General features: G+C 34.8%; 7 protein-coding genes, 1 long non-coding RNA gene and 1 pseudogene across 16 annotated transcripts; 5 read left to right on the top strand and 4 right to left on the bottom strand.

Moving 5' to 3' along the window:
• The first annotated feature begins 3,017 nt into the window (after positions 1-3,017).
• On the top strand, positions 3,018-5,887 carry LOC131003916 (uncharacterized). Its single transcript, XM_057930487.1, has 5 exons — positions 3,018-3,915; positions 4,027-4,322; positions 4,473-4,628; positions 5,028-5,216; positions 5,867-5,887. The coding sequence occupies exons 1-5, from the start codon at positions 3,018-3,020 to the stop codon at positions 5,885-5,887; spliced, it is 1,560 nt and encodes a 519-aa protein (XP_057786470.1).
• Positions 5,888-13,905: 8,018 nt separating this feature from the next.
• On the top strand, positions 13,906-16,903 carry LOC131003901 (uncharacterized). The gene is made up of 2 exons (XM_057930468.1): positions 13,906-16,366; positions 16,451-16,903. The coding sequence occupies exons 1-2, from the start codon at positions 14,052-14,054 to the stop codon at positions 16,617-16,619; spliced, it is 2,484 nt and encodes an 827-aa protein (XP_057786451.1). The 5' UTR covers positions 13,906-14,051; the 3' UTR covers positions 16,620-16,903.
• A 27,514-nt stretch (positions 16,904-44,417) lies between these two features.
• Positions 44,418-49,021, bottom strand: LOC131003902 (uncharacterized). 5 transcript variants are annotated; one of them, XM_057930469.1, is made up of 11 exons: positions 48,771-49,021; positions 48,453-48,527; positions 47,352-47,496; positions 47,186-47,272; positions 46,912-47,039; positions 46,428-46,524; positions 46,273-46,350; positions 45,946-46,171; positions 45,605-45,828; positions 45,407-45,471; positions 44,418-44,656 (listed from the first exon to the last, which is right to left on the bottom strand). In XM_057930469.1, exons 1-10 carry the CDS (start codon positions 49,010-49,012, stop codon positions 45,442-45,444), a joined length of 1,332 nt encoding a protein of 443 aa, XP_057786452.1. In that variant the 5' UTR covers positions 49,013-49,021; the 3' UTR covers positions 44,418-44,656; positions 45,407-45,441. The 5 variants fall into 5 exon arrangements, with proteins under 5 accessions (XP_057786452.1, XP_057786455.1, XP_057786454.1 ...); XM_057930472.1 differs by having other exon boundaries at positions 47,352-47,462; positions 48,771-48,805; XM_057930470.1 differs by lacking the exon at positions 44,418-44,656 and adding an exon at positions 44,802-44,973 and having other exon boundaries at positions 48,771-49,016.
• Positions 49,022-51,424: 2,403 nt separating this feature from the next.
• LOC131003904 (uncharacterized) lies at positions 51,425-54,046 on the top strand. 4 transcript variants are annotated; one of them, XR_009094853.1, is made up of 4 exons: positions 51,425-51,701; positions 51,832-53,303; positions 53,423-53,509; positions 53,588-54,046. It is a non-coding gene; the product is annotated as an uncharacterized LOC131003904 (long non-coding RNA). The 4 variants fall into 4 exon arrangements; XR_009094854.1 differs by having other exon boundaries at positions 51,430-51,701; positions 51,832-53,509; positions 53,588-53,851; positions 53,945-54,046; XR_009094855.1 differs by having other exon boundaries at positions 51,430-51,701; positions 51,832-51,965.
• A 13,810-nt stretch (positions 54,047-67,856) lies between these two features.
• On the top strand, positions 67,857-75,705 carry LOC131003905 (diacylglycerol kinase 3-like). Its single transcript, XM_057930475.1, has 12 exons — positions 67,857-68,543; positions 70,100-70,222; positions 70,335-70,472; positions 70,565-70,650; positions 71,465-71,552; positions 71,919-71,994; positions 72,078-72,160; positions 72,747-72,817; positions 73,362-73,439; positions 73,583-73,670; positions 74,464-74,580; positions 75,345-75,705. Exons 1-12 carry the CDS (start codon positions 68,208-68,210, stop codon positions 75,501-75,503), a joined length of 1,443 nt encoding a protein of 480 aa, XP_057786458.1. The 5' UTR covers positions 67,857-68,207; the 3' UTR covers positions 75,504-75,705.
• A 58-nt stretch (positions 75,706-75,763) lies between these two features.
• On the bottom strand, positions 75,764-77,618 carry LOC131003906 (uncharacterized). 2 transcript variants are annotated; one of them, XR_009094856.1, is made up of 3 exons: positions 77,095-77,574; positions 76,371-76,993; positions 75,764-76,301 (listed from the first exon to the last, which is right to left on the bottom strand). XR_009094856.1 is itself a non-coding variant. In XM_057930476.1 (2 exons), exons 1-2 carry the CDS (start codon positions 77,359-77,361, stop codon positions 76,874-76,876), a joined length of 387 nt encoding a protein of 128 aa, XP_057786459.1. In that variant the 5' UTR covers positions 77,362-77,618; the 3' UTR covers positions 75,764-76,873. The 2 variants fall into 2 exon arrangements, 1 of the variants encoding a protein (XP_057786459.1); XM_057930476.1 differs by having other exon boundaries at positions 75,764-76,993; positions 77,095-77,618.
• Positions 77,619-78,328: 710 nt separating this feature from the next.
• Positions 78,329-83,956, bottom strand: LOC131003907 (glutamate receptor 2.8-like). The gene is made up of 5 exons (XM_057930477.1): positions 83,576-83,956; positions 80,025-81,337; positions 79,571-79,892; positions 79,042-79,430; positions 78,329-78,960 (listed from the first exon to the last, which is right to left on the bottom strand). Exons 1-5 carry the CDS (start codon positions 83,889-83,891, stop codon positions 78,463-78,465), a joined length of 2,838 nt encoding a protein of 945 aa, XP_057786460.1. The 5' UTR covers positions 83,892-83,956; the 3' UTR covers positions 78,329-78,462.
• A 4,476-nt stretch (positions 83,957-88,432) lies between these two features.
• LOC131003917 (glutamate receptor 2.7-like) lies at positions 88,433-91,801 on the bottom strand (annotated as a pseudogene).
• Positions 91,802-107,526: 15,725 nt separating this feature from the next.
• LOC131003918 (uncharacterized) lies at positions 107,527-108,000 on the top strand. Its single transcript, XM_057930488.1, has one exon. The coding sequence runs from the start codon at positions 107,527-107,529 to the stop codon at positions 107,998-108,000; it is 474 nt and encodes a 157-aa protein (XP_057786471.1).
• The last annotated feature ends 11,427 nt before the right edge of the window (positions 108,001-119,427 follow it).

The following is a 119,427-nucleotide window of genomic DNA, read 5'->3' on the forward strand; positions in this document are numbered from 1 at the left end:
TGCACAAATTCGTGAATAATACTATTGGGATGCTTATTTGCTTTAATTATTTAATTTAAGTGCATTTTAATAGTGAGTGTGTGCATAATAAAAAAATTATTGCACAAAAGAATGTTTAGTTGCATAGCTTAAAATCTATACGATAGTAGAGAGAGAGAGAGAGAGAGAGCGCCGTTTCCTTCTCTGCTGGATCTCCACAGCGCCTCGCCGGCGCCGTTTTCCGCCGAGCCCCCGCGCCGCTGCCCGCCGCACGCCGCCCTGCTGCCCGCGCCGCTGCCTGTGCCTCCCCGGATCCGCGCCTCTGCTGCCAGCGCCGGATTCGTCCACTACCAGCGTGACTATCCACTCCGGCGCTCTGCCCTCCGGAACCGCGCGACGCTGCTCTTCGGCTGGACCGGCTCTACCCACGCCAGTCAGCCCAGGCGCCGCTCTGCCCTTCGGAACCGCACTGCTCTCCCAGCCCAGGCGCGAGTCGCGGTGCTGCCCGGTGGAGGGATCAGTTGCGCAAGCCACCTCGCCAGATCCGCCCACAGATCTGCCGCCCAGAAGTAGTCTGCCTTCGACTACAGATCGGCGACATCTTTCTCTGTGGTAGCTACCTTCGACTCCAGACCAGCGTGACTATCCACTCCGGCGAGACCACGCCTCCAGGCCCAACGCAGCCCTCAAGTCCGGCGAGAACGCGCATCCAGCCAGGCCTTCCGACTCTTTATGAAAGATCAGCGTCCAGATCCGCAAGTCAGCCCTTCCTATTCAAAAGCTAATTTCTACTTCCTTATCTCGGGTGATGTGCAGTTGATATAGATGCGAACTGAATTTAGTACTTGAGACAGCAAATTACCTTGAAGGTTTTCAAGCAGATGGGTTGTTGTTGGGGTTGAATGTATTGTAGGATAAGTGTAATGAATTGAATGTGCCATGGTGAAACGAATGGACAAGACTTGAACTGAAATTAGCAAAGTTTAAGGACAGCTTATCTTACAGTTGTTTGGTTAGATTGATGTATTGTTCGTTGTAGTTGATTACTGCATAAAACAGGTGATTTTCTCTACAATGGAGCCTAGAGTGAGCGAGAGAGAGTGGAGAGTGGTGAGAAGAACAGGGATTGGTCCAAAACATGTCGAGAGAAAACAGGCAAGAAGCTGGAATCGGAGCAGTTTGAATGGGAGGAGAGATTGGAGTTCGAATGAACGTGATGACACTACAACCTTTTTCTTTAACAACATCCCAGAGGATTGCAGCCTTGATTTTCTCAGACGTAAGTTCGAGACGGTTGCGAAGACGGTGGATGTATACTGCCCAAGGAAGAGAGATCTTTGGGGAAGACCGTTCGGCTTTGTTCGATTTGAAAAGGTGGAGAGGTCTGAGACTTTACTGATGGACCTCAACAAACTTTGGATTGGCAGTTATAAGGTTAGAGTTTATAAGCCTAAATTCCAAAGGGATTATAAACCTAAATTCGAAAGGGTTGATGAGAAGAGAAGGAATGAGCAGAATAGCGTCAAAGAAAAGAAGTTGGAACAGATACAGCCATGCACCATGAAGGTGTATAATAGGCACGCAGGTGTCTCCTTTAAGGAAGCTCTTACAGGTGCTAAAGATGATAAAGAACTTGATGATGAAACATTACAGTTCCAGACGACGGAAGAAGATTTGGTTTGGCTTAATGGGGCTTTTACAGGTTACATTAAATCTGAGTTTCTCTGGGAGGAAGTTCGAGAGGAAATAAATAGTGAATACGCAGGTTGTTTTAAGCTGAACTCCCTCGGTGGCAACATGGTCCTAATCCAAAGCAACAACGAGCAGACGACCGAGGAAAATCTCAATAAGCTCAACGAATGGAGAGACTTCTGGTTGCAGTGGTGGAGGCCTTGGAAATCTGTTGATATCAACTATCAAAGAGTTGTCTGGACTAAATGGACCGGAGTCCCGCTACATGTTTGGAATTCCCGTTTCTTCAGTACGGCAAGCGCGAGGTTCAGGTTGCTTCTGAAAATTGAAGAAAAAACAAGAACGAAAGAGAGGCTGGACGTGGCTTTTATACAGATGTCTACTGGGTTCAACTCCATCGGAAACATACTGAAATGTAAAATCGACGGTGCTTCGTTCCAAATCCGGGTGGAAGAAATGCCCTATAATTTCATTTCCCCGGAGGAGGAGGTGTGGTCTTTGGACGAAGATGCTGACTCAGAATGTTCTTTACAAGATATCTCACAGTCTCCGGCGAAGGCTTTCATTGTCGAGTCGGAAACAGAGGACGGGGAAGGAAACGATTCGGTTACTCAAAAAAACGGCGTCTCGGAACTCGAGAGGAAGGTGGTGGAAACTAATGGCCCGTTCTTACATTACTCTGACACAGATAAATAAAGCCAAGTCCAGCGGGTTTCCTCCGAAGGGACTGATAAATCGCCTTTAAATGAGCCAGAGACTAGAGGTAGAGAGATCAATGAAGGGAGTAGAAACGAGAAAGAGAAGGAATTTCAAAATGAACTTGAGGGGGAAGAGTGCGAACCCTCGAGGGTACCAGATTCTCTCACTGCGGGGGTTGTTTCTAAGAAAGGAACGACGAACAGACGAGGAGGAGGTTCGAGGAAGAAAACTCAGAAATCAAAAGCCACCGAAAATCAGCATCAAGTTTGGGGCAATTTCATTGCTGATATTGAATCAGAGGGTGAGATGGGCAAGAATGGAATCGGCTCGCGATCTACTGAGGCGGATTGGGAGAATTCGGAGAGAGATGAAGATACAAGAACATGGCTCTTTGCCAAGAAGTTGGGTTTGTCGAGCAATCACCAAGACGCGGTCATAATCGAGCAATTGAAGGAGCAAAGAGCAAAGGCAGGACATCCGAAGGTCGTGGGTGATATGGAAACAGGTTTTTAATGAATATTTTATCTTACAACATTAGAGGCTTGGGGAGTTCCATTAAACAGAGTGATATCGGAGAATTGGTTAGGAAAAATGCTTTAGATTTTTGTTTTGTTCAGGAAACCAAAATGGAAATTTTCTGTTCCTCAATGTGTGATAAGTGGTGGGGGAGGAGTAATTTTGATTGGGCTGTGAGGGAGTCAGAAGGCAGATCGGGTGGAATACTATCGGTCTGGAGTAAGGATAAGTTTGTGGCAACTAGTAAATGGAACGTGACGGGGGCTGTTATTGTTAATGGGATTTGGCTACAAGGAGGCCTGCATTGTTGTTTTGTTAATGTGTATGCGCCCATGGGAACCACCGAAAAGGAATCTTTGTGGGATACATTACAGCTCATTGCTCTTCAAAACAAAGACTCTTGCCTGTGTTTTCTTGGCGACTTCAACGCAGTGCGTGATCTGGGAGAAAGGGTGGGGAAAGGTGCTGTCTTTAATCAAGCAGATGCAAGGTCTTTTGACGCTTTTATTAGGCAAAGTAATCTGCTGGAAATTAGAACACAGGGGAGAAAGTTTACGTGGTATCAACCTGGTGGAGGATGTAAGAGCAAACTAGACAGATTTATGGTCAACGAGAAATGGATGCAGGAATGGCCGGACACAGTCGGAAGGGGGCTTCAGAGATCAGTGTCGGATCATTGTCCGATCTTCCTGACTACAAAAACCAAGAACTGGGGACCCAAACCTTTTAGGTTCCTCAATTCTTGGCTCTCCCACCCAGATTTTTGCGCGTTGGTAAGGAAATCTTGGGATGAAGCTAAAATTGAAGGATGGAGCTGCTTTGTGTTCAAAGAGAAATTGAAATTGGTGAAGAGTGCGTTGAAAGAGTGGAATCTGAGGATTTATGGCAACATTGAGCACGGATTGACAGATCTTAAGGATGAACTTCAGGAGCTGGACATTTTTGATGACACCTTTGGTCTTGAGGAGAGTGAGACAATCAGGAGAAATGAATTACGAGCAAAGATTTTCCTTAAATCCAAAGAAAAATGTAGTCTTCTCCAACAAAAGGCGAAAGTCAAATGGGTCAAGGAGGGCGATCTGAATACTAGTTTTTATCACAAAGCAATTGTTGGGAGAAGAAAGAAGAATGAAATTGCAGGGCTTGATGTTGGGGGCTGCTGGATCGAGGATCCAAAGAACATTAAGGAGAACGTCAAAACGTTCTTCGAGAATCACTTCAAGAAGACGCCGCGCGTCCTACCTATGATACCGGGAGATTTCACTGCTCGGAGAGTTTCTGCAGAGAATAATGCGGAGCTGATCAAAAATTTTTCAGAATCAGAAATTAAAGAGGCCATTTGGAGCTGTGACGGTGACAAGAGCCCAGGACCGGATGGTTTTAACCTCATGTTCTGGAAAGCGTCATGGGAGATTATCAAGAAAGATTTTTTAAAGGTGATGACTGAATTTCACTCCAATGGCAAAATCCCTCGGGGATGTAACTCTTCATTCATCGTTCTCATTCCTAAAAAAGAAGGAGCTTGCTCACTTGAGGAGTTTAGGCCTATTTCACTTATTTGTAGCCTCTACAAAGTCATTGCGAAGGTTTTGGCGAATAGGATGAAACAGGTCATGGATTCAGTTATTTCGGATAATCAGAGTGCTTTCATTGGCGGCCGTTACATCCTTGATGGGGTCGTGGTTCTAAATGAAGCAATCGCGGAGGCTACTAAGAAGAGAAAAGGGAGGATTATCTTCAAGGTGGATTTCGCGAAAGCATATGACTCCGTCGAGTGGGATTTCTTGGATTTAATGCTTGAAAGAATGGATTTTGTACCATTATGGAGGAAATGGATCCGAGGTTGTATCTCCTCGGCGACGACGAATATTTTGGTGAATGGATCTCCATCTGGTGAGGTGTGTTTAGAAAGAGGATTACGGCAGGGGGATCCGCTTTCCCCATTTCTCTTTCTTATTGCAGCGGAGGGGCTCCACTCTTTGATCACGAGAGCTGTTGAGAAGGAGCTGATTAAGCCGGTAAAGGTAGGAAATGATTACATTTCAATTCCGCACCTCCAATACGCCGATGATACGGTCTTCTTGATGGAGGATGATGAAAGAAATGCAGTGGCAGTTAAAAGGATTCTCAGAGTGTTCCAGCTACTGTCAGGGCTTGCTGTGAATTTCAAAAAATGTTGTCTCTTCGGAGTTGGGGTCGAGAAGGATAAGATCGAGAGGATGGCGGCTGTTTTGGGTTGTGATGTAGGCTCCTTACCTTTCAATTACCTCGGTATTAAAGTGGGTAGCAAGGGCAAAAAGGTTGCTGATTGGAAATACTTGGTTGAAAAGGTGAGAAAGAAAATCGATTCGTGGAAAAATGGGAAGTTCTCTCTCGCGGGCCGAGTGACCTTGGTGAAGGCTGTGCTTCAATCTATACCGATTTACCAGCTCTCTTTTACCTGTTTACCAAAATCAATTGTGAGTTCTCTAAATGCTTTACTTGGTAATTTTCTGTGGGGAGGGGGTTCTAGTAAAAGTGCGATTGCTTGGGTGAAATGGAAGGTGCTTTGTGCTTCAAAAGATGAAGGAGGCTTGGGGCTTAAAAATATTGAGTGGTTTAATCAGGCACTTGTCGTTAAATGGTTGTGGCGGTACCTTACTGGAAGGGACATGCTTTGGGCTAAAATTGTTAGGTCCATTTATGGTGAGGTTGAGTGGGGAGAGACAGGTCTGGAAAACGCGGGGAAAGGTAGATTTAGAGATGGGTGGTGGCCGAAGATCGTTTCTGCGGCGGGAGGGGCGAGCAATTTTTGGTTTGTTCAAAATTTGAAGCCAAAGGTGGGGGATGGGAAGACCTTTAAATTCTGGAGTCAGTGGTGGGTTGGACAAAAGCCGTTGAAGTTTATTTTTCCTAGACTTTTTCAGTTGAGTGCTAATAAAGAAGCTGCAATCTGTGAAGTTGGGGAATGGACTGATACTGGATGGTGGTGGGATTTAAGGTGGAGAAGAGAGCTATTTGACAGAGAGAGGGAAGGAGTTTCGGAGTTGCTTAGCCTTGTTTCTGGTACTAATCTGTGTGCAGGTAACAAGGACGGATGGACATGGAGTGGCGACATTGGGAGAGGCTTTACAACCAAGTCCGCTTATGAAGCTATTAAAGATCAAGCAAATGAGACTACGGAGGCGGTGGAGGAAACTGATATGAGTACGAAGGTGTGGAAGATCCCTATTCCAAACAAAGTCAAGCTTACCGCATGGAGAATTTTGAAGAACAGAATTCCGACGTGTGACAATCTCTCGAGAAGAAATGTGATGTTGTGTGAAGTTGAGGTGGGATGTAACGCCTGTTTTCATCGGCAGGAATCCATGAACCACTTGTTGATCCACTGTCCAAAGACCTCAAAGGTATGGGAAGCAATCTTTCAATGGCTCGGAGTTAGCATGGCGCAGCCATATGACGTGTCCTCGCACTTTCAGTTCTTTACTAGTTTGAGTGGCCGGAAAAGAAATAAGAAGCTCTTGATGGCTCTTTGGTGTTGTACTACTTGGCTTATTTGGAAAATGCGTAATGAGAGTAGATTTGAGAACAAAAGATGGGAGAGTGCAAACTTGTTTGGAGAAATCAAAGCTAGAGTGTGGAGTTGGGGTAGAATTTTTTGTTTTGTTAACGATGGAGTTGGGATTCATAGGTGGATGTCGAATGATGAATCACCGATGATTTTGTAATCTTCTTGGTACTACTGGTGCCTTTTCGTTCTATAATATTTACTTTCCTTATCAAAAAAAAAAAAAAAAAGTTGCATAGCTTAAAAATATATAAATTATTAATTGTTAATTTATTCAATATATAACAAATTACTCAATTAACCTTCCAACTATCAAAAAGTAAAAAAAAAAAAACCGGCACCTCCTAATTAGAATGCCTAATTAGGCGTGATTTATTAAATGAAATAATCCTAATCACTAGATCTAATATTTAAAAGATCAAGATTAGATTTCTAGTTCTTATTTTAAAAGAGGTTTTTATTATAACTTTTTCCTATATATATATATATATATATATATATATATTCTTTTCTAATGTTTTTTTTTAATGTGTAGGTTCAATAAGCTAGCCTATATAATTGGAATCTTTGTTCAACCAACATATATATAATTGAAACAGATAGTGTTTTTTTTTTAATTCTGTCACCGATGAAACGAATATGTTTGTATCAATAACAGAAATAGCCCTCCCCCCAAATAAAAATAAATAAATAACAGAACTAGGCGCAAAAGTAAGTTGTTATTATCACCTAATTCACGTTCATGATCATGACTTTATAAAGGCCCAAGCGTCTTATTCAAGGCTGCGATATTATTTTCATCCCTATCATATTAACCTCCACACACACACGTACACGAGACACATTTTATTAACTCCTAAATGAGTAATTCCAGAGAAAAAAATAAAAGAAAGATTCTTATGTTTCCCAAAAAAAAGAGTTAATTATTTTTGTGAAATGATGAAAGGAGCATTATTCTTTTCGAACGATGAGTTGTATATCTAAGTAAAGATGAAAATAATGAAAATGTTGTGTCTATATATTGCCATATAGAGAGAGAGGAGGTGTATATATAAGATCGCATATATAATTGAAATTTCATGGACAGCCAAATTAATGAATGGACTTTTTCCGTATTAAAACAAATATAAATTTTAATCATAACAAAATGATGCAAGATATAATTAGTCTTTTTTTACAAGCAAAAATCCTTGTGAGTTTGCTATATTTTTAATAATGACATGTGGGTGGCAATGGCTCATTATATAGTTATGACGGACGTCGCATACTAAAATATTAATAATTTTTTGTCTATAAGTCTTTACATAGGCAATGGCAATTATAGTACCGGCCGGGTTTTAATATACAAACCGAACTAGTGCTAGAAGAATATGTAGTTCTTAGTTCTTTATTGAATTGGACGAAAAGTCACAATACTTGTACAAGAACAACACACAAAGAAATTAAATGAAATAAGATAATTAATTAGTCGTGGTACGCATAAGCAAAAGATAGAGATCAAATACAGTCCCATTTTTGACTTTTAATGTGCATAGTATAGTACTAGTTAAGACTTAGAGTGACCAAATTAAATAAAGTGGGAAATAAATGCTTTAGATGTTGCGAAATTTAATTACGATGTTAAAAATATTTGCTCTATTTGTTCTAAAAACTAGCATATAACTCGTCAAAGGTGGTAATTTTAATTTATAACTAAAAATTATAAAAATAACTTCATACTGAATTAGGGTTTAATCATATGAAATTGTTGATAGTGGCCAAAGTACTTTAACTAACTTAACATGTCTAAAATATACGCACGAGTACCTATACCTATTCTAAATACAATTAAAAAATAATTTTATTACTCATTTTAGCTAGCCTTAAACACGTATAACAATACCGCTAATTAGTTAAACTTATCTAAATTTTTAAATATAACTTGTTATAATAATTGAATATTCGTTTGCAATAACAACTCGAAAAGATTATGTAGGCATGTCGATTAATAATAAATACAATAAACAACAAAAGCTCAAAAATGAAAGAAAAATTTATGTGGACATGCCGATTAATGTTTGGACATGTGATGAACACCCATATTTTTATGTTTCTAAGATCAATATAATGTCAATTTTATAGGGAATTGTGTGTTTGATGGTTATTTTAGGTGTATATTGATTTATTGTCGAGAACAATTGTAACTTGTTATTTCCTCATTGTTTGAGTGAATTTTTAGGAATATTGAAACTTAATTAGGAAAAATAATCTTAACAAAAGTTGAAGTTAATCTCGATATGGATTTATGGGCACAAATGGATCGGATTTACTTCTGCACATTTCGCCAATTTGATCGCGTTTTGAGCACCCGGCTGCGTGTCATTGGTGCCCGGGGCAACATGTTTGCTCGATATTTGACGATTTTGACGCATTTGAGATCCATATTTGATTTTTAGTTGAATAATTCAGTATCTCACACCCTAAACTATAAATACTTTTGAGAGTTTAATTTCAAGAAAAATAACATAATTTTATTTTCTGAACTTTGCATTGTGGAGCTCAAAAGAGATGAGAAGTGAAGATCGGTAGAGTCAAACACGAGATAGCAAGATTTTGCTAATTTTCCTACGAGTTTTATTTTTGAATGATTTTGTTTTCTATTATTTATAGTTTAGTTTATATGTCTACGTGAGACTAATAATCTTTTGTCCTAGGGTTGGGATTAAACAAATGACGGATTTCTGAACTTATTTTGATTTATTAATTTAGATCATTTTTTTCGTTTCATGTTCTTGGTATTATTGTTTGGTTAATTGATTGATCACCAATTTTGCGTGATTAATTGCACTGATTTGATATCGGAAGATAATTATTGATGCTTGAATGAGAACATGGAATATGCATGCTTTTCAATATTAGCCGGAAGGACTTATGATTAGTGTGGGGATTTATAATCTTAGGATCTGTTAGGAGTTGCGTGTTTAAGTACGATCTAGGGACAAAGGTCTTACATGTAATCGACGGTTTATGTGCTACAGGAGTAAGTGTAGACTTTATATGTGATTGTATTAAGAAGAATTGAGACCAAGAATGATTAACTAATATAAATTTGTTTTGTATCCTGAATTTGTTGAAACCAAAGCTCTAGGATATCTTTCTTTTCATTCAAACTCTCTATGTCTCAGTCTTTGTGGTGCTTGTTTATTTTATTTGTTTTATTTTTTTATTTAAAAACAACTCAAATTTTCATTAGCTCAGATAGATGATAGTAGTTCTGAATAATAGTCATTGTAATTCGTAGTCTTTGTGGAATACGACATTACTTGTTGTTATACTTAATTGCACTTGTACACTTGTGGCGTATCTAAAAATAAGCGAACAACATGTTTCAAAAAATGATTGTACTATCTATTCTCGTCTCAAACAAAGTAATATTCTCAAATTCTTGCAATTATTAGTTATTTATCTCAATAAAACTCAAACATTAGAGAATAAATATTAATAATACAAGCAAATACTTACCAAATACCCATTTTCATGTGAAACCCGTACAGTAATAATACCCATTGACTTCCTTAGCTCGTTTAAATTTATAATAACAAATTGTTATAATATTTGATTATCTATCTCATTAAAATTCAAATTTTACACAGTAAATGTTAATAAGTATTATTCTCTCCGTCCCACGAAGCTTGAGCAGCTTTCCTTTTCGAGTTGTCCCACGAAACTTGAGCAGTTTCCTTAAACAAATACTCATGTGCAACCGGTTGCACCGTACAACTGGTTTCCAGAATGACACTACTTCATTCGGGAAATGACACTTGAACATTTCCGAATGACACTACTTCAACACATACAAATGACACTTGAAGACTTCAAGTGTCATTTGTATTTTAAAGTAGTGTCATTCATAAACCAGTTGCACAGTGCAACCGGTTGCACGGGAGAGTGCCTCGTTTCTTTATATGGCAAAAAAATTATCCTTTATTTATCTTTTCACTTTTTCATCTACCACATTTAACACACAAAATACCAATTTCTCAAAACTCGTGCTGAAAAGAAGTTGTTCAAGCTTTGTGAGACGAATGGAGTATATAAAAGCATGTGAGAAGCCAATTTATTTATATTCTCAAATTTGTGAAGTTTCTTAAAAACCGAATTGGTGAATCAAAATAATGATCATTAGCCACCTAAACTTATCTAGAAGGTATATATTCATATTAGTATCGAACTCGATTAAAAAGTAATTTTACAGTTTATTTTTGCTTTAAACTTGTACAATATAGTCGCTAATCACTTGAGTTTGTTTTAATTTTTAAATATAAACTGTTACACTAATTAATTATCCTTTACAACAATAACTGAATATTTCAAAGTAATTAAATACTATTAACAAGAAATATTTTTGTAATCATAATATTCTATTCAAATTTAACATGGTTTTTTAAATTTTGGCAATTAAAGGAAATTTCAATTTAGATTTTGTTATTCAAATCCAGAGATGAAATTTGTAAAATAATTATTAATTTCATAGTATTACTTCAAATAACGAATATACTAAAATAAATGTCTATTGTATTATAACTTCACAAAATTAAATTTTTTACAATCTTCAAAATGCGAATGGGTGACACGGAAATGAGGAAAATAAATATTATAAAGATAATACTCCCCCGTCCACCAACTTAATGTAATCATTTAATGAAGGTAATTTACGAATATTTTGAATTTAAGAATGATTAGAATATTATATCAAATAAATTAAAAAAGAATGATTAGAATATGATATAAATTAAAATACGAAATTAAGAAAACATATAGTAAGAATTTAGATAAATAAAGAGAATTGTTCTCTTAAAAAAAGAATAGAGAATTGTGGAAATGTCACGTTGAACCATAAATTAATTATAATTTTAATCACTAATTATATTTGTATATGATGATGATATTCGACATCTGAATAAAAGTAATCGCTCAGACAAATGTCAAATGCTAGTTAATAATTATGTAGATATTAAATAGCATTAATTAATTACCTATAAGCTTAGGCTTAGGCAAATTAACCTATAATCTTAGGCTTAGGCAAATTAATCTTGTAAACGTAATCGGCAATTGATTGCTGCCAGACGAACTATATCTACAGCTGTAGATAACATTTTCCAATTTAAGTAGTTTTTCATTTTCCCTTCATCATTATAAGATACATAAATCTCACCAAGCAACGTGAGAATAAAGATGTAGAAAAAGAAACCACATCAAAATAAAAATTTATATGTATATAATAACGGAAGAATGTTAAGGTATTTTTCTTGCTTTTTAAATGCGCGCGTCTAATTAATTGAAGTTGGACTCAGCCTCCACATCCACAATAATCAATGATAAACAAAGTCAAAATTAATAGATGTAAAATATAAAACTTAATATAAAGAGAGAGAGAGAGAGGATGCATGTGGGTTGTGGTATATAGATATATATTTGTGAAGCATGTTGGAGTGGGTGGGTGCAAGCAAGCGAGATTGCTGTTAAAATGTTCAAATAGAGTTTGCTTCTGTCTCAAAACTTGCCCATCTTATAACTTATCAACATATATATATTAGATTGGTTGATGCATCTATAGACTATATACCACAGTAATTGCTTTGGATCCAAACATGACTTTGCTTTTATCACTACCCAACATCCTTTACTTCATCTCTTTCAACTATTTTTTCATCTTCTTAAATCCCTCCATTATCCTACATGATCGTACGTACGACAATTTAAATTATATGATCTCTCTTTTCTATCTATATTTATATTTTATTCCATGCCTTAATTATGATGTGGCACACAACAACGTATGATACAATTCATTATCGAAAACATGATCTTGACAATTAGAATATCCAACATGTGGGATGTTTTTTTTTTAGTTGGAGACTTGAAGAGGGAGATTGAAATTTGTATCCAATTATCTCCTTTTAACAAAAGAGATGTTAAATCCCATCTGAACAAATAAGATGTTAAAAGTATGGTTTGGAATGTATTAAAACTTGTTTATCGAATAATTTAATAATGGTTTGGAAATGTTATAATGACTTTTATCACTACAAAAAAGCGCGTATTTACCGGCGAAAACTACCGGCGGCGATTTTGCCGTCGGTAGATAACGGCGGCAAGGCGGCGGCATTGCAGGCGACCCGAAATTTCGAAATTACCGGCCAGTTACCGACGGCAAACTCGCCGCCGGTATGTAACGGCGGCGTCGCCGTCGTTAATGTTAAAATACGCATTATTTAATTAAATTTATAGACTTAGCGGCGGCAAAATCCCCGCCGCTAGATAGCGGCGGCATTTGCCGTCGGTAACCTTTAAAATATAGGGCAGCGGGTTTGCCCATTTTTTCAGTATCTGCGCCGCAACCAACCCCCGCACGCGAACAGAAACTACCCCCCCAGCCCCTCCCCTGCTGCTGCTGCTCTTCCTTCGCCGCCGCCTCCGCCGCCTCCGCCGCCGCCGACCCAGCAGGTATCTCTCTCTCTCTCTCTCTCTCTCTCTCTAGATCTATATATATATATATATATATATATATATATATCTAATTAATTTTAATTATATATATATAATTATATAATTTCACTTATATTATTTATTGTAGTTCGACGACCTCGTTTCACCGCCTTCTTCACGACACCCACCGGAAACCACCACCGTACGCTCTCTAATTTATTTATTTAATTATTTAATTATGAATTTATTTATGTATTTAATTATATATTAATTAAATAGATTTAATTATTTGTTATATATAGTTAATTAATTTATAATAGATTTTGTTTATAATTAAATTATATGAAGCATGATTAATTTTAAATTATATTAATCCATTTAATATATGATGTTGTTAGTTAAATTTTAAATTATGAAGCATGATTAATTTTAAATTATATTAATTTTAATCAATTAGTTTAAGTTGTTTGTTAGAATAATTTATATATGTTGGATAATTTTGTTAAATTCAATGTTATGTGCTATGTGTTTATGAAATGTTATATTATTATATATATATATATTGTGGGATAGATTTAATCAATTTCTTAAGGATCTTCTCCCTTTGGGATATAAATTGATTATTTCTTAAGGATCTTCTCCCTACAAATGATTGTTTTTAATTTAATTACCATGATTTTTATTGCTTTTATTTGTATTGTATTATTGCTTCGACATTGGGGGGTCGGGTAGACCTAGTATAGGCTTAGTAAATTAGGACCACTATGGTCACTATAGTTGCTGGTAGAGTCGAGCACTTGGTAGTTAGGATAGTGGGGTTATGCTGTCGAAATTTTGTTAGATTTCAAGTAATTTATTATGTTTTATTTGTTTTTTTCAATTAGAATTTGCAAGAATGAGTGATAATCGTACGTGGATGTACGCGAGATACAATGATCGTACCGCATTTGAAACGGGGCTTGAGTTTTTCCTTGAGTGGGCGTTCAATCAAACAGCGTACACAGATGGACAAGGTAACATTAGGTGCCCGTGTAAGAAGTGCAAGAATCAAGCGTATTTAGATGTACCTACGGTCAGAGAACATGTTAGTAGGCGTGGATTTGTCCTGAATTACAAAGTTTGGGTTTGTCACGGGGAAGCACCGCTGTCTATGCCGAGAGAACATGCTATAATGAATGAGGATGATGGATTATACAATAACTACGAAAGGATGGTGCATGACCATGCTGGACCTAGTAATTATCAAGATCCTCCAAATCTGGAGCAGCCGCCCAATAATGACGCTCAACAGATTTATAACATGTTGGATGCAGCGGATACTCCATTGTACGCAGGATGTGACACGTACTCACAATTAAGTTGGATGACTCAATTCATGAGCATAAAGACTGAAAGCCACATGTCAGAGAGGACTTACAATCAGATGTCTTCGATGATGAAAGCTGCTTTACCAGAGGGTAACAACTGTCCAGAAGACTTCTATAGTACGAAAAGAAATCTACGTGGTTTGGGTTTGCCAGTAGAGAAGATCGATTGCTGTGTTAATAACTGCATGTTGTATTGGGGGGAAACTAGTGAGCTACATAGTTGTATGTTCTGTGACCAATCACGATATAAGGACAGCTTGCGTGCATCTGGGAGTCGCAGAAAGAAACAAGTGCCCGCTAAACAGATGCACTATTTTCCCTTGACGCCCCGATTGCAGAGATTGTTTGCATCTCCTGCAACTGCTGAACATATGCGGTGGCATGCGACCTCCACAGACGATGGGATAATGCGCCACCCGGCCGACTCTCCGGCATGGAAACATTTGAATTCAGTCTTTCCTGGATTCGCCGATGAGATCAGAAATGTGAGATTGGGCCTCTCTACAGATGGTTTTGCCCCATTTGCACAATCAGGGCGTCAATATTCTTCTTGGCCAGTTATTGTCACGCCGTATAACCTGCCTCCGTGGTTGTGCATGAAAGAACAATTCATGTTCCTCACAGTCCTCGTGCCTGGCCCATCAAACCCAAAGATGAAGTTGGACGTATTCTTACAGCCATTGATACACGAGTTAAAATCTCTGTGGGAGGTTGGTGTGAACACTTACGACATATCGTTGAAGCAAAATTTCCAGATGCGAGCAGCTCTGATATGGACTATCAGTGATTTTCCAGCGTACGCTATGTTGTCTGGGTGGGGTACAGCTGGGAAATTGGCATGTCCACATTGCATGGAGAATACAGAAGCATTCACTTTGCCGATGAGTGGAAAACAATCGTGGTTTGATAATCATCGGAAGTTCTTACCTCCTAACCATGTGTTTAGGAGAAACAAAACTTCATTCTTGAGGAATAAGACATGCAATGTTGGTCCACCAGAACAAAGATCAGGAATACAAATCTTGAATCAAATCGAGGGGTTAGGCTTCGTGAAGGTTACCGAAGACTTCGATGGCAGGAACGCTCAACTCGCCAAATATCAAGATGTAGGGTGGAAAAAGAAAAGCATATTTTGGGATCTACCCTATTGGAGATATCTTTTGATTCGACATAATCTGGATGTTATGCACATTGAGAAAAATGTGTTTGATAACGTGTTTAATACTGTCCTGAATGTGAAGGGGAAGACAAAAGATACAGAAAAATCTAGAGAAGAATTGAACACCTTCTGCAAGCGGAAAGAGTTGAAGAAAGTGGATGGAACTCGAGGGTATCCGAAAGCATGTTATACGCTTGACAGGGAAGAGAAGAAGATCTTACTCCAATGGATCAAGAGTCTTAAGTTTCCCGATGGGTACGTGTCAAATATTAGTAGATGCGTTGACATGAACGCCCTGAAGATGCACAACATGAAAAGTCACGACTGTCACGTGTTCATGCAAATCCTTCTGCCTGTTGCATTTAAAGAACTTCTTCCTAAGAATGTTTGGGAGGCAATTACAGAGTTAAGTTTCTTCTTCAGAGAATTAACATCCCGCAACGTGGCCATATATGACATGAGAATACTGAGTGAGAAGATAGCTGTTACTCTTTGCAAACTTGAGCGTATCTTCCCGCCTAGTTTATTTGATTCAATGGAGCACCTACCAGTTCATTTGGCAGATGAGGCACGATTGGCTGGTCCAGTGCAATATCGGTGGATGTATCCTTTTGAAAGATATTTGAGGACATTAAAAAATCATATAAAAAACAAAGCCAAGGTTGAGGCGTCCATCGCCAATGCATACTTACTTGCAGAAATGTCAACATTCTCTTCGTTTTACTTTGAAGATCAAATATCTACAAAGTGGACAACTTTGCCTCGCAATATTGAGATGCCCGTTGCTGAAAATGATGATCCTCTTTGTCTCGCCATATTCAAACCTATTGGGCGTTCACTTGGCCGAGGGACGAAGAGATACATGGATGAGCGCGAATGGCATGCTGCACACATGTATATTTTGAGCAATTGTGCAGAGGTTGCAGAGACATATAGCAAGTGAGTATTCTCGTTCAATTTACGTATAAGAAGTGTTCATCATATATAGGTGTTAACATATTTATTTGATTCTTTGTATCCAAGGATCTTCAAGGAGGAAAAACGATATGCAAATCCTTACATGACTGATGCAGAGTTTGAAGTCGCGTTTCACAACGAGTTTATTCTGTGGTTTAACCATTATGTAAGAGACGATAAATTTATGTTAAATATACATTTACTTACTCTAAAATTGGCTAGCAAACTTAAATGATATTTGTGTGAAACAGGTTTGTCGTCCTTGTAACGACGAGTTGAACCCTTATATTAGATCGCTTGCAGCTGGACCATTAAGGGAGATTGAAACATACTCCGGCTATTTCGTGAATGGCTACAGGTTTCACACAACTGATCATGATAGAGAGAGTGCGACTGTGAACAGTGGCGTTTGCATAAAAGGTTCGGTCTATGGTAGTGATAGAGATGTGCTAGACTTTTATGGGCGTCTGCAAGAGGTTTGCGTGCTGGAGTATCCGGGTTATCCAATTAAGCAGACAGTCTTGTTCAACTGTGAATGGTTTGACTTGTCGGCTCAGGGAACTTCTATTGATACAGACTTCAAGTTAGTTTCACTGAACCACAAACGAAGATATAAGAAGTATGATCCCTTTGTTTTGGCGAGTCAAGTAGTTCAAGTGTTTTACTGTCCCTATCCCAGTACGAACCAATCAAAGAAAAATTGGTGGTCAGCATGCAAAGTCAACGCAAGATCTAAGGTTGAAGTGTCTACTGCAGCATCTACATCAACATTAGATCAACCATTTCAAGAAGAAGTGGTTACTATTATGCCTACTCACACAAGTGTAGGCATTGAACAACCACTTCTCCTTCATCCCCTCGGTGGAGTCGTTGAGATTGAAGATGACGATGAAGCAGAAGACGATGATTCCCCGTTGACATCTAACGATAGTGATGATGATAGTAGTGATGCTTATGAATAAATGTAAATGCACATTTTGGTTGAATTTGATTGCAAATTTGTTATGTTTGTTTGTTACTGTTAATGTTATGTGTCGCTATATATTTGTTAATTTAATTGTATGCAACAGGCATCATGTCTACCTCTCGAGGTTTGTTGGGATTTGGGAGGCGATCTGGCGTTAATGCGCCAGAAGCTACAGCAGATACATCTGATGGGTCTGGGACGCATATTTCTGGGACTCCCGAGACTCCCCAGGCTTCTAGTAGTTCACGGGCTAGAAGGCCTAGGGGCCCTACAGCTGCCGCTATCAGAGAGAGAGAGGTTAAGGCACCTGATGGGAGGACGGTATTTCAGAGGCATCCTGAGACTGGGTAAGTACATTAGTTAAAATTATTGTTTCTCGTACACCATGATTAAGTTAATCAATTTACTTGTACACAGTGTTTTGTTGGAGCCCACTGGCCTGTCCAAAGCTTGCACGTGCACATTTAAGATGTTTGAAAACCCAGGCGGGTACACATGGAAGTTGACGCCCCCGGCGATGAAGGATAAATTTTTTGATGAATTACAGGTACAATTAAATTTATAATACATATAAATATATCATATTAAATTGTTAAAATGTTTGATATTAAATTAATTCTCTTTCTTTCAACAGAAAGAGTTTACGTGGCAGCCCGATGATGAGCATGACGTGAGGATCATGTGGGAGACAAAAGCCCGCAAAAGGTACTCCGACATGATGAGCGACTACAAGACAACTCTCAAGCAGTGTATCAGCCAAGGGAGAGAGATGTCTAGGCCCGCCTGGATGACTCCCGATTTCTGGACTGGACTCCGGGATTACTGGCATCAGCCCGAGGTTGAGGCTGTTTCAACTCGAGCTCGTGCCAACCGGATGTCCGAGCCCGATGGGGAGGGTACAGGGATCAGTAGGCACGTGGGCGGGTCCCAGTCGACTCGTATCCTGCAGCAGTATATGGTATGTAATTAACAAATAATTAAGTATATAAATTAAATTAATATATTGACTAATATAACTTATTTATCTTATATAAATGCATATACAGAGCTTGGATCCTGGTACTCCCCAGGATGCACCGAACTATGCCACCTTCCTCCGCCTCCACACGTACGCCGACGGAAGTTATACGTCGGAGAGATGCTAGAATTGACGTAAGTGTTTAAGTTTATTCAAATATTTAGTGAATGTATTTATTTTCTAACAATTATGCATTGTTATGTATGTATTAGGCCGAGGTTCATCGACTGACCGCTGCCACAGGACGACAGGAGCGGCTAGACGAGGTGTATTTGGAGGTGGTGCAAATTGATAGGTCACGGATCTACGGCGTCGGGAGTGCCGGGCAGAGTCAGGCTAGTAGGGGGTCTATCCGCAGCACGGGCACTTCTGCGGTGTCTCAGCAGCTTTATGAGACACGGATCTCCACGCTGGAGGAGCGATTGGCGGCAGAGCAAGCACAACGCCAACAGATAGAGGAGCGCATGGCGGCAGAGCAAGCAGAACGCCAACAGATGCAGGACCGCGTGGCTCAATTGGAGGCGTTTATGAGGATGTATAATGCTCCGCCACCTCCACACCCTGATGCCGATGATGATGATGATGATGATGATGCTTAGACTTATGTTTATGTTTTCAAACAAAATTACATTTGCACTTTCTTTTCAAATTTATGTTTTATTGAACTATATATTTCAAGTGCTTTAATTATTAAAACTATAAATGTTTTATATATTTATGGCAATGATGATGATGATTGCATTTAACATAAACAAATAAATTCAAATCACATTATAATAACCAAATTAAAACACTTTTGGTGTATTAATGTTAAAAAAAATAATAATAATTAATTAATTAATTAATTATTAAATATTAATTAAATATTTTACCGACGATAAAAATAAGGACCGAAACGAACTCGCTCACTAATTAACAACATATTTAAGGTATTATCTCCACATATTCAAAGATTATAATTATATGAGTGAGTATATAGCATTTAAATGAATTAATAGATGTAGATATATCAATAATACGAGTGTTCTGTACTGGTGATCACTCGAAAAGAATTTCAAAGTTAAGCGTGCTTGACACATAGCACAAGCAAGATGGGTGACCCACTGGGAAGTCGGGTCGCCGACTGGGAAGTTCGTCTAAAGTATGCAATACCGTATAAATACGGAAATAAATTGTGGATATACAATATACAATAAAATAAATAAATAAATAAATAAATAAATAAATAAATAAAATAAAATAAAATAAAATAAAAAAATAAAATAAAAAATATTACCGTGGGCAAAACGCCGTCGGTAGTTACCGACGGCAATTTCCCCTCGGTAAATACCCGGCCATCCTCCGGCGTGAACCACCGGCCGGCGGTAGATTTTTACCGACGGCGATTCGCCGCCGCTAGTTAGCGGCGGTACTCGCCGTCGGTAGTTTTCCGGCATGGTCAGCCGGACTCCGGTGGCTCTCTACCGACGGCAAGATAGCCCTCGGTAACTAGCGGCGGTGTCTGCCGCCGCTATTTCTCCGGCTAGGCTCCGCCGTTTAACGGCGACAATTCCGGCGGCAGCGCCGCCGTTAACTGCCGACGGCGGATGTTCGCCGCCGTTATTGTCGTTGCCGACGAACCGTTTAGCGGCGGGAGATTGCCGCCGTTATCGCCGCCGGTAACACTATTTACCGGCGGCCGTCTTTTTTTACCGACGGCATTTAGCCGTCGGTAATCAGCGCTTTTTTTGTAGTGTATTTTTTGGATTAGAGTGTACCGAACGATCATGGGATTAACTGTGGATGGACATAGATTCTCAACTGGGGTCATCATATAGGTGATTAGAGTATATAATATGTCTATTACACTTTTTAATTGTATGATATACGCGATTATTTACAAATTAAAAACTGAAAAATATATTATACAGATTTATAGGATGAATGAAAATTTAGAATGCCCTATTCCTTAAGTTCTATAGTAAAAATGTCATCTTTTATAAACATAAGTATTCTATGCCCTATTCTTTAAATACCCTTTGATTTGATAAGTTTGCTTGATTTTCTGTGAAAGTCTTACACATTTGACTGATTTGACAGCTATCAGTCATAAAAGTCAACGATTTTACATCTATCAGTCAAGAATACATATGACCGGTGGGTGGCTAGATCATGTGTCCGCCTAGGCGGACACATAATTTCACCGAGATCATGTGTCCGGCCGGTAAAATCACGTGTCTGCCCGGCGGACACATGATTTCATCGGGCGGACACATGATCTAGCCACCTACCGGTCATATGTACTCTTGACTGATAGCTGTCAAATCGGTTAAATGTGTAAGACTTTCACAAAAAATCAAGCAAACCCATCAACATCAAATGGTAAAATAAGTATTTCATATAATTATGGCATAGAATGCTTTGTTTTATAGCTTAGAGCATTTTTACTATCAAACTTAAGGATCTAGCCATTTTTTCATATTAACACTTAGGGTGCGTTATCTTTGGTTGTAAATTTATCATGGGAAAATGAAGGATAAACAGAATTTCACCCTTTAAATCTTTCCTCTTTTTTCCCACATATCCTACTTGACCCTTACTCATTTCTTATTTACACTACAAATAAGGGATAATATTATCCCTCCAAAAATGGTGTGATAATATTATCCCTCATTTATAGTGTAAATGAGGAATTAGTAAGGGCCAAGTAGGAAATGTGGAAAAAGAAATGAAGGATTTAAAAGGTGAAATTTTGTTTATCCTTCATTTTCTCATGATAAATTTACAACCAAAGAGAACGCACCCTTATAGGATTATGTATACCACCTCTTAGAGCATCAGCAATGGAGAGCCAAGGGTGGGCTCTTAAATGTGGTCCCCACCATTTAAGAGTCCACCTCCACTATGGGAGAGCCAACCTTGACTCTTAAATTTGTAAGGAGTGGACTCGGCAATGGAAGGGTGCACAACACGCACCCAACCATTTCAACAATTGAGCCCGGAGCGCTGCAGCAGAGCAGGCTCGCGAGCCCTGGGTGCGGCAATGGGGGGCTCGCGAATTGGGAGGCTCAAGCCCAATTCCGAGCCCCATTGCGGATGCTCTTAGATGGTATATGTGATATAAATTATAATTATATACTATAATTCTAATATATCCTACCAAACAATTAATGGACTATATATTATAAATATTTTAATACATTGGACCAAACATGATATATATGTATTATGTAATATTCTTTCCGTCTCTCAAATAACTTCCTATGAGAGAGACAAAAATTTTAAGAAAAAGTTGTTGAGTGTATTGAAAATGGTAAAAAATGTTATAATTAATATTGAAAGTTGTGAAAATGTGCTATAATTGGTATTGAGAGTGAAGAAAATGAGAAAAAATAAAAATAAATGAGGTGTTATTAGTGGTGAGGTAGTGTCTCAAAATAGATAATAAGTTATTTGAGGGTTGGACAGAAAAAGAAAAATAGAAAGTTATTTGAAAGACGGAGAAAGTTTTAAGATAGAAAAGTATAAGACATCTCAATCAAATATATTATGTCCTACGTGCTGCTACCAAACAAGTCTTAAGGGTATGTGATAATTTCATCCGTAGAATGACATAAATGCAACAATGTTTTAGGGTGCGTTCTTTTTTATGGATAACTTTATCATGAGAAAAAAGAAAGATAACAAAAATTTATGCCTTTAAATGTCTCTTTTCTTTTTCCTCATTTTTTACAAAAGAAAAGTTCACCATTTTTCATTCCCTTTTTTCACTTCAAGGAGAGATAATATTATCACACCAAAAAAATAAAATGATAATATTATCCCTCTTTAAAGTGAAAAAGAAGGAATGAAAAATGACGAACTTCTCTTTTATAGAAATGAAGGGAAAAAAGAGATATTTAATGGCATAAATTTCTATCATCTCCCCTAATAAATTTATGCATAAAAGAGAAGTTGATAACAACGTTCCACTAATTTGACTAAAAAGTTGTTCTTGCCCATGCACCAAAACTGTAATAAACTAAAACTTCATTGCTACCATATAAAAATATACGAACTATGATTTAAAATCGTTAAAACCGATAAATATTATTTTTATTTTTACAATGAACCATTAAAGAAATAATAATAATAATAATAATAATAATAATAATAATAATAATAATAATAATAATAATAATAATAATAATAATAATAATAATAATAATAATAATCTACATATGTGATGAGTTTTATCGGAGTCCTTTTAAATCCATCTATTAGACAAAGAATAAATATAGAACGTTTAGTGATAAATTAAACTTTATTTTTGCCGAAATATTACCATAATATCTTTATATATGCTTGTATATTGTGATTTCCGATTCATTTATGAATGAGTTGATCGAGCACCAATATGTATTTAAAGAGTGCAATTCATCTAAACAAGCATGTCTAGAATTTCATTAAATGTCATGAGCTGATGAATAGTACCTTTACACAAAAGCTTTGCCCACTAAATTCTAGTATAATTCTTTGCCAATAATAGATGAGCATGACTTAAGTTAATTTCTTCATCCCAGCAAAGATTGCTAAAAATAAAATTATGAAGAAAATTCCTCATCTCATTAATTAGTATTTATATTCTTCTTCTTCTAATCATACAAATTCAAATATGCAATCAATGATTTCGTGATTCATAAAAGCCTCTGTAGTTCAATTGATGTTGAAATGAGAGACATTGGGGCCCTTAAACTTTTTTCACTTATGCAAGCCAAACCCCACCCCCACTTTATGCATGCATCAATATTATATGTGTATGTGTAGTTAATCATGATATCAAGACCAAAACTTCAAACAAACACATCATAACACCCCTCCCCCCCCCCCAGCTAAAAGGTTTGGGTGGCTTGTATGTGTGTTTGTAGAAAGTGGGTTTGCTTTGTTTAATGATACGAAAAATATGCGGGGGTAAGGAGGAAGGCTCAAATGAAGGCAAAAGATGGGGACTGGTTACATATTTGAGGGGTTGAAGAAATTGTAGCATCATAGAAGTTAATAAGACACCAATATGGAATAAAAAAGGTGGACGGTGGATTCGGATGTGACTAAAGAATTTCGTTGCCTAAAATTATTATTCTCTATTTACCATTATAAGTGGCTCAAAAAATTTTGACACTAAAATTAAGGAGAATAATAAATTGATTAAAAATAATGGAACCTATATTTTTTAACAATAAATCTATGCAGACACATTGTGGCCACCCACACACTAGTATAATAAGTAAATCTTGATTTATTTAATTTATTTTTTAAAATAAAAATATGATTTAATTATTTTACTATATTCTCTACATTGTACTTATTTTTTAATAATTTTTTTGCATTTTTTATTTTTTATTTATTTTTTAATAAAAATAAAAAAGTTACCAAAAAATTACAAAAAGTTAATTACAATGTAGAGAATATGATAAAATAACTAAATTTTATTTTTATTTTAAAAAATAAGTTAAATAAATTAAATTATTTTTTATTTAGGTAAATTGTGGGTTACCACAATATGGCTGCTTAGCATTACTCATTTTTTAAAGGGTTAAATTTTTTCATTTATAAAAACAGACTATGTACAGTGAATGACCCATAATAAAATACAGATCACTTTTATGGACGAAGGGAGTAGTTGTTATATATTCACATTTGGGTTTGGGCCGGATCATCCAATTTACAGTATAGCATGCTTCATATACCCAAATTATTCTTCCCTTCATGTTTTTTCTTTCTCAGTGGCTCCCAGTGAATGTGGTTGGGAATCGGTAAAACTCAACCTTATTCTGTTAAATATGAATAAAATACTTCTTCGTCCCATTGTATTTAAGACTCTTTAACTATTTAAGGCGTTCCATTATAAGTGAGACTATTTTTTTTTTTGATAAAAATTTTATCATTTAAACACATTTTCACTTTTTCATCTACAAACATAATATATTTCGTGGAATTGGAACAAGATTTATCATTTTGTTGATGGGAATGTTCCCTTCTCTTCTTGGTGTTCAAGTGAACACAAACTTTCTTTTTTGTAATGCTTTAGGTATCTCTGGTACCTATGGTTTTTTCCTCTTTTCAATAAAGTTTTTTTACTGATAAAAAAAAAATATATTTTTCTTAATTTCTGTGTCAAAAAAAAAGTCTCACATACAACGGGACAAAGGGAGCAGTATTATTACAATATACTCCCTCCATCCCAACGAAGATGCTACATATTCCTTTTTGGGCCGTCCCAACGAAAATGCTACATTTCAAAATATGGAAAAAATAAAAGATTTTTCCTCAAAAAAAAAAGATTTTAATTGTAGAATTACAACTAATTAATTACTCTCTTATTACTTTCTCTCTCCTACTTTATCACTTTATTACATTCTCTCTCCTACTTTATCACATTTATACTACACACTTAAAACACACTAATCTACAACTCCTTAAATCTCGTGCCGAAAAGAAATGTATCATCTTGGCTGGGACGGAGGGAGTATGTAAGTATTATTTTTATGCAAAAAATAAATTAAAATAATTTTGAAAGTACTCTTCTAAATTTATTATAATGAATTATGAGATTTAATGTCCATGTAATTAATTTCCTAAAAGAAATTCAAACATTGTGTAGTACATATATCCAACCCCAAACCCTCCACAGAAAGTTCATTATTTCCTAATCTATTGTTCAATTAGGGAGAAAAAAAAAAAAAGAAGGGAAAAGAGAAAAGAAGAAGAAGCACTTGGGAAATAATAATATTCATTATAAAGAAGAGGGCATAACTTTTAGACATATGCACACATCCTTGGAAAGTTGAAATCCTCTCAAAAAAGGGAGAATAAGAAAGCCACTTTTCCTCCACCAACGGCATCGAAGATTTTGGTTATACCAAACACTGATCACACACACATATATATACTTTACACACAAGCATTCATTCAACTTTCTCATATAAACAAAAGATGATATACGTATATATACTATGCTTTTTTATTCGTTCCTTGTGTCGTGGTGCTCTCTTCTACAAATTATATTTATTTTTATATATATTTTTAGAGTAAATTAATTAAAACAACATCGTGGATTAATTGCTTTAAGTGTACACTTAATAGGATTCCAATTAAACCACAAAGCTCCAGATTTTGCTTTTAAAAGTGGAGACAGATCTTTAGAAGACCCTTCTGCCCAAAGGAACATTATTAATTTTACACTTACTAATTATTATAATCGGATGGTGGAGCATCAACTGCGTAGGCAGCAAGTTTATGAAACATTATTCTCTTTTCCTAATATATATGCTTTATTTTCAGTTTTCATAATCAAATGTATTTCCTTAATGCATAAATCACTTTGAACTATTGATGAATTCATGATCTCTTTTCTAGCTACTTTATCGTTGTGGAATAGTATAATTATTTGTGCATATAGACATATAGTACAGCTTATGAACTTGCTTTCGTAATAATGCATGTATTGCTCCCATATAGGGAATTCTGAGTTTGTAAATTAATACCTAAAAGGTTGTCAAAATTGAGACTCAGATCGGAGGGTGTTTGGCTGAGCTTATAAGCTCTTTAAAATAACTTATAAGTTGTTTAGGAGCTTATAAACTCTTTTAAAATATTTGACAAAATAAATTCCTAAAGAGCTTATATAAGCTCCCAAAAAATAAGTTCATCTATCCCAACTTATTTTCTCATCATCTTATAAGCAACTCTCATTTTACAAAAATATCTTAATTATAAATTTTTTATTTTATATCATTCCAATTTCATTTTTCTTCGATCTTTTCTCTTTAACAAAAATTTTCTCTTTAGCTTATAAGCTCAATTACCCAAACACTTTGACATGTTATACTTTTTAGGGTGCGTTCACTTTGATGGATGGAAAAATGAGGGATAACAAAAATTTATGCCTTTAAATATCTCATTTTTTATCCCATATTTTACACAAAAGAGAAGTTCACCATTTTTTCTTCCTTATTTTCACTTCAAAGAGGAATAATATTATTCCTTTTTGAAGTGAAAATAATAAAGGAAAAATGATGAACTTTTCTTTTATGTAAAATGTGGGATAAGTTAAAGGCATAAATTTTTTTTATCCCTCCATTTAAAGGGATAAAAAACAAACACACCCTTAAAATATCTTATAAGCTCTAGAAGTTATAAGTTGTTTAAAATAAGCTTAGTCAAACACTCTGATTCGTCACTCCAAAATATATATATAATATATACTTGTGATATCATCTTATATAAGACGCGCATAGCATGATATATAAATAACGTAATGCAATGAATTTGAATTACGATAGAAATACTTAATACGGAATGGGGCTTTTTTTTCCTCTTTAATTAGTTTTTCTTACCTTTTCTTTATTCCCTCTTATTATGAAATAGGAAATGGACACCAACATATATAAAATTATTTCTTTCCACCATCTATTATACTTTTATACTATTTAATTCGAAGATTTATAGCCAGGTTCTGTGTCATTAATCTTTTCATTTTATATAAATTTGATGTCATGATATTCATCCATTACTCTTTGATGTCATGGCCAATTAAAACACTAAGAATTTGGGTTGATGCGACACTTATGGACAGTCACTTCATTATGATCCCAATCTTAATATAATTAATTAATATGATAACATTTTATTATGTATGCAAATCTCAGCCACTCATTTTGACGCTCTTGTGACTTGTCCATAAATTATCATTTTAGCGCCCTTTAATTTTCGGTTTTTTTAGACATTAATCTAGCTCATTTAAATTGTAATTCTCATATTCGTTCCCACACCCACCATATGTTCTTGACTGACATTTGGATGACATAGTTGCAGAATTAGCAAATAGTTGCAACTTCCACATCGATCGATCTTCAAATTTGGTTTATATATGCTTTGGATGGAGATATTGGTATATCCTTAATATTATACTACGCTTGTCCACGAAAGAACTTTTTGAAAAGAAGTGACACGAGTTTTAAAAAAAAAAAGGTTATTGAGTGTATTGAAACTGAAGAAAATGTTGTTGAGTATATTACGAATGATGAAATGTGTTTAAATTATTATTAGGAGTAGTGAAAAAAATGAACAATAAGAGTAGATGAAATATTTATAAGTGATGGGATATAGTCTAAAAATAGATTAAAAAAAATTGTGAACGTTTCAAAAAAAGTAAGAAATTCTTTTATGAACGAAGAAAGTAGTTTTTATGTTTGGAATATATCAGCTAAAGATAGTATCAATTTTTTTAGAAACAACTGCGCTTAAAAATAAGAGTCAACTACTAAAAATAAATCAAATTAAAAGAGTCAATTTTGCATATTCGATGAGAGCTTAAGTGATTTGATAGGTGCTACTCATATCAATAAGATGCATCTTCTTTTCTGGTGCCCACACGGAAGAAACTCCAAGGTTAAGCGTGCTTGGCTTGGAGCAATTCCGGGATGGGTGACCCCCTGGGAAGTTTCTCAGGGAGCGTGCGAGTGAGGACAAAACACGCTAGAAAAGACTCGTATTGGTCTGTGGGGACAGCCGTCAACTCTGGAGCCGGGCTGTTACACATATTTAAATAATTAAAGACTCGTGGTTTACCCAAAATGATAAATCAAAAAATGCAATCGATTTTTTAAGTCAAAAAGTTAAGAGTTGGTCTCATGTAAAATTAAATGTATGAAAAAAAATGCGTTGAATCGGAGTTGGGGCAGGTCGTGGGCCATAAAAATAATTATTGTTATAAAAAAAGTAATTACTAATACATATATATATATATATGTATATATATAGATAATGTTTCAAAAATATTACTTTTCTTCACGTCGATTATTACTTTCCATCACAATAATAATTACTTCGAATAATTGATATTTTTCAACTAGTCCTGATTGATACAGTAGCGAAGGGTGCGGGCGCAGCGACAGTGTACTTATTTTGATCAAATAATTATTGTTGTAGCAAAAGCCAAAAAGTAAATATTGATATAAAAAAAGGTAATCTATTAAAAATGGAGATTTAGATGGTATTTTGTAAATACTTTTAAAAAGAATGGCATTCTCCAAATTGTAACCATATTCCTTGCAACATGGAGAGAGAATATCATGTCACTAAGTTTTATTTTCTTTTCATTTTCATCTTAATTATATTTTTCTTCTTTTTCTTTATTTATTTCAAAAAATACACAAATTCACTAATGACCATAGTTTATTATATCTATCAAATTAAGATCATGATAATAATTTTAATTTGATATGTGATATGAAAAAAAATAAATATAGTTATCATTTGAAAGATTGAAGTTTGTTATTAAATTGCTTTTGAATAATTCATTTTTCTAATTTGGATTAACGTTTTATTTGAACTAATTTCTTATTTTATTTTTCTTTACTCATGTAAAAAATTTACTTTTCTTTACTTTGACTCATTTGATCTTCTTCATATATATAAATACATTAGAGTGACTAAATAAAAATATTTTAGTTATTTCTTTCTAAAATTTCCAACACTTCTACTCATTTTATCAAAAAGTACATATAATTATTTGGACGCAATAGTAATATTGTATTCATTTTATTCAGAAAAAAAATCTTATTTAGTGTATTTCTATATTTTCGTCGTATAGTTATATATTTCATACTTAGATTTCTTATAATATATACTTTTGAAAGTTTAAAATATGTTTTAATTCAACCTATATAAATGTGGTATTTAATTTATTATCAACTTAATTTAATAATTATTATCGTGCATCGCACGAAGGGCAAATCTAGTGTTTTAAAAACATTACTTTTCTTCATGTTGATTATTATTTTTCATCATAACAATAATTAATTTGAATTATTTGGTCCAGACCTGTGACCCCCTTTAATTTTATTATAACTATAAAATTATCACTTAATTTAAAATTAAAAATTACCTTTTTAATATAGTACAGATATGACATGAGCTATTATATGGGGCGCCTAGTATTATAGTTTTAATTTCCTCTCCTTTAATTTCTTTATTATAGTACTAATATAGTAAAGATTATTTAGTGAGTGTATTGACCTTGTGATAGTGTGCTTAATAGTCAATATGAAATTTTGAATTCAAGTTTATCACAACGTAATCTTTAAATTTCTTTATTTACTTATTAATTACTCATTTTAAAAAAATGGGCCATTTAAAAACATGTCGGAGCGTAGTATTGAATTTCAATATTACAATTTTATTTTCAATATTACAATTTATTACTACTAGTAAAGAGTAAATATTCGTAAGTAAAAAAATATTATTCTACCTAATAAATTTAAATAAGTGTATTAAATATCTTATTTTATTATATTTATCATTCATTATTATTGATCCAACTTTCACGATATTAATTACCTTTTAATAATGGCAGATTTATTCCTGGCGTCGTCAGATAGCAACTACGATATAATTTGATTTATTAAAAGGAAAAGATAAACTAAAAAACAAAAACAAAAAAGTTTGATATGGTGCTGGATTATGCTTTTACTTGGGCCATTTCTAGGCAATCTAGACCTCATGACCATTAATCAACATGATTGGTGTGATTAGATATTAATCACTCTAACAACGACATGTCTTACTCATGTCCACCCTTGCATAATTTTGTCATATCTAAAAATTTTCTCAAGTTAAAATGACATAATAAATTGTGACATATCGGTGTAGTTTGTCATAGTTTAAGTCATTGATTCAAATCTTACCCGCATTGTATGAGCTGTATTTTCATTTGTTTAAACTATTTGATCTAATTTATACTCCTAGTTTGATTGTTTTTTATTATTCCTTATAATTATGACATATCTAATTTATGATATAATATGTATCTTGTATCAAAATATAAAATTGTGACGTAATATCTATCATTTCCCATTGCGACTAAAGAAGTATTTTGTCTGTAAATCGGCTTCAAATAATATTGAAATATATTTCTGTATTTATAAATCTGACTATTTTGTCTGCATTTATGTTAAAAATTAAAGAAGTATTTTGTCTGTATTTATGTTAAAAATTAAAGTCCATGTATTTATAACTATTTTTAAAGTTTATGTTAAATACCAAAAATGAGTAAAGTTCATGTATTTATAACTAGGATTTAAAGTTCATGTTAAATACCAAAAAGTGAGTAAAATTCAGGTATTTATACACTAATTACCCTAAAAATATTAATAATAGTACATGCTATAAGGTTTGTCGGGTTCATAAAAAAATAGAAATGTCTCGATGAAGCGCAAGTGTTAGAGTTAATTTATTTAATTATATAATTATATTCAAATAACTATTTATTTTTCAGTCTTTATTTATGTTTTTGAAGAATATACTTTGTTTATTTTGCTCTTTGGACTCAAGAGATATGAGGTTTACTTTGGACTTTAAGTGTAAGTCACGTTCTTTCAAGAAGTCTATAAATAGAGAGGAAAGTCACTGCATTCATCATTATCAATTTATCCAGAATAAGTCGCAAGTGCTGAACTAGATTGTTGTTGAGCTTGTTCTAACATCCAAATAAATATTCAATCTAGCTTATATTGAGTGGGAGACTCATGAGTCCAAGAGTTTGATAGGTTATTTGTGTTGTTGAGTGGACATGTATTTGTCCTAATTAGCTTCAATAAGTCTAATTGTTGCTAGAACCTTTGATAGGATTAGAAGAGCTTTCTTTCTTATTGTGTCTGCTTAATTATGAGAGATCGATTCTTATTAACTAGATCGTGTTTCATTGTAAGAGGAATTCTCAATTATAGTGGATTCACACTGCAATTTAATTATTAACTTATAATATAAACTTATTTATTGTGTTATACAATTTATTTTTTGTTGCATTTATTGCTTTTACAGTAATTATTGTATTTTTTGTTCAGACAATTAGTCTAACATTCTCTGACTTGCAGAAGCAAGAATTTTTAGCAAATTAACTATGTGATGTTAAACGTAACTTTATGATGAAGCGCAATTCAGATGATGAGACATTTTCTTTGTAATCATTAGATCAAAGGTTTCATGTCATTTAGTTGTGTGTGAGCTACAACATAAAAAGAATACTAAGTTACTCGACTATATCCATTAATGCTCATCGGGACATAACTTCAAATTTCACATTTATTGTCATACTAAAACTAGTATATATATAACCCCTCAAAAGAAGAAGAAAAAAAAACAAAAACAAAAACAAAAACAAAAACAAAAACAAAAACAAAAACAAAAACTAGTAGTATATATATACATACCAAAAAAAAGAACAAAACACCAGAGAAATAAATATTGTTTTTAGAGTCTTTTTAATCGAATGGAGATCTTGTCTTTTTTCTTAGAGGTCTTTTGTCCGAGCTAATTGTTAAAAGGGTTAATGCCGTGAAAAATCATGAACTTTGGTGCGATTTCAAAACTTTCCATGAACTATTCTTTTTATCAAATTTTTCATAAACTTAAACGCATGAACAATTTTTCCTACGTGGCATTACCGAGTTGACATGGCGTCTACGTGGTAATACCGAGCTGATGTGGCGCCTACTTGGAAATAAAAAATAGAAAATCGATTATTTTTCTCTGCTCTGCTATGCTCGCCTCGCTGCTCTGCTCTGGCCGCCGCCTCCCTAACCAACCATGTAGATACGCCGCCGCGCCAGTCGCCGCCCTCTCCGCTGCTCTGATTCGTGGCCTTTACCACCACCACACCAGATCCGTCCACCGTAGACCTCCACCGCCGCCGTCCACCGCAGACCTCGCATCATTCCAGAAATTCTTCTTCTCTCCAGACCTCCACCGCCACCGTCCACCACAAACCAGATCCGCCGCCCCTACGTTGCCTTTACCACCACCACCCTGCAGATCCGCTGCCTCCTTCACCACCGCCTCCGGCACCCGCACCAGATCCGGCACCCCTGCTGCCGCCGCGCCAGTCACCTCCGTCCCTCGTTCTTCTTCTTCTCCAAACATCCATCGCCGCCGTCGACTTCTTCTCCCTTAAAAAATCTTCTTCTTCCCCAGATCTCGCGCCGCCGACCTTACACCATCCCTCTCTCTCCACCGCCCTCCCCCACCACCTCGCAGATCCGCCACCCCCCTCCGCAGTACCAGGTGGTTAGAATAGCTCTGCCCACGGAGACGAAAAACCTTCTTTCCGGCGAGCTCGACCACTAACACACACACACACACACACACACACACAGAGAGAGAGAGAGAGTTTCGATTCACCACCGGTGTCGCCATGTCACTTTTCAGGATACTTAAAAATGCCATGTCAGCACTCAATTTGGGGATTTTTGAAAATCATGGCAAAATTGATCAGCCCCTTAAGTTCATGGAAAATTGGATAAAAAAAATAGTTCATGGAAAGTTTTGAAATCGCACCAAAGTTCATGGTTTTTCACAGCATTAACCCTTGTTAAAAAATGGTCGTAATTTTTAGAATTTTTACAAAAAAGAACTATAAGTTACAGAATTTAAAAATGAGAACTATATATAACTTTTATTTTTTATATTTACACTCCTATTTAACACATCAAAATGAGGACTATAGCTTTCATCACGGCCCAAAATAGTAATGTAAATGTAAAAAATTGAAGTTATAATCCTCATTTTTAAATTCCGCAAACATATAGTCCTCACTTTTAACTTTCGTAACATATAATCTTTTTTCTGAAAACACTGAAAATCACAGTCCTATTTTAACAATTAGTTCTCTTTTATCCTTTCTTTATTATTCGCGAAGATATAGATTGAAAATTGCACGATAATTGTTTTAATCCATTTTGGAATGAGTAACAATACGTATGTGGTGGTTGCTTAGATGATTCTAACATCTCATGAATATTACGTTTTTGGGGTTGCTTGGATGATTCTAGATGGAGAGCTTTTTGGGGGAGGAAAATGTACAAACTATGATCTTGAAATTATCTGTATATATATATTATGACAAAGGATCAATATTATATATACTGTATTTTTCGTCATTATGCTAACTTTCATCAATCTCACATCTCATAAAAAATAACAATTTCACTAAAACTTAACTATACACACACACACGCACACAAATATACATAACTTTGCACATAAAAATATGCATGATGTTACCACAATCCAATGCGTTTTTGTGTGCAAAGTTATGCATGTTTGTGTTAATATATATGCACTAAAAACTTCAGTTTCATATATATATATATATATATATATATATATATTAATGCATCCACTGTAAAAATTAATGCATTCGCTGTTAAAATTAATGCACTAAAAAAATAAAAAAAAATTCTCCCTTTAGGATCTGCATTCATCCAACAAGATGATGCATCCACCGTAGATCTTGATGATTGAATGACTGAAAATGGTTCTGGTTCTTCTTTTATTTAGTGGTTCTTTCTTGAACCTCTCCATGTATATATAAGTGCTTATAACAAATTGAAAGCTTATAACCAGGGGGCTTAGCCCACTGGCCACCGGGTCCTCACTTAAGTGAAGTGACCCGGGTTCGATCCCTCTTGGGAACGAATTGGTGATTGGAGATATAAGGTGGAGTTTGGTGAATGGAGAGATAAGGTGGTTCTTGGAGTGGATGGGGAACTAACTACTAACATCTAACATGACTTTGACCGATCAAAAAAAAAAAAAAAAAAAAATTGAAAGCTTATATATTGTCACATCAAAATTAAAGTTAATGTGCAATTCATGAATTGACTATAAGTTTGTTTATTAGATGTCAATATATCTTTCTATAAATATTTATAGAGGTTAATAACTATAGTTTTTATAGAAATATTGTATTGGACATAAAATTACTGCATCATATATAAAAATTAATTTAATGCATTATCATAAATGAGAATTTTATATATATATATGATTGCCAAAAAAAAAAAAAGGAGATTGAGAACCGGTACGCTACATGAACAGCCTCAAATGGTCCACTACAGCTGGGGGAAAAGAAATTTGAAGCTATAAATGAATACACAAAAATCAAAAGTGCAGTTTTGCAATAAATTGATAGGATCTGCAGATAGGTTGAACCCATTAAATTTCAAAGGTTGAATAAGATGGATCTTAATTAATCGCGCCAAACTAGTTGCCTTATATATATATATATATATGAGTGGCTGCATAGATTTATTGTATATATATATATATAAGTAAGAACAGATCTATTCTATATAAAAAAAAATAGTAATAATAATTAATAAAAATAAATGCGTTCTGCAACCAATATGGAGTTGACAGATACTATAAACTTTTCATGCTCCAATAATGGAAGTCGCATGCATTGAAATTAAAGTAGTATCATTAGCCACCAACTTGGCTTAAACCAACTAGTTAGAAAAATTAACCAACCTAAGATTTATAGTTGAGCTAGAACTGCCATTTTCTATTTGGATTTAGACGGAGCTAGTCGTAGATATAGGGTTTTAAATAAAGTTGTAATTTAACTTTTCCTGTCAATTGGATTATATTGTTGGACAATTAGAAAGCCCGAAAAGATATAATACATGGTTGGCTACGAAATGCTAGGACTAGGAGCAGCTTCTATTTATGTAGATCGTAATTGGAGTAATAATTAAGTTTTGTAAATGCTTGATCTGATGAAATAATGTTATTTATCTATATATCTATATACAAAAGTGGGTAGTTGGATATAGCTTAGACCCTCATCTTTCTCTAAAAATATTAAAACTATATCATCCAATATTTTATCAATTTTATTCGGCTGGAGAGTTAAATTTATTTTTTATTGCGTAATTGTTCTTATATATATATATATATATATATATATATATATATATATATATATAGGGTGTGGTTCTAGAGAGAACTACATTATTTGTGAGAACGGGAGAACCATCAAATCTTAATGCATCCACTGTAAAAATTAATGCATTCGCTGTTAAAATTAATGCACTAAAAAAATAAAAAAAAAATGCTCCCTTCAGGAATCGAACCAAGGATCTGCATTCATCCAACAAGATGATGCATCCACCGTAGATCTTGATGATCGAATGGCTGAAAATGGTTCTCCGGTCTTCTTTTATTTATAGTTCTTTCTTGAACCTCTCCCTATATATATATATATATATATATATATATATATATATATATATATATATATAGGGAGAGGGAGAGGTTCAAATAAGAACCACTAAATAAAATTAGAACAGAGAACCACATTTTAAACCATTCGATCATCAAGATCTACGGTGAATACATCATCTTGGTGGATGAATGCAGATCCTGAGTTCGAATCCTGATCCTGAGTTCGAATCCTGATCCTGAGTTCTCATATATATATATATATATATATATATATATATATATATATAGAGAGAGAGAGAGAGAGAATGGATCCGTGGAGAATCACAAATATTTTAAGAATAGAGAATGATTGTTATCCGTGCGATTAGGCATATCCAACGGTTTACATAAATCTGCTTTTTTAGATTATTAAATATATGGAAGGATTGTGTAATTACTTATTTTATTTGTAACCGCAATTTTCTTAAAAAAACTGAATCACGTCTCATTAATTTCGGGAAGTTAACTAACGGATGTCATGACGCAATATTTTAATATTTTATTCCTTTTATATTCAACAAGATAGTTAATGTGATTGAGTTGAGTAATTAACGAAAACTTTTCTACCATAAGAGGCAGAGTAGAACATCAATAACTTGAAGGCAAACTTTCATTCTCAGACTAATAGGAGTACATGTATATTTTTTTTAATTGAATATTGTTGTATCATACATATGCTACGGTTATCAGTACTTATAAAAAATTAGTAATATTTATTTATACTTTTATTACGGCTGGTTATTTATTTCATTTATTGTAAGTAAAATAAATTATTTAAGTATCAAATTCTGTAGAATTTAGGAAAATTGTCCTCTCTTTTACGCTTATTTGAAATATTTTACGTCAATAAAAAAAAAATTCGAATATTTTGTTGAGATGTTCCTAATTTTGTTACGCTTATTCGAAAAGTTCGGTGTTTAATATTTTTTGTGAGAAAAAAAATCAAATATTTTATATAGATGTTCGTAATATTTTTGTGTTTGTTCAAAATATTTTATGTTAAATATTTAATGTAAGCAAGTAAAAATCAAAAAAATTATTTAGATGTTCGTAACATTTTGTACGCTTGTTCAAAATGTTGTATGTTAAGTATTTTTACAATTCTCAATCAGATATTAATAAATTCAAATATTTTATTTAGATGTTCATAACTTTGTTAAGCTTATTCAAAAAAAATTACATTAAATATGGGAAATTCTCAATCAAATATCAATGAACAAAACATTATTTCTAAATGAACAAAATAAAATTCTTCGAAGAATAAAAACTCAGATGAAAAATTAACCCAACACTTATGCTTTTGCTTTTCAACCTCTGTAGACTCTTTATATTAAAATCCTCAAGTAAAATTTAACAATAATAATAGAATATAAATGAAATTTCATCCAATTTATCTCCAACAAATTATGATAGAAAATTCCGACTTGTTAAATTCCCAATTACCCCCACGATCTGTAAATTCTCGCCCCATTTAATTTTCACGTGTTTTGTTAGTTTTATTTTTTAGTTATTCGAATTACTTTGAGCCGTCTGATTTGTTAGATCTAACAGTAGAGATTAATTCTCTATTCTTTATTAATGTGGGATTCTCTATATATATATATGGATAAGTTTGACCTCAAAATTTTATGCTGTGAAAACACCTTTATCCTATTTTCAATAATTAATTGTATTTTCATTTGGGTAAAACTTACCTAATACATGCGAATCTCCCCTTTAAAAAAATGCGAATCTATTGCAAAAGGGACCTTAAGCATATTAATATGATGGAAAAAAAATACTCCATCCGTCCACCAATTAGTGTCTTAACGAGTTTTAAATAAAAATATATTATTTATTTGTTGAGTGGAGAAAGAAGCACGATTTTTAAGAAAGAATAATTTATTTGTTAAGGAAATACTAGTTATTAAAAATGGATAGGACACGAATTGCTGGACGAACAAAAATGATAAATTATAACACGAATTGGTGGGCGGAGGGAGTAATATTTTATAGTTCATGACTCCACTCAAATTGAAAATCACCACTAAATCGAGAAAGGCAAATTCTCCCGTGCGTGCGCATCACTATGCTTGTGGGTCGGATCAACCCAAAATTCAAATTCATGACCTCTTATATATATAAATAAGTGTTGTTATAAATAAATATATAGTGTATACTTTAAATAAAAGTAATGGGTAATTACTTCTAAATACATTACCTTTCCCCATTTTTTGGAATTGCACGTCAACTTTGAGATCCGCCTCGGAATACATCACATTTTCTTTTTCTTTTTTCTGAAATTGCACATGGTCAGCCAACCATCAAACGTGAAAATGACGTGGAAGCCGGAAACGCCACATATACATGCCGGAAAAAAAATTAATTGATGTGGCAGCCATGTAGGAAATTACAATTTTTTTTCATTTTTTTTTGGCTATTAAATTCGAATTTCCAATATTTTAGGCCAAACCCACTTATTTCCCTAAATTCAAAATCTGCCCACATCAGATTACGCAATTCAATCGTGGGAATTTCCCTAATCTTCTCTAACCGACATTACACTTCAATTTCACGATGGGGAGAGATTCGTTGCACTTCAATTTGCCCTAATCTGGGTTCGACGGCGCATCAGAGTTCGATTGCAGAGGCTCGTTCCTTTGGTAAGACTCCAACGCACGACTCCAGTGCACAAACAAGGCGAGGAGAGGCTCGCGACCAAGGCTCCGGTGCACGCGAATCATCATTGAGTTATGGAGTTCATTGAATCGACGATGAAGGACAGATATGTACATTTTCATTAGGGTATGAAAGAGATATTGACTATAATATGACTTTTTTTTATGGGATTAGTCATAAATTTAGGTGAGCAGACTAGAATATGCTGGTGTTTGATCTTGTTTAATATATCAAGTTTTGATAAAATATTAGAAATTCGAATTTAATAGAAAAAAAATAAAAAAATATTGTAATTTCCTATATGGCTGCTACATCAATTAATTTTTTTTTCGGCTTATATATGTAGCGTTTCCGGTATCCACGTCATTTTCACGTTTGGTAGTTGGCTGACCATGTTCAATTTCAGAAGAAAAAAAAAATGATGTATTCTGAGGCAAACTTTAAAGGTGATGTGCAATTCCTGAAAATGGAGAAAGGTAATATATTTAGGGACAATTACCCCTAAAAGTAATAGTAATTCTTATGTTTAAAAGTAATAATTATAAAATTAACAATTATATATAAAAGTGACAGTTATTCTACATAAAAGTAACAATGTTCAAAATAAAAATGACAATTTTTATTATCAAAGTAGAGATGTCAATTCAATCCAAAATCCATAAAGTTTGATCCGAATAAAACGAAAAAAATTAAAGAGTTTAGAGTTGAAATTTTATAGTCCGAATTCGGGTGGATTGGCCCTATCAATATTCCTAATTAAACGTGATAGTTGCAAAAAGTAATAATAATTCTTAATAAAAGTGATATTCTTGATGAACAAAATCAACCGTTCTTGTGTGGATGTGTTTACTTAACTATAATTTAAATATCTCAAATTTGAATATATTGTAGCACAATCTTTAAATTTAGTGTTATAATTATAAAATAAAGTGACAATTGGCACATATAAAAATAGTTGAATTAAATTCAAATTGTGTTTTGAATCGAATCGAAGCCAACACAGAGCCTGATCCGTCCCCCGCTCACCATCAGCACCAGCGCCCCCAAGTGCGCCTCATCAAAAAAAATCATATCTCCCTAAAAATCTGTGTGATTCACGCATGTGGTAATCTGATTATAGGGCGAAATATTGTGTGAATAATCCACTACTTATTTAACTAATAATTTGTAGTATTAAAATACTAGTAAGATTTGATCTTTGAGTTTATGCTCAAATAGTCAAATGGAATAATTTATTGTAGCTACATCGCGTGAAATGTATTTTTCATTTATTTGATTATTTAATTTAATTTATGCTAATTTGATTGTTAGTTTGAATAATTTAATTATTTATTGTATTTTTGTTGATTGTTGTTTACGTTCGTTCATCCAATTCTAAAAATAGCATTTCCCAAATGCCAATGTTAGGAGTCCTATTTGGATTTTGATTTGGCCTCCAAATTGGTCGTATCATCCAACTAACAGGAAAACACATTTGCGAATTCCGAGAGATTCTGACAACCAATCAAGATGGACATAATCAGAATCAAGCACAAGATTCTACTTCTATTAATATCTAATTAATTTCTTTAATCTCAATTTACAAAATCATTAGTGAGATTGCCACCGTTTCATCCAACCAATGACGGCAAGAATTAGAAAAATGATGAAATACTTGTGTACATATCATTATGAATAGTAATTTATACTCCAAAATATACTTTACGCGATATACATGTATAACAATATATGTTTCTATCATCTTATTTGACGTATGAACAAAATATTTATATTAAGTTAGTTGCAGTCCTAGCTATTTATAGAAACACTTCTAATGATTCATAATAAGATCGTTGATGATAAATAACTTATTATGGTTGAATTTTATACATTCATGTGCATAAACTATTACCCAGTCCAATTTTCTTCACTTTAGAGGAATCAAGAGTACAATAATTGTCCCCTAAAGAAAAGATTACATTAATTGTCCTCTCAATCTTATTATACAAATGAAATAGTGAAATATTTATTATAATAACAAATCAAAATGGATAAAAACTTTAATTTGATTCTAGCAGCCAGCGTTGGAGTAAATTAATTGACAGGTTATATGGCTCACGATATTTACAATCTTCTCGCAAAAATGTAGATCGAGTTACCGTAAAACTCACGACATTATTATTATTATTATTATTATTATTATTATTATATGGACATACGCGATTAATACATATGGAATTTGGGATGAGATGTAACACCTGTCATGCAAGCAAATCGATGACAAAAAACCTATATAAATGAAACTGGACCAAACACGACTTATAGTTAAAAATGTTCTTACACATGGCTGTAATTTCGCCACCTCTACAGTCTACACACACACCATCACACGCTCATACAGTCATACTCTCTACTCCACGATTCCATTAGCAAATAACTACGTTTTTTTTTTAAATATTTTTTTAGCATATAAGATGCTCCTCCCCTCGTCTCATAACAAATATCTACAATTTTAACAAGTGTCTACTTTTTAAAAAAGAAAGTGAACTCCACCACTCTTTATCTTTAAACCTTAATCTCATTCAAATTTTATTCGTCACACAAAATAAAAATGATGAACCACCATTTTTTATCTTTTTAGGGTGCGTTCACTTTGATGGATAAGAAAATGAGGGATAACAAAAATTTATGCATTTAAATGTCTCATTTCTTATCCCACATTTTACACAAAAAAAAAAATCCACCATTTTTCCTTCCTTATTTTCACTTTAAGGAAGGATAATATTATCACACCAAAATAGAGGGATAATATTATCCCTACTTGAAGTGAAAATAAGGAAGGAAAAATGGTGAATTTCTCTTTTGTGTAAAATGTGAGATAAGAAATGAGACATTTAAAAACATAAAGTTTTGTTATCCCTTATTTTTTTCATCCATCAAAGTGAAAGCACCCCTTACTCTTATCCTCACCTAAATTTTCGTACCGAAAAAAAATAGACACTTGTTATACGACGAAAGGAGTAATAAGCTACTCTAACTCAATTCACATAATAAAAGTGATTCTTTATCTATAAATAACAAAAAAAAAAATTAACTTTTTCTAGTCCACTAAAAATATATTCTTAATATTCATTTAAAAATCTCTAACTCCTGCCTTCCTCTCCCTCTCCATTTCACCCTGCCGCCACCCCTCCTTCCTCCCTATTATACGACGTCGCTGCTGTCTGCAAGCTTTGTTCACCCTATTCTCTCACTTTTCGCCCATTTCTCTTTCTATCTCGCACATGGACGGATTCAGAAATTTTTTATTGTGGGGGCACAAAATATAAACATACTATAAATATAAAATATGTTTAAAAAAATTATCTACGTAATAATTCAAGTCTATTACAATTAAAATCTACAAGTTTCATTGACTGGAAAATTTACATAATTGACTATCAAAAATATATTTTTCAATATAGACAATCAAATTATCATTTATCAATTTATCTCCTATTCGATCGTGTAGACAACTCTTTATGATATTTATTGCAGAAAATACCCTTTCAAATTAAGTATATATTTATTGGGAATTGAAGATTTAAAAGTTTACTTATTTATTATTTATTTTAATTAAATATATATTGACATATATATATATATATATATATAAAAAATTAGTAAACAAAATTTTTTAAAAATATTGTGGGGGCACGTGCCCCCATGGTGCCAGGCCCGGCCCTGGGCATAGGCGAGGGGTGCGACCGCCTAGGGCCCAGGGCAAAATGGATTTTTTTTTAGTTGTACAATGGGCCTCAATCAGTAAAAAAATACATACAAACCCAAAAGCTCCAATCTTATTCTATTAAAAAAAAAAGGGCCCACAAGTACACAAGCATATTCAATTAAAAGGGCCATTTTTTTCTCATTTCGCCTAGGGCCCATGAAATCTCTGGAACGGGGCTGCATGGTGCTCCCATGGTGCATACCGTGCGTCCGTCACTGGCCTCGCAACCATCACCACCGGCCCCACCTGGCGTCATACCCCTTCCCCCATGTTGTATCACCGCCTTGTCGCTTTGATTTTTCAGCACTATCGCTGCCGCCTAGCTTGATTCTTTTTTGGCTTGATCTCGACCACTTCGCCGCCGCCTCATGTCCTCTCTCTTCTTTCTCGACTCTCTTCCGCCTCTCTCTCGATTCTTCAGTGTCGGCGCCGCCTCCAAAATTTTGCAATTGATATACACTTTTCACGATTATTACATGATTTACAAAATCGTCTAAATTGAAAAAAATTTGTAACAATTTATTTTATACTGTTACACAATACAAGAATATTTTAGTTTCAATGACTACTATTTTCCACAATTCCATATAGATAACATTTCTTTTTACTATATGATTTTGGCTAGAATAGAGCGTTGAGTCTAATTTAATTAACTTATTTTCAATCGGATTCAACGTGAGCACATTTGCAAAAATAATGCATAAATAAATAAGTTGCAATACCATATTCTAATGAAAAGCATAAAGTAATAGGAAATAATACTGTTATACGAATTTTGACTATACATAAAACTCATGTAAAATCGTAAAAAGTGTAAGTGTATAAGAATACAATAATTTAAAATGACTATTATTGATATATTTTTATCTATATGGCTATAATTTTTTTTTCTATATAAAAAAGAGTAGAATGAGATGTTATCTCAATAAATAAATAGGTTTCAACTAATTACAAAAAAAGTTGTTGCAGTACGTCCACACTTGTTTAATTTAAACTCGAGAATACTACTAGTTTTCAACATATGATGAGTTGGGCTCTTTCCTTAGCCATTCACATTAGTCCCTTCGTATAGAGTAATCGTGCCTAATAACTTATTTATGTTTATAGAAAACATGGGCAACTTGAACTGCAACTCCTCTAACATATTTGGGCTGAATTTGTATCATACATTTCAAAGTTCAAACCTTTTTTTTTCCTTTTCTTGAATAAAGTTATTTTAGATCAAATAAAGATAAGAGATAATATCTCATTCTAGCATATTTCATATAGGCAAAATAAAAATAGTCATATGACTCATATAGATAAAAATATAAAAATTGCAGTCGTTTGACTCATTTCGGACTATATACTCTTACACATTTACACGGTATATATGAATTTTATTTGTAATCATGTAATAGTACTATTTAACCTGTTACATGAATTCGTTTAAGTGTGTAAGAGTATAATGGTTCAAAAAAACTACTCCCTCCGTCCCACGAAATATGACTCAATTTTCTTTTTGCTTTGTCCCACAAAGCTTGACCTGTTTTCAAAAATGGCAAAAAATGTACTATTTATTCACCTTTTCACTTTTTTACATACCACACTTAAAACATAAAATACCAATTTCTTAATTCTCGTGCCGAAAAGAACTGGATCATGCTTCATGGGACGGAGGGAGTATTATTTTTTACATTTATATTCATATAACTATAATTTGTCTATTACTACCTCCGTCCATCAAGAGTGTAGCACTTTTGGTGGACACGATTTTCAGAAAATAGTTGGTAGATGTATATAAAGTAGAAATGAGTGGTTATGGTTGAATTGAGATGGTAGAGTCATGTCCCAAAAAAGAAAATGATATATTCTTTGTGGACGCCCAATTGAGTAATTGTGCCACACTCTTGATGGAGGGAGGCAATATATTGTATATTTTTGGCTAGAATAGGGTGTTTATTCTAACAATAAAGTTCAAGTAAAGAATGATTGAAATGAAATGTAACCACGTGTTGGTTGCTTGTAAAATCGCTAGCAGGAAAACAAAACTACAAGAAAGCAAATTATGTGATGAAGACAACTTTTTGTTTACATTACGCATTTTCAATTGGATTATAAATTAATGAGTAATAGCTTTTTTTTTTTTTTTCAATTATTGAACCTAGCTAATATATCTTGGTTGATTGAAGAGCTTTTCTCCATTAATTTTACCACATTTTCTTGCAATTCCACGTAAAGGTGATGTGCAATATGCAAATTTGAAAATAATTCGTGTATTTTCCGACTATTAACCCTATTATAAATGTGTTGATGATTGGTTCAAAAAATTATGTTGCTACTCTGTTGTGTAGAATTGGAAGAAGTTTCCTTTTGACGAGTAGTTTAAGATTAGAGTTGGGAGTTAGGACACGGGATTGAGATCGACTGCCGCAAATTTATATCCATCTGGAAATGAGTTACTATTTATTAGGTTTTGGCAACAAACAATTTGATGGTCCTCATTCAACAATCCAATTCCACCAAACAATTAGGTCCATATTCAATTTGCTACCACATTCAAGAATGGAACCATCTCAAATCTCAATTCCACACAGTAAAAAACACAATATGGTTATCCAGCTTCTTTAAAAATAAATAAATGAAGTGGGGATTCAAGTTATTGTGACACTGGCCAAGAAGATGGTAGGAGAATTAGTGAATACCATATATCATTACTTCAATAAAAGGCAACAACGTAATAGTAGTAGCAGTGGTAGCCCATTTTACAACTCGACGAGGACACCCCAGAAAGTTGAGCATCGCTCTCCAATCCTACAGATCGATTGTACTTGGAGAACCCTACAAAATTTGAAATAAAGTTATTCTAATTTGGAAATGCTAGATACACACGAGATAATAATGCAAAACGCCTGATATGAATAACAAAATGTGAATATGCAGCTTGTAGCAACTAAATTGGTCATAACGTATGTTGACATGGAAGTAGTATAACTATAATATACCGATATAAGGGGGAAGGGTCACATATGGCATTAAGGTATTAATCTGTCTCTTATGAATCAACTGTTTTGATTGACGGACATGGAAGCTCTATTCTTGAAGCCATAAATGACTATGTTGAATGAAGTAGCCTCCTCCCCTGATTAGATTTAGATCTGCTTCATGCATTTAGTAACTCATCAGCACCTCCACTTTCCTAAGTATCCACACTACAATGCCTTTATGATATAACACAAAATTACTGGCCAATCCTACTCCCAAAGATTTCAAAATGCACCAATTTTTGTCATTTCTAGGGAAAAAATTGACTATAAATTACTGCATTCAGATTTCATAGGGCATAAATCACCACCCAATCCAATAGTAACATGAAACAATTAATAAATTTAGTAGCAATTTTAGTCAGGTACGTTTCAAAATAAGCAAGTCCACTCGCTTTTTAAAATCATCATTCCTGACCTATAAGACTAAATTTCAGTCACCAATCCCTTTGGGGTCAAATATGTATTTTACCCAGCTATTGTTAATAATAGTAAAATAGGTAAATTAGTGTTACTGGATTTGGTTATGATAGAGAAATAAAAGTACCTTCCACACCAAAATGCTTCCTCCAATATGCTCCTTTATATCAAATTCGGTTTAAAGACCACGTGCTGAAAGGTAAATAACAGAATCAAGTTCAATTCAACTATTAATAATATCGGCATGATAAACACCAGAAATCTACTAAGAGTTTAAGAGTCAAATCTACCCATCATTAGTAAATCGGGAGAGAGGTGGTATCACCTTAATTTGCGTCCGGTTATAAGTGTAAGTGATATGAACTAATCCGTCACTGGCTTGAATAACAGCAGGATAAGAAAATTCCATTCCTTCAGTCTCCTCTAATGTGGCAATGTCGTGCCATGAGTCACCATCATCAGAAGAAACAGCAACTTTGAGTACAGCACGAGATATTGTATTATATGCCAGTACAAGACGGCCATCAGTCAGCTTCACTCCATCAATTCCTATCCATGTAAATGATTGATAAGTGGCAATAAAAGTCAGTGATATAATTTTAAGAGGAAATTATTTAGAAAGCATGACAGTATCATGGTTTATAAACGCTTTACTTAGTTAACAACCTGAATTCGGATTTGGTAGTTCAGTTGGCCATGCATAATCCCATGTGTGACCACCATCGCGGGACTCTGACATGCATATTTTATTTATTCCATCAAAGGATCTCATGAGAACACGTAGGTTCCCTTTTGCAGTCTGGTAAGGAACAGGTTGAATGACAGTGAGAGTTTCGTTCTGAATGTATATCGGTCCATACTTTCTCCATGACCTACCCAAGTCTGGAGTTATCTGTTTTACAGATTTAGAAGATGCGTTAGCAACCACCACTAGATTTATTTGAAAACAATGACTTATTTAAGAAAGAGATGACATGGAATACTTCTTAGGACCTCCATCCATGCGCCCCAAGAATTCCAGCTCTCGACGGAAGATCCACAGAGCAAGTCCCCATTCTCCAGCAAGATAGGCTGCAAATAAACATTAATTTTGTTACGATACAACTTGTATAAAACACACTGCACTAATGCAACAAAGCTGTGTATACCTTATTTTTAATCGGACCTAATATGCCAGGAGGAAGCTGTTCTCTCATTGACCAAGTAACCCCACCATCATAAGATCTCTTCATGCATCCACTCCATCTAAATAGTCAGATGATACATATTTTCAGAAGCAGGAATGTGATACCATGTTGTAAATAATGGGCAAAAATACCATGTTTCCATATATAGATATGCACTTCTTTTTGAAGTGATTTATTAATACTTTTCAGTGACACGTTAATTGTTATTGCAATTGACTACTACTTCCACCTAACAGTGATTTGGTGCAATCTGGCATTTTGTTCAAATTGAATTACTGTTGAATTAGAATATATGAGAAGAATGGATGTTTATATCTGATTACCCATTTAAACAATGAGAAACTTGAACACTTTCAGCTTACTAATGAGAACATCGTCAGTTACAATATCGGTTACCAAAAATAGTTTCAAACTGAAAGAAACGATGATAGACATGAATACTTACTTTTGAACCTCTTGACCAATTTTATAGAATAGTAGCAACTGATTGGAAGGGTGCTTATACAGCACCGGGTTCCACATAGGGACATTAAATTGCTCATCAACAGCAAAAGGAGAGTGCCAAGAACCATCCTGCCAGTAAACTTGTGTTAAATTAGGAGCTAGAAAGACCAAAATGTTGATTATTTCTTAGGAGAAAAGTGGAAATCAATAGACATTTCTTTTCTAAAATCTAAAAACGTACTTCAAATTTGACTTGATCAAAAGGTAATTGTCACCTTGTAAGCCTGTGTCCAGATTTTTACATCAGGAGCTCCTTCTGCTGTACCACCAAAATAAGCAACCAAAAAATGATCTTTATCGACCTACAAATACACCAAATATAATTTACGATATTTCTAGCTGATAGAGAGGCTAGGACAATATTATGTTACTGAGTAACACCTCTACGATCGTTGAAGCATGGCAACTGTTGAAGGGGGCTGAGTTAGCAGGAAACGTAAACTCCTCAACTAGTGGGATCCAAGGGAAAGTATCATTTTTCATCTGCAAAAACTGTGTGGTGTTTGCCTTTATGATCCTTACTTCACTGCATAAAACTCACGATGATCAACGGTGTACATTTCCATGAAATTTAAGAATGTAATGATGGAAATAGACATAGCATTTTCCACTTCAAGCACAAATCATTTTCACAATCCTTAAAAGTTCAGAGGAAACCACAACTTTTAGGTGATATTCAATTTGAGTAATATCCATCACCTTCTCAGTCATTAACCACAGGTCCACAGCTAACAATTTCTAACTAGCATCAACATTGTTTCTTTATACCACCCAAGCCCACCATACCTCATATCATATTTATTGACACCCATGCACACATCGCTAAAGAAAATCCACCCAATATCTTTCAGCCTAACTAATATATCACCGGTCCCAGGCCATCTCGTATCAAATTACTCAACTTGCCACCCACAAGTAATTTGCCTCGAGGTTATTTCTAATTGTCTATGAACAAATATAATAAAGATCTTTGTACACAAACACATACAGAGATGGGGTTCTCTCACTATTGTATTTTCTATTAACTAAGCTTTTTGGCATTTCCTTCAAACACATATAGTATATCAGTATATGGTAGTGTTATATCACAGGGAAATCAGGGCATGTTTGGCTGGTTTATTGGGTTGGCTCCAACAATATATACAAAGTAGTTCTCAAGCACGAAAACTGAATACAGAAGAAAATTTATTCTTCTTCTGCTGTCTGAATTCCCCAAATGCACATCATGACATTTTATTATTTTTGACATAGACAACATCATAGAAAGAAGAATTAATATGAACTAAATCAGAAAGAGATCCGAAACATACGACTTGAGATGGAGGAGTTCCACCCTTTTTAATTTTATTTTCTGGTCTACTCTCACAACGATAACCAGTAATGAGGATAACCAAATTATAGCAAATATTACAGAACACAAACGCTCTCACTCACACACTGACTGTGAAAAAAAATAAAATGGAAAGGAGAACCTTTAAATACCTTCTCGACAGGAAATGAATCGGGCGGACCAAGTTGTGACCTTTGAATTTCAAGAATATATCTTTAAGCCTGAAACTGCTTCCCAGACAAGAAAACGAACAGTTCGAAAACAAAGGGAATGTGAAGAGAAACACTAAGACTAGCAAAAACCCTGAAACTAATCTCCCCATTTTCATGAAAAAACAAACTTAGTGAATTCCTATCACAATATAAATATAAATGCCAGAAAAATTATTTAGCAATAAATGTCAGCTACTGATAATCCAATTATGCAGTTCCACAATCCGAAATCAAATTTAAGAAATGAGATGAAAATACCTATTTATGGACACAGTCAGAATGACGTCGATGTAAAAGAGCACACTGCTTCCCGCTAACGGAGCGGCAATCTGCACATTTTGTGCGCTTTTTTGTTTTATCTTTTCGTTTTTTAAGAAACAACTTTGAATGCCTCGTGCGAGAGGAATGTATGAATTGACAATGAAGAGGAGGGAGACGGCGCAGCTGCAGGAGGCTTTGGGGGTTTTCTGGTGGCGTTGACTGTCGCCAATAACACCCATAGCAATGGTATTTGGACAAAAACATGTTAGTCAAATACTCCCTCCGTCCCAATAAAAGTGGCCACATTTCCTTTTTGGGTGTCCCATTAAAAGTGACTATTTTCTAAAAATGACAAAAGTTTATTTTAATTAAGTCAACAATTACTCACTAATTTGATCAACAATTATAGGCCACTTTCTAAAAATTACTCACTAATTTTGATGGATCACCCTCAATTAAAACATAACAATCCTCTTCTTAATCTCCATGCCCAAAAAAAAGTGGCCACTTTTATTGGGACGGAGGGAGTATGTAAAAAAATTGTTTTATTTCCAATTTTTGGTTTAAAAAAGTAAAATATATCTAGTTAATTTTATTGTTTTTTTACACTGTAACTTTTAATAATTTTTTAATTTTTATTACTCCCTCTGTCCGTGAAAGAACTTCCTATCTTTCTTTTTTGGAATGTCCACAAAAAAAGCTTCCTACCTATTTTTAGACTATGCCACACCACTTATAATTACTCTTACTTTTCACTTTTCATAACTCCCAATATTAATTATAATATCTTTTCACCACTCCCAATACATTCAACTACCTTTTATCCACTTTCAATACACTCAACAACATTTTTTCTTAAAACCCGTGCCACTCCCTCCTAGGAAGTTCTTTCATGGACGGAGGGAGTATTTTTTTAAAGAAGTTCTTAAAACCCGTGCCACTTCTGATATGGGTAGAAGTGGACGAAGAACCCGTTGGACATAATGACCCAAGAACCCGACATATGTGAGTAGGCAGCGGACTCCCTAGATCGAGAATCTAGTTTGATCAACCCGTAAGAGCGTAGAAACCTCGACCTGTTGGCTATATAATCAGCCAAGAACCTCGGTATGGATGAACACTACAAGACCTTGCTCAAGTGTCTTGATAAGTTCTAAAACAAGTGAAAAACTCAACAAAGAGAATTCAACTCACTAAGCATAAGCAATTTTCGTTTATATCAATGGTGTCCCCAAAATAAGTGATTTACAAGACTATTTATAGGCTCAAAAATGACTTTTGGGAGCCTAACACTAATGTCAATACTTAAGACTCATAATTCAAATAAATACACACTAAAATGTAACCACAAATGACTTTTCCACTTGGCTGCACTATTTTGGACGAAAATCCTCTTATTTTATCTTCAATTGGGCCTCAAAAATCAAATGTGTAATAAGCCATCACTTCAAGTAGGAACAAGCCCATCAACTTGAATAATATTCACCATTTGGCCCAATGTAGATTGGTCTTGGACTTGGGCTTTAATTTGAGCAACTAACTCCAATACTAATGAACTCCTTTATTTGTTGTGTTGTTGACCCCTTTTTTTATTAACTCAATAACCTGACTTGTAATCGATAAGTTGTCCGGCCCTGCTCACATAAGTTTACTTATTACGTACGTGACTAATCAGTAAAAATATATTAAAAATAATACTCCCTCCGTCCCGCGAGTCTTGACACGTTTGGATTCGGCACGGGAATTAAGGAGTTGTAGATTAGTGTTTTAAGTGTGTAATTAATAAAGTATAAAATTGATAAAGTAGGAGAGAGAAGGTAATAAAAGTAATAAAGTAGGAGAGAGAATATAATAAAGGTGATAAAGTAGGAAAGATAAAGTAATAATTATTGCCAAAAAAGGAAACTTGTCAAGATTCGTGCGTGGGACGGAGGGAGTAATAATAAATAAATAAATAAATCTTCCCTCTCAAAGGCTCCATAATCGGCCCAACAGTTATATATATAAGGTCCAAGTCCAACTTACTGATGAATCCAATGAATTGGTCCTTTATGGCATTCTCAATTTCATATTGTAACGTACATCCAAAATAATTGGTATTTTAATTTTTACTTTATGTTATTATGCATGGAAACCACAACAATAATAAAAAGAAAAAATGACTAATATACATACAACATATAATAAGTTAAACGCAAAATAGCATGGCTTTTACACAATGGCGGAGCCAGGAATTAATTTGGGAGGGGGCTGAGCTTACACGGGGGTTCGGGGGCGGTAGTCCCCGAGATTCTTTTTTGGATATTCCGTATATTTAAGGCATTATTTTATTAAAAGACGAGCATAATAGTAATAATAAAGAACAATATTTTCATAGATTATATAATTTAAATATATAACAAATTAGTTTCAATACATTACAAATTTTTTTAGGACATTCTGTATTTTTAAAGCATTTTTTTATTAAAAGACGAGTATAATAGTAATTATAAAGAACACCATTTTCATATACTATATAGTTTCAATATATTACAAATTAATTTCAATACATTACAAACTTTTTTTTTGTCATTTTCGTACATTTTAGGCATTTTTTATTAATAGACAAGCATAATAGCAATAATAACGAACAATATTTTCATAAATTATATATCTATATATTATATAAAACACCAGTTTAACGGTAAAATTTTAGCGCCAAATTTTATCTCTCCCACGTTCTCACTAACTATTACTCCATTAATCACGATTCAATTCTTCTTCCAAAAATTCTCATTATCTGAAATCATTTTCCTCAATTCTCTTCTCTCTATAACCGCTCTTCGCTGCTCCATCGCTCACCAAACTCAATCGAACACTAGGCCGCCATTTCTCAGTCACTAACCGCCGCCCTAGCGCCGCCGCCTCAGCCCAACGTCGCCCAAAACGGTAAATGCAAAATCAATCAGTTTCTTCATATCTCTCTCTATTTCTATTCTTTATGATTCTTCTCCCACGATTTTAAGGAAAATTTCCCAATATCTGAAACCCTTTTTGTCAACTCTCTTCTCTTTTCCAGATTCCATAACCGCTGCTCGCCGTTCCATCGCTCACCAAATTCAATCGAAGACTCGGCCGCCATTTCTCGATCCTCAACTGCCGCCGTAGCGCGGTCGCCTCAAACCAACATCACCCGAAACGGTAAAAACAAAAGTAATCAGTTTCTTCCTCTCTCTCTCTTTCTATTCTATCAATCAATACATTGAGGGCCATTGTATCGAAAATTTTAAAGCAGTGTTTCTAAAAGTGCAGGTACTAATTTCAATTTCAATTTTTTATGGGTTAATTAAAATTGGAATTGAAATTTTGAAATTGGGTTTTTGAAACCAAGATTGGATTTTGGTTTGAAAACAACAGTGGAACATTTATCATCTTAAAATACTGCAACGTAGAACTCTTGGGCCAATGCAGCCCTCCACGTGCAGCGGATTCGCCGTTTGGAAGGGTGCCGCATTTTGGTGTATTTCTGTGCACCAGCGGCAGCTATGGTTCGAGGGTTATAATATCTCTTTTATTTCAGTGCTCTTTTTAGAAGTGTTTCACTCTTTACACTGAATTGTTGGATTTATGTTTTAATGATTTTTTAGAGCATAAAGTTGAAAAATTGTGCTTTATGTGTGTATTCTACTCCTTGAAATGATTGAGGAAGTGTCCATATGTCCCTCTAATGATTGATTCTTATGTGCTTATAGTTTGTAATTATTGGCAATAAAATTCAGCAATTTGAATATAAGCAGTTTTAATATTATTTGATGTGTGGTTTTCACTCTATTGATCTCAATATTATCTGAGTGACCATTGAGTTATCGTCATCTAGCATTCATGTTCTCTGAGTGATTTTTTAGTATACTCCAAATATTTTTTATTTATATTCTCTTTGATGAAATCTTTATGCAATTATCCAAATCATTTTGATTTATGTCTTTTTTTGCTTAATTTTCTTATAGTTATTGCATTTGCTTCAGATGTGCTTGAATGAGTATGTTCATGGGTTGTCATTAGAGTCATTGAGATTCTAAGAATCACTGTCTGGAAAGGTTATCAATTTACTTTGTCGTCTTCTTTTTACGGGTTGTCATCAGAGGCCTTGAGTTCTTTTCTCATACATTTATGTTGTTGTTTTACTCAACTAGAAATTGCCTACATCTTGATGAGGCCCCATTTGGATCCATATAATATTGGATGGAAGGTAGATTTATGTTTAATTGTGGATTTCTTTGATTATCAATAAGCTTCTTCACATGTTTTCCTTGCAACTTGAGAAGAGGGCTTATTTTGTAAAGTTAATTACTTTGAATTGGAATTGTGAATTTAACAGGATGTTGTTTCTTTCTAATCTTATTGCAATAATAATTTTTTGCTGTATTTTCATTTTCTATCTTAAATGCTGAGGACCTCCACTGGTTTGTGCCATTAATGGGTTTCTGGTGTTGAATCTTTTCTGTTATCTACTCTCTCTCTCTCTCTCATGGAGTGTGACTGTAATCTCAGGTTGGTTTAAAGGATAAATTTTCTGGGCTTGAGGCTTAATAAAAAAAAGATGTTTTTTGTAATGTATTGTATTAGTATTTGTGAAATTGGCATTTGCTGAAGATATTGTGAATGAACAGAGTCCAGATGGTGATATCATTGACTGTGTGCCCATCTCTCATCAGCCAGCCTTTGATCACCCATTTCTCAAAGACCACAAAATTCAGGTTCTATTGCAAAAATGAATAATTGTTGATATAATTTGAGGGCATTGGTGATTCTAACAAGTTTTATCCTTGATTCAGACAAGGCCTAGCTATCATCCAGAAGGGCTCTTTGATGACAACAAGGTGTCCAATTCCAAAGGCCCTAAAGAGAGAAGCAATCCTATGTCTCAGCTGTGGCATATGAATGGCAAATGCTCCGAGGGTTCGATCCCGATTAGAAGAACAAAGAAAGAAGATGTGTTGAGGGCTAGCTCTGTTAAGAGATATGGCAAGAAAAAGCACAGAAGCATTCCCAAGCCCAGGTCTGCTGATCCTGACCTCATCAACCAAAGTGGTCATCAGGTAGCCCATAAAGATGCAATCTTTGATGGATTTTGATGGAAAGTAATCTGTTGTGTGTTTTGATGGACTGTGTTGTGTGAATTTTGTAATCAGCATGCCATAGCCTATGTTGAAGGAGACAAGTATTACGGTGCGAAAGCAACTATCAATGTGTGGGAAGATTATAATTAATGTTTAAAATTTTCAATTGTTGTATGCATTAATTCAAAAATATTATTACTCTCAAATTTGCATATACTAATATAAAATATATAAAAATAGACTTGAAATGAATAAATTATGATTATTTAAAAGGTCATTTAATTTCGATACTCGCCGTGCATCGCACGGGCGAGCGTACTAGTTTTCAATAAATTACAAGCTAGAATCAATAATAATAAAAGACAAGTATAGTAATAATAGCAAACAAATTTTTTTTGGGCATTCCATCCATTTTAGGCATTTTCTATTAAAAGACAAGCATAATAGTGATAATAATGTATACTATTTTTATAGATTATATAGTTTTAAATAACACAATTATCCTTAAATTAATTATAAATGGAAGAATATAACAAGCTAATCAACTTTTGTAAAACAAATTTCTTTTATAATATAAACATATATCTATATATATTATTTAAAAAAATCAAAATTTGGGAGGGGGCTTCAGCCCCCCCCCCCCCCCCCCCCCCCCCCCAGTCCCCCCTGGCTACGCCCCTGCTTTTACATGTGCAGTGGATTGAAGATAGTTCATGCCTGTATGTAGACTACATAAGATCTTTAATAAAATAATTGATCAATATAATTGGACACTCCAAATGTGGATGTGAAATGGGCTTGGCGCATAAGTAAAATTTTTAGTAGCGATGACCTCTTCGCACTATTTGCTATAGATTTCAATTAATATTCTTTTTGTAAATTAGTTTTCATAGTCAAAATTATTGTATATTGCGTTCTAATAAAACAGAAAATACTAGAAAATAATTATCATGATATATTTTCATAGACAATCCAGTGAATCCAACTAACTTGAGCATATACTACATCTACATTTACTAAATCAATTAAATTTTGTGGACCATAGTGAATTCAAAGCTAATAAATAAAAGTGTCTAATTACTATGCAAACAAAAGCAAAAACATTAAAATCCCTCTTCTACCCAACGCTCCCAACCTCCAACATTATTATTATTATTATTATTATTATTATTATTATCTTTTGATAATAGTACATAATTGCCACACAATTTTATACTTAATTTATTTCAATTTTTAATGAACAAAGACGAAGAATGACTTTGGCTCAAACCACCCTAATTTTTCATCTATTATCAAAATATTCGTCAGCATGACTTTTTTTGCTGCTTGATTTTTGTAGTTTCTCCGAAACTATACTACAATTTTCAATCTTGAAATAAGAGATACTATGAATTAAAAGTGGAGCTACACGTGGCTCAAGTCCGGCCTCATTTAATGTGAAAACGCGTTACACTTTTCATAGTGGGTGGGCGTCTAATTTTCTTCTATCTTTACAAAAGAATGTTCCATTAACTCACTTCTGTAAATACTGAAACACGATTTTATGCGCTCAGAAATAATTATATTTATCCAGTTTCAACTGCACGTCCCAAATTATCGGAATAGTCTTCAATTATGAAGTTCAATAAAAATAATATTTTATCCACACCCAAAATTACTTATTCAATATTCGGCTCAATTTTCTAAGCCCATGAATATTCATAGGATCTGAAACAATCAGGGTATTGCTCAATCATAATCAGGGTGTTGTCCCTAGCTATAAGTGGTACTCCCTCCGTCCCGCTAAAGTTGGCCACGTTCTTTTCGGCACGGAGATTAAGAAATGTATTGTTATGAGTTAATTAAGTGGTTTATATTTTCAAATGACCTTTGTTTATCTTAATAGCTTAATTAGTAAATATGTCAACCACCACCACTAATCTGCCAGCAACTCGCCGCCGCCGGCGACCGCCGACCGGAGCACCACCACCACCGACCACAAGCACCACCACCACAAATCTTGCAAAAATCTTGACGATTCGAACTTGAGCACCCAAAATCTTCTGACCGGAGCACCACCGCCACCAGCAGCACCACCACCACAAATCTCGCATCGCATACCCGAACCAGAATCGCATCCTCCGCCTTCTTCTATCTCTCCACTCGCCACCCCTAAATCGCGACTGCATGCCCTCAGATCTAGGGCTCGCCACCCCAAATCGCTACCGCCCTCAGATCTAGGGCTCGCCATCCCCAAATCGCGACCACCCTCAAGGCTAGGGCTCGCTCTCTTGCCGGAATTACAGAGACGCGGCGGCGGCGCAACTCCGAATTTATGAAGAGCAGTGCAATTTTGTGTATGTGTGTGTTGTAGGCGAGAAACAGGGGATGGGGATGGCGTCCACCGGAGAAGAACAGAGGGGGAGAGAGGGAGAGACGGCGGCGGCGGCCATGGGGGTTGCGTCCGCCGGAGAAGAACAGAGGGGGAGAGAGGGACAGGCGGCGGCGGCCATGAGGTGCGGTGTGAGAGAGATGTGACAGGCGGTGGTCTCGACGCAGACCAGAGAAACGGCGGCGGTCGCAGCGCAGGCCAGAGAGGCGGCGGCCATGGGGGCGGTGTGCCGCCGGAGAAGAAGACAGAAGGCGGTCGTGGGGGTGTCTGGAGAGAGAGACGATATTATAGAGAGAGAGAAAGAGATGAGATATTTAATTAACTTAGAATCTTAATTAAATTTAGTTTAATAGGTTTAGTTAAATTAATTCTTTCCAAAAATAGAAAGTAGCCAACTTTAGTGGGACGCCCAAAAAGGAAATGTGGCCAACTTTAATGGGACGGAGGGAGTATTTTCTTTCGGTTGCGGTGCGGTTGCGGTGTTGTATTGTTTGGTGTCGAGATCTCATATATAAAGCATTTCTCATTTGTATGCGGTGATGTTTTCATACTATTTGACTGATAGTGAAATCACGTATGCGTACAAATTGCATAATTAATTATATTTAAATATCTTTTAAATTTAAAAAAAAATACCACTTGTAATTTAAAAAGAAAAAAGACAAAATCAACCTCTTCACAAATCAATGCGTATCCAAGATCAAAATATAAAGAATTTTGTCAATTCTCATTAAGAAGGGATGGAAGTCATTCTAAGCATATGGGACAATTGGACAATTTGGTATTTTAAATCTGACCTTGTTGCATCTTGCATGAAACAGCCCACTTGCACGCATTAAATAAATATTTTTAGTTATTATTCAATGAAAAAGTTTAAATGAGAATCTATATAATATACTCCCTCCGTCCACGAAAAAATGCCCCATTTGGGTGCCGGCACGGATACTAAGAAAGCTGAAAAAGTTGTTTTGAGTGGGGTAAAAATTACAATAGGGGTAGTTCTAATGACATTGATTAGTTTGTTAATATTTTCTTGTCTTTTAGTTGTTGAGAGTTTAAACAATCCTACTCTTTATTGAGTTCGATTTTAATGTTAAAGACTAGTATTTAATTTTTATGCCTATTTTAATTGTTGTGTTTTTTTAACATATTCATTCTTATTTTTTTATGCCTATTTTAATGTTAAAGACTATTTAATTTTTATTTTATTGTACAATTGTAGAGAAATCAATTGATTAGTTGGCACTAATATATAAAAATAAAATTAAATTTACATTAATTTGTCAAAATATAAATATAAAAATTATTATCCACACATATATTATGTGTGGTTTAAAAAAATTAATAGAGGGTGCACACCAAATATAGAAATAAACTTCATTAAATAAGAGTTTTCTCTCTCCATCTTTTCTCTCCATTTTTTTATCCCTTCTCCTATCAATTTTTTACTATTTTGTTCTCTTTTTTATTTATAATTTTAATTCTTTTCTAAACATCGTCAAATTTATTTTATGAAAAAACATTCAATGTGAATCTTAATTTAAGTTCGGCAGAAGATCTTTAATATGGTATAAAAACCATTAAAAATGAATTTAAAACGAATAGGTTATTAAAATTTTAAAATACTTTATTTTCTTTTTCTTTATTAAAATTTCACAACTTTTTGTTTATGTTTATGTATGAAAAATATTTATTTATTATTATTATTATTATTATGTGAAATTCTCTATAATAATAACGTGTAATATTAATATTCATTATCAAATAATTTAAAATAATTTAATAACTATAATTATTATTACAATTTATACATAATTGAAAATTGCATTTATAAATTTAAACATATTTTGCATTTGTTATATTTTGTTTCTGTTTAATATTTATATTTATTTATTTAAACATATCGTTTAATTCAAGGGCAAAAGTGCAGATTGGTCCCTCCACTCGACCCCCCTAGAGCGTTGAGCCCCCCATACTCGGTCAAGGCGCGTTGACCTCCCTGAACTCCCGAGAAAAAGGTGCAACTAAACCCACGAGTTTAACTGTGGTTTAACGCCATTAAACGTTTTTTTTTTTGTTTTTTTTTTTTGGTCATCTTCTCCGGCTGGATTCCTTCAATTTTCCGGCGACATTCATCTGTCGAAAGGGGAAATCTTGCTGGCGCCACTTCTTCTCCAACGAGCGCCCCACCCCAACCAAATATGAGGCGTAACCGGAGCAGATCTGCAGCGACGACTCCTCCTTGGCCATCCGCTGTCAGAACGCGAGAGAGGGATGAGGGGGAGGCGAGCGGCGGCGGTGCTCCATCCTTGGTCGTCCGTTGTCGGAGATGCGAGAGAGAGAGAGAGAGAGAAAAAACAGATCTGCTGCCGAAAACACGAGAGAGGGATGAGGGGAAGGCGAGCGGCGGCGCTCCATCCTTGGCCGTCCGGCGTTGTCGGAGATGATAGAGAGAAAGGTTTGACAGATCTATTGTCGGAAACGCGAGAAAGGGATAAGGGGGAGGCGAGCGGCGACAACGCTCCATCCTTGGTCGTCTGCTGTCAGAGATCCGAGAGAGAGAGAGAGGGAAGACAGATCCGTTGCCGGAAACGCGAGAGAGGGATGAGGGGGAGGCGAGCGGCAGCGCTCCATCCTTGGCCGTCCGAGCCAGTGGTTCTCGCCGGAAAATTGAAGGAATCCAGCCAGAGAAGATGACCAGAAAATAATAAATAAATAAAAAGCGCCGTCGTTAAACTCGTGGGTTTAGTTGCACTTTTTTTCTCGGGAGTTCAGGGAGGTCAACGCGCCTTGACCGAGTATGAGGGGTTCAACACTCTAGGGGGCGAATTTAGGGACCAATCTGCAGCTTTGTCCTTAATTCAATTTTACCATGCATCGCACGAACGTACTAATTCTTATTTAATATGTGAATGGACTATTATTCTCTGTCATTTCATTTGATTGTATAAATTTACGGTGAATTCATACCTTATTGAATAAATCTAGTATATAAGTTTTACATTATTGTAAATTTTATTTCTTTGAATACAATTAATTTCACTAAAAACAATAACTTTATACATTTAATATAGTGTTCTTCCTTTCACAATTATAATTCCTCTATCACAATAATAATCAACCCTTATTGTCCAGAATTTAACACACCAACTGTCTCATTTAATAACTCGTCTCTTCCTCCAGCCAGACTGTCTCAAGCGTGAATAATTCCAAAAAAATAACTATAAAAAAATGAGAAAGCCAATTTCAAATATTAAATATTTCTATGTTTTTTGGGGAATGAATAAAATACTAAATTGAAAAGGGGCTTTTGCTGTGCTTGTAAACGCCGATGATTCTCTGTGTATATATATAAAAATAGAAAATATTAAGCTTGAGATTAGTGTAAGTGTGTAACAAGGCCGGCAGATGTAAAATTAATTAGAATATATACAACAAAGCAAAACGACACTACGTATTCCAATTATATAGATTTTTGTTTTTGTTTGAGAAATTACAAGAAATATTTATTATATAATCAAATAAGTCATTGGTATGCAAACGAGACTATATTACTCACACAAAGGTGAGAAAATTACACTGCATGCAGGTGATGAGTGCTCTCTACACCACACATATGTGAAAAAATAGCCGCACGAAAGCGGGACTACTATCCACATAAATGTGATAAAACTACATCAGCCTAAAATCAACCCGATGAAAGGGAGTAGCTACTGTAGTCTTCAATAATTTTGGTAAATACCGTAAAATAATTTTGGTATATACCAAAACTACATCAGCCATAAATGTGAGAAAACTACTATAATACAAATGGAAGGAAAAATCTTCAATATATATTTCAAAAGTAGCATTGAATAATTTAAAATTAATTTCTCTTTCTATGCAATCAAAATATCAAATTGTATGTGCCACAGATTATCGCGAACGTTGAAAATTCTACGACATGCACCATATTTTATATATCAGCCTAAAATCAACCCGATGAAAGGGAGTAGCTACTGTAGTCTAGCTATAAACCCGTATATGCACAATTTAGGCCGCCTATTAGAGCATTTTCAATGTTATCTCTTCATCTTCAATTTTTTGTTGATGGCATCGCAAACACATTCTGAATGATAATTCTTCTACTCGTTGAAAATGCTCTTAATTATGATTAGATCAAACGTTCATGGACAAAAATTATATGCGTGATTTAGGAATATAATATTTCGACTCAAGACTATATTTAATCTTTATTAATTGAGATTTTGACAAATAAAATAACGAAATATTTAAAAATTGGATTTTTAATGTGATTTTTGAAGTGTGGTGAATTAAATTATCATCTTTTTAGTTTTTGCAATTTCGTCTCCTAAATTTTTTTGATCGTCGAATTATTGAGTTGAAGTTTACGTGAATTAGTTCGCCACGTAATATTCATGTTACAACGTCGTTTGCAGTAAAAATGCTAAATATTAGAGATTATAGTGCTGATACAGAATACAATCTCTTAATAATTTGAGGAAAATTTTAATTAAAATTATATGAAATGACATTATTTAGGTCTCACAAAAACGCCGTCGTCTTTACTAATTCACATAAGCTCTTACTTAACAAAAAAAGTTAGAGGGACGAAATTGCAAAAATTGAAAAAATGGCGATTTAATTCTGCACATTTCAAAAGTGAAGTTAAGATTACAATTTCAAAATAATTGTTGATTTTATTTGCTAAAACCCCTTATTAATTTGTTCTTTCTTTTGGATTTTCTTGATTAACAAATATTTGCCATTTTCCCATCATTTTATTCTAACTCAAGGCAAAAAAGACATTTTACTTAACTTTTTTTTCACTCTAACTTACTCTAACTTATTCTTTTGGATTTTCTTGATTAACAAATATTTGCCATTTCCACCATTTTACTCTAACTCAAAGGCAAAAAAATCATTTTACTCTAACTTGTGGTTAGATATACATACCGATGTCTAAAAATAGTCCTGTGTAATTTTTGTATAGAGGTTACAAAATCATAAAAAGCCAAAAAATGAAGAAAACTAGTAGTATAATAATCCAACAGATCGAAATGGTCTAAAATCGCGGGCTATATCAAGTCATAGTATTAATCGATATTTGACCTGGCTCAGATATTTTACTACTATTATTGAAGTAAATGTGAATTTAGAAGCTAGAATTCTAGTTCAGCGTTAGAGGCACTCTTACTTTTATTTTTTATTTTGACATGGGGGAGAAAGAGCGATGGGATTTGACCCTAGACTTCATTGTTTGTAGATGAGATTTCTCATCGCTTGATGTTTTCTTGGAGACTTTTTCAAAGGATTTTGAACCCGCGACTTCCCAAGTGCACGGCAGGTTCAACCACTTGCCGCCGGTATTTACGCCGTAGATTTAAAAGTAACGGGTCGGCCGCTCGGTCGTCGGAAAGCCGCCGGTAATCGCCGGCGGCGGAGCTGCCGCCGGTAAATCTCGTTGGTAAAACGGTGTTTTTTTGTAGTGTGATAGTATTTTACTATTTTATATATCATCGATTTAGAATTTATTCAAAAGCAAGTAAATCAAAATACATATCTATACCCCCTCTAAAAAAACACATATCTATGCTATATTAAAAAGACAACTTTCAATTTGAAATCAATTTTAAAATTAAGTGGCAATTTTATAGTTATAATAAAATAAAAAAATTATTTTGTAAATTATGTTTTTCTTTTTAATTTTTTTCTTATCTTTTTTTAATTTTTGGTTTTATTTCTTTCTATAATTATGAAATTCGACTAATTATAAAATATTTAATATGCATACCAAATTAAAGATCACGACAAGAGCTTTAATTTGATAGTACTCCATTTTATGTAAATATTTGATTTAATGTAAAAGTATATTTATTTAAAGATTAAATTTTAAAACATTCTCTCCCCTTTCTCCGCTTTTTTTGAATAAATTTATTTTTCATTTCTTTTCTATTTTTTTAAATTTTCACTTTTAGTTTTTAAACTTATATCTTTTTTGTCTTTTTATAATATCGATTTTTATTATTGTGAATTTTTCTTAATTTTTCTATTTTTTTTAATATTCAACTCAAATATATTTAATTAAAAATATTTTTTATAATATTTATAAATATGATAATTGAGTTGATATCAATTTATATAAATATAGAATATAAAAATATTTTCCGTGCATTGACGGATGCAAATAGTGTTGCCATGGGCTAATCGGAACCGTCGGTTTTGGCCCGGACCGTTGACCGCGGGCCGGTGTCGAACCAGAACCGGTTACAGCCAAGGGCCGATACCAGACCTCCATTTTCTGAACCGCAGCTCGTCGGTTCAGCCCGTGAACCGGCGGACCGCGCACATAGATTTATTTCTTCCTAATAAGGTACTTAATTTCTTCTTTTTTTAAAACCATCATTAAATTCCCCATTTCAATTCATTTTTCATTTTTTTCAATTTAATTTTATATGTAATTATTAATTAAGATTTATTCTATCCAAATAATGTACTTAATTATTTTTTTATCATTTAATTTTACTTTTATTAATGTATCATTCGTTATTAGGGTATATAATTGTTTGAATAAAAGTTAAACTATAATTCATAGTATTACACTTCTAAATTTTATATTTAAAAAAATTATTAAAATAATAAATAAAATAGTGGACAACTCAAAGAATTTTATACATTTTACAATATTTTAGATTTTAAATAGTTACTTTAATATCAGGAATTTTTAACACTTGTAAGTTATTATATTTTTAACACTTGTAAATTATTATATTATTTAAGATTTTAAGTTGCTTATTTTCAAAATTATTTAAGTTGAGTAATTTCAAAATTTAAAAAACACATATATTTATAAGTTATTATATTATTTAAGTTGAGTAATTTAAAAAAAAAATTCAACACTTATAAAGTAAAAATTTGAAATTTCAACACAAATAATTTAATTTCATAAAAAAAATATAGAATTAAAAAAAACGGAACCCGACGGTTTCGGCCTGGAACCGGCGGTTTCAGGCCCGAAAACCGGCCCTTCAGTAGAACGATTGGACCGGTTACAGTTCAAAATTTTTTCGACTCTGAACCGCAATACTAGGTGCAAATGCTAGTACAACTAAAAACATAACATCGACCCACAAATAAATAAAATAGAGATTCGAGTATTTTCTTTTACCAACTTTGGAAAAATCAATTCGTAATTGAGCAGGCTCACTCTTTGTATGTCCGAACTTCTATGTATCAATAACAGCAGTTATTTTACATTAAACTAATTTTATATATTATCTACTTACAATTGAATACATTAATATCGTCGACTATTAGTATTTATTCTATTGAACTGATTAATTATTTGATTGATATATTTTTGTAGTACTAAATTTGATGTATTATTAAATTTTATCTGTTAAGTAATAGTAGTATATTAATACCCTTTAGAAAAAGGTAATAGTATATTAATATATACAGATTATCTTAATATTTAAATATGATTTCTATTACAATTTACATCCCTCATCATTATGGCGTGTGACTCTAGTTTTCCCTAATGTTGAATTGAAAATACATATAATCCCATTTTAAGATTAATAACATTGATAAATTGATCCCATTAGCTGAAAATGGGTGTTTATAATAATTTATAATAAGCTAATTAGGACCTTTTCGAGAACTTAAATCTTCACATATAAAAGTAGGGGTGAGCATCGGTTCGGTTTGGTGCAAAACCGAACCAAAAATTCAAAACCGAAAACCGAACCGATGCCTAAAATCGGCACCGAACCGCACCAATTGTATGTTCCAAACCGAACCAAAACCGAACCGGCAAAACCGTCGGTTTCGGTTCGGTTTACCAAACCCAACATTTCTCGATCTGAATGTTTTAGACCACAAATCGGAATTGTGCGTACTTATACCCCAACACCCAATAAAGTACATAAATAATGTTTTAGACCACAAATCGGAATGTTATAGCTACTCCCCTGCTTTTTATAACAATAGGATTAACATTTCTCGATCTGAGACAGGATTGATATTACAAATTATCTCGACAATTCAATGTTATTTGACAAAACTTGAAGAAGAGAAACCATGAACAACATATGCAATTATCTCTAGCTATGGAAGCCCAATTCATCACCAGCAAATACTACTTCGTTTTCGCATCAATGATCACGTAGATCACTCAGACAACCAATTAGTAGTCATTTTGTTATAATAAAACCAAACACGAGAAACATATGCACACATACAGTCAATACATATGCGTACATGAGAGCGAGATCTAATCAGAAAGTTTGGTGAAAAAGAGCAGCAAAAGTTGCTTATGATGCCGCTGTGTCGACTGGAAGAGGGACTCTGGGCAGTCGACTGGGCTGCCGCCAGAAGAGGGACGTCGTTGTTGCCGCTGGAAATTGGAAGCCGAGCCGCGGTGACTCGGACTGGCAGAGGCAGGCGAGTCGCGGAACGGCGGAACTCGGAAGGTCTGGACTGGAGTTGGCGACGCGGACGGCTGGTCTGGGCTGGAGTTGGCGACGCGGACGGCTGGTCTGAGCTGGAGTCGGCGACGAGCAGACGGGCGGACGACGGGCTGGAAGCGAAACTTGGAAATTGGAGATTGGAGAGAGGAGCGGCGCTGCTCGCTAGAGTAGAATGGGAGTCAGATTTTCAAATTCACTTAGGGTTTCTTTAGTCTATCCCCACTTACGCCATGTCTTGTTTCAAAATCCCGTACGGCATATGTGATGATATTGAACGGATTTGTGGAAAATTCTGGTGGGGTGAGAATGAGGAACGAAACTGCATGCATTGGTCTGGATGGAAGAAACTTTGTGAACCGAAGTCTGTTGGAGGTTTGGGCTTTAGAAAAATTTCTGATTTCAATCAGGCTCTTTTGGCGAAATAAATATGGAGGATTATCAAGCATCCCGATTCTTTCGTGGCCCGTATTCTTAAGCAAAGATATTTCAGGAATTCCGATGTTATGGAAGCCAAAATCACATCGAACTGCTCCTATTTGTGGCGTTCCTTATGCTGGGGTCGTGACCTTTTGCGACAAGGAATTAGGTGGAAGGTTGGCGATGGGAATCACATCCGTTCCTTTCAAGATATTTGGATCCCGGGGACCTTCGCAGCTGCACCAAACCTGATCTCTGCGTCCATGAACGACTCTAAGGTTGCTGACTTTATTGATGCTGGAAACGTTTGGAACGTGAGTTTGATTCGGGAAACTTTTCTTCCACACCATGCTAATGGTATCTTGTCTATTAAACTCAATGAAAGAAGAGGCGTGGACGACAGATTTTGGGGGTTCGACGAGAAAGGCAGGTACACCGTGAAGTCGGGATATTTATGCGCTGTTGGATTCTACTCACAGCATGAATCCACATCATCGCTTTCTTCACGTGCCTGGTGGAAAACCTTATGGGCTCTCAACCTCCCACCTAAAGTGAAACATTTTGCTCGGCGAGCTGTAAAGAACTTAATTGCTACTAACGCAAATTTGTTTCGCCACCATGTTCCAACAGATGGAATCTGCTCCTGGTGTCGTTTGGCTTGGGGTTCCACGACACACTGCTTGATTTTTTGTAACGAAGTCAGAGATCTTTGGAAAAGCACCGAGTTCTGGTTCGTGATTCGGCATCTTAGGAAGCTTTCTCTGGTTGATTTGTGTCATGCTATTCATGAGAATGGTGGACTGGAGCTTTTGGAGCGCTGGTTTATTCGGCTTTGGGAGGTTTGGCGTATCCTTTGTGAAGCTAAACATGGCTCCAAAGTTAAGGATGCCAAGGCCAGGGTTCATGGGACTGATCTTTTGTTGTTAAACTACCAAGAAGCTCGTCAAAAACTCACCATTGTGCAACGCATCCTCCCTCCCGAGGGAGAAAGTTTCTGGACTGCGCCCCACTTGGGTTTTTTGAGGGTTGATGTTGATGTCGCATGGCGTGATGAAGGGCAGCGCGTGGGAGTTGGTTTTGTGGTGCGTAATTCTTTGGGATCGATTGTCGCTGCTGTGAGCCGCCCCGCAGGGTATACCACTTCTGTTCTCATGGGCGAGTTACATGCCATGATGCTTGCCATCGGTTTTTGTTTTGAGAGCGACTTGGGACCGATTGTCATCTTCTCTGATTCCATTCTTGCTATCCACGTGCTTCACGATACATACAATGGATCTGAGTCCCTTAGTGATGAGCTTTGGGAAGTTTTTGAGCACGCCAAGAACTCTCTTGTCGTTGATTTCTTTCACATGAGGCGTTCCGCTAACACGGTCGCCCATGAATTAGCTTGTTTAGCTATTTCCTCTCAGAATGTAATGATCTGGAGAAATGACTTCCCGTCATGGCTCCTAGGTATTGCTCATTCCGATATATAATATATGAGTTTACCTCTAAAAAAAAAAATATTAGAAAATTAAATATATATTATAAAATATAAATATTTAATAAAATATTAATATTCGTCGGTTCGGTTCGATTTAAAACCGAACCAAAAACTCAGAACCGACACCGAACCGAAATTTTTCGGTTTTTAATTTTTGAAACCGAACCGAACCGACAACCAGTAGAATTGGAACCGAACCGCACCAACACGGTTCGGTTCGGTTCGGTTTTGACTGTCGGTTCGGTTTCTGCTCACCCCTATATAAAAGGTTAATTATAGAGTGTTAATGAGACCTAGCTAGTTCAAGTGACAAAATTGAGACATCCAAATGCTCTTTTTTGTGAGAGGTCTGGGTTCAATCTCGTAGAGGTCTCGCCTGCGTTTGAGTGACTTATTTGATTATATTTAGATACCTCTTGTAATTCTTCTAATTCAAAAATAATAGAAATGTATTTACTTATTTTTTTAAAGGGTTAATTATAGAGTTAATTGTTTGCAAATGCACGAAATATACCCAAACTTTATATGTTTACATATAATTAACCTTAATTATATAAATAAAGTTAACTAACATAGCTCCATCAGACTTAATTGAACTGGGTCGTCTACTGTAATATAGTTAATTACATTACTAATGGAATTTAATTTTCTAATTATTAATGATCACTCTTATATGACCAATCTTGTTTTTTTCAGTTGTTATACCACCAATCTTTAATACACTATACAGTATACAGTCGTTACAATAATCAAGAGACCTGCTATTTAAATAATTTTCCTTATTTCTAACACAATAAAAAAGAATAAAAAGTAAACCCATTGCATTACCACCACAATCTCATTTTTTTAGAACATATATTTTAGAATTTTTAATAAATTACTTTAGAAAATATTTATAATATTCATAATATTATTTCCCTCAGAAAAGAAAATAACAATATTATCACATTCATTCCATAAACACAGCGAAAGAAGCCCTAAAATTCTCAAAGACTCGTACAACTTCCAAGAAGAAATGTGGTAGTAACTTTTCCATGAGGTAAGTATTCGACGGCATGCGTGAGTTTGTTTATGACTTATTATTGTGGGCATCCGATATGACTTATTCATTGATTGGAATTTTGATTAATTCTAATTGGGGTACGTAACTAATTTGCAATTAATTTCTTAAGTGAACAAAGAGGAATTTTGTTGCAATACGGGCACATAAAAAATGATTCAACAGCTGTACGAATTATTGAAAACCAGTTTTAATATTAGCGTGTGCATATTGAGTTTAATAGTATATAGTTTGGTGGTGCGTCTAATATTCTCCATTTCATTTACATGCTTCTTCAAACAACCCGTGCCGCGTAAGCTGTCAGCGTTCCTTTTCGCTTTCCCAAATTTCAAGTGATGCGCCCTGTTGCAGACTACAAATACCCAAAATAAGCCACGCAGAGTAGAAGAGAGAGAGAGAAAAGCCCGAGCCATAGCCCGTTTCAACGACAGGTTAAACCGTTGCGCACGTGCTTACATTTCCCCGAGTTAACCACCACCGGCGAAAAGGTAATCCCCCGACGAAGGGTAGAATCGGAAATTCAACCACTGTGGATGGCCCCTCCACGCAAGCCCAGACGGTTAACAACTTCCGGCCGGTCGTCGCTCATCGGCTCCCTGCGAGGCTTCACGCTCTCCGGCGTGCGTGTCAACAAGGAGGACCTCCAGAAGAAAATCACCTTCCCAGAGTACCTCCGCCGCGCCATCACGGAGGCGATCCGGGCCAAGGACGCCGCCGCCGCAGCCGTGCTCCAGCACTACGAGTCGGCGCGTGGCGATGGCGCGCCGCCGGCGGAGTGGCCGGTTGTGGTGTTCATCAATTCAAAGAGCGGCGGCCGGCACGGGCCAAAACTCAAGGCCCGGCTCCAGGAACTCATGGGTGAAGAACAGGTAAAATTTTGACTGCAGTTTGTTACGTGCACGAGCGCGTGAGAACGCGTGCGCCATAATATCTGGAGTAGATACGCTCAATTATATGCGTCAGTATCACTACATTTGTGTGCGTTGTTGCACTTAATTTATTAATTGCAGTGTGTTTGAGATGTTTCCTCTTTATTTTTTCTTGTTTTGTTATTATCATTTCTTTGTGATCATGCCTTTTTTGTTTTAGGTTGATTTTGTGTGACTGCGTTTTTCATTTGGAAATTGCACTTCCATACCTGATTTTTTTCTTTCAGATTTGTTGATTTCCTATTTTAAGAACTTATACCTAGTCATCTTCTCGATCTTATTTTTTCTATTTTAATTTATTAATATTTAATATTATTGTCTGTTCTTAAAGAGAGAAACTTTTTACAATGAAATTCATACAATAAACCATTTTCCGTATATAGACGAATTTGTTGGAGCAAGTAAATTGTCTTTAATCACGTAAGGTTCTCATTAGAAAACTGGGAATAAATAATGAAGCTATTCATATTATATTAAATAATTTACATTATTGCATACCTTACAATTTTACGTGTTTTCTACCTATTCCTTTTCTTTTTCCACTTCACAATTAAAATCTGAAATTCCAATTGAGGTTTTTATTTCAAAAAAAGGAAGAGCAATAAATTTTCCCTTTAAAAAATCAATCTTTTGAGTTTCATGCACAAATATAGGTTTTTGATAATAGTATCTCAAAATTGGTTATAAGTTCCGCAGAATACTGAATACTGCTCTAGTTATTCTATTTTAGAATTCTCTTTTTATTGCTTGTGAGATTTCCTGTGAAGGTTTATCTGAGGCCTTGAAGAAAAGGTCGTCATTATTCTAGTCACGTTTTTAGTTAGTTCATTTTTTTATGCTACGCGCTTTATGTCATTCTCCTTTCAATGTTCTTATCAAATATATTTACATCAGACTACAAAAATAGCATCTTTTAGATAGCAGACATTGTTTGGTTATTGATTTCGAGTTTGTAAGTTCAATCTAAACTTTACTAAATATTGTGGTAGTTTGCATTTTTGGATGGGTGGTGAAATCGATAGCTGCATTGAACTCTTGCCTCTCAACCTCTGTTTCTCATATAATATTTCCTTTAACTGTCGATAGCCTTGTTTATATCCATTGTATGTAGGCTTTCTGCATATTATGGACTGCATATAGCTAGCACTTCGTGAAATTGATGAAATGTTACTGTGATGGTTGCTTTATAGATTGCTTGAAAGCATATATTTAAGTACCACATTCACAACATTTCGTCCATAATCCTTTATACTGTTGATATGTCAACTTGAATACAAATATGTTTAAAATGGTGTCTTTAAACATAAATTCAATCAACAGTTAAATTTGAATTGTTATTGTATAAACATCGTTATAGTATCACATGTCAGCCTTGTAAAATGCAGAATGGTCAAGTGCACTGCCAGTTTTTAGTTCGGTACTCATCCTGTTTATATTATGCAACTAATTGTCTAATTCTAGTTCGCAATGCTTTTGGCCCTGTTAAATCCTACCAGGTTTTTGACCTTTCAGAGGTGAAGCCTCATGAATTTGTTCAGTATGGATTGTCTTGCCTGGAGAATTTCGCTAATCTTGGAGACAACTGCGCAAAAGCAACTCGTGAGAAACTTAAGATTGTGGTATGAATCTTTTTCTAGCTTTCCAACTTCAGATTACTGCTCACCCTTCCGCAGATATCATTGTTATGGATGAGTTATGGTCAACTTAGATATAAGATCTTAATGTATACAGGTGGCAGGAGGTGATGGCACTGTTGGCTGGGTTCTCGGGTGCCTTGGGGAGCTCAACAAACAGGGCAGACTTCCTATTCCGCCAACTGCAGTTATTCCACTTGGTACTGGAAATGACTTATCAAGGAGTTTTGGTTGGGTATGCTTTCATATGTGCCCATGTTCACATTTCCTTTCTGCCAAGCTAGTCTCCTAAAAATCCTTATAAATCGTCAAAATTTCATTTTGCAGGGTGGCTCATTCCCTTTTAATTGGAAATCATCAGTTAAAAGAACCCTTGAAAAGGTCGCCCATGGTCCTACTGCTCGTCTTGACAGGTGACCTCTTGGTTTGTTAACTTCAATGATCTTTCATATCATGGGGGTGGCACTGATTTTTGTTGAAATAATTATATGGTGGAGTTGATTTCTTAAATGTTTATATGTGTGTGCTTGTCCCCGACTAGATTTGGTCAGGAGAGGGATGTGATGTGATGGATTCAGTAGGTCGCAGTTAGAGAAGGCAAAAGGCTTCACTTATCCATTCTATACTGGCATTCATGTGATGATAATTTACTTATTTATTTATTGATTGGTCTAGAAACACAACTGGAAGCTTAATATAGAGGTTTCTAGTTTAGCTATGCAAAACATTTTTATGATTGATGGATATGTAATTTTGATAGCAATCTCTGAAGTCTGAACAAATCCAAAATGCAAAATTATTTCAAAGCTGCAAAGGGAAATTACATGATCCAGAAAACTGGGATGTAAAAATAAAGCATCGACACATCTTAGTTGGTGGCAATGTGAATTTGATGAAAATAACCAATAAGACGCTATTCATTTGTCAATATTGGTGTTGAATAAGGATTATCTCTACACTTTGTGGTACATCTGAAGATGTTGAGTTCTGATGTCTCGTGAAGAAAAGGTTTTTAACATCTCAAAAACCTCTTTCATGTGCCAACTTTGACAGAATAACATTTTTCCGCAGAAAAAAGATTGATTAAACAAACATAAGTATTCCCTCTATAAAAAAACAAAAAACAAAAAATAAGTAATCAATATATTTGTTATGAATTTTAATGTTCTTTTCTTTTTTAGAAGTGCACTGCCTTGATAATATCATGAAATGCACCTTAATTTGCAGTTGGCAGGTCTTAATATCAATGCCAGCTGGGGAAGAGTTGGAGCTACCTTATTCTCTGAAGGCTGCAGAAGAAACGCCTCTTGATCAGGTTTGTAGTTAACTAATCTTTATTTCCTTTCAGGAGTATCTATTCATTTTTACTCAATCACGGGGGCTTATAATTTTCGACTCATGCCTTTTTCTTTGGATTTGTCATTGTTTAATTGCTTGCTAATCTTGAAAGTGTGTGACTGTTAATAGCCAACAAGTTCCTAAAATTAGGTAAACTATTTGCATAACTGATTTCGATGATGTTCTTAAGCTAAGATCTCTTCTACTGACCTAAGTATCCTTACATTTTAGTTTTCATGCCTCATTCTTACGGAATATTCACTGCTAGACTTGTCACGTGTCTTGTTTATGCATATTTCTGTTTCAATGTTTGAGCATCTCAATGACTTGGGTGCTTATGCAGGAACTGGAAGTTGAAGGGGAGCTTCCAGAGAAGGTTTCTTGTTATCAAGGAGTATTTTATAATTATTTCAGCATAGGTTTGTATTTGAATGCTAAATTCTTTCTCTTTAATATGTTTATTACTACTCTCTTTGATGAAATACTTTGTGTGTTTATGAAGGTATGGATGCCCAAGTTGCTTATGGTTTCCACCATTTACGCAATGAAAAACCTTACCTTGCTCAGGGTCCCATTTCAAATAAGGTAAAGATCATTCCTCCAATTCCTAACACTGATTTGATCCACAGATTGCATGAAATTCTGATATTATGATCCCACATCAAGATCCTTGGTCTTCAATAGGATGCTTTTGTTTCCTTACATATTCCCTTTTTAGCATTCCTGATTTGCTCCCTGTCAAAAGTAGCTTTGGATTTAATATACTATTTAAATATGCTGAGAATACATATTTCTTTTTAACTAAAAAATAATATTCCATTTCACTGTACTATGTCTAATTTTTATAGTTCCTGAATTTTGTTCTTATTATTCATAATCTGGAAATATATGCTTGTGAGTGCATATATTGGTTAGGTACCAGATTGTTTAAAAATATTAAAAACCTAATCATTTCCTTTCTCATTGTTTTAAGTTTGTAAATTACATGGAATCAGCGTCAATCAGCCACAGATATTAGTTTAGTACTCAAGGCTTTGAGTTTATTTATACGCTTACTAAAATCCATATATGTGGTGCAACATCTTATGCTGCTTAATGCAATTTTCCATGAATTTTGTGCAAAGATTATTTCTGTAATTTCATAATTCAAAATTGTGCCTCTCTAATGCAGATGATATACTCTGGATACAGTTGCCAGCAAGGGTGGTTCTGCACACCATGCAGCAGTTATCCAGGTTTAAGGTTGGTTTTGACTCACATTCTTGAAACTGACCATTCAACATTACTTTTCAAGTCCCTTTTGGAATATGTTCCTGATTTGTCACGGTAGCAAACATGCTGACCAGTTAACTACAGGATTGTCAGTCCTTGCACAAAGTGCCCCCCCTTTTTGAATCATTGAAATCTCATCTGAGAGCTCTTTATCAGCAGTTGTTTCATTGCATAAAAAACTTACTCCTTCCGTCCCACTTCAAATGACCCAATTTCTATTTTGGGTTGTCCCACTTCAAATGACCCAACTCAAATTTAGAAATAAAATTAGGCATTTAACTCTACTTTTTGGGTTGTCCCACCACCACTTTACAACACCTTTATCACACATTTCTTAATCTCCGTGCCCAATTTTTTTGGGTCATTTGAAGCGGGACGGAGGGAGTAATTCCTAATATGTTTACAAGTTCGCTTCTGTCTGTCTTTTTCGAGTAACCTTCACATTGTTTTGTTCAGTCCTGAGATAATAAAATAAGACAATCATTATCAATCTGCTTTTCACATTGTTGTCCAGGTCTTTGAAGAACATCTTGAGGATTTACATTAAGAAGGTGAATCATTTGAAGTGGGAGCAAATCCCAGTCCCATCGAGGTTGGTCTAATCATTGGTACTTGCAGCGAATTAAGTTGTATAATCATGAATGGAGTGCTCTATGCAGTTTTCTAATTATTTTGTACTAGATATGATTAGGACACATTATACTGTGACTAACCCAACTCTCATGTATCTTCCAGTGTGAGATCTATTGTTGTTCTTAATCTTCCTAGCTATGGAAGTGGAAGAAATCCCTGGGGCAAGCTAAAACCAGATTATCTAGAGAAGGTACTTAAATTGTCCACAACTTCAGCTGTTTATAAAGATACCATTAATAAGTTCTGTTTTGTGTTCAAGCAAAGTACATATTGTGGCTTTCTTGAGTGCATGATTAGCTTTATTAGATTGTATCTGAGGACCTAATGGCATCGTTAATTTCACAAGACTTTTCTAGAAATTTGTTTCCTATAATAGAGGCCAAGCTGGGCCATTCTGCCTTCTCTGTGTTAAATTTAATTCTTTTGGCCCTACAGCGAGCTTACAATGGCTGCTTTATGTTTTCGTCTTTTACCTTAGAAAAGGGAATTGTTTTGTGGAGCACTTTTAGATGTCACATTTCCTCCTATTCAATGTCACATTATGTTCCTTTGAACTCTTCACTTTCAAAGGTAAATTTTAAAATAGCCATGAAGATATGAAATGGAGAGTTTTTTTTTTTTTTTTTTTTTTTTTTTAAAGAAACACCTGGATGGAGATTACAGTAAGGGGTTGCAACACTTGATAGGGAAAAAGCCCCTGCTCTTATCCTGTTCTTTTGTGAGATCAAAGTTCATATGGTTTTATATAATACATATTCTGGTGGCATCTTTTTCATCTCCACTGATGCCTATAAATGATCTCTACTGAAAATGCAAGAACTCTATTTTATATCAAATTGCTAATTATTTATCTCTTCACGTTTATTTTTCCTGTAAATTTTAATTGATCACTTGAGGAGGATTTTATGGTTTATAATCTGATGAATCTTTTATTCCTTTTCTCTTCTCTTTTTCTCGTTCTTCCTCCTTTCTGTTTTTCACAGAGGGGGTTTGTTCAGGCTCACCCTGATGATGGTTGTCTGGAAATTTTTGGTCTTAAACATGGATGGCATGCCTCGATGGTTATGGCTGAAGTAATATCTGCCAAACACATAGCCCAGGTATTATACTGTTTTTCCAGCTAGATTGAACAAAAATAACTAACTAATCTTGCTTGTTGGGTCGGTGAAAAGTGAAAACAGAGCACTTCTAATCTAATACCAGTTATGATGACAGAGTAATAATCTTTTTTTGTTCCACCTCTCAAAAGCAATTGTATATTTGGGGGGGGGGGGGGGACTTCACTACAAGTTTTGCACCCTGTATCTGTTTTTCTTGTTTTCTACTTTCTTCTTTTCTCCTCGTTGAACTTCTACTTGAATTTTTCCATCTCAAGATGTTCAAAACATCCATGTGGTATGGGCAAAATATAGGTAAAGGTGGCCTGAAGCTTCATATGTTTCCAAGTAACATCAAATGATTGATTATTTTCCCTGTCTTCTCTGTGGAAAGTCTGTAGACTAAATCTTAACACATAACATCAAACAATTTCGACAATTTCTGAATCTGAGGGTCGTCTTAGAGGTTGGGTTCACGAAACGTTTCTGCATTTGGCCTTACACGAGCTAGTGGTCTGATGACCTTTAGTAGGCCAATATCTTCATGTGACGTGAAGTTGTCTATTGCCACCTAAAGTGATTTTATGACAATCCAATGCACGCAAATTCCTATTTAAGGGAAGCAGGAAATTGTGGTACATATGAGAAGTTACTGCAATCTTTAGGCCTTTATCTAATGTCTTATAAATCTTGATAACTTGGTTTGTCCAAGCAGTCAAATTTGAATTATCAGTAAAAGATGTTGTATGCTTTTGATACTGCTCCAGGCTTCAGATATCCGGTTCGAGCTCAGAGGAGGAGAATGGAAGAAGTCATACCTACAAATGGATGGCGAACCATGGAAACAGCCCATGAACAAGGAGTTCTCAACATTTGTGGAAATCAAGAGAGTACCAAATCAATCCCTCATGGTCAGGGCAGAATAGGTTCGTGTAGAAGGCTGCTTAGTGCAGCATCAAGTCACAGTACATATCTCTGTTTTAGCTTTGCATATAATATATTCTTTAAGCCGAAATTCTGTAGACTCCCGAGTGATAGTAGATTGTGTAAAGTCGGTCACGATGTTGCTAATTCACAAGGATTGAATCTTAATGTAATGGGTTGGCTGTTGCTGCCAGTTTCAAGTTTTTTGCTGTGTGTCACTCCTAGTATGCTATAAGCATAAAGCTCTTGTTGCACTGCAATGTTTGAACAAAAGAATAATTTGGGTCCTTTAAAAATAGAGAAATTGTGCGTATATTTCCTTGTATGAAATGCAAATATATATATATATTTCTTGAAGATCCTTATTTGAAATGCAAATAGAAATATAATGTTGAACATATATATGTGTTGCCACTCATCCCTGATCAGTCACGGGATTCCTTGTCCTGTATTTTGACTCAGAAAGTTGTTATGTGGGGGGAGGTGGAGGAACACTGGCATTGGTGTGAGCCAATTCGTCAGTCCCAACTCCCAAGTGTTGCGTGGTATGAGTGAGTTTTTGTCCAATAGATGTGTTGAAGCAGAAGAGAGCAAACAACGCAGTAAGAAGGAATAATCCTGCAAATTCTTGGAGAGTAAGGCTGGAGGTCCCTTGCGAAATAACTGGCTGAATATGACAATGGATCTTGTGATGAATAGCCTGGCCCCAAGTTTCCTTTCCTTCTACTATACAAGTCATTATCGGACTTCAATATGGCTTTTGAGAAATGCCCAACTAAGGGAGACTCCGGTGGAAACGCCTGCAGATTAACATTCATCATAACATCTTCTTGTTTTGATTTCAAGGAAAAGATTTTTGGAATGCTTACAAATCCGAAACCATGGCTATTGTCCAAGAATTTTGTACTGAGATTTGTATCGATTCAATAAAAGCTTCATGTAAGGAATATGGCATCTATTCTTGCTTCCTTTACACTGCACATAGCGTCGTGGAATCCCTGGACAGATGAGTAGCTCCTCAGATTTGATTCACTGAAGGAACCCTCTTGGTAGCCCATATAGTAATCTTCAGAAAATGAAAATTTCAATTGATCAAGTGTTAGAATTGCCGATAAGTTAGCTGTGAAGCTCTGCATCAGTATGAACAGCCAGAACACAAGCACAATAACTGACCAGTTGTTGAGACCATATTCCCTGTCAAAAACGAGAGATGAAGACATAAAAGCAAAGCAACCTGCCATTTTAGAAAATAAGATAGAATGGTACTGTCTTGGAAGGCAAGATTTAGTATTGGAGAGCAGTATCCTTGATTTTCGAGTATGTGAGCAAGTATCCCCATCAACATAGTGGCTACAACAATTGCCACCCCATCTCAAGGGCAAATGGTTTCTTGTTTTTCACTACCAGAACAATCCCTGATTCTGAATATGGTGGCGAGAAATCCATATAATCTGCTCGTGGTGCCCAAATTGTAGTATCCGCCACAAATATCCTGTAATCACAAGGAACAAGCCAACTGAATGAGATTCATCAAAACAACGCTACTTGGTTTGAGCTCAACCAAAAATAGTTATTAAGTCGCGATTGCATTACCTTCAATTTGTTCTGGAGAATAATGTCGAAATCCAAAATTTGTCCTGTGCTAGAATTAATGCAACAAAATGTGTAGTTGACCGAGAAAGGCAACTGGATCAGTGCTTGGAGGAAGACATCTATTGCAAATCCAGTAGCCTGTGTTTCATTTCTTGCCAAATTATGATCAAGCGCGTTATTACCGGAGTCCATCTCCTTCATGATCAGTTGCAATCTCGTTTCATAATTTGAACGCGATGAGTAGAAATCGGAAGTCGGCATATCCATGCACAAGTTTACTAGAGTGTCGAAAGATGAGTTCTTGTCCAGAACTACCACCCGTAATGACTAGTATTTGCATTTGGTTTGAGTTCGAGTTCACCACATGAGCTTGAATATTGTTGATATGAAATATGTAGAGAAGAATAATGTGAAAAGGAGAAGAATGTGAGAAATTCATGATATTGGTAAGCTACATGATCACTTTCTACAGAAGCCACCAAAATCATGTGCTCTCATCCATTTATATTATATAACAATGTCTCCTCAATCAAGTAAGTCTCTCACTGGATTTTAAACAATGCTATATACGATGTGGACATTCCAAGAATGCTACCGCTAACAGGGTGATTAAGTCAATGCTGAGAAGGACTCTCTAATACTATGAAGAGAGAGAAAAAAATAAAGTATACGGCAGAATTAACATAAAGCATCCTTCTTGTGTAGTTGCAATCTTATTTGGTAATTTGAAGTCTGAAACTGCCATATCTATTCACTTCTAAAACCACCCTCATAATTCCACTCTTATGCTCTCAACACAACCGTAAATATACATATAACAAGAATGAAATTGGGAACATTAAGCATCGTGACTTTTCCTCTACTTAATAATTTGTCCTAGAATCAGAAAATCATATTGACCATAGCTTTCGACCACCAAGAATATTCAAATAAAATCTCTAGTCAGACTTCCAAATTTTTTTGGAAAATACTCATATTATGATTTTACATTTCTACGGTTCCACTCAGCTACTAAACAAAAAACTCTTCCAAAACTATGTTAACGGAACACACTATATCATTTATCTAGAAGTGGATGAGGATGTATATTAGTAGCAAATTTCAAGTGGAATTGCAAAATTCAATATACATAGGTCACAATTTGAATAGAGGTCTTTGTATGCAAAGGAGAACTTTGTTTATTTGTATGCAAAAAAAAAATGTTGACATTCAAAATCTGAGAAACCAACAAGAATAACAAGGCATTATGTAAAGGTGAAAACCGCTTAAGGCAAGTGACAGTTACAATTTACAAACATATAATTACATTTTCATTTCCCACTGTTTCTCTTAAGTTACTATAGCTTTAATACATTTTGTATATATGAATTAGTCAGTTCTTGCTCCTGAATTTTGAGCAGTAGGAATTTCATCACTGAGGCCTATTTCATGCATTTCTACCTCACCATGTGGAGGGGAAGGAGAGGTGACCACATTATTCTGCACTGATTCGTGAATATCCTCGGCTCCGCCTTCTGATGATTCTCCAGTAACACTAGAATCCTCCGCGGGATTAATTCTTGAACTCCTAAAATTGATGCAATTGTGTACAAATTGTCTGGTTTTGGTGGTGAATGTTCGTCCAATTGGTGTTTCTGAGCAGAACAGAGCTATTAGTGTTACGGATCCTATAACCAGGAACAACCCTGCAAACTCGTGGAAAGTAAGACTGGAGGTCCCTTGTGAGATCGTCGAGGAAAGTGGATCTTGGGAAGAGTATCCAGGTCCGAAATTCGTTTGTTCAATCTCTGTCATGTTTGAGCCTTGAGTAACATCCAAGATCGCCTTTGAGAAATGCGCAGCTAAAGAAGAGCCCTTCGGAAATGCCTGAAATCTCACAACAATGCCTCTCATAATATGAACCAAATTGGGAAACTAACTTGGAGAGTTGAGAGAGGAAAAGCTTACAAAGCCAAAACCACCGGTCCTGTATGTTGGTCCGGCCATTTTGTATTCGTTGTCATATTTGTTGAGAAGAATTTTCATGTAAGGGATCTCATCAAATATGGCGTCTATGCCTCCGTTTTTGCTCCCCAAGGTCATAGCTTGATGGTATTCTTCGGCTGATGCATAACTCCTGAGCCTTGAAGCACTAATGTGTAGTTGATCTATCAGGAATCTTTTCATGAAGGAACCATCCTGGCAGCCTACATAGTAATTATCTGAAAACGCAAACTTCAATTGATCCACAGTCAGAATAGCTGACAAGTTCGCAGTGTAGCTCTGCATTAGTATGAACGCCATGAACAACCAAAACACCAAGACCAGAGCAGACCAGCTATTTGACACCATATTTCCTGTACAAAATATTTATACTCTTGAATCTTGATATTGGGCAAAAAGTTAAAAAAAATAAGGGCATTTATTCCACAATGTGGATAGATATGTTTGCATGTTTTGAAAGCTCGTAGAGTTCAGTAAAGGAAGAAAGTATTACTTTCAGGGAAAGCAAGAACTGCAACGGGAGACCAATAAACCATTCCAGACTTCTCCTTGGGTGCTCTCATGGAATCTGTTCCGCTGCTAGCCACGCCCACGCGGCGTTCCAACACGAGAAGAACTATTCCCATCACAATGCATGCCACAATGATCGCCAACCAGAGATCCCAACTTAGGGGCTTAACAAAAATCCACATGTCAAACGCCTTCCTGTTTTTAACCACTAGGACGACTCCTGATTCAGAATAGGGGAGCGAAAAATCAACATATTCTGCCCTTGGAGCCCAATTCGTTGTATCCCCCACCACCATATCAAATTCCTATTTTCAGAATAGAAAGGGAAACAGAATGGAAAAGGAAGCCTTTTGTTCAAGCACAATGCAGTTTTTACCATAGCTAATATGCAGTAAGAAACAAAAAAAATGTGATACAATTTGGAAGATCAAAATTACCTCATGTATCTTGTGTAGCATGTCATCATAACTCCAATTAATATCTTTGGTATCATTGTAGATGCGGAACTCATAATTGATGCGAAAAGGTAGTGCCTCGAGGGTAGCCAAGAAAATATCTATAGAAAATCCAGACGCATTTACATGGCCATCTCCAAGATCTATTGCATCAACAAATTCTATGAATCCATGCTTCCAAGGAATTCCAACTCTGAGGTTCCCAGATGTAGGAATAGCCCAACCCGTTGGTCGTGTAAGAGAATCTCCAGGCCACACGATACTTTTGAGTTCGTTTGCTGATGTTGAGTAACTTGTCGATCCACTTGTGCCCATATCTCTTACTATTCCTCTGTCCGGCGTCCAAAATCCTACAGTTTTCTCTCCACTTCCAATCACATTGAATATCTCAAACGCTGAAGGCTTCAGCTTCCCATCAACCAATTCAAAGTCCCCACTCAAGCCTCTAAATTTGATACTTGACAGTTTCTTGAGAAGTTCGGGTCCAAATGTTGAGACACTCAAATTTTTCTGTCTTACATTTATGGATGCGCTCACATTCAAGATGGAAGAATTTATCTTTTCCATTGCAATTGCTAATGCGGTGACCGCATCATAAGCCCACAAACCGTAAGCATTTAGTTCCATAAATGAACCAGTAGAGCTGCTCAAAGTCACATTTCTTTTCCACCTTCCTCGGAAACTCTCAAGGTCTTTTGAGCGTGACAAGTAAGGTCTAATGCCGATAACTCCTTCCATAGAATCATGGGTGGAAGAATCCATGGATTCCATGAAGATTGATAGACTATTCGAGATGATCCATGCATACCCTTCACTCATGACCCCTGCTCTTTTAGCAAGAGGGAACAAACGGTTGCCAAGGGCAAGGTTCATGTGCACCAAGAACACCCTCGTCTGCCTCGTTGCCAACTTGTTGAGTTCTTTCAAGATATCTTTATCATCTGCTGAATTTGGGATAGCCACCATATATGATAGTCCAATATCAGCCTTTTGGAATTCCTTGTTTAGAAGAGAAACAAAGTGACTGCCAGAATCTGTGTCTTCATACAGAACAGCCAATTCTGACCACTGGAAGCCCTTGCAAATGGCTGCAAGAGCCTGCATTTGCACAGCGTCGTCAGGGGTAGCCCTGATGAAGTAGTGGTTATCTGTGTAGGAAGTTGCTGAGCTACTTGAAGCGAAGGAGATAATCGGCACACGAACATTTTGGCCGAGTTCTGCAAAGAATGTATCTTCTGTTGATCTTTGTGGTCCTATGACTCCTTGCACTACTTCCTGCTTCAGTAGCTCTACAACTGCATAACAAGCGCAGATTAATACATTATTGATGCATCAATCAATTATTAGATCTAATCATTCATAAAATACAGAACAATTAGGCAAACAACTTCCACAGAATTCGTAAATATATAATCAGCATGCACATGATTATAGGATAGGAAAAATAAACACTAATAAATCTGACATCCACCATTTCTAACCAACCATTCAACACACAACACAGCAAGCCGGGGGGGATCGGGGGTGCAGGACAACCACCTATAAATAAAAGCCAAGCGGATGTAAAATGCAGGGTTTCAATTGGCAAATACTAACTGTTTTGGACTAAATAATCAATTATCACTAGAACGATCTCCCGTGCGATGCACGGCGAGTATCGAAATTAAACGACATCAATTACTCAATAAAATTATGGATTTGAAAACGTAAATTTTCAACGTATAAAGTGTAATGACAATTATAGTTATTAAATAATTAATAATTATTTGATAATAAAAATTAGCATTATACTTTATTATAATTATAAAGTATGATGCATCATAATAAATAAATAATTCACAAATATAAAAAAATATTTGAAATTATATTTTTTTAATATATACTCCCTCCGTCCACGAAATGAGTACCCATTTGTGGACGGCACGGGTTTTAAGAACTATATGGAGTGTAGTGTGAATAGTTTAAGGGTCCCACTTTTTGAGTGTATTAATTAAAGAGATGTGTGGGGTACACTTGCCAAAAAGGGAAATGGATACTCATTTCGTGGACGGACGAAAAAGGAAATATGAGTACTCATTTCGTGGACGGAGGGAGTATAATAATTTCATCTACAAAGTTATATTAACATTAATACAAAAAAATTATTTTTAAAAAAGAGTTATAAAATGAACCAATATATATTCCTTCACCTCTATTACATTTAAACTATTACATTTAAACTATTATAATTTAAAAAATATATGTAAACACAAACACATGATATTTACTTATTTTTATCTAAAAATACAAAAAAGAAAAAAAGAAAAATAATTAAATTAATATAATAGAAAAAAGTAAACATGTCATTAAGGAGAAAATTAACACTCATTAAAATAGAGAGGAAAGAACAAAATACTATATTTTAAAACTTTAAATAATCATAACTTATTCATTCTAAATTAATTTTTTATCAAAAGAGGAAAGATAAAAGATTTTTTGTAGTAAAGAGGGAGAGAGAAAAAAAATATATAATAACAACAATTATTAAATTACAATAAAACAATTACGATATAATAACAACAATAATAATAGTGCAAAAAAGGAAGAGATAAAAATATAAAAGAATAGAGAAAAAGAAAGAAGAGAGAGAAAAATAATTATCATAAATTTTTTAATTATAATAACTTATTTGTTTCAAATTCATATTTTATGATTTTTATACCAAATTAAAAATCTTGTCATTATCTTTAATTTAAGATAGATATAGAATATTTTTTCATATATCATTTTTTTTAAGAAAATCACTCAAGTATGAAAGAGAGAGTAGAAGAGATAGAAATTGTATGAAAAAAATAGTGAAAAAAACAAAATTTGTGATAGAGTGAGGAGAGAGAAAATGTGGAAAAAAATGCATAGTGGAAGGAAAGAGAAAAATTGACGAGAACAAAAACTGATGTTTCATATAGATATATAGATATAGATTCTCGTTGAGGTTCAGCGACATTTTCACTATAATCCCTATGAAATCACAAAATCGAACATGTCACGTTTACCCTCTTCAAACTACAACAAATTCAAAACTAAAAAAAAAAAAAGTACCAACAGTTTCAAATTAAAAACTCTATATATGTAGTTCCATTTATTTATCTTTTTAGTTTTTCGGACATCTGCGGAAGAAAAACGTAGTGTCACGTTTTACATTTCGCAATCGCACCTTTTTTAAATAAATATATATGTAAAAAGATCCTATAGGTCACATCCGTCCCATATCATGACTAGTTTAGAAAGTCAAATTTTGTAGTAATATATTTTAGCTTCAATCAAACCTTTAGGCTTTACTTTGAAATTAATAATTTTTGTAGTTGACCTTTGACTCAGCTGAAGATGCTCTTTCCCACCTCATCACGAAATTAAGAGGTAGCTAACCCAAACACCTCAAAAATCACATACATTTTTTTATGCTCAAATTCAATCAAAACAAGCTTCAATTTATATAGCAACAAAAAATATATATATTACTTGTAATTTTATTTTTTTCCGTCACAGCGGCGTACCTGCAAAGTTAGCATCAAGAATGCTCTCTGCATTTCTGGTGTGCAGCTGCAACCTTGTAGCATAATTTGGATGGTTTTCGTAAAAATCCGCTACCGCCATTTTCATGCACGAATCCGCCATGGATCCCATCGGCGAGTTCACGTCAAGAACTACGCCAATGGGGATGGCCGAAGGCTGTGAGCCTTGGGAAGTTTTGTTTTTTGCAGCAGAGGCGTAGCTATCAAACAGCAAGAAAAATATCAGAATATTGATTCTGAAGAGATGACAGCGATGAATAATATTGTTAATTATCATGGCCATTCGTTTTCTTTCCATCGTAATGTCACCTACTTGAGATTTTATAAATAGAGAAAAGATGTGATGGATTCTATGCAATAAATTTGAAAGGAATTAACGCGATGTTGAATGATTCAACATATATAGAAGAAACTTGTTTTACGTAGTTATGGATTATTGCACGTAACTCGCAAGCAGGGGCGGATCCAAGATTCAACCTTAGGGGGGGCTGAATCTATTGGACTACGGCGTCTGAAAATATTTACACGGGGGTTCGGGGGCGGGAGCCCCCGAAGCAAATTTTTTTGAGCATTCCGTACACTTTATGGCCATGCATTTTTTTAACAATCACTTAATATAATAGATAATTGTTCGCAATTCAATTAATTCAACATCAAGTAGATTGAAAGCATATATAAAGACATACTTTTATGCATTTTTTTTTTAAGAAAATGTTTCATCTTCTAAACAAATAAACTAATTTTCATAGTTAATAATTAGTAATTTTACTTTTACCTCTAGAATTGACTCAAATTCAACATTAAAAATTAACTAAGAAAGAAAAAATGATAAAAATAATATAATGTAACAACTCAATGTGTTAAGCAATCAATATGGATAGTTGAATACTATAAACAATGTATTACTATATTTTTCCTTGTATTTCTTATTTATATACACATATATATAGATATAAAATAAATATAATTATATATATTATATATATATATATATAATATATATAAACTCAAAAAATGGGAGGGGGCTGAAGCCACCCTGGATCCGCCACTGCTCGCAAGGTTTTCTTGGAATCCAAGGCTTTAAGTCGTGTTTTCTCGACTTGGATTTTTTTTGTTTTTTTCTCTTTTTCTGTAATTGTAATACTATGAAATTTAAAAATCACGCTGCATTAGATTAGAACCTAAAATCTTTGACTTCAAACATTAATCAATCTAGTGTTAGATCAACACATACCCTTGCAATATATTCATTTGAATGAAAATGTTCACGGCTGGTGGGAGGACAGTTGATAGATCATAGAATAATGCAACAATTCACTTAAAATGCCCAATCACAATGAAACCAATTTTTCGAATGACACTACTTTAACATATATACAAATGTCACTTTAATATTTTCAATGACACTACTTCAACATTCAACATACAAATGACACTTTAAAATGTTACAGTGTCATTTGTATGTTGAAGTTGTGTCATTGTGAAACTGATTTTACATGAGTGATTGTGCTAATGTATTAACCACTTTTATCACTAATGTAATTGCACACTCGACTTAGGATTTTATTTGGTATAGTTGTTAACGAGGTTATAGTTAAAATAAAATATATAATGAGTTTTTTCGGATATGAAGTTAGCAATGATAGGAAACTTCATAGAAATTAAACCTAGAGATCGCCAATAAATAGGATGAGATATGAAGTTGACATCGCCCATCGGGGTGGGGGACATTAAGTTCTTATTTTTGCCAAATTTTGGTAAATTGGTCAATTATTGACTTTTCAACACAAAATTAACTGAGCTTATTAAATTGAAACTGTTTCCATTTTACTGTAACCCGAAATGCGGACATTGAAGTTAGAAATTAAGAGTGAGGTGGAACACGTACGCCTAAAAAAAAGTGAGGTGAATCGCTATATATAATACTGAAAGGAAATAAAATAATTACATTTTGTTAATTCTCTCTTTCACTATTTTAATCAAATTCACAAATCTATATTGAAAATAACGATTTTTTCAGTATTATTCTATTTCTTTTTAGTATTATAGCGATTTATTATGTTAATTTTACATAAAATAACATCGTTTTATTTGATCGTTTGATGTGTCCAGCGTATCATCTCCAATGGCCAGGTCAAATTAAAATTGGGAAAAAACCGATGGCCAAACCAGAATTAGAAAAAAAGTTAAAGTTCAATTCTCGAATTCCTAAAACCGTTTTGAATTTACAGGCAATTAGCCTTTTCACTTGAACGTCCGATATGTCCAACGTGCCATTTTTGGATTCCCACATTAGATTAAAATTAATTAGGAAAAATTGATAATTAACCCTAAAAAAAGTTATATATCATGAGGAAGAAAAAAAGCTGAGATGTAATTTCTAAATTTCTAAAACGTTTTAAATTTACAGTCAGTTAACCCTAAAAAAAAAAACTATGATGTTTTTCACTTCTTCAAATAAATCTTCATTAAATTTTGTGTACAAAAACCATAAACCATTATTTATAATAATGAAACTCTTCCGTCAATTTAAAATTTAAATAGTGATATGATCCCGTGATTCTTTATTATGTTTAAAGATATTAATATTGTGATATTTTTTTATTTTATTTAATAGTTTATGAATTATAAATTTGGTAAGCAATTTTGTTTATAAAACTTTTTGATTAGAGAATGTGTCGAAAAGATTAAAATCTCTACAAACCTACTTTCTACTCATCCGAATATTTGAGAGTACTTAATTGGGATGTTCTAATTGCTGAAATGAGCGTCCTTTTATACAAACTTTTCTAATTTGATTTACTATTAATTAATTATCCTAAACTGCACATGTAGTGAGAAAAATATGTGAATTCATTGATGTAATATAGCATGTTCCTCATTTGACCAAGTCAATCTACATAGAGCGTGTTCGACAAATATTAGAGTTATAAATCATCAACGATTTCTTGGTATTTGATTACTTTTCTTAATACATAATTTATTTCTCAAATTAAAGTAATGTCTTGAGCCGTTGCGGCTCATAATGGTAATGGAACCACAAAATCGAGAAATAATAGTATACTAATATTTTACGCCTGGAAAAGTCAAGACGCATAAAGCCATAAATTTGGTCTCCGGTGAGACCAAATGTATTAAAAAAAATGGGTCAGATCGGAACTGGATCGTGGGTTGCTTTTATGGACGTATCATAATCATAAGAAAAAAAATAATTATTGATATAAAAATTATTTTAAATGATTCATATTTTTCCACCAGTTCTAACTGGCAGAGCAGTGGAAAGTTTGAGCGCGACGATAATGTATTTATTTTGATCAAGTAATTATTATTGTAAAAATTAATTATTAATATAAAGAAAGGTAATATTTCAAAACATTACTTTTCTTCATGTCGATAATTAATTTTCATTACAATAATAATTATTTTGAATTATTCAGCCCAAAGTCGCGACCCGCGACTAATTTCGGCCCGACCTGCGCCCAGACCAACTCTCCAGCTCCCATCCGACTCGTCTTACTTATACATGCGATATGACAAAGAATTTGTGTTTATTTAAAATCAATCACACAATTAAAAATAAATAAAAATCGATCACGGCTAGAAATCTCAATATAAAGGGACGTAAAAAATGAACCCCTTCAACAAAGAAATTTTTTTGGTGATAATTTTCTTTGGACCACAATTTAAAACAAATAGTATTATTAATTTCGACTATTAACTTTGAGAAATTCGAATCTATTAGAATTTGGAGAAAACTGATACCATCACAAGTTGTGCAATCACACGCGCCCCAATCCGATCGTATCATTGAGAAATTTCGAAGCGTGAACTCTTGAGAGGTATAAAATCTTTATCCTTTCTTTATATTGAAAAAAGAAAATTAAGGAGATGGGAATGATATGATCATATATGGTATTGTTATTATAATTATTATTAAATTAAATGATTAATAATTATTCTAATTGGGTACTGCAAAGTTTATCAACCCGTAATCGAGTGTGAGCCCATTAGAGATGCGTCAAAGAGGGTGTTTGGCTAAGGCTAAGCTTATTTTAAAGAACTTATAAGATGTTTTAAGAGCTTATAAATTGTAGTTTTTTTAAGAGCTTATAAGTTGTCAAAGTGTTTGGATTCTTGAACTTATAATTTAGAGAGAGAATTTTTTTGTTAAAGAGAGAAAATATATTTTTAGAGAGAGAAAATCGAAGAGAAATGAACTTGAATGATTTATGATGAAAAATAATAAATTATAGTTGAAAAAAATTTGAAAAATAATTGTTGCATATAAGATTATAAAAAAATAAGTTGGGGTAGAGGAACTTATTTTTTAGGGAGCTTATTTTGTCAAACACTTTGAAGGAGCTTATAAGCTCCCAAACACTTTGAAGGAGCTTATAAGCTCCCACACAACTTATAAGCTGTTTTGAAGAGCTTATAAACACTTTGTAATTGGGTCCAAATATTGAGTTGTCTCGTATTATAGGTTTTTTGATTGAATCAATGAAAATATAATTTAGATTTGTTGTTGGAAGTAGATGGTAATTAAAGAAATGAAGGTAAAGCAAGTAGGCGCACGCTGGAAGGTGTGCAATGGGGCCGTATGAGAGACAGAATAAGTAGTAAAAATGTGGAGCTTTTGATTTGATTAGTTATTTGTGAAAGAGAAAAAAGAAAACAGCTAGCAATGGTCCTAAATCCTAATTAACTTCCAAGACTATATATATAGTAGGATGAATTTGGATAGATGTATCTTAGGTTCTAGCCACTTCAATTTCTCGATTTGGCGGATCTTGTAGTTGAGCATTAGCAACAGCAGCGGGTTGATTGGCAAGAGGAGCATAAGCGTCATTTATGTTGCGGACAAAATATTTAAGCTTATTGAAAGCATCGGTGAGGGCAGCAAGAAAAGCAGATAGAGTAAGTCCGGCTAAGATAATCACGAGAGGTGAGGCTGGAGGCACCCTGCGACACGCTGTTGATGAGCGGATCCTGCGAAGAGTATCCGGGTCCAAAGTTCTTCTGCTCCAGACCCGTCATCTCCGGACCCTGAGTGACATTCAGGATGGCTCGGGAACCAAGGGAGATCCAAGAGGCAAGGCGAACCCAAGCCCATCAGTTCTGAAAGTGGGTCCCACAATCTTGTAGCGAGAGTAGTATCGATTGATCAAAAGCTTCATGTCGAATATGGCGTCTATGCCTCCTTTGTCGCTGCCTTTGCGCATGGCGTGGTGGTATTCTTCAAGGGATAGGTAGGACTTGAGCCTGGCGGGGCTAATGTTTAGCTTCTGTGTCAGGAATTCATATGTGAAGGAACCTCTGTGATAGCCGATGAAGTGATCATCAGAAAACGAGAAGTGCAGCTGATCCAGTGTTAGAATGGCCGACAGGTTTGCCGTGTAGCTCTGCATTAGTACGAATGCCGTGAACAGCCAGCACACTAGCACGAAAACTGATGTATTCCTTCTCACCAAGGCCACTGCAATTTTTATCAATTAATTTACTACCCACCTCCATTCAAATTAATTAACTAGAATCAGAATTCTTACTCTCTGGGAAAGCCAAAGCTAATACAGCAGCCAAAAATGGAATTCTGAGTCGACCATTATTATTATTATTATTCGGTTCCTCAACTTGTTCAGCTGCAGCAACAGGAATAGGAGGATCAGCTCGTTCTAATCTCCAAATAAATAATCCCATCACCAGAGAGGCTGCAACAATTGTGACCCACAGATCCCACCTCAATGGCTTCGTAAACGTCCACATGTTGAGTGGCTTATTATTCTTCACAACCAAAACCAATCCTGATTCCGAATAAGGCAGCGTAAAATCCACATACGATGCAAATGGTGGTATCCGCCACCACCATATCATATTTCTGTTCATTTCCACAATCATTTACAATTACTAGCTACTGAATTAATGTGAAGAATTAAGATTGTACCTCAGGGATCTCGCGTAGCATACTGTCATAGCTCCAATTAGTACTGCTGCTCTCGTTGTAGCAACAAAACGTGTAGTTGATAGGAAAGGGCATCTGCTTCAACGCATACAAGAAGATATCCACAGCGAATCCAGTGGCACGCGTCTCATTGGTTGCAGGATCGATCTCCACATTCACAAATTCTTTGAATCCAGGCTTCCATGGCACTCCAACTCGGAGGCTCCCCGAAGGAGGTATAGCCCAACCCTTGGGTTTAATAGTTGAATCACCAGGCCACACCACATTCTTCAATCCTTTCATAAAATAATTCAAGTCCCTCACAATTCCCCTGTGGGGATTCCAAAAACCAACCCTTCTCTCCCCTGTTCCGATCAGATTCACTATCTCGAAATCCGAGGGCTTCAACCTCCCATCAACCACTTCAAAGTAGCCACTGAGCCCTCCGAATCTCGTGCTCAATAGCTCCCTAAGAAGTCGAGGCCCGTACGAGGAAGAGTCTCTTGCCATCATATCGTTATTGCACGGATATTGTGGATGTACAGGGCCGAGATTCTCTACTGCAGATGCTAATGCAGTGATGGTGTCATACGCCCACAGCCCATAAACATTCAAATCCATACCCGCTCTGCTGCTATTTCTCTCCCACCTCTCTTGGAAATATCTCAATTCCTTGGAAGGCGCCACGTAAGGCCTCACCCCCACCACTCCTTCCATGGAATCGCGGGTGCCCGAATCCATGGAGCTCAAGAAGTTGGACAAGCTATCCGTGATTACCCACACACTCCCTTCTCTCATCAATCCTAGTTTCTTAGCAGCGTCAAATAACCGAAATCCGAGAGAAGGGTTCATGTGAACTATGAAAACCCTCGTCTCCTGTTGCTCCAACGAAGTGAGCAGTTTGGTGAGACGCTTGTGGTCTGCTGACCAAGGCATGGGGGTGAGATGCACGATGCCGATTCCAACATCTCGGAAAGCATTGCTGAGATGGGATTGGAATTGATGGGCGTATTCTGCATCCTCATACAGAAGCACAGCTTGAGGCCATTGGAGTTCCTGACAAAGAGCTGCAAGAGCTCGAGCTTGCGTCAGATCATCAATGGTTGCCCTAACAAAGAAGTTGTTTTCTGCAGATGAGCTTCTTGCAGTGATTGATACAATCGGGACATGAGATTTTTTCCCTAATTCCGAGATGAATATATCTTGCGTTGACCCCTGTGGCCCTATGAGGCCTTCAACTTGTTCGTTCTCCAATAAATCTACAACTGCATCACCATCACAAACAATTTAATTTAGGGTTTTGAAGACAAGATGTGATGAAATAAATACCTGCAAAATCAGCTTCGAGAACTGTTGTGGATATCTCGCCCCGCCGTCGATTCACCGTTCTCGCACGCCGAAGCCTAATTTTAATAATCTTTCCTGAAGCTCAGCTGCACTCGGAACTCTTGCGAAGACCACGCACACGTTAGCTCACTGATTGTTCGAGCTGGACGTGCTCTTTAGTTTCCTACACAAAGAGAAAACACCAAGAGACTAAGTTAGAAGGTGCAGCTGCAACAGAGAGATAAAGTAACAGGAAATAGAAGAGATGGGGCAGCAGAGTGGATGCCCGGAAATGGAGCAGCAGCGGCTGTCCGGAAACGACGCGGAGCAGCTGTCGGAGACGACGCAGCCACAGCTGGCAAGACGACGCAGCAGCGGCAGATGGCGAGACGACGCAGCAGCAGCAGCTGGCGAGACGACGCAGCAGCGACTCTCTCCTCGGCTCAGAACTCGGTCTCTCTCAAACCCAAATGTAGTCCTCCTCCGGCAGCACCTCGTTCCGGCAACTCCACTGCCAAATCACCCTCAACCTCACTCAGGCTAACCCACGCAGAGATAGCTCAGTTCGGACGAAGAAGACACACACAAGCACTAAGCTTGTTCACACTTCGCCCAAGACACGGAGATGACAGGAGGTATGGTGAAGGCACAGGCAAGGCTTCTCTCTTTCACACAGAAGACGCAGAGAGAAGGGAGGAGGGAACGAGCGAGTGTTATCAGCTAGGGTTCCACAATTTAACCAAGGAAGATGGGCTGCCAGTTCTGAGCCGAGGAGAGAGTCGCTGCTGCGTCGTCTCGCCAGTTGCTGCTGCTGCGTCGTCTCGCCATCTGCCGCTGCTGCGTCGTCTTGCCAGCTGTGGCTGCGTCGTCTCCGACAGCTGCTCCGCGTCGTTTCCGGACAGCCGCTGCTGCTCCGTTTCTGGGCAGCCACTCTGCTGCCCCATCTCTTCTATTTCCTGTTACTTTATCTCTCTGTTGCAGCTGCACCTTCTAACTTAGTCTCTTGGTGTTTTCTCTTTGTGTAGGAAACTAAAGAGCACGTCCAGCTCGAACAATCAGTGAGCTAACGTGTGCGTGGTCTTCGCAAGAGTTCCGAGTGCAGCTGAGCTTCAGGAAAGATTATTAAAATTAGGCTTCGGCGTGCGAGAACGGTGAATCGACGGCGGGGCGAGATATCCACAACAGTGGTATCAAAGCCTCGTTAGCCTCGCTGTCGCACCCTCCGCGCCGTGGCTCTCCTTAATCAGCGATCCAGATCGCCGCAGGTATGACGAGGTTTTGATCTTAAGCCTCGCTCTGGTAAATTGGCGAAACCTCCCTGTTGTTTAATTCCTAGAGGCTGCCGACTGGCGCAGCATAGGTTGCAATCTAAATTTCTAGAAAACTGCCAACTGGTGCAGTCTAGGATTGAGACTTTGTTGCTGTTTACCATCTTGCATTTTTGGTGTGCTTTTGTGAGTAATCTTAAGTGATTATCCTGTGTGTCACAAACCGTGTGTTTTCCCCTGTTGAATCTGCTCTGTTCTTTGTTGCTTTGCTTTCCGCTGCACTTTCAGATTCTAAAGTGGGATAGTATTTGTGTTCGTTCTTTCTTTTGTTTGTTGAATCTGCATGATTTGTGTGCCCAAAGCTTTGCTAGCTTTGAGAATCCGTAGTTGATTCTTCTCCTGCATCCAAAAGAGTTAGAGTGACCCCCTGCACCAGTGATAAATCGCCGTGTGAACTGGGAAATCCTCCTACTCACATTTTGGATTGATTCTGAGTGAACTTGCATATCGTGTGTTTGTCTCTCTGTTAAACCAGTGTATTCTTGACTGTTTTACATGGCTTCTGTGAATTTTGGTGTGGCTCCTTTCAATGGAAAAACTGATTTTAGTATCTGGAAGCAGAAAATGAAATGCATTTTAGTCCAACAACATGTGTTTAAGGCTATTGATCATTCATATGCTAAAGATGAAACTGAAGAAAAGAAAGCTGACATGAATGAACTTGCATTGTCATCCATTATTCTCAACTTGTCCGACTCTGTGCTTAGGAAAGTTGGGATGCTTGATTCTGCTAAAGAACTATGGTGTAAATTGGAAGAGTTATATACTGAAACTTCTTTGCCATCAAAAATGTACTTGCTTGAAAAGTTTTTTAGATTCAAACTTGATTTATCTAGAGACATAGATGAGAATCTCGATGTGTTTACTAAACTTGTGCAAGATATCAAGTTAACTGGTGACAAGCATATTGATGATTATACTCCTGTCGTGTTGCTCAACGCTATACCTGATTCATATAGTGATGTCAAGTCTGCTATTAAATATGGCCGTGATAGTATTACTTTGGATACTGTCATTAATTCTTTAAAGAGTAAAGAACTTGATTTAAAGCAAGGGCACGGGGGGAAGCCTGAGGAGAAGGCCATGCATGTTAGGGGTAGGCCTAAAAACAAATTCCAAAAGCATGTTAAGAAAGAAAATGAATCTTGTGATAATAAGAAAGGTCATAGTAGAGGTCGATCTAAGAGTATATCAAAAGGTGGTCGTAAATGCTATAATTGTGGTGAACCTGGTCATTATGCAAAAGAATGCCCTAAGAAGAAACATGATAATGAGCATGCGAATGTGGCCTCTATGAGTGAGTCTTTGGGTGATGTGTTTGTTGTTACAGATGTAAGTGACTTGCATTTTGCGAACTCTGTGTCCGGATCTCTATGTGAATCTGAATGGCTTGTTGACTCTGGTTGTACCTTTCACATGTCTCCCTTTCAAAATTTGTTTTCAAATTATGAAGAGGTTAAGTTTGGTCATGTGTCTATGGCTAATGAGAAGAAGTGTAATGTGATAGGAACAGGTGATGTCTGCTTAAAATTTGCTTCTGGTAATGTGCTTACTTTAAAGAATGTGAGACATGTTCCTGATCTGTGTTACAACTTGCTTTCATGTGCTGCACTTGAAGATGTAGGTTTAGAGGGGAGATGGGGAAATGGTGTTATGAAGATCATGAAAGGGTCTTTAGTTGTGTTTAAAGCTGAAAAGCAAAATAACCTTTATATATGCCATGCTGAGTCTGTCTCTGATAATGTGAATTGTGTGAATTCTGTGCAAAATGATAAGACTTTACTTTGGCATAATAGGTTAGGTCACATGAGTAATAAAGGGCTTGAAATTCTCAAGAAGGATGGTGTGTTTGGTAATGATAAACTGTCCACTGTGCCGTTTTGTGACTCATGTGTACTAGGCAAGCAATCACGTGTACAATTCCCTGCATCTTCGTTCCCTAATCTGTCTAAGTGCTCCACTGTGCTTGAATACCTGCATGCGGATGTGTGGGGCCCTTCTTCTATTCCTACACATGGTGGGAATAGATATTTTCTCTCTGTGATTGATGATTTCTCTAGGAAGGTTTGGATTTTTCTTTTGAAAAATAAATCTGATGTGTTTGAAAAGTTCAAAAATTGGAAGAACCTTATTGAGAATCAAACTGGAAAGAAAATAAAAGCTTTAAGAACTGATAATGGCCTTGAATTCTGCAATAAATTGCTTGATGACTTGTGTGTTGAGTCTGGTATTAAGCGCCATAGATCTGTGCCCTATACACCTCAACAAAATGGGGTGGCTGAGAGAATGAATAGAACCTTGTTAGAAAAGGTGAGAAGTATGCTCGCTACCTCTGGTATGTCAAAGAGTTTTTGGGGTGAAGCTGTTCATACAACTACTTATTTGGTAAACAGGTCCCCATCTGTGCCTTTACAGGGTCGATGCCCTGAAGTTGTTTTTTCTGGTAAGCCTATTGATTTGTCTAATTTAAAAGTGTTTGGTTGTGCTGCGTTTGTGCATCAAAAAGGTGATAAACTTGAACCTAGGTCTAAAAAATGTGTTTTCTTAGGCTACCCTGAAGGGGTCAAAGGTTATAGATTGTGGAATAGAAGTGAACCTGGCTATAAGACAATTGTGAGCCGTGATGTGATTTTTAATGAGTTTGAATTTCCATGTATAAATGCTCAAATGTCTGCTTCTACTTCTAATCCTGAGACTGCTCCAAGTGAGGTGGAGCAATTACGTGTTTTACCTTCTTTTGATGATTTATCTGTTGAACGTGCCAATGAACCTGTTTTAGATGATCAAAATGAGAATGGTTTGCCTGATTTACATGCTGAAAATGCTCATGAAGATGTGATTAATGAAGATGTGCATGATTATCAATTGACTAGAGATAGACCTAGAAGGACCATTAAACCACCTGAAAAGTTTAATGACTTTGAAATGGCCTTGTTTGCTTTCAATATGTTTGAAAACATTGATAATCAAACACCTGCTTCTCTTCATGAAGCTAAGCAATCGAAAAATTGGAACCAGTGGTTAAATGCTATGAGAAGTGAAATGAGATCTCTTCATGAGAACGATACTTGGATTCTTGTGCCTTATGATGATTCTTACTCTGTTATTGATTGTAAGTGGTTGTTCAAGATTAAAAGTGAGATTGAATCAATTAGGTACAAAGCTAGGTTAGTTGCTAAGGGATATACTCAAAAAGAGGGGATTGATTATACGGAAATCTTTGCTCCTGTTGTGAAATTTACCACTGTGCGTATTATGCTTGCTCTTGTTGCTCATTTTGGTTGGGAAATGAAGCAAATGGATGTGACTACTGCTTTCTTGCATGGTGATTTGGATAAACCTATTTATATGAAACAGCCCGAGGGGTTCGTTGACCCTGAAAAACCAAATCATGTGTGCTTGCTTAAGAAGGCCTTATATGGACTAAAACAGTCACCTAGACAATGGAACATTAGGTTTGATAAATGCATGAAGTCTTTAAAGTTTGAAAGAAGTGAGCATGACCATTGCCTGTACTTTAAAGATCTCAACTCTGTGCCTATGTTCTTGCTTATCTACGTGGATGACATGTTGCTTATTAGTCCTTGTCTCGAGTCCATCAAGCATATTCAAAAATGTCTGAGTGATAATTTTGAAATGAAAGACCTAGGAGATGCTAGTAAAATTCTAGGCATGAACATTGTTAGGGATAGAAAGCGTTCTACCCTTGTGTTAAACCAGACTTCCTATGTGAAAAAGGTTTTGAGTAAATTTTCTATGTTTAACGCTAAACCTGTGGATGTGCCTCTTGCTTCTCACTTCGAGTTAAGTAAGAAACAGTCTCCAAAGACTGCTTCTGAAATGGATGCTATGAAAAAAGTGCCATATTCAAATGCCATTGGATCTGTGATGTATTTGATGATTAGTACTAGGCCTGATATTGCTTATGCTGTGAGTGTGCTTAGTCGTTATATGTCTAATCCTGGCATGCCTCATTGGGATGCCTTGAAGTGGCTTCTTCGTTTTTTAAAATCCTCCATGAATATAGGCTTAAATTTTTCTAAGTGCCCTGATGGTGTGAAACTTGTTGGATATGTTGATTCTAATTATGCTAATGATAGAGATAATAGGAAATCCACCACATCCTATGTGTTTACTCTATGTGGTTCTTGCATTAGTTGGAAATCTCAACTTCAAAGCATTGTTGCTTTATCCACGACTGAATCTGAATACGTTGCAGCCACAGAAGCTATAAAGGAAGCTATTTGGCTTAAAGGCCTTTTATCTGAACTTCGTGTTATAGGTAAAGACGTTGTGGTTTATTCTGATAGTCAGTCTGCCATCCAAATATGTAAAAATCCTGTGTATCATGATAGAACAAAGCATATTGAGGTTCGTTTTCACTTCATTCGTGATATTGTGGAAAAAGGCACTGTTAAACTTGAAAAGATCCACACTGATCACAACCCCGCTGACATGGGCACAAAGTGTTTGTCTACCGAGAAGCATGTTTCTTTTCAAAAGGCTCTTAACTTTGACTTCGGTTGACTGCCATGTTAGATTGTTGTGACTTGTACAAACTTTGTGTTTGTGCACCTGTGTTACTTGTGTGTTTGCAGGAAAAAATCGGCGATGATGATACTTTCGGTCTCTACTCCTTTTATACCCGTAGTCCACCGCGGTTGGGCCAAAGGTGGAGATTGTTGAAATTGTTGGCCCAATCAAGCCCATTCCTGGTAGCCCATTACCATCACCTAGCCCACAATTTCAACAAGAACACTTTGAGCATTTCTGATATGCAGCTGCAACATTGTGGTGTAGTTTGGATTCTGAGCATAAACATCCGAAAGCGCCATCTCTATGCAGAGATGGAGCATGGAACCCAAAGGCGAGTTCATGTTGAGAACTAGGCCAATGGGGACGCCGGAAGGCTGTGATCCTGCATCCATTGCAACTTCAGCTATCAGCAAATATATCAGAATATAACGATGAATGTTACACATGTTTATCATAGTTACTCTTCAATCTAATTAAGATCAATTTATCCACACGCACGCACTTGATCATATATATATAGCTAGATAGAAACGATTTAATGAATTAATTGCATCTGATGCATGGTCATTCGATATAACCGAGTTTGATAATACTCCCTCCGTCCGCCAAAATTATGTAAAATTGCTTGGGCACGAGATTTAATAAAATTGGTGATGATTTTGATGTAGTGGAGAAAGGGTCCCACCACTTTATGAGATATGTGGTTGAGATTGAATTTTGAGTGGGTTTTTTGTAAATAAAGAGTGTTAGTAAGGATAAAATAATAAAGAGGATGGTGGGACCATTGCCATAAAAGGAAAGTGACATAATCTTGGCGGACGCCAAATATAGTAATTTTTACATAATCTTGGCGGACGGAGGGAGTAATAAAGTGGCATTGGACAAAATTTTACAGCTTTATTGGCGTGATAATTCATGAGAACTAAGTTAACAATGGAAATATGTCGTCATTAAATTATAGTCGTGTGACGTATGTGTTTTCGTTTGAGCTTCTATTTAATTAACTAGCATAAAGAGAGCGCATATGTTGTACGCATAATTAGTGTTATTTTATTTAATAAAATAAAAATATAAATGTAATATTTATTTTATATAATTTTTCAATTAATAATTTGGTCTATTATCTCTTACGAATTTTTTTATAGAAAAATCTATTAGTTCAGTAATTCTATTAAATATAATTTATTGGATAGATATATTTATTTATAAGCCTTATCAATAGTTATAGATATATATCACATAGATTTAGTATAATATTTAATAAATTAATGTATTCTTTCCAATATATAATATATAAAATAATTTTAAAATAAGACATGTAATAAGGGTAAAATAGGCAATTTGCATGTTGTGGCTAAGGCTCTTTTTATAGAAAGTATATATAGATATAGATTAACAAGTTATATATACGCAACTGTTTAGTAAGTTGGCCAACAGAAATGTAGATATAGATTAACAAGACATAGAAATGTAGGCCTCATTATTTACGAAGTTCCCTCATGGTTAGATTGCCGGGCTCTGTAGCATGGGCCTGAAACCAAAGAAGAGCCACCAAGGCGGGCCTTTAAATAGGTTTTTTTTTCTTTTTCTTTTCTTCAAGTGATGAATTGAGGAAACTCAAGACTACAATGGGAGGTGCGCTATGGTGATTCACACAATGTGATAATAGGAGTATAATTTTCCTTTTATATATAATACTACTATCATTATATGTGCCTTTTTCCTATGCTGTGATTTTTACAAATTTGAGCATTGCTATAAATATATTTACACAAGCATTTGAAACTATAATTTTGCTGGAAAATAAAAATTCTTTAATTCAACTTTTAGCACCAAAAGTTATTAATTAGAAAATGACATGAAATATGCATTTGGAAGTAGAAGTAGAAAAGAATAATCACTTTGAAACTCTAAGGAGGCGTTTGATAGATAAAAATAGTAAAGCTATTGAAAGGGTGAAATTGAAAAAATTATACTCTTGAAGATAAAAAAAATACTTAATCATGCAAAATATGAGGAACAAGGATTCATAGTCGTCTATTTTGGTAGGGATCGGACCACATTATAATATTTTTGAATTAGTTAGATCTGTGTTGATTGACAAAGTGTAGGTGCAAGCTATGGAAATTGATGTATCATAGCATGTGACACGTCCCGAAATTTATCTCCTCTACAACGAGTACGAGCCTTAACCATGGCATGGGGTCGCTTTTAATTATGCTTGTTTCGTTTTTGAAGAAAGAGTTGCAGTTAGGTTCCAAGTAGAAGTGAGGGAAATTATGGTTGATTGCAACAGATGAGAAATACATTCCAGGGTGTAGGAAGAGAGACAGACAGAACATCAAGGACCCAGATTGTGGGTGGACTCAGATGCATAATGTGCTGTGAGAGAGAGAGAGAGCAATTTGCTTTTTATTGAAAGCCTACAAATCCGTGTGTCGATGACATGGGAGGCAACTGTTTTTGGCGTATTCTCTACTTTTAATCCTTCTATTGGACTCACTCATCCTCCACATTCCTATTACTAATACGCAAGCGCACACACACCGCACGCGCTCACTTTTAATCCTTCTTTAATAAATATACCATCAAATTAGTTGCTATTTGCTTTAAAAGATACTACTACATCCAAGCTTTCAAGAAAAAAAATATAAATTATAAGGTTTGAAAAAGAAAATCAGCTGGGGGTGCTTGAGCTCCCCCTAGCTTTCCCAATGATTTTATCAGTGTTAAGATTAGGGGTGGTAAAATAGGTTCGATTAACGGTTTATAACCGTAACTAAATCGATTTTCACCAATTAGGTTCGGTTTTCAGCTATCGATTAATCGGTTTAACCGGTAATCGGTCGGCTAAAATCGATTAACCGAATTAATAATTAAAATATTTTATTTTATTTTAAAAATTAAATTGAAACAAAGATTTAATTACAAATTTCTATAAAATTATTTTCTGAATAATGTAACCATAAATGATGAATTGGTGGAGTGGATAAGACTTTATCATTTCTTTCTAAAGGCACAAGTTCAATTCCCTTGAGCAGCAATGGAAGCGTGTTTTTTTTTCTTCAAAATTAAACAAATCGGATATTTGCGGTTAATCGAATGATTCGCGGTTAATCGGTTAACCAAACCACTAGTTGTTAGTGAAATCGTCCTTATTATTAACCGAACCACTAGCTGTTAGTGAAATCGCCCTTATTCAAATTAAACAAATCGGATATTTGAGGTTAACTGACCGCTTCAGTTAATTGGTTAACCGACCCACTAGATGTTAGTGAAACCGTCCTTATTATTAATCGAACTACTAACTGTTAGCAAAATCGCCCTTATTTGGTTATGATTAATTAAGAAATCGATTCGATTAAAATCGATAATCGAACGGGATCGATTAATAATTCGATTATAATGCGAAAAAGTATATATATGTAAATTGGATTTGAATAAATGAGAAATTTTGAGTTTAAAGTGCCGAGTGCGGGATGACAATAATCTGATCACGCGCTAGCCCTCCTTTCCTTTCTCCAAAAGAAGATACTCTTCAACTCATTATGAATGTTTGTTTCGTCTATTTATAAGGTGATGAGAATAAGGTGAGCTGAAATGAGGCCAAGATACAAAAATCGAAATGCCCTATTGTTTTGTTGCGAGGCTTCGGCCTTTGCTTTAATTGCTGTTTGTTATCTTATCAGATAAATTTTTGCGTGCCCCATCCACACCTAGAGAGCCACACACCAACTATTCTTTTCATTTCATATATTATTGAATATTGATCATATAAAGATGAAAAGGTATTTCATCTAAAACTACGCACACATATACAGATATATATTGAAACACCCCAATTTTCATAAACTTTTCAATATAAAATCTTTGAAAAAAACTAATAGATAAAATAAAATTTCTTGAATTATAAAAGTTTAAACCAATTTAAATTCAACTCAAACTTCTATAGAATTACTAAATCTCTAGTCATTCACTAAATCTCTAGTCATTCTCGACTTCCATGGCCGCCTCAACTCCAGAACTGCAAAACTGAAAAAATAAGGGGTGAGCATATTTAAAATATACTCAGTCAGGAATATAACAAATATCCACATACGTCACATACGTAATTAAATCACATTATCATACTTGCAAACATACGCCAAGAGACCGGAGCCCCTTGACAAACATAATCATAGTTTGAGTCGATGGCTTAAGTCCCATGACCAAACACATACATAGATCAATGGCTTAAGTCCCATGATCAACTTATCAACATAGATCAATGGCTTAGGTCCCATGATCGCACATAACATCATAGATCAATGGCTTAGGTCCCATGATCGCACATAACAACATAGATCAATGGCTTAGGTCCCATTATCGCACATAACAACATCGATCAATGGCTTAGGTCCCATGATCGCATATAACAACATAGATCAATGGCTTAGGTCCCATGATCACACATAACAACATAGTCATAAGATGCACGTAAACAAGTAATCAAACGCGATAATAAAAACATATATAACCATATGAATAAGCGTAAAATCCCTCACCTTAAAGTCGATACTATTAAATCAAATTCGGAACGAGGGTCTTAATCGCACCGCATCTAATTCAATATAAAATCTATAAGAACCTATATCAATAACATTTAGGTTATATAAAAATAATAATAATAATAATTTTATAAAAGGTATTGTCATTTTACAAATATATATATATATTAGTATATAAATACGTAAGGAACATAGCTAAAATTTGGTACTAAAAAAAAATCCAATTAATGAGTTTATATATATAAAAAGGACGAAAATTGTTTGACTAAAAACCATCAACCATAATTTTCGAAACACATTAAAATTCCAGGTTTGGTTAACAAAACAAAAATTATATATATATATATATATATATATATATATGTGTGTGTATATATATATATATGGGAGGGCTACAGTAAAAACACTTCTTAAAATATAAATATAAACGTTTTTTAATGTACGAATTTTATCCAACATGGTTACGAATTGTGAAAAATAAATTTTTGCTACCTTTGGGATTCGAACCCAAGACCACGAATTCATCCAAAAGGGTTACGAATCAACCGTAGATCTTGATGATCTAAGGGCTGAAAATCATTTATATTTTATACACTTAAGAGTGTTTTTATTCTAGCACTCCCCTATATATATATAGCAAACTAAGGTAAACTGCAACTTCAGATCTTTATTCATAAAACATTGCAAAACCAATTGTTATCCTCAGAATAATATTATTAATTAAATACACAATCAACATAACATATTTAAGTTTAATATACTCAAGTAAAAGAAATACTCGAAAGTTTACGCAGAGTTCGAGATGGAAGGAAAGTCTCATATATGAATTTTGTTTGTGAAAAGCTACATTATCCTTTGGCAGCTGCCAGCCGCACATTTGTGAAAACAGATTTTGGCCATTGCTTGAAGAATGAACAAGAATTTAAGATTTAAAACCTTACGAAAATAAGAATAAAAAATGAGAAGAGAGTACCGATTCTTGATGGCTGTTTCGGGTTCTATGGGTGTGTCTTAGGGTAAATATTATACCTTTATTTATACAAGTCTTTAAAAGAGTTTGATAGGTGTAGAATTTGTAGTCTATGTATATTTCCTAATAGGATAAAGAATAAAGATGATAAAAAGAGTTCTAATTCTAATAGTAATCACAACAACAACAACAACAACAACAACAACAACAACAACAACAACAACAATAATAATAATAATAATAATAATAATAATAATAATAATAATAATAATAATAATAGCCTAGATAAAATTAATTGTGCTTATCTATATATATCATATAATTATCTAATAAAAATAATAAACAGTACAAGAAAATATTAATAATTAAACTTATATAATAAATCTAAATTATCGGGGTGTTACATATATAGGCAGTGACGGAGCCAAGAATTTAGTTCAGGAGGCTGAATTTGTACGGGGTTCGGGGGCTACTGTCCTTGAATTTTTTTTTGGGACATTTCGTACATTTTAGATATTTTTTTTATTAAAAGGCAAGCATAATAGTAATAATGACGAACAATATTTTCATAGATTATATAGTTTCAATATATTACAAATAACTTAAGAATAAATACTTACTGAGCTAGTTATTTTTGTTTGAGACAACAATGACATTTGATTGCGACGTGTACTCATCGATTGAAAACGTTGCAAGATCTTCTCGTTATCAACTGTTAACACAAAAGCCAAAAGCAAGCAATTTATGCTACAAATACTCTAACCACGCAAACTTCTACCATAACACAAATTTTTATATTAGTAGAGATGACGTGCATTTGCACATAAAAAGAAATATTTTAATAAACAATTGTTTATGAGTGTAAATTTATATTCATTTTATTGTAATATTTATCATTTTAATACATTTTTGAATCAATTATTGGATAATTTTTTAAAATTACTCCATCCGTCCCTAAAAATTGTGACCTTATTATAATATCGGTACGTCCCTGAAAATTATGATATTTTCTTATTTGGAAATGATCCCACAAAATTTTCATCTCACTATTTATTAAAAAGTGTGAGAGTTGAGACTCAATCTCTACTCAAAACACAACTACTATACTTTTTCTTAAAATCCGTGTCATCTCCTTTGGGCTACAATTTTAAGGGACGGATGGAGTATAATATTATATATAAAACTCATAAAATTGAAAAACTTCATCAAAATTTAATATTATAAAAACACGACAAAAAAAGAAGATTGATTGAAATTCATGTTTATTTTCTATGTTTCATCTTTATATAATTATTTTAATTTCAAGGATTCTAGTAAAATTAAACTTCTAATAAAATTATTAAATAAATTCTTTATATTGTAATTCTAAATTATTAAATTTACATAATTAAAAATACTAACTTATGTAGATTAAGAGTTCTTTAATGGATACTACTACTTAATTATGGGTAAATGTCACTTTATGTCCAATTGTTTTAGCGAATTCTCAAAATTGTCTCAATCTAACAATAATACCAAAACGATACCCAACCTATGAAAAAAAATATTGTTTGTGTCCTATTAAAATATTATTTGAGAAATTTATTTTTGGCGAGAAATTTAATGAACAAATCAATAAATTTTACGAATAAACCAAGATAACTGATGAACAGACGTATCTAATTAATATGTTGAAAATTTCGGCCCTCCAGGATTCGAACCTCAGACCAACATGCTTGTTCATAAAAATTATTGACTTATTCATAACAATTACTGATCTATTCACGCTTTCTCAATTTCGCAAAAATATTTGCTTTCTCAACATATCCCCCCTCTCTCTCTCTATCCATCTCTCTTTATATATATATAGGGTTAGGTTCCATGGAGAACTACAAATAAGTAAATAACGGAGAACATTGAATAAATCTATAAATTTAACGAATATATCGCATAACTAATGAATATGTGTATTCAATAAAAATACAGAAAAAATATATAAAAACACACCCCTCTTAGGCTTCGAACCCAGACCAAAACTTATTCATAAGATATATACATTGATTTATTCATCGAAATTATAGACTTATTCGTAACTTTTTTATGTTCTCTATATAGAGAACATATTTGCAGTTCTTTACGGTTCTTTTCCATATATATATATATATATATATATATATGAATTCATTAAAATGTCGATAAATGTATACGGAAATTTGAATCAAAAAATAAAAGGAAATCATATATATTTTTTTTTATTTCACTTTAAAGTAGCTCAGTATATAGTATATATGTAGATTACATTATCCATTCTACAAAAAATACAATCATCTATCATCTATTTAAACAAAAATAAATAAACACATGACCTATATGTAATTTGTTTAAATAGTGTATTAATTAGAAAACGAAGCCTAAGATAGATTATGATGATCGATATTAAACTCAATTCATATTATAGCTTTATATAATATAAATTTATATTTATTTCACAAAATTGGAGTCTCGTCGTCATATCATGACGGCCACCCCAGTGGATCCCAATCCCATGTATAAATAAAGAAGAGACATTAGTGGCCTTTGCAATCAAACGAGTAGCTGAGAATAAAAACTTACACATATTAATCAAATCATCAATTTTGTCGAAACACGTCAATTAATCCACCTAATAATTCCACCCTTTATTTAATAGTTAATCATTAGTAATTACCCAAACATGGATTATTTACTCCTTCGTTCCAAAAAATAGGGCACGTAAAATAAAAAAAAAAATCTAGATAAAGTAAAAGATAAATAAAATAAATGAGGAGAGATAGAGAGTGATGAAAAAGTAAGAGAGAGGCAAAATAAATAAACAGATAAATATAAATAGTCGATAAAGTAATTATTTCATTTTTGAATTGTTATATTGAACACTCGAATTTGGGACGTTATTATTGGACGGAGGGAGTACTATTTAATTGCTACTGATATACTCCGTCCGTCCCACGAATTTTGACATATATTTCTTTTTGGGTCGTCCCACCAATCTCGACACATTTCTAAATATAGTAACAATTATTATATTTTATCTCCTACTTTATCACTTTATCAAAATCACTTGCACGCGCTCACTTTTAATCCTTCTTTAATAAATATAGCATCAAATTAGTTGCTATTTGCTTTAAAAGATACTACTACATCCAAGCTTTCAAGAAAAAAAATATAAATTATAAGGTTTGAAAAAGAAAATCAGCTGGGGGTGCTTGAGCTCCCCCTAGCTTTCCCAATGATTTTATCAGTGTTAAGATTAGGGGTGGTAAAATAGGTTCGATTAACGGTTTATAACCGTAACTAAATCGATTTTCACCAATTAGGTTCGGTTTTCAGCTATCGATTAATCGGTTTAACCGGTAATCGGTCGGCTAAAATCGATTAACCGAATTAATAATTAAAAATTTACATAATTAAAAATACTAACTTATGTAGATTAAGAGTTCTTTAATGGATACTACTACTTAATTATGGGTAAATGTCACTTTATGTCCAATTGTTTTAGCGAATTCTCAAAATTGTCTCAATCTAACAATAATACCAAAACGATACCCAACCTATGAAAAAAAATATTGTTTGTGTCCTATTAAAATATTATTTGAGAAATTTATTTTTGGCGAGAAATTTAATGAACAAATCAATAAATTTTACGAATAAACCAAGATAACTGATGAACAGACGTATCTAATTAATATGTTGAAAATTTCGGCCCTCCAGGATTCGAACCTCAGACCAACATGCTTGTTCATAAAAATTATTGACTTATTCATAACAATTACTGATCTATTCACGCTTTCTCAATTTCGCAAAAATATTTGCTTTCTCAACATATCCCCCCTCTCTCTCTCTATCCATCTCTCTTTATATATATATAGGGTTAGGTTCCATGGAGAACTACAAATAAGTAAATAACGGAGAACATTGAATAAATCTATAAATTTAACGAATATATCGCATAACTAATGAATATGTGTATTCAATAAAAATACAGAAAAAATATATAAAAACACACCCCTCTTAGGCTTCGAACCCAGACCAAAACTTATTCATAAGATATATACATTGATTTATTCATCGAAATTATAGACTTATTCGTAACTTTTTTATGTTCTCTATATAGAGAACATATTTGCAGTTCTTTACGGTTCTTTTCCATATATATATATATATATATATATGAATTCATTAAAATGTCGATAAATGTATACGGAAATTTGAATCAAAAAATAAAAGGAAATCATATATTTTTTTTATTTCACTTTAAAGTAGCTCAGTATATAGTATATATGTAGATTACATTATCCATTCTACAAAAAATACAATCATCTATCATCTATTTAAACAAAAATAAATAAACACATGACCTATATGTAATTTGTTTAAATAGTGTATTAATTAGAAAACGAAGCCTAAGATAGATTATGATGATCGATATTAAACTCAATTCATATTATAGCTTTATATAATATAAATTTATATTTATTTCACAAAATTGGAGTCTCGTCGTCATATCATGACTACACACTTTAAACACTAATCTACAACTCCTTAATTCCCGTGCTGAAACCAAACGTGTCAAAATTCGTGGGACGGAGGGAGTAGCATATAATAAAATGATTCTTCTCTTTTTACGATACGATAAAAGTATAACTAATTATCTCTAATACATAGCTAGATACAATCGGGTATACTTGCAAACTAGCGCATACAAATATACAATAGGCAATAGCTATTCTTAATATATACTCCCTCCGTCCCACGAATCTTGACACGTTTTCCTTTTTGGGCCGTCCCACGAATCTTGACACGTTTCCTTTTTTGGTAATAATTATTACATTCTCTATCCTACTTTATCACCTTTATTATATTCTCTCTCCTACTTTATCACTTTTATTATTTTCTTTCTCCTACTTTATCAATTTTATACTTTATTAATTACACACTTAAAACACTAATCTACAACTCCTTAATTCCCGTGCCGAACCCAAACGTGTCAAGACTCGCGGGACGGAGGGAGTATATAATAGCTAGTATAATATGTATAGATGTATATGTTTTGATTAAATTAACCACACTAACTGGAAATAATTTATATGTATACAATACAATGTGAACTAGAGTAGTACTCCATCTGAATAATTAATCTCCTAATTAACTCAATGTTGCTTTCTTTAATGAATTGGAATAAGAACTACAAGCCACTTCAGTAGATATAGAGCATCAAGGATAGATGTGCGAAAGCTTGGGAGATTCGCGCTCCCCAAAAGGTGAAAGCCACAATGTGGAGAATCATGAGGAACCGACTGCCTACCTGCGACAACTTGGTTAAACGGAGGATCCCACTCGGAGAAGAGGAAGTACTATGCAATGCATGCTGCCAGAGGGAGGAATCAGCTCAACACCTGTTTCTCCGATGCCCGAAGACTGAAATGGTGTGGAACGAAATCCAAAAATGGGTGGGAGTTGATTCGGTTCGACCCGACAATGTCGAAGCACACTTTGAAGCCTTCTCAAACCTTGGGACGAGGAAGACCAGTTCGAAGTTCCTCTCGGTTCTTTGGGCGTGCACCACTTGGCTTATCTGGAAAGGGAGGAACGAAAGCAGATTCGAGAGCAAGAACTGGGAGATCGCTAAGATGTTAGGTGGTATTAAAGCTAGATTGTGGAGTTGGAACAAAATCTTCAACCTGTTGGAGGGCGAAGTTAGCTTTCATGATTGGATGACAAAAGACATTTCTTATCTCTTTGTGTAACTCACGGTACCGCTGGTACCACCTTTCCTTTTTCTAATAATATCTTTTTTTCTGATAAAAAAAAAAAGTAGATATAGGATTATATATATATATATATATGTGTGTGTGTGTGGTGGCGGGGGGCTATTGCTCTTGTACCAACATGTCCCAACATTATCCTATTCCAATTAATGTACCATATATATAGGTATCACTAGTTTGCTTGCATTACATATTTTTGGGGTAGAACTAAGAAACCAAATTAAAGTACCATCTTAAAGGCAAACCAGTCTCTAGTGCTTTCTCCACTACAATACTTGCTATCTTTTACTTTTCGAAATTATTATATATTACATCAAAGAAAAAAAAAATACTCCCTTCATCCCTAAATATGACTTATTTCTTTTTAACAGGATAATTTAGGAAAATTTTCTAAATTAGATAAAAATAATAAGGTTCATAACTTTTCAAGAGTTAAATGTTATCTTTTATGAAAATGAGTAATTTTTAATAGGACGAAACAAAGGAAGTAGTAATTTTTTAGTACAATTAATGGATGAAGTATGTAATTAGAGAATAGTAGAATATGGAAGAGGGGATGAAGTATGTAATTAGAGAATAGTAGAATATGGAAGAGGCAATAATCAACAACAATATCTCACATGGTGAATGGATATAATTTGATCTGATTTTGATTCAAGAATTTATCATCGATTGTTCACAATTAAATACAATAAAGAATGTATAAAAAATGTAACAGTCTCACTCTTGCGCTACAAGTCTGAACTGTTTTTATGTAGACAATGATGTAAATTAATACTATAATGTCAGTGCTCGTAATAATTACGGTGATAGACGAAATGGAAACTGCTAGGGAAAATTAGAGCAGCCAAGAACCATAATTATTGGTGGTAACCCACTTAATTGTAATTTGTTTTCAGCAACTAAAGATGATCATCAGTTTAGTGGAGAACCCATTCCAATTCCAATGGGTATTTTAAGTAGGATTGCATGATTAAGATGGTTATTATATATATATATATATATATATATATATATATATATATACTACAAAAAAACGCGTATTTATCGGCGAAAATTACCGGCGGCTATTTTGCCGTCGGTAAGTAACGGCGGCACGGCGGCGGCAAAAACGGCGACCCGCCTTTTGACTATTACCGGCGAATTACCGACGGCAAAACGGCCGCCGCTAATTAGCGGCGGTTACGCCGCCGCTAATTTAAATAAAAATAAATAAATAAATATATATTATTTTATTACCGACGGCATTTTGCCGTCGGTAATTACCGAGGGCAAAATGCCGCCGCTAATCACCACCGCCAGTGCCATCCGGCGATAGCACCACCGCCGTCCGGCCAAAATTACCGACGGCATTTTGCCGCCTCTAATTACCGACGGCAAATTTCAATTACCGACGGCAAATGCCCTCGGTAATTATTTTTTTATTTTATTTATTTTTTTTATATTTTTTTTTATTTTTTTTTCATTTATCATCTAATAAATTGATCAAAGATAATAATACGAAAACATTAAAATTAAATATATATTGAAATACAAGTGAAAATTTAAACATTGATTATTATTAATCTAAGATTATTACTAAGAATTCAAGATTCTTAGTAAGAATCTTATAATTATAACTTAAGAATGTTAATTAGATTAGTGATTCACTCATCAATCATCACTAATCCAAGATTATTACTAAGAATTCAAGATTCTTATTAAGAATCTTACAATTATAACTTAAGAATGTTAATTACCTTAGTGATTTACTCATCAATCATCACTAATCCAAGATTATTACTAAGAATTCAAGATTCTTAGTAAGAATCTTATAATTATAACTTAAGAATGTTAATTACCTTAGTGATTTCCTCATCAATCATCACTAATCCAAGATTATTACTAAGAATTCAAGATTCTTAGTAAGAATCTTATAATTATAACTTAAGAATGTTAATTACCTTAGTGATTTCCTCATCAATCATCACTAATCCAAGATTATTACTAAGAATTCAAGATTCTTAGTAAGAATCTTACAATTATAACTTAAGAATGTTAATTACCTTAGTGATTCACTCATCACTCGTCACTAATCTATTATTATTACTAAGAATTCAAGATTCTTAGTGAGAATCTTATAATTATAACTTAAGAAGGTTAATTTGATTAGTGATTCACTCATCAATCACTAAGAATTCAAGATTCTTAGTGAGAATCTTATAATTATAACTTAAGAATGTTAATTTGATTAGTGATTCACTCATCACTCATCACTAATCTATTATTATTACTAAGAATTCAAGATTCTTAGTAAGAATCTTACAATTATAACTTAAGAATGTTAATTACCTTAGTGATTTCCTCATCAATCATCACTAATCCAAGATTATTACTAAGAATTCAAGATTCTTAGTAAGAATCTTATAATTATAACTTAAGAATGTTAATTACCTTAGTGATTTCCTCATCAATCATCACTAATCCAAGATTATTACTAAGAATTCAAGATTCTTAGTAAGAATCTTATAATTATAACTTAAGAATGTTAATTACCTTAGTGATTTACTCATCAATCATCACTAATCCAAGATTATTACTAAGAATTCAAGATTCTTAGTAAGAATCTTATAATTATAACTTAAGAATGTTAATTACCTTAGTGATTTCCTCATCAATCATCACTAATCCAAGATTATTACTAATAATTCAATATTCTTAGTGAGAATCTTATAATTATAACTTAAGAATGTTAATTTGATTAGTGATTCACTCATCACTAATATAATATTATTACTAATATTATTACTAATCTAATAATAATCTAATATTATTATTAAGAATTGAAGATTCTTAGTAAGAAACTTATAATTATAACTTAAAAATGTTAATTTGATTAGTGATTCACTCATCACTAATCTAAGATAATATTTCTAGTAAGAATTCAAGATTCTTACTAGATTGATAAAATATTTATGGTGTATAAACTAGATTGATAAAAAAAAAAAATGAAAATTAATAATAAATTAATAAATAAATATTTTTCTGATATAAAAATAAGAACGGAAACGAGCCCAATCCGTAATTAACAACATTTTTTGGATATTATCTCGACATATACTAAGGTTATGAATATATATGATATTGTATATTGAATTAGACTTTAAATGAATTAATAGATACTATATATATCAATAATACGAGTGTTCTGTACTGGTGATCATTCGAAAAGAACTTCAAGGTTAAGCGTGCTTGACTTAGAGCACAACTAAGATGGGTGACCGACTGGGAAGTTCGTCTAAATTATGCAATACTGTATAAATACGAAAATAAATTGTAGATATACGATAAAATAAATAAAATAAATAAATAAAATAAATAAAAAAAATAAAAAAAATAAAAAAAAAAATAAAATAAAAAAAATATTACCTAGGGCAAAATGCCGTCGGTAACGGCATATTGCCGTCGGTAATTACCGACGGCATTTTGCCCTCGGTAATATCTTGGCCAACTCCGGCGGTGGCGCTCCGGTGGAAATTACCGACGGCGGTGGCGCCGCCGCTAATTAGCGACGGCGTTTGCCGTCGGTAATTCTCCGGCATCTCTCCGCCGTTCAACGGCGGAAATGCCGGCGGCGGCGCCGCCGTTAATTGCCGGCGGCGGTCAATCGCCGTCGGTAATGGCGTTACCGACGAGCAAATCACCGGCGGTCAATCGCCGTCGGTAACGCCGCCGGTAACTACATTACCGGCGGCCGTGTCGTCATTACCGACGGGAAATCGCCGTCGGTAATTTCCAATTTTTTTGTAGTGATATATATATATATTATCCGTTTGAAAAATCATTTACAAATAGTTGGATAAATTAATCAATTTTACTTGACTTATGGGAATAAACAGTCAATCTTATATTGGTTAAACTTTCTTAGTCAGAGTTTATCTAACCGACTAACCCCACATTTTTTTTTTCTTTTCAAGCCTAATTTAATTTCATGTTTTAGATTTTTTATTGATTAGTAAAATTTGCTTCCCAGGCTGCTCTGCTCTATCTGGTCTGGTGTTCTGAATTGTCCGATGACTTTCAGTCACTTATTTCCCGATAAATAATTAAATATTACTCCAGATAGATATTCTGGCGCATTATTTAATAAGTGGGGTGCTATTAAATGGCCATAAATTCTAAATATTTAAAATGTTACACGCGCGAGGAACCAAATACTCCATTTAATAGCTCCAACTTCCCTCCTTTGCTGGCGAGTACTATATATTGAAACTATATTTTTATAATGATATTAAAAAAATATAGCATCAGAGTCCAGAATCTTTTATTTCATTTTAATCTGATCTAACACCATAACAGATAATTACTAGAGAATGGTGTACTTATGAGTTTGTTAAGAACCACGTATTGCGTAAGCTCTCAGAAGGGATATTTTAATCAATAATTATTATTAATTGGTAATGATTTTTATGTAGTGGAGAAAGGGTACCACCATTTTATGAGATGAATGAGTTGAGATTGAATTTGATGTGGTTTTTTTTATAAATAAGAAGTGTTTATAAAAATAAAAGTTAAGGAAAAGATGTGGAGCTATGTTCTAAAAAGGAAAGTGTCATACTTTTAGTGGACGCTAAAAATGACAAAAGTGTCAAATTTTTAATAATTAGGGTTAATTAAATGGTCACATCAATCGTACTTTAAGTAGCTAGCTTAATTAAATCAATCCATTAAGTGGGATTCGGTTTTGGATTTGTGTGTCATTTCTCCTACGGTACTTCTGATTTTTCTTTAATCATATAATAGATTATTCTCAAATTAGGTGCTTACGATTGATTTATTTGTGTAATTTAATCATATAGTGGTGGGGTTCTGGAAAATTATTTAACAATTTCGCGGGATGTGAAAGTTGGACATATCGTTTGGGAAAGGAATATGTAAATTGTCCTTGGCGTGTACGTCGGAGCGGTAGTGGTGGCGGAGTGGTGGGCGCCACCGCACACGGCGAGGATCAAAGATGCTGAGATTCATCGTAATACACACGTACATATTATTATATACTACTCCGTATTATCGTTTTTTAATACGATCACATATATTTCTCTCAAAAAAAAAAAAAAAACGATCACATATATTGTAATCAATTAAAGATCATACTATTATACTCTGCGTAGTGGTGGAGTTTAGATAGACACGTATCTCTATGAATATCATATTTCACCTGTCTTTTAATAAAATCATAAATGTTTGCTTTGCATGATTTTTATCTTTTTTTTGAAATTACAAAAGGTATCCGAATATAATTAATTACGCAACATGCATGCAAGCGGAACCTCAACACCACTCAAGACTCAACGGTGGAAAACATCACCGCACGCAGGCGAGCCGCATGTAGGCGAGAATGCCCTGCGTGTGGGACTACAACATCAAACAATATAATACAACAATAATACATTAATATCGTCAAGCGAGATTGAACCCAATATCTCTCACAAAGGAATATGATTTTTAATAATGAAGTTTCTTTCTTCTTTATTCTTTTTTCCTTTCCTCTTTTTAACTAAAGCTTAAACGGGGTCTACTACTTCTTAAAAAAAATAAAAATTATATTGTACTGCATGGAATATCTTCATTTTAATTAAAAGATTATTACTATTATATTCAATGTACCAACTAATATATAATATTATGACTTTAAAAGTTGATTTGTTACTGAATATTTTTAATTTCAAAGTCTTTCTGCGTACGTCTACGTATTGCTTTTGTATTTAGATGTTAGGGCATTAAAGGTATTAAATAATTGTGAAGATAAAAAGCAATGAAAAGGATATTATATATAATTAAACAATTCAGCTAGCATTGATAGCCAAACTGAAAAGCAAATGCTAAGTTAAAAGGAAAAGCGTCACGATTTTGAAGAAAAATGAGAAATTATTGTCCTGGACTTGAAGGAGACCAAATTTCCAATTTGAGGTCGGGAGAAAAACTGGAAGAAAACGACAAACCAAAAGTAGAGAAGCAGTTAAATCAGTAGCAAAAAGGAGCAGTAGAAAAGGCACAAAATTGAAAGATAAGGGGGGAAATAAAATAAAATAAAAAGGAAATGTGTCTGCTTAGAAAAATACTAATTCATCTACATCAGCTTGAAACCGTTTGGTGTCGTTTTAGGCATTAATTTGTTACGTGTATGTCATAAAACGACAACCATTCTTAACTTCCTATGGTTGTTAATGAGTGAATCCCAAGAAATTAATACTAAGTTTCTACGATTTGTCTTTTCCCATAATAAATCTACATGAGATCGTCACATCACATGTAAAAATTTATAAGAAGAGATAATATCTAAATGTAAATTCTTATTTAATGACATATTTATAAATTTATCGGTGTTTCATTATATCTGAATATGAATTTTAACTAGTTATATAGATTTTGACATGAATGATTGTTTCATAGAAGACAAGACTCCCCACTGATAGCACAGGGAAGCTGTCTGCTTACGTATTTTATATTTATTTCAATTTTGTTCTAATAAAGTAATTATATATGTACAATTTATTGAAATTACTATACGTTATTACGAAAATGATGCTTTCATATATTAGTGCTGGGGCCGGGAGTATATACATTGATATTGTTAAAATAAGTTAAAATAAAATTTTATTGGACGAAAATGAAGGATGATATCCTGTGCAAACATTAATGGTTGAAGAAGTGGGTAAAAGTAGTCTACAAGATGAAGGGATTGCGTCTGAATTTCAGCCTTGTAAAATAATGAGTCATCTAACTTTACCCATTATGGGATCAATTATGCATTTAGAGTATTTTTACTTTTTATGTCGAAAGCTAATTCGTCTGAATATGCATCTAACTGGAAGACATTTAATGAAAAAAAAAATGTAGATTGATCCAATAGTATAATGAACTATGATATGGGTAGATCCTTCAATATTATTTGTGGTGGAAAACGAAATAGATGTCTACATCTTATAAGATATTATGTTTTTTTTCGAAACTACATCTTGCATTACATGATATTAATAAAATATAATATTTCCTTTCAGATATAAAGTCCTAACATGGTTAATTCAACTTCCACAATATTTAGTTATCAAATTAAAAGTCTAAATAAATTATAGTTCTATTTTATTGAATATGAACATTTTTATTTATGTGATAAGTCCTGATAGTATAGAGTTCTAATATTATTTCACAGTACAATACGATATATGTATCATTGCTTGCTAGTATATATTTTACTTTACCAAATAAAATAATAGACGTAATTAGAAGCTAAGAAGGTTTAAGAATTCAACACGGCGCCGAGACTCAACACCATAAACTAAATAATTGATCGCAAAGGAAAACTTAGCTAGGGCCGTCAATAGTTGATGTATTGTACAATTTATTTTTTAATTAATCAATAAATAATTTTAAATATAGCATGATGATAGACTCAAATTTAAGATTTTTTATTTCAAGTATTAATTAACTATTTTATCATTAAATGGATATATCTTTATTACAGAAGGTCTAGCCCAAGCTACAAAGCTGATCTCTCTCTTGTAGTAAGTCATTAGTTCAAGTATCATTGTTTTACAAAAAAACTCATCGAATAAAGAGTATGTTTTTTTATTAAGTTTTATAAAATGCTTTAGTCTATTGTTTTTTTAAATCATATTCTGTAACTATTTAAAAACATTTTTTTTCTTTTTGAAATTATATGTGATCACCCCCTTTAAAAAAAGTACTATGAGACTGTTGGAATATAAGAATATATAATGGAGAATTTAGTAGGAGGAAATTTGGAGAAATTGGTTGTGGACGTGTGTGTGCTTAGGAATTTGAGTGGGAGGATTGGAGTTTGCTAACACAATCTTTTCTTCAATTCACTTCCTTTTTTAACTTACTTACAATCCCAAAACATGGTTACATATTTATAGTGGTACATAGTAGTAGCTAGATGATTCTAGAGTTCTCTCACCTATTATTTTCCTAACACTTCTCTAGAATTTTCTAGTTTTAGCTATTTCTTCTTAATTCTAACTTATTCTCAATTATTCTAGATCTTTCTCTTTTCTCTATCACATTCTCAACTAATCTAGAATACTCTTTACAAAATATCTATTCAAATCAAGTTTATATTCCAACACTCCCCCTTAAACTTGATTTGTCATTCTGCGCAAAACTCCGAACTTGGCGAAATCCTTTCCCGACGAGCCTTTCTTTATATTTTTCAACTTCACCTTTAAAATTCTTCTTAACCTTATGCACCCACTTGACTCCAATGGCCTTGTGCCTTTTTGGTAGTGTCACGAGCTCACACGTATCATTCTTGTTTATAGCTTTGATCTCTTCGTCCATTGTAACTCGCCAATTTTCACTATTTGCTGCTTTAGGTTCATAATCAGCAGATAGGCAAAACAAGGTGAGATCTTCTAACCTTTCAGTGTCTTCATATATCTCATCCAAATTCCTTGCTCGTGGTGTGGCTCTTTCATTTAAGAAAGATGGTGGTGAGTCTTCAGTAACTTGTATAGGTGAAGCTGGCGGAGTCACTACCTCTTGTTGGACTTCTCCAACTTGCTCGACTGTCCTTTCATCATCGAATTGTGGGATGAAGGTGAAGTCACCACTGGGATTAAAATCCCACACTCCTTCTTCGTCGAACTCCACATCTCGGCTTATCACTATTTTCTTGGTATTTGGATTATATAACTTATAGCCTTTAGAGTTAGAGTCGTACCCGATAAAGATGAATGCTTCGCTTTTATCGTCGAGCTTCTTCCTTCTCTCATCTGGTACATGCACGTAGGCTTTGCTCCCAAATACCTTTAGGTGGGAAATTCCTGGCTTCCTCCCGCTCCAGGCTTCTTGTGGAGTCATTCCCCACACGTTCCTTGTCGGCGATCGGTTGGATAGGTACACCGCGCACGCCACTGCTTCGGCCCAAAACTCTTTAGGCAGATTCATCGTCTTTAGCATGCTCCTCGTCATCTCCATGATTGTTCTATTTTTTCTTTCCGCCACTCCATTTTGTTGGGGGGATCTCGGAACTGTCAGGGGCCGTCGAATTCCATTTGCTTCGCAAAATTCTAGAAACTCCCTTGACGTGAATTCTCCGCCTCGATCGGACCTCAGGGCCTTGATTTGTCGTCCGCTCTCCTTCTCGATGGCAACTTTGAATTTCTTGAATGCATCAAATACTTCTGACCTCTGCTTCAAGAAATATATCCACGTTTTTCTAGAAAAATCATCAATGAATAGCAAAAAATAATTATTTTTACCGAGGGAGCTTGGATTTATCGGCCCACACACGTCAACATGAATCAACTCCAGTGGCTTTTGAGCTCTTGAGCTTGACTCCTTTGGGAATGGCTTTCTGAACTGCTTCCCGAGTAGACAACCTTCGCAGAGTTGATCGGGATGTTTGATGGATGGTAGGCCTCTCACCATCTCTTTCTTTGATAGCAACTCCAAGCCGCCAAAATTTAAGTGCCCAAACCGTAGGTGCCATAACCAAGACGGATCTTTATAGCAAGCTTTCAAGCATTTGGCCACATCATTTCTAATATTTAATAGAAACATTCTATTTTTCGACATTGGCACCTTGGCAATAAGATTATTTTTGGCATCTCTTATTGAAAGGTTATAATCTCTCATGTGAATATCATAACCTTTCTCTAAAAGTTGTCCCAAACTCAAGATATTATTTTTCATATTGGGCACGTAATAAACGTTGGAAATAAATTCATGACTTCCATTCTTCAAGCGGATTAAAATTTTTCCTTTTCCTTTAACTGGAATTTTAGATTCATCACCAAAGGAGACGTTGCCACTTACCGACTCATCGAGCTCCACAAACATATTTCTTTTTCCGCACATGTGATTGCTAGCACCAGTGTCGAGGTACCACGTGTTATCTTGTCTTCCAGCTTCTCCTTTATATGCCAGAAGCACACTACCAATATCTTGATTCGTACTTTCGGCGTAATTGGCCTTCTCTTCAATCCTTACTTTTTCACTTCTGCACTCGGAAGCATAGTGCCCAAATTTATGGCAATTATAACACTTTATTGAGGATTTATCGTACCTCGACTGCGGGTTGCTCCTCCCCCGACCACTTGTAAACTCATTTCTTTCACCACTATTGACGAAGCCTCCTCGTCCTCGTCCACGTCCACGTCCACGGCCTCGGCCTCTGGCTCGATCTTGTCCTTGGCCACGTCCTCTCCCGAACTGTCCATGGCCATTGCTCGGACCTTCTTCTTTCTCTTTCGGGCTTACTTGCAACTTTAAAAGTTGCTCTGAAATTTCTTGCTTCTTCTTTTGCTTCTCCTCGTATGCTTGCAATGACCCCAACAAGAGATCGATTGTCATCTCCTCCAAATTTTTAGTTTCTTCGATCGTCACCACAATGTGCTCAAACTTTGGGGTTAGTGACCGCAATATTTTCTCCATAATTCTAACATCCTCCAATTTTTCACCATTTCTTTTCATTTGATTAGACACCGCCAAGACTCTTGAAAAATAATCCGAAATTGACTCGGACTCTTTCATATGCAAAGACTCAAACTCTCCTCTTAAAGTTTGAAGTCGTACTTTTTTTACTTGCTCCGCTCCTTTGCACGCGTTCTGGAGCTTCTCCCACACTTCTTTGGCGGTACTCGCATTCGAGATCTTCTCGAAATCATCGTCCCCTAGCGCTTGATAAATGAGACAGAGAGCCTTCTTGTCTCTCTTTCTCGCGTCTCGCAATCTATCCTTTTGTTGTTGGGATAGTGCGGCCTCGTCCTGCGGCTCCTCGTAGCCGTTCTCCACGATTTCCCAAACGTCGTGGGCTCCCAATAGCGCCTTCATCTTGATGCTCCAATTGTCGAAGTTGCTCTTGTTGAGCATGGGGACTTGAAACGATTGTAGGTTGGCCATTCCACAGGTAAGATTTTATGGCTCTGATACCACTTTGTTGGAATATAAGAATATATAATGGAGAATTTAGTAGGAGGAAATTTGGAGAAATTGGTTGTGGACGTGTGTGTGCTTAGGAATTTGAGTGGGAGGATTGGAGTTTGCTAACACAATCTTTTCTTCAATTCACTTCCTTTTTTAACTTACTTACAATCCCAAAACATGGTTACATATTTATAGTGGTACATAGTAGTAGCTAGATGATTCTAGAGTTCTCTCACCTATTATTTTCCTAACACTTCTCTAGAATTTTCTAGTTTTAGCTATTTCTTCTTAATTCTAACTTATTCTCAATTATTCTAGATCTTTCTCTTTTCTCTATCACATTCTCAACTAATCTAGAATACTCTTTACAAAATATCTATTCAAATCAAGTTTATATTCCAACAGAGACTTCAACTGTGTTTTCTTTAGTACGTATATTTTATTTTGATAGAATAATATATTAGTCATTTTTGTAAA

The sequence above is a fragment of the Salvia miltiorrhiza genome, unplaced genomic scaffold (genome assembly GCF_028751815.1).
Source record: "Salvia miltiorrhiza cultivar Shanhuang (shh) unplaced genomic scaffold, IMPLAD_Smil_shh original_scaffold_293, whole genome shotgun sequence".
NCBI classification, from domain to species: domain Eukaryota; kingdom Viridiplantae; phylum Streptophyta; class Magnoliopsida; order Lamiales; family Lamiaceae; genus Salvia; species Salvia miltiorrhiza.

Excerpts from the sequence above, each read along its gene's own strand:
- LOC131003901 (XM_057930468.1), top strand. The coding sequence starts at position 14,052 with ATGCCGAGAGAACATGCTATAATGAATGAGGATGATGGATTATACAAT. Across the intron at positions 16,367-16,450 it reads GTTGCAGAGACATATAGCAA|GATCTTCAAGGAGGAAAAAC; the intron begins GTGAGTATTCTC and ends TTTGTATCCAAG.
- LOC131003916 (XM_057930487.1), top strand. The coding sequence starts at position 3,018 with ATGTGTGATAAGTGGTGGGGGAGGAGTAATTTTGATTGGGCTGTGAGG. Across the intron at positions 4,323-4,472 it reads TCAAGAAAGATTTTTTAAAG|GTTTTGGCGAATAGGATGAA; the intron begins GTGATGACTGAA and ends GTCATTGCGAAG. Across the intron at positions 4,629-5,027 it reads AAGGGAGGATTATCTTCAAG|CTACTGTCAGGGCTTGCTGT; the intron begins GTGGATTTCGCG and ends AGAGTGTTCCAG.
- LOC131003918 (XM_057930488.1), top strand. The coding sequence starts at position 107,527 with ATGTGGAGAATCATGAGGAACCGACTGCCTACCTGCGACAACTTGGTT.
- LOC131003906 (XM_057930476.1), bottom strand. The coding sequence starts at position 77,361 with ATGGATATGCCGACTTCCGATTTCTACTCATCGCGTTCAAATTATGAA. Across the intron at positions 76,994-77,094 it reads TTCTCCAGAACAAATTGAAG|GATATTTGTGGCGGATACTA; the intron begins GTAATGCAATCG and ends TTGTGATTACAG.
- LOC131003902 (XM_057930469.1), bottom strand. The coding sequence starts at position 49,012 with ATGGGTGTTATTGGCGACAGTCAACGCCACCAGAAAACCCCCAAAGCC. Across the intron at positions 48,528-48,770 it reads CTGACTGTGTCCATAAATAG|TTTCAGGCTTAAAGATATAT; the intron begins GTATTTTCATCT and ends TCTGGGAAGCAG. Across the intron at positions 46,525-46,911 it reads ATTGGTCAAGAGGTTCAAAA|ATGGAGTGGATGCATGAAGA; the intron begins GTAAGTATTCAT and ends CTGACTATTTAG.
- LOC131003905 (XM_057930475.1), top strand. The coding sequence starts at position 68,208 with ATGGCCCCTCCACGCAAGCCCAGACGGTTAACAACTTCCGGCCGGTCG. Across the intron at positions 72,161-72,746 it reads AGGGTCCCATTTCAAATAAG|ATGATATACTCTGGATACAG; the intron begins GTAAAGATCATT and ends TCTCTAATGCAG. Across the intron at positions 73,440-73,582 it reads CAAATCCCAGTCCCATCGAG|TGTGAGATCTATTGTTGTTC; the intron begins GTTGGTCTAATC and ends TGTATCTTCCAG.
- LOC131003907 (XM_057930477.1), bottom strand. The coding sequence starts at position 83,891 with ATGGAAAGAAAACGAATGGCCATGATAATTAACAATATTATTCATCGC. Across the intron at positions 81,338-83,575 it reads TCTTGATGCTAACTTTGCAG|TTGTAGAGCTACTGAAGCAG; the intron begins GTACGCCGCTGT and ends CTTGTTATGCAG. Across the intron at positions 79,431-79,570 it reads AGTTCTTGCTTTCCCTGAAA|GAAATATGGTGTCAAATAGC; the intron begins GTAATACTTTCT and ends TATTTTGTACAG.